This window comes from Hylobates moloch, unplaced genomic scaffold, assembly GCF_009828535.3.
Source record: "Hylobates moloch isolate HMO894 unplaced genomic scaffold, HMol_V3 SCAFFOLD_9, whole genome shotgun sequence".
Classification (NCBI taxonomy): Eukaryota; Metazoa; Chordata; class Mammalia; order Primates; family Hylobatidae; genus Hylobates; species Hylobates moloch.
This window is the reverse complement of record NW_026652284.1, coordinates 76,254,405-76,398,583: the sequence shown is the minus strand read 5'-3', so window position 1 is coordinate 76,398,583 and position 144,179 is coordinate 76,254,405. Positions and strand designations below refer to the sequence as shown.

General features: G+C 41.8%; 1 protein-coding gene, 1 long non-coding RNA gene and 1 pseudogene across 2 annotated transcripts; 2 read left to right on the top strand and 1 right to left on the bottom strand.

The window, feature by feature from the left end:
• Positions 1 to 46,328: 46,328 nt before the first annotated feature.
• GDF6 (growth differentiation factor 6) lies at positions 46,329 to 64,673 on the top strand. The gene is made up of 2 exons (XM_032758473.2): positions 46,329 to 46,848; positions 61,515 to 64,673. The coding sequence occupies exons 1-2, from the start codon at positions 46,443 to 46,445 to the stop codon at positions 62,474 to 62,476; spliced, it is 1,368 nt and encodes a 455-aa protein (XP_032614364.1). The 5' UTR covers positions 46,329 to 46,442; the 3' UTR covers positions 62,477 to 64,673.
• On the bottom strand, positions 57,808 to 61,718 carry LOC131384176 (uncharacterized). The gene is made up of 4 exons (XR_009214755.1): positions 61,492 to 61,718; positions 60,855 to 60,978; positions 59,426 to 59,455; positions 57,808 to 58,253 (listed from the first exon to the last, which is right to left on the bottom strand). It is a non-coding gene; the product is annotated as an uncharacterized LOC131384176 (long non-coding RNA).
• A 12,247-nt stretch (positions 64,674 to 76,920) lies between the features above and the next one.
• LOC116813840 (glyceraldehyde-3-phosphate dehydrogenase-like) lies at positions 76,921 to 135,606 on the top strand (annotated as a pseudogene).
• Positions 135,607 to 144,179: the final 8,573 nt, after the last annotated feature.

Genomic DNA, 144,179 nt, shown 5'->3' with positions numbered 1-144,179 from the left:
GAAATAAAAAAATAAGAGGCCATAAGCCTGAGCTTTGTGACCGTTGTAAAAGCAATGCTATTGGATGTTGAGAGGAAGGATGATTTCAAGAGACTGAAACAAAATTAAGAGAGACTGTTGAAGTTTGTTAGTGAAGTGAAGAAGAGCGTGGATACCAACCTGAAGGGGATAGAATGACGAAGGATTTTTTTCATTGCACAGAGTTATATGCATTGTTAGCTGAGGAGAAGGAGCTGCTGCAGATAAAGATGGCAGAGAAATGAACTATGGATGAAGGATTCAAGAATAGGAGAGTCCTTTCTTTTGACTGCTGTTCTGATGGAGAAGTAGTGTTATGGACTGAATTGTGGTTCCCCCAAATGTATATGTTGAAGCCAAACCCCCAGTATCTCAGAATGTGATGGGATTTGGAGACAGGGTCTTTAAAGAAGTAATTAAAGTAGAATGATGTCATCTGGGTAGGCTCTAATCCAATATGACTAGTGTCGTTGTAAGAAGAGAAGACGAAGACATAGACACACACATACAGAAGACAATGTGAAAACACAGGAGAAGACAGCCATCTACAACCCAAGGAGAGAGGGCTTAGGAGGAACCAACACTGTCGCCACCTTGATCTTGGATTTCCAGCCTCCAGCACTATAAGGACATTTCTGTGTTTAAAGCCCCAGTCTGTGGTACTTTGTTATGGCAGCCCTGGCAAACTAATACCAATAGTATTTGTAGTCATTGCCCACACAGGCTTTGGGGTAAGACAGTGTGGGTTTGAATCCTGACTGGGCTTCTTTCTGGCTGTGTGATCTTGGGTGACTAAATCTGGAAGCCACAGGTTCCTCCTCTGGAAAATGGGCCTGCCCTCCATTTAGTATTGTTGTGAAGATCATTATGAGTTCATGTATATGAGACCCTTAGCATAGTGTCTAGCAAGCGGTTAAGTGCTCAATATCTTTATTCTTTCAATAAAGATTTACTGAAAGACTCTGTGCCAAGCACTGGTCTAGGTGCTGTGGACATATCAGTGACCTAGACAGACAGAAGTCCCTGCCCTCAGGGAGCTTTCGTTCTGGTGGGGAAGACAGACAATAAACAATTAGGTAAAATCTATAAGTGTTGAGGAGAAAAAGTAAAGCAAGGAAGGGGTAAATGAAATGCTAGGAGGTAAATTTGAGGTAGAGTGACCAGGGAAAACCTCCCTGAGGAGGTAACTCTTGAGTAAAGACCTGAAGGAGGGGACAGCCAGCATTCTAGCAGAGGTAATAGCACATGCAAAGGCCCTGTGGGAGGAATGATCTTGGTCTACACAAAGCACAGCAAGAAGGCCAGTGAGTATGGAGAGGAGAGAACAAGGATAAAAGGAGCAGGAGATAAGGCCAGAGAGGTGAAGGGGATAGATCACATAGGGCCCTATAATGGATTGAATGATGGTTGCACTAAAATATATGTTTGTGTCCAAATCCCCGGAACCTGTGAATACTCTCTTACATGGCAAAAATATGACCAAGTTACCCATCTTCGGAGGCAGAGCTTGTTCTGGATTATCTTGGTAGCCCTAAAGGCAATCACATGTATACTTATAAGTCAGACATGAAGAAGAGCAGGTAATCAGAAGACAGAACACAGAGAGATGTGTCCACAAGCCAAGGAGTGCCAGCCAGTGCCAGGAGATGGAAAAGGCAAGGAACACATTCTCCCCAAAGCTTCTAGAGGGAGTGTGGGCCTGTGCGCACCTTGATTCCAGACTTCTCACATCTAGAACTTTGAGAGAGTAAAATTTCTGTTGTTTTAAACCTCTATGCTTGTGGTAATTTGGTACAGAAACCCTAGGAAAGTAATACCAGCCCTTGACTTATCTTCTCAGTAATATGGAGGACCATAGGAGGGTCTTGAGCAGTGGAACAGTATAATCATGATTGAATTTCCTTTTTTTTTTTTTTTTTAAAAAGTACTGGCCAGGCGTGGTGGCTCATGCCTGTAATCCCAGCACTTTGGGAGGCCAAGGTGGGCGGATCACGAGGTCAGGAGACCGAGACCATCCTGGCTAACATGGTGAAACCTCGTCTCTACTAAAAATACAAAAAAAAATTAGCTGGGCATGGTGGCTAGTTCCTGTAGTCTCAGCTACTCGGGAGGCTGAGGCAGGAGAATGGCGTGAACCCGGGAGGCGGAGCTTGCAGTGAGCCGAGATAGCGCCACTGCACTCCAGCCTGGACGACAGAGCAAGACTCTTAAAAAAAAAAAAAAAAAAGGACTTTGCAGACTATATTGGGGCACAAGGGCAGAGGCAGGGGCACCAGTTAGGGACAATTTTAAGAGGGCAAGGGAACAATGATGGTGGCTTGGACCAGCGTGGCAGCAGAGAAGGTGGTGAGAATGGGCTGAATTCTGGGTGTGTTTTGAGGTAAATCCAATAGGATCTCTGATAGTCACTTGTGCAACGTGACAGAAAGGAGGAATCAAGAATGACTCCAGGATTTTTGGTCTGAGCCACTAGAAGAGTAGAGTTGACATTGCTGAGACAGGGCCAATGGCAGCAGTGGCTATGTGGGTGCACACAGGCGAGGGCCAGCTAAGGGCTCAGGGACATGGTACATTCGAGGTGCCTCTAAGCCCTCCAGGTGGAGATGCTAGCTGCTGCAGATGGGTGGGTTGCAGAGTCCATGTGAGAAGTTCTAGCTGGAGATGTACATTGAGGAGTCAATGACACACAGGTTGTATTTAAAGCTGAGACAAGTTAGTCTTAAACAAGTGGGGACGAGTTTTAGTCTTGTTTTATGTTATTGGGTTTTAATTGACAGGACCAAAGACTACCACACTGCAATAGGGGCAGTGATTATTGAGTCAAAGGAACACAAACCTCTGCCTCTGGATTTCCATTCTCACAATGGTTGTCTCCTGATGTGTCCTTAGTTGACTGGGAGCACACGGACCACAACCACCAGGCTGATGATGTCATTTGGCAATGGCACTGACTTCAGACTTACTAAAATGCAAAATATTTAAAAATCAGTAATTTTATAAACTAGTTCAAGCTTCACTCTTCTTGCAAAATACCCACGACTCTCCAAATAGGCCTCCACGAAACACAGTTTGAAGATGAGCTCTGTCTGGTGCTTGGGTCTTGCACCCAGAAGGGCACATCCTCAACAGCACACTTCTAAGAAACGGAAGTCTTTCCCTGAGATCTCAGGAATGGAGTATATTTGCAAACTCTTCCGTTTTTTAAAAAAGATAAATTCACAACTGTTCAAGGTTAAGTTAAAAGAGCTGTGAGAGCAAGTTAATTAATTTTTCTGAAAAAGTGTGGCCCATTTGAAAGCAATAACAATGACATTAGCCTCACCACTGCTGTGCTTGATACAGCATTTTATATTCACAATTGGTTTCAATGACTGTCATGTTTATCATCGTAATCACTTCCATCCTACTTTCTCTTGAAAGGAAATCTGAAAATATCATTGACCTAGGGGAAAAATAAAATTTAAAATCAGGGAAAGTAAAACAGCTTAATTAGAAAAAAATTTTCTATATTTTCTACTTCGATTTACTTCATTCCTTAGAGGATTTTGTGTGGGTCAAATATCCATTTTTTAAAATGTAGCTAAGCTCTCTGGAGAGGCAACAAGCTGGAAGAAAGAATATAGGCATTGATGTAAGAACTGGCTTCACATCCCACACATGTCCCTAACTATCTGTGTGCCCATGGGCAAGTTGCACCAGATTTGTGACACTGAGTCTCCTTCCTTCTTAAGTGGGGGCAATAGCATCTACTTCGTAAAGTTATGAGGATAAAATAAAGCATTATCCTGAAGGCACATAGCAGAGCACCCATCACATAGACAGTAAAGGTCAGTTGCTTCTCTGCACACACCTCTAATTTGTAGCATAAATTAGGCAATAAGCTCCTGTCTTGTCCTAGGCACTCACATTAGATGCTAGCGGTTGAAGGATGAGTAAGACACAACCCTGGCTCTTGAGGCTCTCAGAGTCTTTTAGGGAATTCACTCATTCATTTACTAGGTATGCATTAAGTGTTTATGATGTTTTAAGAGAACACTCTACTTATTACTGTTATTACTCTCTTATTACTGTTCTAAAAGAGAATTGATGAAGTCCCTGTCCTCAAGGAGCTTTCCTTTCGCTGTAAGTAGCTATATGGACAAATACAAAGGAAAAATTAAGTAGGTAGGGCCAGTGCTCTGAAGAGGGTAGGGGTCTAGAGAGTGGTGGTGGGAGTTGGCGCCAGTTGGATAGGGTGTTTGGGGACAGCCTCTCTGAGGAGGTGGTTCTTAAGAGGGAAATGAGGGAGTGAGCCACGTGGCTCCAGGGGAACAGACTTCCCAGAGAGTGCAAAGCCCTAATGTGGCAACCTGCATGACTGAGAAATGGATGGAAATCCAATGTGGCTGGAGCAGAAAAAGCAAGGAGGGAAATGCAAATCGAAACCATATTGAGATCTCACCTCACACCTGCCCAATGGCTATTATCAAAAGATGAAAGATAACAAATGTTGGTGAGAATGTGGAGGAAAAGGAACCCTTTATACTGTTGGTGGAAATGTAAATTAGTACAGCCATTCTGGAAAACTGTATGAAGCTTCCTCAAAAAATTAAAAATAGAACTACCATAGGATCCAGCAATCTCACTTCTGGGTATTTATTCAAAAGATTTCAAATCAGTATATCAAAGAGGTATTTGCATTCCCATGTTCATTGCAGCACTATTCACAATAGCCAAGATACGAATCAATCTACGTGTCTACCAATGAATGAGTGGATAAAGAAAACATGATATATTTATAAAATGGAGGATTATTCAGCCTCAAAAAAGAAGGAAATCCTGTCATTTGTGACAACATAAATGGACCTGGAGGCCACGATGCTAAGTGAAATAAGACAGTCACAGAAAGATTAATACCACATGATCCACTTGTGTGTGGAATCTAAAACAATCAAACCCACAGAAGCAGAAAGTAGAATGGTGATTACAGAGGCTAGGGGGTGGTGAGAATGAGTAGTTCATGGTCAGAGCAAACAAAATCTCAAACAGGAGGAATAGATGTATGTATGTGTGTGTGTATATATATATATATTTATATATATATATTTATGTATATAACTATACACACACACATATATATACATATGGAGAGAAGGGAGGGAGTTCTAATGACGGTGTAGTGTATATAGTTATTAAGAGTATTGTACATTTCAAAATTGCTAAGACAGTAAATTTCAAATGTTCTCACCACAAAAAATGTTAAGTATTTGAAGTGATGGATATGTTACCTAGCTTTAATTATACCACATTGTGTGCATAAATCACATCATTTTGTGCCCCATACATTTAAACAATTATAAATCATGAATTTAAAGTTTAAAAAATGAAAAATCAAGGGGGCAGTAAAGAAGGTAAAGTTGGAGAAATAACCAGGGCTCAGTAGTGGTGACAGGTTTTTCTGGTGAAACAAATGTGGTGCTTTGGAAATGCAGAGGAGGGTTTTCTTACTCCTGCTTGAAAATGAGAAATAGCATGCTGGTTGGTGTAAGGGAAGGCTTCTCAGAAAGGTGGAAATGGTGCTGAGCTATTGAGCAGATGCTCAGACACTGCTCAATGCTGGGGTGCAGAGACAATCAGATAAGGTACATACAATCTATTGAGCTTATGAAACAAAATACTTGTCCTGATAAACTGGAATGCAGTGGAGCCCCATTGAAGCAGAGGTCAGCGGCTTGTGGTGTGCATAGGGCAGGGGGTTGCCTACTGAGTATTTGGCATTTGCTGAAATTAATTCAAAGATATGCTTTCTCTAACCTGTCCAAAGGAGATCTTGGCCAATGGGACACAATATACACAGGCCATCTCTCCCTCCTGTCACAAGAGTGTGGGTGAGGGTAGCTGTTGGTGGCTTGCTCTTCTGTATTTCAGTTGTGTTCCCTCATGATTTTGGTCTCCACTTGGTCTGGAGGCCCCTGTGCATCCCGAGGATTATCCAAAAATGTAGATATATACTCAGGGTGACTGCATGTCATTTTGCACTGGCTATCCTGTTGATATGGGAGTTGAGAGAGAAACTGTAAGATGGGCTTACCAGAAGCCATGAGAGGCAGCAGGCATGGAAAGCTTTCAGTGAATCAGGCAGATCCAGGCCTGATTTCCAGTTCCACCCTAAGGCAGCTGATGGTGGGTCAGTTACTAAACCTTCCTGGGCTTTCTATTGCTCATCTGTAAACTGGCTAATAATTGTATCAGTGTCACCATGTTGTTGTGAGGACAAAGTGAGTTAATGCTTAGAAAGAATAAGCGTCTTGCCCAACACATAACTCAATTTTCAATAAAGGCTTTTTTTAGTTAATAGTGCATCTCATTAAAAAGGTAGAAATGGTCTCAGTTCAGATTGAAAAGTTTGAACTACTTAAACTTGATATGGTGAACCCATAGGAGCTAGCAAAGTGCTTTGAGCAGTCAAGCAATGGGATCAGATGCCACAGTGAATAACATTGAAGATAAACTTGAGAGGGGAGAAAGTGGTGTTAAAAAAATGTAGGCAGCATAGTAGGTCCCTGTTTCAAGACATTTGGTGGCAAAGGGAAGGAAAGACTTTCAGATTGCTTGAGGGGAATTTTTAGGTTAAGTTTTCCAGAAGGTTGGGAATCTAGGCTGCTGCAGCTGATGTGATGTGCCCTAGCATGGATACCATTCACTCCCAGGGAGGTGGGTTTGGCTCTTTACTCTGGCCAAGGGGTTGTTAGAGAAGAAAGATGGTCCTGGCCTTCTTAAGCTGGTACCAGAGAGTGGAACAAGGACAGAGTCCTTACTTAGACATTACTGATAAGCCCAATTGTCAACCATAGAAATTGCTTTATTCATAGCCTAAAGCTCATCCCATGGTTAACTCATTCCCACCTCTAAGGCCAGAAACAACACTCACCGTGCTTCACCATACCCGGCACATAATACATACCCAATAATTATTTTTGGCTGTATAAATAAATATTTTTTTCTTTAATCAAAAATTAAACAAGGAATTAATATCTAGAATATACAAGGAACTCAAACATCTCAACAGCAAAAAACAATCCAATTTGATAAAGGGCAAATGATCTGAACAGACATTTCTCTAAAGAAGACATACAAACGTCCAACAAGTATATTTTAAAATGCTCAGCATCACTGATCATCAGGGAAATGCAAATCAAAACCACAAAGAAGTATCATCTCACCTTAGGATGGCTGTTATCAAAAAGACAAAAAGTAACACATGCTGGCAAGGAGGCCGAGAAAAGGGAACTCTTACACACTTTTGGTGGGAATGAAAACTAGTACAGCACTGTGAAAAATAGTATGGAGGTTCTTAAAAAAAAACTAGAGGTACAGTATGATCCAGTAATCCCAATGCTGGATATTTCTCCAAAAGAGAGGAAATCAGTGTATTGAAGAGACACTTGCATCCCCATGATTTTTGCAGCACTATTCACAATAGCCAAGATATGGAATCAACCCTAGGTGTCCATCAACAGATGAAAGGATAAAGAAAATATACATTTACATGATGGAATACAAAATGAAATCCTGTCATTTGCAGCAACATGGATGGAACTGGAAGACTTTATGTTATGTGAAATAAGCCAGGAACAGAAAGTTAAACACTGCGTATTCTCACTCATGTGGAAGCTAAAAAAAAGTTGGTCTCACAGAAGTAAAAAGTAGAGGCTGGAAAGGGTAGGGGAAGGATGAAGAAGGGGAGAGATTTGTTAAAGGGTATAATATATAATATTACAACTAGATAGGAGAAAAAAGTTCTAGTGTCCTGTATCACTGTAAGATGACTACAGTTATCAATAATCAGTTATATAGTTTCAAATAGTTAGAAGGAGGCTATCAAATGCTCCAATACAAAGAAATCATAAATGTCTGAGGTGACGAATATGCTAATTACTTTGATCTGATCACTATACATTATATGTATTGAAACATCACTATGTAGCCCATAAACACGTACAATTATTGTGTGTCAATTTTAAAATAAAATATTTTTTAAAATAAATTATAATCTATTATTCGATAAGCACAAACTGATCCTGATGGCTAGGTCTGATGATTAGATGATTTGACCAGTGCATAGCTGATTCAAGTTCACAGTCATAAACTAGAATTATTTGGCAAAAATACTACTAAAGATTTGGCAGGTCACATGCGTTTTTATTGGCCCATGTTTGCCAGAGAAGTGACACAGGTGGAACAATAATTGAAGTCAGCCTTTTTCACGTGGCCTTTGAAAGTCGTTACTTACTCTGGACAAAGAAATGGTGGAAAGGCTATGCAGCAGAAATCTTTGCAGTAGAAAACCTTGAGGCATGAAGACTTATCAGCAAATTTCACAGCTGGAAAAATGATGGTATAGGAAGATTAAGTGACTCAGTCAGTGTACCAAATTTAGGGACATGTGTTGGAGATTATTAGTGATAACTTTCCTGTGAAATTCATCAACAGACCACTAAGGAAAAGTTGTTCATTCTAACACAGAACTCACTAGAAGGGGGAGGTGGTAAGAGGAAGATGATTAAACAGTAAAACTCTACTAAGGGGAGGTGAAAATGTGTCCAAAGCATATAGACAAGGAGCAATATTAGAGTCGGCCAGAAAAGACCCAAGGAGCTACAACTGTTTAAATAAAATTGCCATTTTATATTCACAAAGGGCCAGATTTTATCCCAGTATAGCTCTGCAGGAATTCTTTGGAAAGGTTCCTAACTCTAGAATTACTTGGTGAGAGTGAATTGGGGCCCTATGAAAATGATACTTGGTGATTTTATGCAAACCACCTAATAGACATAGAATTACTTTTCTACTAGTCCCACATTGACACAGCCCTGAGCCACATGGAGATGAACATTCAGCAAATCCCATTATACATGAATTTGACTTTCCTTTCAGTTTAATAGCTTTTATGGAAAAAACCTCCAGTGAGTTGTGTATTTGTCTAATTATTTCAACATACATATTAATTTCTACAGAATACGTGTACTATGCAAAGTTGGCCAAGCCATATAAGTTTATAAAGTTTAGCAAATGCTGTAAGAATCATTTAAGGCATGAGAATTTAAAACCTAGCAATGTCTATGTACCTAGATAATCAGATTGCTTCTACTGCTGCCTGTTCCCTTGTTATGGGCAGCAAATACCAAGGAAGTTTATTCTGTTTCCTCATGCTTTGTCCATCTGTTATCTTTATTGTAATTACATCCTTTCTTCTGATAGTTTAAAATGTTCCTACCAACTTAATCTTTCCTTAAGTTGTCCTCAAATTTGGGGAGCTGTTATCTTCTTCCCTATGCTTTATTGTCCCAAACTCACCATCTATAGAAAAGCTGTCTCTCTCCTTCCCTCCCTTCCTTTCCTAACTCTCATTTATATGGTGATAAATAAATTGTAACTTTTGTCCTTGAGAAATTCACAGCCTAGTAGAAGGTGGAAGTATAGTGATTAGGAAAATAATGGAAGCATTAAAGAGAGGAATACAAGGGGACTCTAAAAAGTTTATGGAAAATGGAATTTAAAAATTTTAAACTATAAACTTTTTCTCAATATAAGTTCCATCAAGTTAAGATACTTTTGGAAGTGATGATACCAGCCATTTATCCCATCCTCCAAAATTGAGGGTATTGGGAATTTAATGAGGTATATGCAGTCTTTTTTACATTATTAACTGAAGAAAAATAGGTGCCCTTTAGAGACTTTTTAAGATTAGCAAGAAAAAAGAAGTGAGAAAGGGGCCAAATCAGGACTGTAAGGTGGATGCCTAGTGATTTCCCATTGAAACTCTTGATGAGAGTAACAAGAAGGAACATTGTCTTGGTGGAGAAGAACATTCTAATGAAGCATTTTTTTTCCTGCCAAAGCTTGGCTAACATTCTCAGAACACTCTCATAATAAGGAGATGTTATCGTTCTTTGGCCCTCCAGAAAGTCAACAATCAGAATGTCTTGATCATCTCAGAAATCTGTTGCCATGACCTTTGCTGTTGACTGGTTCACTGTTGCTTTGATTGGACCACTTCCACCTCTTGGTAGCCATTGCTTTGATTGTGCTTTGTCTTCAGGATCATACAAGTAAAGCCATGTTTCATCTCCTGTTACAATTATTTGAAAAAAAATTCTTTAGGATCTTGATCTCACTGGTTTAAAATTTCCATTGAAACCTCTGCTCTTGTCTGCAGTTGATCTGAGTGCAATGGTTTTGGCACCCATTGAGTGGAAAGTTTGCTCAACTTTAATTTTGTAGTCAGAATTGTGTAAACTTAAACCAAGTGAGATGTCTGTGAGGTTGCCTATTGTTTCTGCTGTTAATTGTTGGTCTTGTTCAATTAGGGCATTAACAAGGTTAATTTTTTCCTTAAAAATTGATGTGGATGGTTTGCCACTGCAGGCTTCACCTTCAACATCATCTCATGCCTTCTTACAATGAGAAATCAATTTATTAATTGCTTATTTATTTGGGGCATTTTCCCTACAAAGTTTTTGTAAAAGATCAGTAATTTCACTCTTCTTCCATCCAGGCTTCACCATAAATTTGATATTTGTTCTTGCTTCAGTGTTAGCAAATTTGTGTTGATCTGACAGGGGTTCTTTTCAAGCTGATGTCTAACTCTTGTTAGTGGTTCAAACTATATCCTGTCTAGCAATGTTATAGCAAGTTAGTATGAGTTTATTTTGGTGCAAATTTTTTTGAAATCTATGCATAATTTTTTCATAATAAGAATTTTCCATGAAATTTTTGAAGACCTTTCATATCTGCCAGCCTGGAAAGAAATCCCAGAAGGACTCCAAAAAAAACCTGGCATCTTAACAGAGTCATAAGATATGAATGAGAGCTGGAAGTGGGTAGGCAGAGAGGGGAGCAGGGGAAAGAAGCCTGGGCAAAGCAGACATGAGCAAAGGCAAAGAGGTGGGCAATAGGAAAATGGGTTCTGTGGCCAGGAGTGGAAGACTATAGGTCCTTGGGATGGCACAGTAGGAAGCAGGAAGCTGGGGAGATGGGGAAGGAGGGGTAGACAGGTCTGCATCATCAGACCCAGTCATGCTTGGAGATTCTCGTTCTAGAACTCTTCTGTGCCAAATCTTCACAGAGTTCTGTTCCCAAAAGAACGTCTCCTCCCTTGCAGTCATGGGTACGTAACAATACATTGTTGGAGGAATGAAAAATGAATCACTAAGAAATTGTTTTTATGGTGAGGCTCACACAGAGGTATTGAATAACATATGTAAAGTTCCTTAACACAGTTCACAGCAAGGACTTGGTTTCTGTGTAGATTAAACTCACCATCAACTTACTTGATGATTTATTCTGTTTTTATTATGTACATTATTGCCTACGATGTGCCAAACCTTTACCGGATACTAAGGATACAAAGATAAAGAAGATACCAGCATGCCTGGCTCAGAGTATTGTGTTTTCCTTTAAAGGTATGGCTCATGGAATTCATGTTTGATTACAAAAACACAAGCAAACACTGGTGATGTGCCCTAATCAAGGCTTGAGTTAAGCTGGATAGTGGTGAAGCCACTGATATGCAATCGGACAGGAGGCGGCATGGCGCTGTAGAAAGATCTGGGGCTGGGAAGTCAAGACTTGCTCTTTCAGATTGTGCTCTAACAATTAACAGCTGCATGTGGCCTTGAGCAAGCTACTGACCCTCTCTGAGTCTGCTTTCATTCTGTCAACTGAGAGTAATGACGTTTACCTCAGAGAGCTGTTTCAAGGATTACATGATATCATACATATGCTTGGCACATTGTAGGCACACACATTTCCTTTCAGCAAACATTCTTCCAAGATGCAGTTTGTGTTTGAGTCATATACTATTTCTTTATTTATTTATTTCCTTTGTTTAGAGGAGGTACCTCACTCTGCGGCCCAGGCTGTAGCACAGTGCTGTGATCATAGCTCACCTCAGAGTCAAACTTCTGGGTTCCAGAGATTCTCATGCATCAGCCTCCTAAGAAGCTACAGGTGCCTGCCACCATGTCTGGCTAATTAAAAAAAAAAAAAAAATTTGTAGAGATGAGGTCTCACTATATTGCCCAGGCTGGTCTCAAACTCCTGACCTCAAGTGATTCTCTCATCTCAGCTTTCTGAGTAGCTGTGATTACAGGCACATGCATATACTATTTCTTTTTTCTTTTCTTTTTTTCTTTTTTTGAGAGGGCTCATTCTGTCACCCAGGCTGGAGTGCAGTGGCACAATCATGGCTCACTGCAGCCTCAACCCCCAAGGCTTGAGTGATCTTCCCACCTCAGCCTCCCAGGTACCTGAGACTACAGATGCACACTGCCATGTCTGGCTAACTTTTTGCATTACATATACCTTCCTAATCATCAAAACACTAAAAATTCAAAGATGAATAAAACACAGTGTAAATTTAAGACACCTATCACCAAGTGTTAGCTCTTTTCCAATAATTACAGATATAAGCTTCTATTTCATATTTCTGTGTCTCATCACTATAAGGTTAGTTTTTCTTCTTTTCTCCCCTCCTCCATAGATAGTCTCACCACCTAATAGTTTAAACATTTGCCAAGCACTGGAAGAATAAAAAACTTATGCTATAAAACTGAATTTCTTTCTTTCTTTCTTTCTTTCTTTCTTTCTTTCTTTCTTTCTTTCCTTCTTTCTTTCTTCTCCTTCCTTTTTTTGAAAATAAATCTTTTAGGTGATTCAATTGAATTTTAATTCATCAAAAATCTTGTCCCACAGTCCAGAGCATCCTGTTAAGCGCATGGTCTAACTGGAATCTTCTGTAGTTCCTCCGCAAACAGATGGTGTTTAGAAATGTAGGACATATCAAAGTTTGAAAAGCAGAATTTGCAAAACACAATATGGCCCACCTGCACGTGTAGACCATGGTTTGTACTCACCCTGGCGAGAGTTTGTAGTGAAGGAGATGTCATGTGTCTTGCAATGACAGAGTTCAGGACAATTCTAGAGCTACCTGGCCAGTCTACTGTCAAAAATAAACTAAGGAGAGAGTATTCTGCCTCCTCTCCTCTTCTTGTCCATCCCTAGGACCCAACCTAATCTCACCTCTCATGCTAGCCCTCAGGTTCTCTCAGCATAATTCAGGGGGAAATAAAGTAGAAATCTGATTTGTGAATGGAAAAAAGGAGGAACTCCTGGTGAGCTCGGACAAATGGCTTTTTGGTTACTAGGAACTGAAATTCTGTCATTGTAGCTCCAGAAATGGGTACTCTTGTAATAAATAAGACTGAATATCATGAGAATCATAAAACACTGGCATGAGGAAACCTCAGGGAGCCAAAGATGGTTCAGAGCATCTCTGAAGCTGGGCTTTCTGAGTCTCTACTCTTGTCATCACATTTGGTGGCTTCCGCATCCACATAGAGAGATAATCCCCCTAACACTTGCCTCAGTCCCATGACCTGTCACTTTGAATGACCTGTCCTGCAGTATCTGTTAGTTCTCTACTCCAAGAGTCTAACCCTGAATCTTGACATTACCAATAACTGCACCACCTCCTAAATCGCGATTTCCAGCACCCCACATTCATTTGTTTAGTATTTCCACCCCCAAAATTCCATCTTTTAACACCCTTTTCACTGTCCTTTCCCACCATCTCTTCTGCCCCAACCACCTCATTTCCCTCTCTACCCAGCATGGATTCTGTAGTCCATCATGGTAGCCTATTACTACACCCCCAGTCTATTACTTATACCCTCAACTCCCAGAGCCCTCTTTTCCTCCACCATACTCACCTGGAAAACTCCCAATTCAATTCAACCAAGCTCTCTGATTACTCTGTGTCTGCCCTCAAGCAGCTAACTCAGCTAGGGGAAAACACACATCATGTTGATTTTTCCTTGTTTAAATTTATGATCATGCATCTCAAGTGGGTTCTTTGCACCACCTAGTGCTCTTACCACCTTTCTCTGCTCAATTCACTCTTCCTTCCACAGGACAAGTATGTTACACTTTGTTTTCTCTCCCTACACAACTATCCTACGCTGTCCCCTCCTCAGTCTCGCAGAGGACCTCTGTTCTCATATCACCAGGAAAGCAGAAGCTGTCCGAAAAGAACTATTTCATCATTCTGCCACCAGAACAACAACCTGCCTCTGTATCTACCCACTTGCCCTGCCTTTCCTCCTGTTATAAAAGACAAATCGGTTTTTTATTTTGGTCTCTCATCCAAAGTGAACTTCCCTGTCCTGTGGAGTAGATCCTACCACTTCTCATCTACTCAAGAACTTTATTGCTGCTGTTTTCCCTTTCTCACCTCCAGTATTCTCTTCTGCATGTCAAAATTCTGTAAAATCTTCCATCTTTTAAGATTTCTCCCTTGACCCAAACTCCTTCTCCAAATACAGCCTCATACATCATTTTCCTCCATAGCAAAATGTTTCAAATGAATTTGTATACTCCTTTTCCTACTTGCTCATTTCCCACTCTTTTCTGGGTCCTCCCTAATTGGGGTAACCCATTACTCTTCTGAAACCCCTCTTGACAAGGTTGCTCATCACCTCCATGCTGCCACAGATGTTAATTCTCAATTTCATCTTCTACCTTTCAGTCAGCCTGAAACACTGGACTCACTTGGTTCCCAGGACACTGCATTCTTCCATTACTTCTTTCATCTTAACCTCTAAGTGTGGCATTCTGCCAGCCTCATTTCTCTTCCTGCCTCAGTAATATATATATTTTAAAAATGACAGTATGTATATACTGATGAGTTCCCAAATTGTAGCTCCAACCCTAATCTCTCTTTTGAGCGCCACCTTAAAAATGCCAACTTCCTACTCTGCTTCTTCATTTGCATGTCTCCAAGCCATCTCCAAAGTCACATGCCCGCCACAAAGCTCTTTATTCCTGCCATCCACCTCTCCTGCCAACTGTTCCTGATTTCAGTAATAGCACCACTATTGACCTGGTGATGAAGCCAGAAACTAAGACTCATCCTCACTGTCTTCCTTTTCCTGCCATTCCTTAACCGATCCATCAGCAAATGCTGTCAGCTTCAAGCTTCCTGTGTCTCAGTGCTCAATCCATGAAATGAGAATATTAAGATTTACTTTATAGATTGGTCATGAGGTTTAAATGAGGTAGATGTGAGAGATATTTGCTGACAGCATAGTAGCCACTCAATGAACATTATTCTTCTGTGACTTTCCAGTGACCTTGAACAGTACTGATGCTCACTGCATCAGTTCCACACCTCCACGTGGCATTTGAGACTTTTCATGTTGTGGCCCCACCTTATCTCTTCACACTTAAGGCCCAGTGATTTACATTACTACCATGATTTATACTTTACAGAGTTTTTTGGCATATCTTACTTGTTTCTAATATTATCCACATTGAATTGGTATTATTATCCCTATTTTACAGGTTAGAAGATGGGAGGCTATGTGAATTGCCAAAAATCGTAAACCAGTCAATGATAGAGCCGGAAATGAAACAAAGAATTTCGAATATGAGATGTCTTACTTTTCCTATCATGCTATGCTGCCTCCCCTACACAAAACTTTCTCATCCTCAGGCCAGATTTCTCTTTTCACTCTATCTGAAACCCACTCCTTGCCCTGCTTTTCTTTGTTTTTCTTACCAAGAAGGCTCTCTCTCTCTTCTTCTTCTTTTTATTCATAATTCCTTTGCCGAGTACTCCAGTGTACAATTGTCTCGCAGATTAATGTTTATTGTTTCATTAATTTACTCATTCATTACCTCCCTCTCTCATTTTCTCACTCATGAAACATTTAATGATAATAAACTATGTACAATTCACCTTGAAGGGGTCCTTCACATCCCTTGTAAGTTGGGTTCCTAGGTATTTTATTCTCTTTGTAGCAATTGTGAATGGGAGTTCACTCATGATTTGGTTCTCTGTTTGTCTGTTATTGGTGTATAAGAATGCTTGTGATTTTTGCACATTGATTTTGTATCCTGAGACTTTGCTGAAGTTGCTTATCAGCTTAAGGAGATTTTGGGCTGAGATGATGGGATTTTCTAAATATACAATCATGTTATCTGCAAACAGAGACAATTTGACTTCCTCTCTTCCTATTCGAATAGCCTTTATTTCTTTCTCTTGCCTGATTGCCCTGGACAGAACTTCCAATACTATGTTGAATAGGAGTGGTGAGAGAGGGCATCCTTGTGTCAATTTTCAAAGGGAATGCTTCCAGTTTTTGTCCATTCAGTATGATATTGGCCGTGGGTTTGTCATAATAGCTCTTATTATTTTGAGATACTTTCTGTCAATATCTAGTTTATTGAGAGTTTTTAGCATGAAGTGCTGTTGAATTTTGTCGAAGGCCTTTTCTGCATCTATTGAGATAATCATGAGGCTTTAGTCACTGGTTCTGTTTATGTGATGGATTATATTTATTGATTTGCATATGTTGAACCAGCCTTGCATCCCAGTTATGCAGCCAACTTGATCGTGGTGGATAAGCTTTTTGATGTGCTACTGGATTCGGTTTGCCAGTATTTTATTGAGGATTTTTGCATCAATGTTCATCAGGGACATTGACCTGGAATTTTCTTTTTGTGTGTGTGTCTCTGCCAGGTTTTGGTATCAGGATGATGTTGGCCTCATAAAATGAGTTAGGGAGGAGTCCTTCTTTTTCTATTGTTTGGAATAGTTTCAGGAGGAATGGTACCAGCTCCTCTTTGTAACTCTGGTAGAATTCGGCTGTGAATCCATCTGGTCTTGGGCTTTTTTTGGTTGGTAGACTATTAATTACAGCCTCAACTTCAGAACTTGTTTTTGGTCTATTCAGAGAGAACTACAAACCACTGCTCAAGGAAATAAGAGAGGACACAAAGAAATTGAAAAACATTCCATGCTCACGGATAAGAAGAATCAGTATCATGTAAATGGCCTTACTGCCCAAAGGAATTTATAGATTCAATGTTATCACCATCAAGCTACCATTGGCTTCCTTCATAGAATTAGAAAAAACGACTTTAAATTTCATATGGAACCAAAATAGAGCCCATATAGCTAAGACAATCCTAGGCAAAAAACAAAGCTGGAGGCATCACACTATCTAACTTCAAACTATACTACAAGGCGACAGTAACCAAAACAACATGGTACTGATAGCAAAACAGATATATAGACCAATGGAACAGAACAGAGGCCTCAGAAATAACACCACACATCTGCAACCATATGATCTTTGACAAACCTGACAAAATAAGCAATGGGGAAAGGATTTCCTATTTAATAAATAGCATTGGCTAGCCATATGCAGAAAACTGAAACTGGACCCCTTCCTTCCACCTTATACAAAAATTAACTCAAGATGGATTAAAGACTTAAACATAAGACCTAAAACCATAAAAAACCTAGAAGAAAACCTAGGCAATACCATTCTGGATATAGGCATGGGCAAAGATTTCATGACTAAAATACCAAAAGCAATGGCAACAAAAGCCAAAATTGACAAATGGGATCTAATTAAACTAAAGAGCTTCTGCACAGCAAAAGAAGCTATCATCAGAGTGAACAGGCAACCTACAGAATGGGAGAAAAATTTTGAAATCTATCCGTCTGACAAAAGGCTAATATCCAGAATCTACAAAGAACTTAAACAAATTTACAGGAAAAACAACAACAACAACAACAAACCCCATCAAAAAGTGGGCAAAGGATATGAACAGATGCTTCTCAAAAAAAGACATTTATGTGGCCAAAAAACATGAAAAAAAAGCTCATCATCAGTGATCATTACAGAAATGCAAATCAAAACCACAATTAGATACCATCTCACGCCAGTTAGAATGGCAATCATTAAAAAATCAGGAAACAACAGATGCTGGAGAGGATGTGGAGAAATAGGAAAGCTTTTACACTGTTGGTGGGAGTATAAATTAGTTCAACCATTGTGGAAGACAGTGTGGTGATTCCTCAAGGATCTAGAACCAGAAATACCATTTGGCCCAGCAATCTTATTACTGGGTATATACCCAAAGGATTATAAATCATTCTACTATAAAGACACATGCACACGTATGTTTACTGCAGCACTGTTCATAATAACAAAGACTTGGAACCAACCCAAATGCCCATCAATGATAGAATGAATAAAGAAAATGTGGCACATATACACCATGGAATACTATGCAGCCAGAAAAAAGGATGAGTTCAGTTCCTTTGCAGGGACATGGATGAAGCTGGAAACCATCCTTCTCAGCAAACTAACACAAGAACAGAAAACCAAACATCTCCTGTTCTCACTCATAAGTGGGAGTTGAACAATGAGAACACATGGACACAGGGAGGGGAACATCACACACTAGGGCCTGTTGTGGGGTGGGGGACTAGGGGAGGGATAGCATTAGGAGAAATATCTAATGTAGATGATGGGTTGATGTGTGCAGCAAACCACCATGGCACGTGTATACCTATATAACAAACCTGTACGTTCTGCACATGTATCCCAGAACTTAAAGTGTATATATGTGTGTGTGTGTGTGTGTTTTTTTTGTGTGTGTGTGTGTGCAATTCACTATGCTAAGGATGGAATACAAAGATGAAGGTCATAATAGACCTTAAGATTGAGGAGCTCACAGTTTAGGACATGCATTCTTAGCAGGGTAATATGGCTTCCTCCAGTGGGTGAAAATTGGCTCCTGGGGAACAAAAAATCCATAATTTGTGACCCCCCCCAAAGCTGGAAATCTTATTCCTTAGTATTCCTTAGCATTTGCTTTCTGTCGTTGGGTTTTCTTGAGTATCCCATCAGCAGCATTGCCACTGAGTTCATGGAAAGTACACAAAATATATGCAAGATAGTGCTATGTAAGGTCAGTGCTACAAAACTATGGTGACTAGGGGGCTGTAATTGTAGATCTTTCCCTCAATTGATTTTGTGATCTTTAAGTTCTCTTGTGAGAGGTGGCCTGTGTATGCCTGATGGCTGCTATTGGCTGTCTTGCAAATGTTGTTTGTATTTGATCCTTAGTGCTTTGTCTTTGAGAATTAAAAAAGAATACTTTTGTATTATTGAAATGCATAAACTTGAATTATCATCTCAGTAAACATTTTAACCTTGCATTAAAAATAAAGTAATCCTTATACTTTTAAAATGTGGACCCAACATTATTATATGTTGTATATAGCATATGAATTTTGTACACTGGATAAACATATATACAGCAAATAAATAAAAAGTATATCTGTGGGGTTAAAATAGCACACTCTGGTTGTGCATATCCACAGGTTGATCATCACCACTGTCTTAGTCTGTTTTCTGCAGTTATAACAGAATATCACAGATTGGGTAATTTATAAACAATAAAAATGTATTTGGCTTATGGCTCTGGAAGCTGGGAAGTCCAAGGGCATGGTACTGGAATCTATGCAGCCATTTTGTGAGGGTTTTCCTGTGGAAGAAAGCAGAAAGGCAGATGAGCACACAAGGCAGAGGGAGGCAATTGGGCCAAACTCTCCTTTCTAGCAAGAACCTACTTCTGTGATAACTAACCCACTTCTGCAGTAATGACATTAATCCCTTCATGAGGACAGAGCCCTCATGGCCTAACCACCTCTTAAAAGCTCTACCACTTAATATGGTTACAATGACAATCTTCCAACCATGAACTTTTGGGGGACAACACTCAGACAACAGCAGCTGCCTAGTTGCAAGTCAATCATGTTTTGTGAGACTGAGTCATCATTACATAATCCATGGACAAAGTAGCAATATGATACTGATGACAGAAGAAGTTGTAAGTGGGGCTAGATGTTAGATCCAGGTGACATGGTTCTGTCAGTTCCTGATTGGAGATATTTGCTTTCATATTTCTTGCTGTTCCTCAACAAGCTAAGCACATTCCCACCTCAAGACCCTTGGTGGGACTCATGGTTCCCTCTGCCTAAACAGCTCTTTCTTCCAGAGTATGGCTCACTCACTCATTTGGTTCTAGACTCTTCAAATTTCATGTCCTCAGAATGCATGTCCTGCTGGCTTCTAGCACTTTCAACCTTTTACTCTGCTGTTGGTTTTTTTTAACTTATGATACCTACCACCACTTGACATTGAATTTTATGTCTTCTTGGTTAGTTACTTTGTTGATTTTCTATCCCCCTCATTAGACTGTAAACTTCATAGGATGGGGTCTTTTGTTTACAACTGTACGTCCAACACCTCCATACTAGGGACTCAGTGTTGAGTGAGTGTATAAATTATACATTAATAAATAATGGAGCCCTACTTCAATTCTTAGCTTTAATGGAACACAGCTTGAACATTTATTTTTCCTTTCTTTAGGCAACTTTTCTACCTAGTAGTGGAAGTGAAGTATCTCAAGAAAACAAGCATCTCTTACTCTCTCTAGCTCTTTTTCTCTTATGCATCCCCCCTCCTCTCTTTTTTCCCTCTCTTGCTCCATCTGTTACACTTTTCATATTATAAGTGATTGATATGGTCCAGGCCCTGAGTGGAGAAACCTCAGAGGACCTGCTCCGAAGACTCCTCTTTTCTCTCTTACCTACTTAGAGCAAGTCTATAGCAGAATTTCCATGGGCATATAGTCTTTGAAGATGCTTTTTTCACCTGGTTGCGAGGGAGAGACACCCACCACTTGGCCACATAGCACTGGGATGACCAACGGCCTCTGGCCCACCCTGCTTACCAGGTCCTATTGTCAGGTGTGAGTTACTGTGGGCTTGCCTGTCTCATCTGAGTGTGATGACAGTCTCCACCAGAACGGTCATGCAAAACATTTCTCCTGGAATATATTGCTGTAATCAATTTCAGACCTTTCCTTGGATGTCCTCGAAGCTTCCCAGGAATGTCTGAAAGTGAATTCTCATGAGATTCTGGCCTAGGACATCAGAACACTTTGAAATTAAACTCCTTGATGAGTTTAGACATTGCTATATACATATTTCTGGAGCAATCTAAAAGGACAATGTAATTTCTATTGTAGGTCTGGGGGTTGTGTTTATCTATCATGTGAAATGGCAGAAAAGGAAACACATACTGATTTTTGCAAATGTATACTTTTTATGGTCAATAAAGAAATGAAATAAATTAGAAACCCCATTTGCTATTGCCATATGGAACATAGTGCAAGAAAAATTTACCAGCCTGCAAACCTGCAGTTTCTGGTCTTAAATATTACCTATGAATTGTGTTTTTCTTTCTACACACGGAGATCCCTTGAACATTTAAATGGAGTGCTCGCTTGTCCCAATGCAGATACCTTTTTTGCTGTATTAGGTTGTTTAGGTCCCTCTAGCCGTGAAGATTCTTTCCTTGTCATCCATATATGTTTTGGAAAAGTGAATAGATCAGTAGGAGAGATATTAACCTGACATACCTTTTGTGTTGATGGCATGGCAGTATAGCATACTAGTTAAAGAGTGAGATTTGAGGTTGGGCAGACTTGGATAGGAATGTTGTATTCTCTGCTTCCCCAGTTCTGTCACTGGGGGCAAGTTATTGAAGGAGGTGGTATTGAAGAGTGATTAAGAACATGGGCTTCCACATCTGACAGCTTGAGTTTAATCTCAGCTCTGTTACTTATTCTGTGATCTTGAACAATTGACTTTACCTCTGTGTATCTCAGCTTCTTCTGTAAACTAATGCTTACTTTACTGGATGAGGATTAAATGAAACAATGCATATAAAGCTCTTAGCACAGTGTCTGGCACATAGTAAGGGTGAAATAAATATAGCTGTTATCATAATAATCATCAGTAATATTAGTAATTGTGGTATTAGTTAAGATGACAAAGCTAGTTAGTGATGAAATCTAAAAAAAAAAAAAAACAGCCCAAGAAAACAAAACAAAATATACCCTCTCCCTCTATTCTCAGCCAAATGATTATTTTACTATATCAAAATATGTCACTTCGGGAACACATGGGTCAAGGAGTTAGATACATGAGGGTGGAAATGATGATGATGTTAGTGATGACGGTGATCAGTTGAACCACAGCTTTCCTTAGAGCAGTGGGTCTCATGTTTGGTCACATATTGGCATCATCTGGATGGTTTTCAAAAATACCGATTCCTGGGTTCCACCCCCAAATATTTTGATTTAAATGGTTTAGAGTGCCATCTGGGAGATGGAACTTTTAACATATGCTCCTGGTAATTCTAATATATAGCCAAGGCTGAGAACTGCTGCTTTAGAGGTGCTTCCTGTGGCCTTCAGATCCTCAGCGACAATGGCCAAGCTAAGGTCAGGCTCCAGCGCCCCCAGGAAGGAAGTCAAGCAGAACAGTTTTATTCACTTGTTCCAGAATTATCTGCTTTCACAGGACTGAGAGGAGCAGCGTGAGCTTCATTCACCTCACAGGGCATTAGGAGAGGAAGCACAAGCAGCTGGCTACCTCCCTACCGGAAGCTGCCAACCCTGGACTCTCTATGGGCACCTCTCTCTACACCTCTGTCAAAAGCTAACTCAGAAGCAGAAAATGCTCCCACATGGAGGCCTGCACATGTTTAAGAACACATTATCTTGGAGATTGCCATGGGAAACCCGAAATGCCTGTGTGTGTGTGTGTGTGTGTGTGTGTGTGTGTGCAAGCATGCGTGTGTGTGTATGTGAAAATGGAATCATTACAATCGATTTCCAGATCCCATATTCAACCATATTCAATATAAAATTGCTGAATATTATGTAGGGCGGGGACCCTGATTTGAAAGCACCTTAAAGTTGCTCTAAACCACCAGGTGGTACCATATTGCACACCTAGCTAATGGCTTTCTGTTTAAGAGGGGTAGTCAAGTCCACATAAGGATTAGTAGTCATTATTTATTAATATATGGTACCCCTTATGCTCAGGGGTGAACAGTGGGAGGAGAGCCAGCCTGGTTTGAGAAAATCCCACAAGGTTGAGTGACATTTTAAAGTTATGATGTGTCGAGCTGGAGAAAAGAGGCTCAGAATAGTGTCCTTGAGGAGTGGGGAATTGAAGCTGTAGTAACACATCCAAGAGCCAGGGTTCTGGAGAAGGAACCAAGGTGTAGAGTCCAAACAGGGTGTCGTGATGCCAGGAAGGCAGAAGATGAGGGGTACAGGGGATGGAGAAACAGAAGGGGTCTTGGAAAGATGCTGGCAAAATGGACCAATGTGTCTCCATTTGTAGGGGAAGTGCAAGCCGGAGTTAACTGAACAATTATTATTATTATTGTTGTAGAGACAGGGGTCTTGCTGTGTTGCCCAGGCTGATCTTGAACTCCTGGCCTCAAGTGATCCTCTTGCCTTAGCCTCCCAAAGTGCTGGGATTAAAGGAAAGAGCCATCATGCCCAACGCTGAAGTGGATAATTGTATTTGTCTATAATTATCTATGTCTCTGTGGTAAATTATTTGCCTTTTGAAATTCCAGCTACTTCGGATATCTGTCTGGAGCTGGTGATTTTATCAATCCACTAATCTCTTTTAAGCCACTGTGGGGTCTTGTCCATGGATAATATGCGCTCTGGAGTCTTCTTTTTTGAGGCAAGGTCTTGCTCTTTCACCCAGGAGGGAGTGCAGTGGTGCGAGCATAGCTCACTGCAGGCTCGAGCTTCTGGGCTCAGTAGATCCTCCTGCCTCAGCCTCCCAAGAGTAGCTGGGACCACAGGTGCACACCTCCATACCTAGCTAGTTTTATGTTTTGTAGAAAAGGGGTCTTGCTATGTTGCCCAGGCTGGTCTCGAATTCCTGGCCTCGAGCTGTCTTCCTGACTCAGCCTCTCAAAGTGCTAAGATTACAGGCATGAGCCACTGCTCCTGGCTCCTCTGGAGTCTTTTCCCCACCTTGCTTTAGTTGCTGCTTCCCAAGCCAAACCCTGCCTTTCGTCTTCCAGGTGCACCTTCTTCTGAGGAGACACTTCTGCCCTTGCCCTGCCCCAGGCTCTCAGCATGGGGCTGCTGTGCTGTGTCCTTCCTCCGGACCCTTTGTTTCTTCCTGCAGTCTGTTAAATCCCAGCAGTCAGCGAACCTTCCTGCTAAGAAGGGTGAGTAAACTAATTTACACCAAGCTATGACAAATTTAGAAAATCTTACCATGTTACTTCCCATTAGAGTACTTGCATTTTTATAGGGAAGAATACTCTAGGGAAAAAACTTTTAATAAAATAGAAGTGCAGGTGTCTGTCATTAGACTGGTGACAGATGAATAAAGAAAGATACCTTTGACAAGGGCTGTTTGAGAATTTTTAAAGTTATCATGGCCACTTCCTATGCCTCTGAGTCAGGAACTGTTTAAATTCGGTTTTGTTTCTCCAGTCTGCAGGCCTGCACAGAGGTCCGGGAAGGGTGAGGTAGAGAGGCACAGAAGGCCAAAGCACACGACGGAGACTAAGAAACCTGGGGCTGAGCTCGCACTTGGGCGCCCAGCAGCATGTGGCCCAGGCGATCTACCTGACCTTGCATTTTCATTTGAAAAATTAACTCGGCCAACATTTATTGGACACACACTGAGTTCTAGGGCTGTGCTAGCTAAGCTTGGGCATGCATGATGAACAGTGTTTATTAGGAAAACGAATGCCTCATCACAATGCTCTTATAGAGGGACATACAAAGGGTGCACAGAAAAGGAGCGCCCCCACACCTTTCTTCTCTGACATTTCTGTCAGTTGCTTTGCAAGATAAATGTAGGATCACTTCTCAGTTTCCTGGAGCTGCCCCTGGGTTTGGAAGGAGAGTGGCCGTAGGGTGTCTTCTTTGGGACCTGTGGGGCCCAGCCTCAAGAGGGAAGAGAAGGAGGAGAGAAGAAACCAGGCAAATGGAAGCTAGGAGAATCGAGACCTCCCTGTTGTACAAGGGCTTCATGCCCTGGGCCCTCTTCCGTGCACAACAGCATGGCCACCCACAGGAGGATCTAGCTTTCTCCAAGGGGCATCAGGGAAGCCTGACTCAGATCCCAGCTCTGCCTCTTGAACTACAGGATGTGGCACCACGTACTTAACTTCTCTAGCTGTCATTTCCTCATTTGTAAAATGAGAACACAACAACACATCATGATTGTTTATAAGGATTTATGAGTTAATAGCTTTGTTTCTGCTTCTCAGACACATGAAGTTTGTTCCCACCCCAGGGCCTTTGCACCTGCTGTTTTCTCTGCCCAGAGTGATCTCCCTCTGGACTTCTGTGTGGCTATTTTTATTTCATCACTCAGGCTTCAGGGCAGATGTTCTGTCCTCAAAAAAAGTCTTTTCTGACCACTTCATCAAAAATGGCCATCCCTTGACACCTTGATCACCTAATTCCATTTTATTGTTTACGTAACACTTATCACTACTTGAAATTGTTTTTACTTGTTTACTTGGATGTTACTGTGTTCCCTGACTAGAGTATCAGTTCTGTAAGTACATATTCTTCGACACACACCATGCTTGGCACATTTGGTGAATCGATAATGTAGTAAAAGAACCTGTACATTCAGCACCTAAACCTCAATGATGTAGTTGCTATTATTATTATTTTACCAGGAAAGGGCATCAGTTTTACCATTCTCTTGTTTTATTTCTAACAATTCGGAATTCTCTAGACTTTTATCATAGACAACTTCAAACTATGTGCTATTCTATTCTGATAAAAACCCATTTTTGAGAAAAAATATCTATAGAGGCAAGAAGTCCCTCGTTTTCTAAATACCTCAAATGCTGCACCATCAGAAAAACTATAAGCACTTGCCCATTTCAAAGAGTAACTTAAGTTTTTTGCTTTGCTTTTAGCTTTCACTAAGGGATGCTGTGAAAAATCACTGTAAGAATCATTTGCTGTTTGATCGATATTAGGGAGATGGTTCATTATAGCCTCAGGAACCACTATGAGAAACCCCAGTGTGAGAAATTCCTTTCAAAGTTCAACCCTTAGTAAAACGTTTGCTTCCTTTAGGGAGCTAGTAAGTATTTTTGTCTTCAAGAAAGAGGTAAGAGACCATATTTCCCTTTTTACTTCAGCTGCCAGGAAGCCCAAGGTCAAATATTTAACTCAAATGTACCCACTTTGTAAGCTTTAAGGTAAGAGCCTGCATACTTACATTTTTTTCCTTACTCTTTATTTCATGCTCTAATTCATCTTCAGTATAATTCATCTCTGGGAAGATAAAAAAACATTTGGCTCAGGAAATGGGCAGGTGCCGATGGAGGCTGGACTGTGAGAACCACAGCCTAATCATACCGCAGTGACTATCTGGGAAGGGCACTGCTACCCTGGCCTCTGGACACAGGTCCCTGACACTGTAGGTGCAGAGTCCTCAGAGGTAGCGTCCACCTAGTCAAGACCAGGCATGTGCATAGACCCTCACAGCCAGGGAAGCAATGCAAAGTGAGTATCTGAGCTTCAAGTCATCTTTATGAGAGACAGCCCTGCCATTCACCCACTCAAACAGTACGTAATTCTTCAAACATGGGAAAATGGATCATACATTAGACAGCTTCCAAAATATATCTGCTCATTAGAGTTTATTTGTATTCTATGGATTTTTTATAGACCTCAAAGTTTTTGTGAAATGAAGTGAGACAGGAATAAATCAATAAATACATAAAACAGGTATGAATTGCTCCACGCTACCAGGAGAAAGACGCTTTCATTTCTTTACTTTTCTAAATGAAAACCTGCTCCAGTTCCCATTCTCCAACGTTGGTGAGAAGTTCAGTGTGAATTATTTCCTGTGGCCCCTTCTTCATTCCTTGGGCTATCAGAGCCTGGGAGTCACCATTTTTAGGAAAAAAATTGGGAGAGAGGATCCATTCTCGGATGAACGCTCCACTGTGGTTACTACGGACATGCGCGCTATCCAGATGCCTGCATCCATTCTGAGGTGGGCGATCCCCATGGTGACACCCACTCCCTCTGGGCCATCTCATGTGATGTGTTGGTTGCAAACTGAGCCACTCTTAGGTAAAGGAGGAAGTATTTTAGATACTATACCTTTTTCAACAGATTAAACCGGCGCATGCTGTGGTCTGAACACCAGAGGGCGCCATTAGCTTGGTTTCTGGACTGCTGCTGTGATCGGTACAAGAACCTGACAGATGTGACACCGTCAAATAAAATACAATCTTAATCTTTTTGATTCAGACAGAGTACTAGGCTCCTTGCTGTGAATTAGGGTCACTAATAGTAAAATATGGAAGAACTTCTTTGATTCCTTTTTTTCTTTTTTTAAAAAAATTTATTTATTTATTTATTTATTTGGGCGGGATCCTCACTCTGTCGCCCAAGCTGGAGTGCAGTGGCGCGATCTCGGCTCACTGCAACCTCCGGCTCCCGGGTTCAAGTGATTCTCCTGCCTCAGCCTCCCGAGCAGCTAGGATTACAGGTGTGCGCCACCATGCCCAGCTTTTTTTTTGTGTGTATTTTTAGTGGAGACGGAGCTTCACCATATTGGCCAGGCTGATCTCGAACTCCTGATCTCAAATAATCCGCCCGCCACAGCCTCCCAAAGTGCTGGGATTACAGGCGTGAGCCCCCGCGCCCGGCGCCCTTTTTTCCCAATCTTAAGATAAATAAGTAACCAAGAGGCTAATTTAAATGGTTTCCAAAGCACAAGTTATTCTAGACATTGAGGTAAATGATAGTGATTCTGGGCACCAGAAGCCCTGAACCTTGTGCTAAGAATGAGGCAGGCTTTTAAATAATTTCAATGAGAAGGCTCCCAGGCTCTGCCACTTTAATCATCTCGGAGCCAAGCAGCAGATGCTCATTCTCTGCAGCACCGCTGCAGCTCTGGGACCATCCCCGGTCCGGCATTGTTCCCAGAGCTTCTGTTTGAAAGTTGCCCACCACAGGGACCAACATGCAGCCATCGGGGTCCTTCCACTGGAAATGCATCGTCTTTTTAAGTCTGGCCAGAGCCAGGGCAGGTTATGGAGAAAGCACTAGTTAAGCAAATGAAAACCACAAATAAGATCTCACGGGATGTGATTAAAGCTTTTGGTCAGTGGCTTTTTTTTTTTTTTTTTGACGGAGTCTCGCTCTGTCGCCTAGGCTGGAGTGCAGTGGCACAATCTTGGCTTACTACAAGCTCTGCCTCCCAGGTTCACGCCATTCTCCTGCCTCAGTTTCCCCAGTAGCTGGGACTACAGGCGCCCACCACCAAGCCCGGCTGAATTTTTTTGTATTTTTAGTAGAGACAGGGTTTCACCGTGTTAGCCAGGATGGTCTCGATCTCCTGACCTTGTGATCCGCCCGCCTTGGCCTCCCAAAGTGCCTGGATTACAGACGTGAGCCACCGCGCCCTGCCAGGTCCGTGGCTTCTTTATTGTGTGTAAATAGATTGAGCTGATCATAAATGAGTCTCATGGGGCTGTAAAAACAGATCTCAACAGGGCATTCACTTGGAAACACTGATAGCAGTTATCGTTTTGAAAATAACACATTCTTTAAAATCCATGATTCAGACTCTATTCATTTATCCAACATTCAATTGATTACTTCTCAAACACTGGCTATTTGCCACTGTGTCCCAAATGTGCCCCACTGGGGGATGAATTTGATGTGGTCCTTTGCCCTGGGGCTGCTCTTGGTCTTGTGAGAGATAAATACATGTCAAACGGAATTGCTGTGCTATAGGATGAGGGCTGGAATGCCAACCATGCAAGTGGAACATAGGAAGAGAACCAAGTCAATATGAAACGTTAAAGGCACATTTCTCCTCCAATAATTCTGTACCTAGTCACTCATTCAACAGATACTTATTACTCAGCATCTAGGTGTAATGCGCTGTGAGGCCCTGAGTGCAGCAGTGCATGGAACAGACATTCTTCCTGCCCACATGGGGCTAACACTCCCTTCTTTCCTGTTGACCTGAAAGAAAGGCATTTCGGTTTTTCTCCTTTTCCAAGTTCACAGAACCAAATAGGCCATATGTCTCTGAAGGAAGATCAGAAATATTTTTTCTTCCTAAGGGCTACTGACCAATGGAGAAATGGAGTAAAGAGGAAATGAATCCACGAAAGTTAAGTAGTAAGTTTCAGAAATACAGCTTAAACAAATTTAAGCAGAAATTGAGATTTATTGGAATGACATTTGGTATAGTTTACAGAATGGAAAGATATCTGACCATCCCAGCTTCGGAGGGGAGGGGCGCAGATCTGGGGATGTTAAAGGCTGGAAGCAACTTTTATTTATTTATTTTTTTTGAGATGGAGTCTCGCTCTGTCGCCCAGGCTGGAGTGCAGTGGCGCAATCTGTGCTCACTGCAAGCTCCGTCTCCCGCGTTCACGCCATTCTCCTGCCTCAGCCTCCCCAGTAGCTGGGACTACAGGCGCTCGCCACCGAGCCCTGCTAATTTTTTTGTTGTTGTTGTATTTTTAGTAGAGACGGAGTTTCACAATGTTAGCCAGGGTGGTCTCGATCTCCTGACCTCGTGATCTGCCCGCCTCGGCCTCCCAAAGTGCTGGGATTACAGACTTGAGCCACCGCTCCTGGCCCCGGAAGCAACTTCTGTAATAGTCAAGACTCTCTGGGTCACAAGTGATAGAAAGTCAACTAAAACTAGCTTAGGCCAAAAAGGGCAGGGATGAATCTTAGATGAACAGAACTAGGGACTCCATGCCATCAAGACTCTCCTCTCACCTTAGCCTTTCTAAGAGGTGGCCCCCATTCTCTCTGACGGAGCACCAGCTTTCTCTGAGGGGCTTCAGCCAAGGTTGCTGGCAGCTCTTTGCTGACTTCTTGTCAACTGCGTCACTAGAGAGAAAAAGGACCATCTTCTCCAACTCCATTTAGAAAAATCTGGGCAAAGGGTTCTGATTGGCTCAGCACCTGTCTTTCTCCAAACCTAGACCAACCACAGGGGCTGGAGGGTAGGTAGAATACTATGACCAGGCCAGCCTGGGTCCTGGTCCTGGTCCTCACTCCCTCTACAGGGCTGGGGTGGGAGGTGCTGGGATTGGGGTAAGAGGGACTTTCCACAGAGATGAAGGTCTGGTCACCTAAAGAAGGGGTAAAAAGCACTGAGTCAACAAAATAACAGTGGACTGCAAGTGGAAGATAGATTGGGGAGGAAATTGTCAAAATTTACCAATGATTATTAAGTGCTGAATGCATACATTATGTCTCACGCATCTTAACATTTGCAGTTGAACCCAAAATTTACCTTATTAAGAATTTCTTCTCCAAAGGTCTAAGATTGGTTTTAGTTGGTCCTATAGAAAGAAGGAGAACAACAATAAAGACTTTGATGGGGAAATCCATTTATAAATATGTGCTTAGTCTAAAAGGCAGTGTGATAAGAGAGAATTTAATTTTAAAATTTTATTACGACTATGTTTGGTTCAGAAGGAGAACTTGCATATGGATCCTTGGGAGCTATCACTGGGGAACGTCTTCCTTTTCAGCGGAGAGTCCTTGGAGTGTATTCTCAGATATGTAAATGTAAGTAGACATGCTCATTGGCTTGGGTGGCAGGTACAATAGGACTGTATGAGGCCAAGGAAGGATGCTTTTTCTGGTACTCCTTAATATGCAAATCTGGCAGTTTGGTAGGCGGATGGGAACTAGGCATAGGAGTAAAGGAGTTTTCTAGGAAGTAAATAACTCAGGACTCACCACCCTTCCTTTCTGATGAGAACTTTTCTGATGGGCTGAGGTGGCCTCAATGAAAGTCCACGTGCAGAAAGGACCCCAAAGGCCCTTGAAGAGCGCTCACATGCAGGAAAGGGGGATTATCATTTACTCTAGTCCAGTGTATATTTGAGCCTGGAAGGCAGCCTTGACCCTGACATCCTGTAAGAAAGGGCAGAGTTGGGAACCCCTGAGCACAAACATAAAAGCTTCACACCAGAGACGCCAAGGGTGGAGCATCTTTGGGTGAGAGTAAAACACAGGAGGGAGGAGGAAAGACTGGCTCCTTTAGACTCAATAAGTCTCTGAGGCTCTTGAATCATTTAAGTGAGTAGCAAAGAGGTAAAAGTAGGGAACCAGCGAAATTGGCTGTTCTGTTAAAATGGACAAGTGGGAGTTTGAATGATTACTTGAATATTCAAAAGAGATGAGGTCTTATTTAGATATCAGACTGATGAAGCAGTTTATACCAGAAACATTGGAATGAGTAAAATTTTGAAAACTCACAATAAAAAAGATCTTCAAGGCCAGTTCAGTGGCTCATCCTGTAATCCCAGCATTTTTGGAGGCCGAGGCTGGAGGATGGCTTGAGCCCTGGGGTTTGAGACCAGCCTAGACAGCACAGGGAGATTCTGTCTCTACAAAAAATACAAAAATGAGCCAGCTGTGGTTGGCACACACCTGTGGTCCCAGCTGCTCGGGAGGCTGAGGGGAGAGGATCGACTGGGCCCAGGAAGTCAAGGCTGCAGTGAGCTATGATCATGCCACTACACTCCAGCCTGGGTGGCAAAGTGAGACACTTTCTCAAAAAAAAAAAAAAAGAAGATTTATACTTCACCTAAGATTTGGAGCATGAACTTTGGAAACAATTCTTTTTCTTTTTTTTTTAATTATACTTTAAGTTTTAGGGTACATGTGCACAATGTGCAGGTTTGTTACATATGTATACATGTGCCATGTTGGTGTGCTGAACCCAGTAGCTCATCATTTAACATTAGGTATATCTCCAAATGCTATCCCTCCCCACTCCCCCCACCTCACAACAGGCCCGGGTGTGTGATGTTCCCCTTCCTGTGTCCACGTGTTCTCATTGTTCAGTTCCCACCTATGAGTGAGAACATGCGGCGTTTGGTTTTTTGTCCTTGCAATAGTTTGCTGAGAATGGTGGTTTCCAGTTTCATCCATGTCCCTACAAAGGACATGAACTCATCATTTTTTATGGCTGCATAGTATTCCATGGTGTATATGTGCCACATTTTCTTAATCCAGTCTATCGTTGTTGGACATTTGGGTTGGTTCCAAGTCTTTGCTATTGTGAATAGAGCCAGAGTAAACATACGTGTGCATGTGTCTTTATAGCAGCATGATTTATAGTCCTTTGGGTATATACCCAGTAATGGGATGGCTGGGTCAAATGGTATTTCTAGTTCTAGATCCCTGAGGAATCACCACACTGTCTTCCACAATGGTTGAACTAGTTTACAGTCCCACCAACAGTGTAAAAGTGTTCCTATTTCTCCACATCCTCTCCAGCACCTGTTGAGAAACAATTATTTTTCAAGAATAAGATTGCCAATATGGAAACTAGGGTGTTGCCTCTAGGGACTTTCAATGCCATGCTATCCTAACACAACTATTGTGGAAAAACTGCTGTTACCTGTTGGATTATCTCCTTGTGGACCACAAGTAATAAAATAGACAGTAAAATTTGAACAAACTCTTCTAATCCTTACTCTAAAACGGCTACAGGACAAGTCAAGAATAGATGCAGAGAAAACAGAGAAAATGGAGCATCTATCCAGGCACTCTGCTTAAGTTAGTATATATGTATATTGGAGCACGTTGTCTTGTCCAGTTCTCATTTTTTGCCTTGATGGAATCAGGTCAGCCAAATGTTGAAATGTACCCTTAACTAATTTAGCTAAAGGCTAATAGACTCAGCCAAAGCTGTTGGTTTAGGGGTTTTTTCCTTAGCCATGATGAAGTTACCCATGTGACTTACATTTAACTTCATACAAGAGATGTGGCTGGGCTGGCAGTGTGCTAGCTAGCACATTGGGCTAGATAGCAAATATCATTAACAACAACAATAACAAATGCTACATTGAAGAGTCCTGGAAGTATGAGCACATATTTTCTTGCTCAGAAAATTCTTTCAACATGCTTGGTTTTTATAAACTCTAAATGTCACATATTTAATAAATCAGTTTCTCAGTTAAGCAAGTTTATTAAATATCCATAGTAGTGAGAAGAGGAAAAACACTGTTAGAAACAAACCTTTAGACAATCTGACTAGGTCTGTTTCTGCTTTTAAAGATTGGGCAGCGTATTTCATATCAGGGTAAGGGTGCCTTCCCCAAGAATTTAATCTGATTCAGAGAAAAAAATGAGCTTTTGATTTCAGTATATTTACAGGCTTCTATATATAATGACTGGAAACTGGCCATCATGGTTGAGTCTATTGTTGGTTGGCTCATTGCAATGGGCTTTGTATCTCTTGGGTACCAATAGAGGAAGAAACGGGAAGCTGATTTGATTTATGTAATAAAGAAACAAGATTTTGAGATGTCCTGGACAGTCTGTGAAGAAAGGAGGGGGTAGGGAAACTGGGCAGAGATGAGAGGGATGGGAATTGGAGATGGTTTGTGAGATGGTCACAGAGGTGACCCAAATGAGAATGGCTTAAAAACAAAGACATCTAGACCAGGCGTGGTGGCTCATGCCTGTAATTCCAGCACTTTGGGAGGCCGAGGCGGGCAGATCATCTGAGGTCAGGAGTTCAAGACCAGCCTGGCCAACATGGTAAAGCCCTGTCTCTACTAAAAATACAAAATTTAGCTGACCGTTGTGGCGGGCACCTGTAATCCCAGCTACTCGGGAGACTGAGGCAGGAGAATTGCTTGAACTCGGGAGGTGGAGGTTGCAGTGAGCTGCCATTGTACAATTCTGCCATTGTACTCCAGCCTGGCAACAGTGTGAGACTCCATCTCAAAAAAAAAAGACATCTAATGTTGCCATCTGCTCGGCTTCCACCTTCAGTAGCAGCCTGACACAGGTGGCATTCTTGTGTACTGTGGGGAGCCAGAGGCGAAAACAATGACAACTGCATTCAAGGCAAGATTGCAAGGAGAGATGGTCAAAGAAGGATAGAAGAAAGTGAAAATTCAGCATAAATTTGGAATAAGAGGAAACTGGGAGAAACATCATCCTCCAAGAATCCCCAGAAATACCAAGGACAGGAAGAATACTAGTTTTCCCACTTATGTGGGGTAGAAGCTCCAGACACTTTAAAGTGAAAGATTAAAGAAATATTGAGGTGGCAAGATTGACCGACACCCACACATGCTTGGCCCTTGAGTCATGCTACTCTCTCAGGCACTCTGCTAGCATTTTTCCCATAGGCTTTTAAATCAACTTATCAACTACCTGGTTCAAGAGCATGTTAGTGTACCCTGAGGCTAACTGGTCTGGATTGAGTTTTTCTAAACCAATAAGTTTCAAGAACAGTGATTTGATGGGGGCAGGAAAAGAGGACAAGAAATAACCAGGTTAAGTTTGCTGTCTGTGTATTTTAGTTTTATAAAAGAGAGTCTCAAACAAAAAAAAAATCACATTGAACAGTTGCCATGAAGATCTTCTTCAGTTCTTTGTGGGAGGGAATGGCAGCTTGAATTAATTGGCCTCAGTTATTGGTTTTCTTTCATCTCCAGCCATTTTATAAGAAAGATAACCACAGGACTGTAGTAATTATAGAGTCATCAGAGTGATTTGCCAAAGGTAAACCTAGCTGGTGGAGTAGTAGGGATTCTGTAAACATTTTGTCAGTTTGCACATTTTGCAGACAACTTTTAAGGAAACATCAGTTTGTTTAACGGGCTTCTTTGGGTGAGCTCTGTCCTCAGAGACACTAACTGTAGCTTTTAATCCCTCTTTCATTTAAGCTGATGCTGTTAATATTTTTCAGCCATCAATCATGTGGCCAATGCAACCTGTCCTGGTGGAAATTTGGAGGATATGGTCAGGGCTCTGATCTGGCCAGCCAGCCAGAGTAATCATTTCCTGGAAAATGGTAGCAATGAGCAGCCTCTGCCTGCAGCTACACTTTTCCCTCACTCCTTTCTCCTGACTCTTTTGCCTGCAATGTAACATGGCTAAAGCAGATGAGTATCCTGGAGAGGAGAAATAGAAAAGGCCATTGTTGGCGAAACCATTTATTCCAAAGGAATTAAGAAGGTTGTTCCTCACAAATTTTCTAGCTATATATCTAACCATGCTAAAAAGTGTTAGAGAACAATTCTAAAGAAATGTTTTTCAAAAAAAAAATTAACCACATCTCTAGTAAGAATTTTATGGACAACCCACAGCGCGCACACACACACACACACACACACACACACACACGTACACACACACGTACCACTCAAACAAATTTTCCAAGAGAATGTTTGTACTATATTCAAGGTATTCCATTCCATTCCGTTCTGTTTTATTCTATTCCATTCTTTCACTTCAAAAAAATTTGTGGTCATTTTTCATTATTCTGATATCATAACCCACTACTATGTCACAACCCACAGTTTGTGAAACACTGCAATCGAGAGCATTTGGCATTGCATCACCACATTGAAATTGTGCATTTGTTTTCAATCCAGCATGCCTGGACAGTGATTAGAAGCCATCAGTTGTAAGCTCTGCTCTCTGATCAGTACCCCCAATCTTTTTTAAAATCTGTTTAGTCATCCTGCAAAAACTCATTGTGAACTTCATGAAGTTCATGAACACCCACCCTTTTATTACCTGGTTGAATGGTAGTCAGGAGACATGGCTTTTCATCCCAGCTCTGTCACTAACTGTGAGACTCTGCACAGAACCTAACCCTGAACATCATTCCTCTCATCTGTAAAATAATAATATTACTAACAGTAACATGTTTCTATGTGCCAGTCAGTATTCAGAGTGTTTCACATGCATTAGTTCATTTTATCCTCACTGCAAACTTGTGAGTTAGATGGCATGTTGACCCCACATTATAGAAGGGGTTAAGAAGAGAAAACATTCTTTAAGATGCCAAGGCTGTATAGCTGCAATGGTAGTGGCAGGATTTGTGCTTGGGCAGCTTGAACCATTATTCTACACTGCCTATTTTGAGCCAATTATACTGGGTGATCTCTTAGGCCTTTCTAAGATCTGACTTTCTGTGATTCTTCTTGTCACGGTGGTTAGGAGTTTCTCAAAACGTAGTCTCACTAAATTTTCCTGCCTATGGTTCTTTTGGGAGATTTCTGTGCTATATGGCTCTAGAGAACTGTTACTTTACTAGGATAAACCCCAACCAATGCTTCTTACTCTAGGAAGAGATGTATGTGCAGAGTTGATTGGAGAACATGGAAGGCAGAAGAGCTGATAAAATCACTCAAGGGGTTTTTCTTCTTTATCTTTCAGATCCACATACGCCCATCCTGCAGGACACATCAGGAGCTAGGGCAGAGGGGGGGTGCCATAAAACGTGTCTGTTACCGTTAGGTGCAGATGGTGGAGAGGAGGCAGGCATGCCAGCCTTCCAGATGAGGCACATGTGTTTGCAGAACATAGGTGGCGAGAAAACACATGCAGATTTAGAAGGATCCACAACATCATGTGGCTCCATTGCCAGATCTTTGCTTAGAAGTAAGGGGAGATGAAGTTAGGGCTAGAATGTATTGGCCACAGTAGATGAATTGGCTCATGCCTCTAATCTCAGCTACTCCAGAGGTTGATGCAGGAAGATCACTTAAGGCAAGGAGTTTGAGACCAGCCTGGGCAACATAGCAAGACCGTGTCTCTAACAAACAAACAAACAAACAAAACCTAAAGAAGACCTTGAGTGCCAACAGAAGCCAAAATGCTTATGGAAGAGGCTTACAGTGTTAAAATTATAATTTCAGATGTTATTAATTTATATTACACTCCTAAAGTGATAGTCTTGGCAAGTTACATACTGCCTAATATTGCTAAGATATGAGCTAACTTCTAAGAGAGGGTCAAACTGAATCCATGGCAGCCATATGAACCTTCAAAAAATGCAGCAAGGGAATTGTAGTGTTGGCTACACTACACCCAACCATAAAAACACACCAATACAAGGAAGGAATCCGTATTTATTTGATGCCATATTTAAACAAATACCAAATAATAAAATCGTTACAGGACAGATAGGGTTTAAAAAATTTTTTTCCCCTTTCAGGCCCACTGTGGGAAAATAAATCTATCAAGGGCCACATTTAAATAAAAGGAAAAGTAGATTAGTTTCAACTGATAGGATTTTTTTTTAGAGGAAAATATAAAGTTCAATTCATTTGGTCCTTAAATTAGGGTCAATGTGAATGGAAAGTTTTAAAGTGTGCTTCAGTCCCAGATGTTAGCTAGTTAGAGGAGAAAGGATAGGAAGAGAGCTGGAATGAGGAAGAGAAAAAGAAAACGCTGGGAGAAAGAAGAGGAGGTGGGAATGAAAAGAGGGAGGAAGACAGAAAAACCAGGAGTGGAGAGGAAGAGAGCCAGTCTCTGAGGAGAGAAGAAAGAGAGCAAATGATGAGAGAGGCCCTGCTGAATTGGAAAGTCTCAGGGAGCCAGGGAAGTGAAAATAACAGGAGGCAAACTCCTAACTTGTCCCTTGTTATTTTCTTTAAATTGCTAATGGATGGATTCACCACTGTTTCTGCAACTCTGACTGTTCTTTAATATTAGAATGTTAGCATTCTCAATAATCAGAAATGCGCTAACCCCCACCTCAGTGACTTTTTTCTACAGTGAGAATGTGTAGAGGCCAAAACTAGAACATTCCCAAAAGTGGATTAAAAGAACCCATGGTTTTATCTGAAATCTGTCTAGATTAGGTTGTGTAAGTTCCTTTATAGGAGGGCATTACGTTGAACAAATAAAGTCTTGTTGAAACACCTAAAGCAGCCAGAATTATTCAGACAGAAAAGGAAAAATTGGTCATGAGTTAATAATAGTCTTCAAGTAAGCAAATTGCTCTATATGGATTATAATTCCTGTTGTCCTTGCTGTGCAGGAGATAGAGGACAAGAGAAAGCAAAGGTCAATTCATTTCAACACAGATACTTAAATAGATGATATAGATTGATAATTATGTCATGTGTGCTTCACCCAGTGGGATATACCTAACAGCATTTAAAGTATGTAAATACCTGTATTTGACACCTGTAATATCGAGTACCTGAATATCTCTACATCATGCTTACCCAGCCCAGAGGCGAATAGCTAAAAGTATGTAAAGCACGAAAATTATCTTCACAATCCTCAAATTTTTTGGAAAGGAAGGATATTCAAATGGATACTCTTTGGAGAACAGTACAGGAAAAAGTGCTGGTGTTCTAAAAAGAGTCCTGGATTCGTGATTGGGGGCTGGGGCTCTCAACTTGATGAACTACACAAGCTTCAGTAAGTCTCTTACCAGTTTCTACAGCCATAGTTCTTCATCTCTAAAAGAAAGGGCTGGACCATGTGATTTTTATAGTCCTGTCCTGCCTTCATGAGCTATGATTGTAACATGTACACTGTAAATGTGGCAAGATTCCAAGAAAGGAATGCAGCCACATAAACATATGGGACTGTCATTGTGCCTGGATCACCACCACCACCACCATTCAGGCATCATGATTTTTGACCTGAATACTTTTTTGGTATTCAAGAATATTTTATTGAAATACATGTATTTCTTGAAAGCTTAAGCCTGGGATCAATTTACTCTTGGAGAGGTAGATATTAGGCATTAATTGACAGTTAGCCAAGAGAAAGACACACTGGGAACATGATGATTCTAGAAAGAGAAGGCAAAGAGGAAAAATATAAATTTTAACTATTTCAGAATTTTTCCTTCCTTGGAGGCCTGTTAAACATTGGAATAGGCACACCAAGAACTTATAGAATCAACTTTTCATACGGTGCTTTAAAATCTCCTTCACAGGGAGGGATAGCGTTAGGAGAAATACCTAATGTAGATGACGGGTTGATGGGTGCAGCAAACCACCATGGCACATGTATACCTATGTAACAAACCTGCACGTTCTGCACATGTATCCCAGAACTTAAAGTATAATAATAAAAAAATAAAAAATTAAAAAAATCTCCCTCACATATTAGTCCTTTAATAAAATAGCAAATTCTAATCTTTACTGAAACAGTCTTATCTAAGGAAAAAAATAAAGTGAGAAATTCGGGATGGCTCACACGATACAGCTGGAGAGGTAGAGTCAAAAGGACTAATAAAACATTCCCCTTGACATTTCTGTAAATAAACAAAAAACCACACTCAGTTATGCTTATTAACAAAGTCTATGCAGTGAAATGAAAAAGCCAAAATTGTCAACAAAGCTGTCTAAAAAAGTTTTGTCTTTAAGCATATATTTTGCAAGTGGATTTTTTTGGAAAATTTTTATTAAATCTGTGTAATTTTTATTGTGGTCAAATAGCTACAACGTAAAGTTGACCATCTGAACCATTTTTAAAGTGTACAGTTCCGTGCCTTAGGTACATTCACCCTGTTGTGTAACCATCAGTTCTGTCCGTCTTCAGAACTTTTTCATCTTCCCAAATTGAAACTTTGTACTCATTAAATACGAATTCCCCATTTCCTCCTCCTGCAGCCCCTGGCAACCACTATCCTACTTTCCATCTGTGTACTTTGTATTTAAGATCAACTTATTATAACTTGCAGCTGTGATATTTCATAATCTTAGCACTTGAGAAGAAAAGTCATGGAAAGGTTTTTTTGAGAAAGGTAGGGTTTATCCTGACTTTTCAAACTCTTAAATCCCATACTTACTCATTTCAAAATAAAGTTTCAACCATTTCTAAGACTAAAGTATTTATTTAATTAATTCTAAATAAATAGGCAACAAATTTGTGGGGTTTTTTTATTCCTAGAAACAGACATATCAAAGTACTGTTTTAAAAAAAGCACATACAATTGTTACATTAATCATTTTTATTTGAGTAGAATATATTGAAACTACTCCACACAGGCATATGCCCTAAATATTAACATAAAATATACAAAAATTTAAAATTATCGAGAAAGCATTTGACACGTTTGATTGAAAGTTAATTGCTCTTTTCCATTTCTCTCATGAGTAAAACCTGGTAAGTTAATTAATAGACAAGAGAGCAATAAACAACGGATACTGTTATCATTTTGCTAATACTATTTGGAGCTCTGAAGTAAAAATAGATTATGATAAATTGATAGTAAATGTGACATTCTCAGTGTATGTAAATAAACCCTGAATTTGAGAACCTCTGTTTTCCCAGAGCCCTAGCAAATACACTTTTAACAGAGATCTCATGTAAAGTAGCCATATGCTTATAATTATCCAAACATTGTAGATCCCCTGTGTGAAATTTCACATCTTTATTGCCTCTATTTTAATGTTTACAAAGTTGGTAGTAATTTTTCAAACCAAATCTGATCCTAAACAGGAATGACAATTTCCTATATGATTGTTATTCTCTATGCTAGACTTGGCAATGATCAAATCATTCCTAGAATTTAATCATCTTTACTCTCATAAGCATCCTAGACGCTCATTTGAGAAGGCACTTCGTCCGTTCAATTTAAGTATCCCAATACCTATTAGCAAACTGCAATGTGTTTTTAATCTAGAATATTTGGACAAACATAAAACATGTCAAATCATTACAGAAGAAAAGTGTTGCCCCAAATTCACAGTGAAATAGAGGAAAAACTCACTGTGTTAAACAAACAGTCATTTTAGAGAAGTTACTTAACGAAAAAAAAAATTAAGGGAATATAAAAGCTAGTTAAACTAAAAATTTTAAAGTGTAACTCCAAAATGAAAGTATCAAGATTGAGAACTACTAAAATTAAAGAATTCTTCAATATTTTAAAAATCCAAATAATTGACTAATTAATAATCACCATATTTAGTTATATCTGTGGTAAGAATTTACATATGTTATTGTATAGTCTGCACAGAAAACTTAGAGGGACATATTTTCATCTCTATCTGAGGTGACAAAACTCACAGTAGAAGATTTTGAATTCACGTAGCTAGGAAGTGACGGAGCTGAGATCCGAACCCATGGCTCTAAGCCCCTCATTTAACATCCATAGTGTATAAGAAGATGTCTGCAGTTGACTTCATTCTGATGACGTTTCTGTCTTCCTTTCAGGTTATAAACAGGCCCAATTCCACTTACTTTTAGAGATCAAGCCAGATTAGCTACATTTGGCCTGGTATGGCTGTAGGCAATTAAATACACCTGGTTCACATGGAGAATGAAAATTATTTGCTCATTAGGAATGAGAATCATTAATTTGAAAATAAAATTGCATACTATGCATTTCCTTTACAGCTTTCCCTTTAAAATCAAAGCGTTTCTTGAAGTTCTTGGCAGGTAACTTGCCCCTGTTTCATGGTGTAGGCCAGAGGGGCTCAAATCTTGGTGTTCATCAGAATTCCTTCAGGGCTTGTCAAAACACAGATTGCTGGGCCTTAGCAACAGAGTTTCTGATTCTGAATCCGGGTGAGGCCTAAGAATTAGCATTTCTAACAAGTTTTCAGGTGATGCTGATACAGCTGCTCGAGGGGCCACACTTTGAGAACCACTGGTGTTGGCAAACTACAAGATGGTTGGACATCTATGTGCCCTGCAGTGGAACCAAAGAAGGGCAGTGACTGGGTTGCTTTGATTCCCCCAGTGAGTGTTGGTGCTTCTTTCAATATCCAGAACTAAAATGCCAATTCCTACCAACCTCAGTGCTGTCATTCGGTGGCACGCATGGGACCAACTGAATCTCTGATTTGCCTTTCACGGAGACCCCGTTCAGCTGATGGTTGGGGGAAGCTGAGACCCAGAGTATTCTGTCATCTGGCACAACTCATTTCATTTAACTTCTCTGTAAATTATTCTGCCAAGGAAACAAACAAATAAACAAAAGAAAGGGAATAATCAGTCTCAATATAAATTAGGGAAAACAGAGGGTATTAATAGGGCTGGTACCTCCCAGTCTAAGAGATAAAGGAGAAGCTGTATTTTATGTGTATCTGTCACAGTTTTTTTTTTTTTTTTTTGCCTCTTCTTCCACTTTCTTGAAGCAAACAGTCTTTACCTTTCCTCCTGCTGCTCAAGACTTCATGCATTTTTCACCCTGACCACCCTTTGAGGAACACTACCCAGTACTCTAAGCCAATAGCTTTCATTTTCTTTTCTTTTTTTGAGGGACCTTTTTGCAGATGAAATTTATGAGGCTGTCAAAAACAGATACAAGCAGGACTGCTCAGGCTGAAGCAAGTGTGGGTAACCTGAGGTGCACCTGATTGGTTTCTTCCTTATTCTTGCCAGAGGCTCTTGGAGTGCAAAGGAACAGAATTTAAAACCCAGCCCTTTCTGTCTTCTTATAATCAAAATCCACCAGTCTTAAGTCTCATTACTTTTAGACCAAATAGGTGTCAGCTAGCCAGTCTTTTAGGATTATTAGTTTATTTGGAATAGTCTAATAGCGGTAGTAAAATATGAATAGGGATCCTTCTAGATAATGTTTGTGTTTCAACAGCGGTCTTATAAAGAAAGTACCTTAAAGAAGTGACTTTATTTTTGCAAAATTTCAGGTGCTAAGACATCTTTCTAGAGTATATTTCCAGAGCCCCTTAAAGCATGGTTACTTCACAGCGAGGTAGAGTCCATACCAAAGTCCAACATCCTCAGTCATTGTTATAAAAGTTGTCTTTGGAGTGACACCTGAATGAAAAATAAAATAATAAAAGATATAAACTCTTCTACTTATTTAAGAGAATCTTCTCTCCCTAGATCATTGTAATATAATAATTTTAAAACAATACCAGCACGGATTTGAGATAACAGGACAATTCTATTTGCTTTTGGTCCTGTATCTCTGGGTAGACAGATCTCTCATTTATGGATATTTTGTTGCCAAATGATACACATACCTTAGACATGACTCTCTGATTTCTTAAAATTATGTTAATAGATGCCACTATGCCTTGCTCAACTTTGAAAGTGCCTGTGAGCATGCTCCTGTCCAGTATTGTTTTGGTTCTCCACAGGTAACTCCGTCGGCGTCCACAGGGGGGCAGGAGATACCATACTGCACAGTTGTACGTCTTTCCATCTGGTGTAGAAAAATCTAACCACTACAAGAATGCCACGGTGCCCACATCAGACCTTCTCAATTCATCTCAAGAAACTTTCACTTTTCTAACATTTTTCACAGATAAAGTTGTTTAAGAAATTACTAGAACATCTAAGATTAGACCGAAAATTTAAATTCTATAGAACTAGTTCAAAGACTCAAAATGTTCCCTGAAGATCTTAAAAGCAGATTTGGACTTGTGGTTTGCTCTTTGTACCTTTATTTTTCATACACACACACACACACACACACACACACACACACACACACTGAGAAAGAGAGAGAAAGGGAGCATGAGTGCAAAGGCTTTGGTATGGTCTCCACATTGGGGTGGATTCCTATCTGAAACTATCTGAAATTTACCCACTGGAGAGGAAGAGATTGGACACTATATACTACTGTGGGTCATTGTCATGATATTTGAAATATATTTTTTAATACAGGAGAAGCATTCGCTTAGGAGTCAGAATGTCTTGGCTCCTAATCCTAGTTGTATTTCTGACTAGTTTAAAACCTCGGGCTCTCTCCACTGAGTTTGTCTGCACCTCTGTTTCCTCACCTGTAAAATGATCGCTGCAGCCCTTCCAGGCAAAGACCAGCTAGAGCTTTTCTTGCAAAGACCTGAGGCTGATAGCAATGACGGAGGGTAATGTCAGCCCCAGGGGAATCCTGAAGGACAACAGACCACAGCCTTTGTGGTCCCTGTTTCAGTGTCATTTACTGTTCTGTGTGGCTCCGTCTAGCAGGCTGAGAGGTCCTAAACCACAGCAATAGGCTCAGTACTTTGTTTCCTGTTTACTGATAACTTGCAGCAGATAATAATTGCTGTGGGCAAAATGAAGAGAGAACACATAGAGTTGCCTCTGCAGGCAGGAAACATACAGTACTTATTGGATGGAGGGTCTGAAACTACAAAACTATGAATCATTGTTAACCAGGCACCACACTGATAGAAATTAAAATATTGATAACACAAACCACAAGTGTTGTTTCCTGGGGAAGGGATGGAAATAGAACACAAGGAGGGCACTTTCCTGGATGACACTTGAGAGGCAGACATACAGAGCAAGACACAGGGCAGGCCAAAAAAGACCACTTACATCCCACGGGCGACAGGTAGGCAGAGGGGAAATGTTCCTTCTGCAAATGAGAAATGGGGAGTTTTGAGTCTGTGGTTTTGCAGAGATGGCATTTGCAGGCCAGCAGACGGGCAGTGAAGGGGGGACATGGGGGAGAGACATTGAAGGCAGTGGATTTGGTTGTAAAATGTTAAGTGACAAGGGAGGAATCCAACATAATATCTATCCCTGGATTGCAATCATATGAAAAGGACATGTGCATAACAAATAAAGGAGTGGAAGGGAACCCAAAAGTTAAAAACATTTGGATTTGTTGTAGTGGCAAAACTCTGAGAAATAATTTTTTCTTTCAGTTTCATCTCCTTTTATTTTATTGTAAATATTAATAAGCCATTTTAAAGCACAGAGAGAGGAAGGAAGAAAATGTTATAGTAAAAGCACCTTCAAGTATAAGGTCTCAGAACTTGACAATCATGAAACCAAAACTAGGGAACATAAGTACAATTGGGATAGGGCCAGAAGGGGCATCCATGGAGACCAAGGGGAGAGCAGCCAAGCTCAATAGCCCAGTGGTTAAGAGCCCAGACTCTGGAGTAGTGTGACCCTGGGCCTCAGTTTCCCTATCTGTAAAATAGGAATAATACAGCACTAATTTCAATAGGATTGCTGTGCAGATTAAGTAAAATAATATTGGTGAAGGGCTTCAAACCATGACTGACACACAAGTTCTCTGTGGGTGCTTGCCATTAACTGGAGGAGGCCAGTGTCCAGGGTGGAGGGCATATCCCAGACCTTAAGGAAGTTAAAGGATGAGGGGAGCAGGGCAGCAGAACTCCCTCCCCCTGCAGGCTGTCATGTGAGTGGTCCCTGCAGGACAGAAGAGGTGATGAAAAAGCAAAAGGAAGAAGGGGGAAGAAAGTGAGAGGGAGGAGATTAGAGAGACTGGGAACACACACAGAAAGCAGCATGGTGGAGGAAGAAGCCACCAGAGATCAAGTGAAACCATAAAGAGAAGAAAAAAGCCAGAACTGAAATAGAGAAGTTGGGCCAGGAATGACTGTCTATGCTGTAGTGGGAAGACTCTGGGTCTTGGGGTGGGAGCCTGGGTTCTGTCCCCTGCTGCATAACCTCTTGGCAGAATGGCCTTGGAGAAGTCACTTATCTCCATTGAGTCTTTTTTTTTTTCCATCCGTGAAGGTGAAAATAGTCAACGCCAACCTCACAAAGCTGTTGGCACGATTAAAGGAGGGTACTTTATGGTTGGTGCCTGAGCATCCAATCAGTACTGAGGGAAACTCTTCTGCCCATAGCAGTCCAGGACAGAGCACTGTGGCAGACAGAAGCAGCGCTACGCCGCCTCGCCTTTCAGCGTGCAGGCCCAGGAATGAGCGAGGCAGTGGGCGGGGAAGACAGGCACGGGGAATCTGGGGACAGATAAAGGAGACTCGTGATGGGGCGAGGCTGGGCTGAAGAGAAACAGATTGGGGTAGAGCTGCAAAGGGAGGGGTCCACTGGAAGGCGAGGGGGGAGGCCGGGAAGAGAGAGGGTGGGAAGGCAGTGTGAGATGGGAGGGCAGTGTGAGAAGAAAAGCAGGCTGGGGAAAGAGGGATTGGAATGCAGAAGGAACTTGGGGAAGGAGGAAGTCCTGCAGGCGGGAGGGAAAGAAGAGAGGGAAAATGGGGATGCAGTGGAGGCGGGGGACAGGCCGCGAGAGGGAGAGGATCCCGGTAGCAGACGAAGAAGTGGAGCAGCTAAAGCCTGCGTCAGAAGAGGTTGGGGACTGCGAGAGGAGAGGCTGGGGCCTGCAGGGGAGCGCAGCAGCTTTTAGCATCGATCCAAACTCTAAAGACTCGTGGCCTTTGCCTGACCTCGACGGTCGGGAATAGACGCCTGTCTTTGTGGAGAGCGATACCCCACCGAGCAAACGGGGCTGTTCCGAGCTGGGCCCTGCGCCTGGCCTACGGCGAGGCTTTTCTGGCTCCGGGCTGGCCCCTGAGGGGCGCAAACGGCAGGCCTGGCAGTTGGGGCCGAAGAGGGAAGGTACCACCGCCCCAAGGCAGCGCGCAGCCTGCAGCAGAGGCGCCTGCTCCAAGCCGTCTCTGGGGGGCGCCGCCGCCGCTTCCCTCCTCCGGGGCCGCTCGCTCCCAGGAAAGTGGAGGCGGCTGGCGAGGACCGAGAGCCGGGGCCGCGCTGCTGAGGGACCACACCTCCGGGAGTTCGAGGGGGACCCTGGAGCGGCGGGCCAGCCTTTGCTCCCCGGCCACTGGCCGACCGCGCCCGCCTTCGCCCGGTCAGCGCTTGCGGCCCGCGCGGCGCGCACCGCCAGGCAACCCCGCGCGCGTCCCGCGGGGGCGCTGCGTCTTCCTGCCACACCAGCGCACCGCGGCCCCTCTCCCCCACACCTCCGGCCCGCACCACCCGGCTCTCCTCCCACCCTCCCCACCCCTCCTCTGCCCTCCCTCTCCATTCCTCCCCTCCCGGCGAGGGGCGGGAGGGGGCGTGGCGGGGCCGGGGTTTGTGTGGCTGGGACCCGGCTCCTCGCACTCCGAGTCCGCCCGAGGAGCCGGGCCCCGGCCGCTGTCCAGCCGCTCCGTGCCCCGCGCGTCCTGCGCCGCTGCCACCGCCTCTTGGGGAGACGCAGCCACTTGCCCGCCATGGATACTCCCAGGGTCCTGCTCTCGGCCGTCTTCCTCATCAGTTTTCTGTGGGATTTGCCCGGTTTCCAGCAGGCTTCTATCTCATCCTCCTCATCGTCCGCAGAGCTGGGCTCCACCAAGGGCATGCGGAGCCGCAAGGAAGGCAAGATGCAGCGGGCGCCGCGCGAGAGTGACGCGGCCCGGGAGGGCCAGCAACCACAGCCGCCGCCTCAGGACAAACCCCGGGCTCAGCAGCCCCGGGCGCAGGAGCCGCCAGGCAGGGGTCCGCGCGTGGTGCCCCACGAGTACATGCTGTCAATCTACAGGACTTACTCCATCGCTGAGAAGCTGGGCATCAATGCCAGCTTTTTCCAGTCTTCCAAGTCGGCTAATACGATCACCAGCTTTGTAGACAGGGGACTAGGTAAGTGGCAAAGAAGACGCTCGACTCCCCTCCCGCTGGAGCTCCGCAGCCAGGGCTCTCTTCCCGCCGGAGGCTGCATTTGTGAATTCCCTTCCCGCTCTGGACACTTCCCCTTTACTTTTCTTAAATTGTTTTTCTCAAGCCCGAGTAAGTTTCTGAATGCGGCTGCAGATTCTATTCCAGTCTCTAAACCTCCCTCTCTTTTCCCCCCTTTCTTTTTCTCTCCCTTCTTTCCTTCTTCCTCTTTTGCAGAAGGCAGCGTGGTTGCCCCTTGTCTGGTGGCTGGTGGGGGAAACGTGGAGGACGGGAGGCAGCAGGCAGATGAACCCGGCTGGAGAGGGGTCGGGATGGGGACTGATGGAATCGGTGTCTCGGGATACTGAGTTCGCAGTCTTAAGGCCTGAGCTGCTGGGGCAGATCTAGGGTATGAGGGAGCCTTGGAAAGCCCTGGGCAAAGCCGGCACTAGGGAGTTCCACAGTCTGTGGAACTAGTCCGCGAGCGGCGTCGGGCAGCCCCCTGGACCTGACGCCGCGCGGGTTTTCCATTGGTCCCTGCTCTGGGTGCGGGGATGGTCAGCCGGGCTGGAGCCCTGCTCCCTCCGGCTTTTTTGCTCCAGCGTGGTGCTCCCGGCTGCTCCGAGGCCTCAACACCAGTGGTTTCTGCAGATGCGGCGGCAGCAGTTGGGCGGGCCGGGACAGGGACGGCTAAGTTCGGAGGTTGTGGGTACTTAATACACAAAGGTATATGGGTATGTCCATCCACCTTTCTCAGCCAGGCGACGTTCCTCTCTCTGCGCTATTCCTGGGCGCTGGTGGGGGTCGGGGAAATCCCTGGTACCCTCTGTGGGAACGCCTGCATGTGTGGGTGTCTGCGGAAACCCTTGCGGCCCCTTCTTGCCACCGGCGTTGATCTGCAGCGTGGCCAGTGCCCTCAAGAAAACCTCGCACCACCTCTGGTCCCAGAAATTAGGGAAGGATCCACAGGCATCGGAAACTCAGCTCCTAAAGGAGAGAGACAGTAATGTGGAAGGAGGCAGGAAAGGAAGGGAGAAAAAGGAAAGGAAGCGAAAGAGAAGGAAGGAAGAAAATGAGGGGATAAAAGAGATTTAGGCAGATATCCACTCCCCCATCCTCCCTAGACTTAGCTCCATAACTTTGACCCGCTCCCAGTTAAGTGGGGATGCCCGGAAACCTTGCAGCGCTGGGGTTCGGGGTTCGGAAGCTGCTTCAGTCACTGCTACCCTGGGTGCTCGCACATCTCCTAAGCTTTTTAGAGCAGGCTAACGGCCCCCCGCCCCCAGCCCCGAGCTCTTCCCCGGCTCCAGTCCCCGCCTCTCACTCATAGTTGCGTTCCTTGCTCGAGGGTCCTGCCCGCGCCGGGTTCGCCGCTGCAGCCCGAGGTCAGCGAGGTTCCTGAGCTGCCGAAAGGTCCAGAGGGCAAATTAACGCCGGGTATTTTATGATGATTTTAGGACTACTAAAGTCACCTTTGCAAAGACACGTGGCTTCTTCGTAGTAGCGCAACTGAGTCCCTGGCCTCCGTGCTGCCCGTGCAGCTCGCCAACCCTCCCCACGACGCACGCCTTGCTACAGTTGTTTCTGTCCCTCCAAGTCCTCTGTTAATCTTGCACTTTCTCTACTACAATTGCGGAAGGAGGCTAAGGAAGCTCAGAGAAGACTGCTCAAGAGGCCCTTCCTCAAGAGAAGAAGTCCCAGAGGCCTAGGCTGGCCGGCGGTTGGGCGCGGATTTTCTTTGCCCGGGAATGAAGTGGCAAGAATCTCTGCCCCTCCCCCAAGTGGGCACCCTAACTGGTTCGCTGCGCCCTGTGAGTTTGGCACAGGACCAAAAGACCCTGCGGGCTGTTCGGAGGTATCTCCGGAAGCCTGTGGCATTCAGACAAGGGTTGGGGAAAAGTCTTGGGGGGCCCCAAATCCGGCATAGACGCGAAATCACTTTACCCTGGTTTGCCCTGTAGCCTCCCCACCCCCATCCCCGCCACTGCGCTGTGAGCCCCCGATCCTGGAGATAGAGGAGGGATTGCATGTGCACCCAGTCTGGGGAGGCCTCTGTTCTCGAGCTAAGGCCTCCAGACTAGCGGGACCGAGATCCACAAGTACCGCTACAACCCCGGAATGCGGTGGAGGGCAGGGGATGCGAGCGGTCCACAGTGGGAGGAGACGCTGCATGACCACCTGGACGGCAGCTTCAAAGGCGCGGTCTCCTCCGTGTCTCTGGGTTCTCAGAAAATGCGAAGAAAGGCAGTTCGTTGACTGGGAAGGCGGTGCGGCTTGTCGCACGCCGCACGGGGGTGAAGGAGTGCGGAGTCGCGGGCGGGAGGGGTGCGCAGAGGAGGGGGTGCGTTGCTGGCTGCAGCCCCAGCTTGATAAAGGGAAAACCTCACTTTCCCTCTCACTGATTTTGATTTGATGTGTCACCGGCGGTGACCTCAGGCTGGACCTTCCGGGGCTTGCTTAGCATCGGGCCCCTGATTGGAGTGTTTCAACTCAGCGATCTAATTGAGGGTTCATGTCATAACACATCAAACGGTGTCTCGTCTCCCGTGATGGAAGGGACCCGCCAGCCGCGCATCTCCGGCTCCTGGCAAGGACTTCCGCCCCTCTCACGTGGGGCTCTTAACCGCGCCAAACCCCCTAAGGTCCCCTCCCCCAACGCGTGGACTGCCTGGCGAGGAGGAAAGAGCAGCGGCCCGCCTAGAGCTGGGCCAGCAGCGCTAACTTGGCGCCTTGCCTAAGGGATGTTTAAATCGCCGTCGAGTGGGGCTGGCCTGGCTCGGTGGAGCCGGGGGTCCCCCAAGGGGAGGAGCGAAGAAAAGGAAAGGAGCCCCGAAGCCAGTCCAGGAGGCGTGGGCGACTTGCTCATTTACAGTATCTGTAAAAAGCCTTCCTTACCCCGGAAACCCCAAAGTTACACCTGAAGCCTGTGGTTGAGAGTGGGAGAGCAGGCATAAACTCTGCCCAAAGTGAATGAAGGACGCTTTAGGTTTATAAAGAAAGCAAGTTCTGTACTACCCCATCCCAGACCACTTCTCCCTATCCTCCAGGAGGAGAACTTATTGGAAAAAAAAAACAAAACTGAAACAGGTCCCTTCTTTCAGTATGCTCTCCAGACACCCAGGAGTAATAATAGTAACCACGATTTGTTGAAAATTTACTGTGTACCAAGTATTGCACTAAAATTTGTTACATGAATTATCTCGCTTAGTTATCACAACCACTTCCTAGAAAACGCTATCATCACCACGTTTTACAGGTGAAGTAAAGAAGACAGAGGAGTTAAGCAAGTTGCTCGAGGTCACACAGCTAGTGAGAGGTGGGGCTGATATAAGATTCGAGACCCTCCATGTTTAACTAGAGCACTGTATAGATAGTTTCAGTGGTGAGGTGGTTTCTAGTGGATGGTGACAAGAAGCAGAAGTCAAAAAATGGAAAGATTTTCCCCCAGTCTAATATTTGTCTGCAGTCACTTAAGACCTAGTTAGGAGTGTGAGGGTCTGAATTTTGGTGTGCTTTGCTTCCTCCTGTTTTTATTTTAGCAGAGGCACAAACCATATTATCCCTGATTTTTAAAAATGCTCTTATATTGTGCTTTAAAAATGATGTTGGATCCATAAAGGTGAGAAGGTGTGTGCCTGTGTGTTTCAGTGCCATCATGGGATGAGAATGGACAAGGTTGGATATGGTGAAATTACAATTTGCTCATGAAATAACTCATTAAAAGGCTACTAGTACTGGGGCCCTGGACCCCCAGCCCTGGGGCCTGGGAAAGCCAGACAATTAGTTCTATGAATTCAGCAGGCCTGAGAGATAGAGGGGAGGGAGGAAGGGGGGGGGGAAGAGAGAGAGAGAGAAAGAGACTGACTGATTCAGACTTTCAGTTTATGCAGTGAAAAGTGCCTCATAATTCTAACAAGGAGAAAAAACAACTCTCAAGAATGAGAGAACCGAAATGAGTCTAAGACTATTGCTGTGAGTTAGGTTTCCAGATGGCTTTGAAATAAGAATACCCTTTACTTTTTTCTTGTTGTAATAATATTCTCAAAAAGGAGGCAGTAAGGAACAGATAAAAAACAAAACGAGATGAGAACATCCTTGAAGAACTTGATGCCCTAGAAATAACTCTCAGGACAGTTTGCCACTGATTGTTTGTTGGCTTCTCCGTTCACCTTCTGGGTCGTGATTATCAAAGGGCATGATTATCAAAGGGCAGAGCAGGACCATTCCGGGAATAGCCCGGCTGCGGGGAGGGCATTCAGAGAGTTACATAGTTCCCTCGCGATTGCAGTTCATCGGGTACCTCATGTTATGCAAAACAGCGGGTTTCTGGGTGGACCTGGGCCGCAGAGTGGTGTAATCAACTCAGCAGTGCTTTTGCCGGTACCCTGTTGTCGTTGGCAAACCGAAAATGAAATATAAGCAGGGAAGTATTTTAATGGGGACGGAGGGAATTCACAACTGTTAATTATTTGGTGACCTTGTATTCGATTTGTTTGAGTCCCTTATAAAAACACTAATGCAGACCAGACGGCCAAATGAGGAAGCTAGGCAGAAGGTTCCAATCTGGGCTTTATTTGCCCGGAAAGAGGGAACAGCCTTGGAAAAGGCTTGCTAAGGGTTCAAGTGTGTGCGTGTGAGGGTGCGCCTGCATGAGCGCGGGCACGGGGTTTGCGCCACTGTCCAGGTTCAGGGTCCTCCTCCAGCAAGGTGAACCGGAAGGTCCTGCAAAAAGCCCGGGGATAAGGGAAAGAAGCCTTAAATTAGAAGTTTGTTTTGCTCTTCTTGTTCGAATAACTAAGGCATGTTTAAGGCCACAGACCAAACTCTTAGCCACTGACTTGCTGTTAAACATCAGTTACTGTAGTTCCAATCCTTAAGGCCTTAAGGTCTGCCTTACAGGGAAAAGCAAGAAGATTCTAAAAAGAAAGAAAGACCACCTAGTATGCTCTACAGCGAGAGCGCAGGTTGCGCAGGGATTCTTGGCGAGTTTCCTTGGCAAAGGAGGCTAATCTGAGACGGACATAGCGTTTTCCTCAACGCGGAGGCTCTCGGGCCTCTGGGAGTTTGCGCGGTGGAGTTGCCGATGGGGGAGGGGATCTAAAAACGTGCTCAAACATCCTTGTGGTTTCTGCGCATTAAAAGAAAAAAGTCACTCAGACCACAGATCACGACAGGCCTGGCGAATCCCCCTTCTCCACCCTCCCTACCCCCCAATTGAATCAGGACTTGAAAGCTTCTCTTTCCGACCGGAGAGGATGCGTGTCACCTGGACCCGCGGGGAACGCAGGGCACTGCATCGGAGGCCCTAACACCACATGTTTTTCTTAGCTGGAGTCCTTGAGGTTCTTACACACCTCCTCGAAAGTGGTGACGTCTTTCTGGGGCGGTGGCGGAGAAGGAAGAAGGGAATGAGATGGAGAGGTGGGGAGGAAGATGGTATGATAGAAATAGGGCAGAACGAGAACTTTTGTTTCCTGCTAGGACTACTGCGTGCACCAAAGGCCCCAGAGCAAATCAACAGTAATCCCTGGGGGCTTTTAAGTAAAAGGAAAGGCATTAGTTCGATAACCCCTCGGGTATTGAATAACCCGGGTCAAACGACGCTCTTTGGACCAGGGGACTGAATCGAGCCGAGCCCTCGAGGTGTGGAATGCCGGAATGTGGATTCACCGCGCCATTCCGTTGCTTGACATCCCTCCATCCCCCACCCCAAGGCCTGGCTGTTTATTTTTAAGCTCAAAGTCGGTTAAATAGTATCTCCTGTTTACAGTAATTAAATAAGTCCTCCTTGGACTAATGGGTTCCAGGGTTGCAGTTCTCTGCCTTCTAAGACAGTCCATTAGAATTGCTGGGGACTGAGGGTTGGGTCCACTTGGGGTGAGTGGCTGCAAGAGCTTGGAAGGGGCGGGCGGCGGGCGGCGCTGGACAAGGTTCCTAGGGAAGAGCGCGCGGCGGCGCTAGTGGCCCAGGCGCCTGGGGGCGGGGCACGGTTTAGGGACCGTAGAGTGGGCGTGAAAGAGGCCAGGGGCGGGCCTCTAGCCCAGGCTGGTTTAGCTTGGGGAGAAGGGCAGAGGACGGTTACAGGGGCTGCGCGGGGGATTGGCTTTAGTGGGGTGCAGAGGGCATCCCTTAATAACGTAGGAGCCCAGGGGAATCGGTGCGCCTGCTTTGCAAACCTGGCTTCCAGACAAATTGGTCCAGCCTCCCACTCCGCTTCCCACCCAGCCCACTGCCGCTCCGAAGCTCAGTGTGGAGGGAAATTGACTAGGAATAGACTAGGGCCCGCGAATGTCATTTTGCTAAATTGTTTCGAAAGTCAGACCTAAATGAACTACGCAGACAGAGATTGCGGCTCTCCCTTCCTCCCAGACTGCACCCGGCCCAGCACCTTAAAGAGCACAGCACAGCGGTTTCTCCTGGGCAGGACCCCTGGGTGCTGAGTCCAATATCCTCCCCGCGACTACAAGCCAGTTTGAACCCTCGCCCCCACCTGCAAGCTCAGAACTGGTCAGGGAGCGGAAGTCACATAACATGAACACCCTTCCTTCTACTTTTGATCTCAAAACTGAAGCCATGCAGCCCGATCATATTCCAGCTCCGATGGCAGCTTGAGGATTCCTCCCTTTCCGCTCCCCTAGCCTTCTTGGAGGACCTGGTTGCTCCCCTGGGCTCCGGGGTGACTTACCGGTCGACAGTGCAGGGAAGGCCGCCCCTAGCCAACCTCCCAGGTCTGAGCACCAGGGGAAGGGCAGGCCGCGTGCGCGCGGCAGTGAGATGGGGAGGGAGGGCGCAGCGCGGGAACAGTACCAGAGCTTCGGTTTGGGTTTCATCTGCAGCGATGTCAAATTAAGATTTGAGCCGCTGTGGTCGGGAGCCCAGAATGGGACCCCGTTGAAAAGAGAAGCACAGTGAAGTGTCCTTGATCTCAGCTTTGCCTCTCTGGCCCCTCAAGAGAGCAGGCGGCCATCAGGGTCATTAACTAAGTTCAGGAAAACTGCTTTGTAAATGAATCTGTTTCATCCTCTAGAGACAAAAGGAGTTTCCCTAAAGCGCAGTGGAGCTCCTGATGCGGTGAGCAGCACTCACGGGAGAGGGCTCCTCCCCAGCCAGCACTGCTTGTCAGAAACAGGCACCCTGGGGTTAGAGCTAAGGCCACTAAAGGCGGTGCTGAGGCCCCGAGGTGAGGGGTGCAAAGCTGTTTTCAGTTGGGTGGGATCGGAGGATCCCCTTTCTTTTCTTTCTCTCCACTCTCATTCATTTGCCTCACCTTGAGCCGCAGCTTGCTGTGCCCATACTGGGATTTCTCCCAGGGATCCAGGCAGGCCACTAGACCCACTTAACTTGTGGAGTCTAAAGGCCCAGGTTCCTCAGGAAGAGAAGGGCCTGGGTCTGGAGGCCTGAGGGAAAGAGTGGAAAAGCCTCTCCAAGACTCCGTGGAAGACTTGCCTTGGACCCCTCTGGTCTTTGGAAGGAGAAATACAGGGCAAGCTATTGGGGAGGGCACTGGGGAAGCCAAGAGACATGAGAAAAGCTGGACTGGTGAATGTGTGATGAGAAGGAACACACACTGAAGACAGAACCGCCGACGAAAACTTCAAAAGTGACAAGCACCATAAGCCTGGCCTCATGCTGCAGCCCTCCCCATCAATATGTGTCTGGCCCTTTGCACAGTGAAGATCAGTAACATCTGCCTCCTTATCCCCACCCCAGACTGGCCCTGTGGTCAGTTCATGCCCCCACCAAAGGACACCAAAGTGGAGAAAGAAATGAATTCTCAGGCCTCTCAGGGCTGCACTGCCAGCCAGGGAGTCATTTGGGTTAGCACAAGGGCTGTCACTGGCCTTGACCCCTGAAGAAGAGGAAACCTGCAAGAAGGGCTGGATCCTTGATGTAGCTGGGGTGGAGGTCGTCTGTTCACCTGGCACTGTGGGAGGGACAGCAGTGGTGACAGGGCCTCACAGGACTGAGAAGAATCGGGATGATGAGGTGAGGCTGCAGCCTCCATGAGCCTTGACTTTCACTTGACTTCCGATAAGCAGGAACTGGAAGCGTCTTTATCTTTCCCATGCTTCCTAGCACCTTTCCTCCACTCACTTCTGGAATCTTGTGGAGAGAACTGGACCACAAGGACTGAAGTCCAGAGAACTGGATTTCAAAGGAAGTCAAGAGGAGGACAGGTGCACCTTCCCCTAGAAGATGTAAGTAGTCACAGAAATATTGGCTGCATTCATTGGACATTTCTACGTACCATGCACATCCCTGAGTACTTTGACTCTGACCTTTACAATGATCCTGCAAGGTACAGGTGGTTCTCTCATTTTAGAGCTGAGGCATATGAGGCTGGGAGAGATTATGTGACCCAGTCTAACCAAGGTCACCCAGCCACTAAGTCACAGATCAGGACTCAAATTTATGTCTCTTAGACTTTAAATTCCTATGCTCATTCCACACCATCAGTAGTGACTGACATTTGCGTTCAGAAGTCTTTCTCTCACACCTTATCTCATTTGCACCCCTCTGTGGCCCTGTTAAGTTTCCTCCTAAATTCTCTTCCACAAGTCCATTTCTTCTGCTGAAGGAATGACTGCTGTAGTTCTGCTGAAGTGAGTGACTCTTACCGTCCAGGGATTGATGCCCTCCCTCCAGGCATGGGCAGCATGGAAGAGTTTCTCAGGATTTCTACAAGGCACAGAGATCAGGGCTGAGATGTCTAGGGTAGTGGCACAGATACTGGAGCCAGACTGCCCACTCTACTACTTAGTATCTTGAGCCAGTTCCTCAAGTTGTCTCTTTTAGTTTAGAATGATGGCTGTCTCAGAAGTGGTTTTGAGGATTAAATGAGTTACTACAAGTTAAGAATTTAGATCATGCCCAGCACAGATCTAGTGCCACACCAGCGTTTGCTCTTACGATTATTATGCTGGGGGGTCAGGCATGAATACTGGGGTTAAGAAAAAGCGCCCCGGAAAGGGTGAGTTGTATGGACTGCTTCCCGAACTTACATCTCAGTAAGAATGCTAGCAATGTGTCAGCAGCTTGCAAAGCTCAGATCTCAACAGAGGCCCGACTCAGGATGAGTATCTCCTCAGGGAGACGCCCAGGAGATCCTGTATTCCAGAAAGAGGGTACATAGTTGGCACACGGATTCCCCTTAAAGCCCTTCACACTCCAGGAGGAGGGGTTGGTGGCTCATTTTAAATCACCCAGTGCACCTGGCTCTATTTCCAACCTGATGGACTTTGTCCCCTCAGTGCAGTGCTGAAGGTGAGAGACCTAGTTGAGAAAATGACTCCAAGCCCAGTCATGAATTTTGAGCTTGGAGGTCTTCTTTGTAGAAAAGAAAAGGAGAGAAGAGGAAAGGGAAGGGAAGGGAGGGGAGGGGAGGGGAGGGAAGGGAAGGGAAGGAAGGGAAGGGAAGAAAAGAAATCCTGGGGGAACCCAGCCCACCTTGATTACATTAATGATGAAGGTATGTCCTATTTCCTGGCTCCCTGCCCAAACAGGACCCTGGTAGAGCGGCACGGCTGCAGGACTGGGGTCAGGGCACTTGGAATTAGGACCTTCAACACCTGTCCCTTGCTAGTTTCAAGACAATGGGCAAGATACCTCTTAGAGCTTCAGTTTCTTCATCTATAAGTGAGTATCACAGTAGGCCTGACCTTAGACGTTCGCTGTGAAGATTCAGTGAGAGAGGCCATCAAAGCTCTGAGCACGTGCCTAGCACAAAGTTGGTGCCCTACAAGCGCTCAATGCTGCTCCTGGCTCTAAAATGAGGGGATAAGGGAAAGGCGCCTAGAGTTTATCTTGCAAAGATGGGTGATTCTCCCTGCCTGGGGGTTGGGGATGGGAAAGCCCACTATCTTCTCGACTTTCTGGACAGTGGCCTAGTCGCGGGGCCTGTGCCACCGGAGAACATGGCTGGGAGGCGTGGCGGGACGCCTGGTGAGTAGCTATCCAGGGTCACTGCGTACTCAGAGATGTGAGCCAGGTGCGCGCGGAGGAATCACGTGGAGCCCAAAGTCGGCCGTACCAAGAATCCTGCAAGTCCGGGGAGTTGGAGCCGTGGGTGCACAGCCAGGCGAGTGACAAAATCCAACTAGGACTTCCAAAGGGACCTCAAGCTGAGTATATATCTCAGAGATGTCTTGGGAAAATGCAATGCCGGGCCCTTCCCACCTCCAACCAAAGAAGTTTCTGGTTTTTGGAAACCCTCTACGGGCTAGCCCAAGGAAGTAGCCCCCAGCAGAAGGCTCTGGGGCTGGAGTGGGCAGGCGCACAGAGTCCTGCAGCTACGTGTCCCTCCCTCATGCCGCCCTCCTGGGGCTCAGGTTCCCCGGGTGTCTGGCCTTTGGCGTTGCGGGCATCTTTTCCTTTCCGCTCTGGAGTTTGCCACTCCAACTTTCTCCAGCCACGTACGGTGACCGTGGACAGATGCCCTTTTCCTTTCTAGGCCAGTTTTCTCATTTAAAATGGGTGCAATGGTAATTACCTTGCAAATAGGTACCATTCCTTCTCTTGGTTTCTTTTTTTTTAATTAAAATTTTATTTTTTTACCTTATATTCACCCTAACTGAAAATTTGTACCCTTTGACCAACATCTCCCTTCTTTTAAATTTTTCCTAAATTCTACACCAGAAATATATATTTGAGGTGCTTTCAGCCTTTTACCAACTCGTTGACCATTATGAAGGAGTATCTTTTAACATGCCACGGTTTGTTCCTTCTTATTTTTCTCTCTTCCCCCTCCTTTCTCTACGCAGCTGCCAGGGAACGAAGATAAGCCCAAATCCAGCAATTGTAACTGGAAATGTTTATATGTCTAATATTCAGCAAACACTGTTAACAGATGTGTGAATAAGCTGTAACAAACCAGGTTGATGCAAAGTAAAAGGGAAATAAAAAACTCCCACCATGTATTTCTGGTCAATTTCAATTTAAGGGCCCAAAGCATAGGATTCACTTCCAGGATGTGGGAAAGTGCCACAGATTTTGAAGTGACAAGTGCATGTTTTTTTAGTCAAAGGGGTGGGAGAGAGGATCATTTGATGACATCAGTCTTCATTTATACAAGACTTAATGGGAGAGGAGACTTGTGGAAGGGAGCATGAAGGGCTGGCTTTTTGCCCATAGATGGCTCATGGCAGCTGAGCCAGGCTCTGTGATGCCAGGTCAGCAGGCAGCAGGCAGCAGGCAAAGTGTCTTCAGGGTAACAGTGCATGGTGTTGTATTCACTCCCCAGGTTGGATGCCTCCTCTGAGCTATTTCTGTGATGCAGGTTTAGACAGGTAGGTAATGTGGTCTGCAGGGGAGCTGCATAGAGGAGCCACCTTCTTGGACCTTCTGTTTAGGAGTTAGAGGTTCTGGAGACCCAGAACCAAGAGAATTTGTGGCTGAAAGGATAAAAAAATGGGGGTAGCTTTGGGGGCCACGAATGGGCTGGGAAAGGTAGAATTGACCTGGTCCTGGTGAGTACCGCCTTAGATGCTGCCCTGAGCCCTGTGCTTTGCAGCACCTTGTTTGGTGCTCCTCCCTACTCAGTGGTGAATTCAAAGAACCTAGAGGACAACCCCCAGTTAGATCAGTGGTTCTTAGAGTAATTCCTTGGACCAGCAGAATCAGCATCATCTGGGAGCTTACTAGAAATACAAATTCTAGACCCTACCACAAGCCTCTAGAGCCAGAGAGAATTTGCATTTCTAGCAAGTGCCTATGTGATGCTGATGATGCAGATTTAAAGACCACTGCAGATTTAGTGGCTTTGAGAGTCACTATTCCAGACCAAGCTCCAGATACCTGGGCCATAGAATTCTTGCCCAAATATCCCTGAGCTCACTTGCAGGGTCTGGACAGCTTCTTCATCCATTCAGTTCCCCCGAAGGTAGATCACACCACTGATGTGTGCACCTGTGAAACTGTGCACAGCTTTAGGCTGTGAGCTGGGATGGCCACATGCTCACAGGTGAGGCCCCTTGAAGTAGGTGATGGCGCTAGTGTGGAAAGAGAAGAGAGAAGAAGCTGAAGTCCCATTTGCATTCTTGCAATGAAACCTGGAAAGGGTAGGGGTGGGCTGGTCTTGCTGGAAAGATCATCAGAAATCCTAAGGCTGCAGAATCAGTAAGAGATCTTTCTCTACAGATGCTTGCCTCAGTTTTAACTCAGCTGTGCAAATTAATCATTTATTAGCCCACACACTTTTTTTAAAAGAGTAAAAACAAAAGCAGGCTGATTTCCCCCATATTGCGTGAGAGAGAAATAAATCATAATTCTTTACACCTGCCTAATGCACTCCAGCCAGTGGCAAACCATCTCAAGAGTTGTGTAAGCAAAGATGGAAATGATTTCCTAAGGGAGCCTAGATTTTATCCCTAGCAAGCCCTGCAAATAATTTGGACTCTTTTCCCTTTATACACTGGCCACTTCTGGTTACTTTTAGACTCTAGTACCTGGACTGCAGTGGAGAGGCAGTGGGGCTTAGGGGCTAAATGCTCCAACTCTGAATTAAATAGACATAAGTATGGCTCTTAGCCTCACCACTTTCTGGCTGGCTGACTTTTGGCAATACCTTAATTTCTCCAATCCTTGGTTTTCTCATCTGCAAAATGGGAATAATACAAGTAATTACCTTTCAGAACTGTTCTGTGCAGGTGGATATAGATTAGAAATATGTTATTCCTAACAACATTTAGCTAGTGCAGCAAGTGCCTTAGATTTGCTGCTCTCATCTCATCCCTAGTTTGGGGAGAGAGGCAGGAAGCCAAGCCTAAGGCAGTATGTCCAGAGATCTGGGTGGAGACTGAGCATTGTCAGACACAGGTTTCTTTGAAGGAGAAGAAAGTGTGCTGAATTCTCCCTGATTTTAACGTGACCCTGGTCTGTTTGAAGGTCTTGGCTTCCATAAATCAACTGCCTGCAGCAGCTTTTCCCTTTTCACCTCTCTAACCCTTCCCACACCCCATCTCAGGTTGGGGCATGTGTGTAAGAGTGAACCAGCCAGTGCTACGGTCAGCCCCGAGTACAAACTGGGTGTGGCTGAGGCTCCAGAGCCAGTGCCCCCGGGCTACATCTGGACTGGTAGAGAGGGTTGGATGCTGGGCCCAGTGACACTTTTACTATTGAAATCGACCCAAACTTTACTAGCTTCTGGGGAAGGCTGAGGGCTTTGGGGATTTTTGTATTTGCTGGGTTGTAAATATTTTATGGGAAGGCAGCCCAGGAAAAGCTGGTTAGCTTTCCGCCTTGCACATTGAAGTGGAGTTGGCTTCATGCACAAATGTGTCAAAAAAGAAGTCCAGTTTTGCCTTGGTTCTGAAGAATTTGCCTTGGATTTTAAAAGCCTGTTACACTCCCCTACCTCACCTGTCCTAAATTTCTTTTTCTCATTGATGACCAAACCTTTTATCTTCAGGAATAGTTGCAAAGCGAGAGAATTTTAGATTGGGAGTGGGAGGAGAGATGGGAAAGTCTCTCTCTCTCTCTCTCTCTCTCTCTCTCTGTGTGTGTGTGTGTGTATCTAATTGTCCCTGGCTTAGGTTTTCTGCCTTCCAGGTATATATTTTTCTCATTGACTGCAAGATGTTCTCAATGGACAGATGTAAGGTGTGTGTGTTTGTTCATTTGTCACCCCCTGCCCCCAATACTTCTGAAACTTCATTGCTCTTTTGTTTGTTGTTTAATGATTGGTGAATAAATAAATAAATCTCTCACCAGCTCTTCCTTCTGCCTGCACTGTGTTGGACCCACCAAAACCGCCTGATGGGCAGCAATGTTACCCCAGACTAGTGAGTCTAAACTAGAACTGCACCTTTAAATCATCTTGGAGTTAAAAAAAAAAAAGCAAACAATAAACAAAAACCCCATGCCCAGTCCTGTCCTTAGACAGTGATTCAATAGGCTGAATCAAGCCCTGGCCCTGGCCCTGGCAGTTTTTCAGTTCTCCAGGACATTTTAGTGGGCCAGATTAAGACTCGCTGTCGTAGAAGTTTCCCACTTACCTGACCGGCGTGTGCTCCAGGTCAGGAACCGCCCTAGGCACTGAGGGGAGCAAGGTGGACAATGACATGGGCCTAGCTCCTGTGGGTTGGTGGAGGCAGACAGAGTGTTGCTGGGAAGGGCAGACTAATAAGGAGATAAAAATAAACAAGGTAATTGTAGATAATCCTAAGTACTTGGAAGATAATCAAGCCAGTCCTGTGATAGGGACCTGGAGAGCCTACTTTAGATCAGGGTGGTCAGGGATGGCTACTTGGAGGAGGTGACATTTGAGACATGAACGAGAACGAGCCAGCCCAGCCTGGAGGAGATGTGGGGGAAGCGCGGCCCAGGCTCGAGACCACAAACGGCACATTAGTGGTTACGAAGCCTTTTGGGGGGAAAACGCGGTAGGCCGCCGCCGCCTCGCCAGCAGCCACCGACTTCCGCCCTGAGAGTCCGGAGCTGACGCGGAGGAGGGGGCCTGCCCTGGCGCGCCCCCTTCCCTGCGCCATGCACCAGCCAGATGGGGAGCCGGGGTGGTCAGGCCCCGGGCCGGGCAAGCTGGACTCCCCGGCCGACCTGCCCCCACTCCCCGCCCTTTTCCTCCCGGGGCGGCCGAAGAGCACCGGGCTGATCTCCCCCTTAAGTGAAACTGACTGTAATTATTTTTTATCTCGCAGACGATCTCTCGCACACTCCTCTCCGGAGACAGAAGTATTTGTTTGATGTGTCCATGCTCTCAGACAAAGAAGAGCTGGTGGGCGCGGAGCTGCGGCTCTTTCGCCAGGCGCCCTCAGCGCCCTGGGGGCCACCAGCCGGGCCGCTCCACGTGCAGCTCTTCCCTTGCCTTTCGCCCCAGCTGCTGGACGCGCGGACCCTGGACCCGCAGGGGGCGCCGCCGGCCGGCTGGGAAGTCTTCGACGTGTGGCAGGGCCTGCGCCACCAGCCCTGGAAGCAGCTGTGCTTGGAGCTGCGGGCCGCATGGGGGGAGCCGGAAGCCGGGGAGGCCGAGGCGCGCGCGCGGGGACCCCAGCAACCGCCGCCCCCGGACCTGTGGAGTCTGGGCTTCGGCCGGAGGGTGCGGCCTCCCCAGGAGCGGGCCCTGCTCGTGGTATTCACCAGATCCCAGCGCAAGAACCTGTTTGCAGAGATGCGCGAGCAGCTGGGCTCGGCCGAGGCTGCGGGCCCGGGCGCGGGCGCCGAGGGGTCGTGGCCGCCGCCGTCGGGCGCCCCGGACGCCGGGCCTTGGCTGCCCTCGCCCGGCCGCCGGCGGCGGCGCACGGCCTTCGCCAGTCGCCATGGCAAGCGGCACGGCAAGAAGTCCAGGCTACGCTGCAGCAAGAAGCCCCTGCACGTGAACTTCAAGGAGCTGGGCTGGGACGACTGGATTATCGCGCCCCTAGAGTACGAGGCCTATCACTGCGAGGGTGTATGCGACTTCCCGCTGCGCTCGCACCTGGAGCCCACCAACCACGCCATCATCCAGACGCTGATGAACTCCATGGATCCCGGCTCCACCCCGCCTAGCTGCTGCGTGCCCACCAAATTGACTCCCATCAGCATCCTATACATCGACGCGGGCAATAATGTGGTCTACAAGCAGTACGAGGACATGGTGGTGGAGTCGTGCGGCTGCAGGTAGCGGTGCCTTTCCCGCCGCCTTGGCCCGGAACCGAGGCGGGCCAAGGTCCGCCTTGCAGGGGAGGCCTGGCTGCAGAGAGGCGGAGGAGGAAGCTGGCGCTGAGGGAGGCTGAGGGTGAGGGAACAGCCTGGACGTGAGAGCCGGTGGGAGAGGAGGGAGCGCAGCCTTCCCAGTACCTTCTACCTGCCAGCCCAGAGGGAGATACGGATTTTCACACCTTGCCTGGCCACCCTGGAAAAACAAGCCAAGGAGGATTTCTTTTGTTCTGTTTTTTTTTTTTTCTCTCTCTCTCTCTCTATTACTGTGGCTTTGGATTTCCTTATGTGTCTTACAGGCTTTGATAGAAGGGGGAGGGGAGGAAAGATGCATACCCGTTTCTCAACTGCTCCATGGATTGAAAAAATAACAGTTTAAAAAGGGAAACAATATGGGAGGAAGAATCGCCGTTGACCGCATCTTGATTTGGCTGGTTTTTACATGTGTAAAGAAGGCGGGGTCTCTGGCCATGTCATAGCCCATGTCTTGTGCCCTCTCACACAGAAAGTGTTAGATAGGGAAATTGGCAAAAGGAATAGTTAAGTCAGGAATGGTCCTGCTTGTAGGAGAGCTTTGAGAGAGGTGGGCCCGCGGTCACCCATTTGTGTACTCTGTGAGTTTACCAGCTCTGTCCTGGCCTCTTTCGGTACCAGGAACTGGCAACCTTCATCTCACTCCTGAGGGCCCAGGTCTCTGCCTTCATTGTTGCTTTTTCTGGTGGGGGCAAGGGGAACTGGTATGGATGGAATGACAAGAATTAGTCCAAATGGAACCCCCTGAAGGATAGTGAGAAACCACAAGGCCTGCCTCTGACTGGGGTTGACGCGGAGGTGCATTAGCCCAGGCTGGAGGTTGCCCACCCAAACGCCCTTTCTGATTCTAATTGATTTCTTTCAACAGAATTTGCCAAAATTCAGTCATGCCCTTCTGAGGGGAAGGTGATTTCCCAGTTCAAAAAAATGGGCAGGAGTGGGGAACAAAACAACATAAGAGCTACAAAGGAGGGAATAGAAACCAAGAAGTAGAAGGAGTCCCATCAGGAGGGAAGATGGTGGGCCTCAGGGAGGATGAGGATCAAGGGACAGGCCAGGAGCCAGGAGTGGGGAAGGGAGGGATGAAAGGGGACACAAGTCCCTGTCTCTGAAGTTTCTTTAAAATCTAAGTTCCCTCCCCTCTCTTTGACATTCCTGAAAGATTACCAGCCAGCAATAGCCCAGGGCTCCCCCAAAAGAATTGTTTCAGATTGTAATTATCAGTTAGGCAATGTTTTTAAAACTTAGTAATGAGAAACTGTGAAAAGAGCCAAGTGTTACATTGAGCTTGGGGTGGGAGATGGGGAACAGGCAGTGAGGAAGGAGACAGGGGTGGAATTCATCTTCTGGGAGGAAGCTGGAGAGAGCACAGTGAAATTGAAATATCCATTCCCAGATAGTCAAAAACATGAACTTTCCCCCAGCCTGCACCAGTATTGTTTTCAAACATTGCCCATGAGTAGGCCCTTTGAAGAGTTAGCTTCCTCCTCATCTTTGACTATAAAATTGTTTAATCAATGGAATTTGTACCAGCCCTTAAAAAAAGTTTTAGTTTTTCCTAAGTGATTTTGCTCTCTTCCAGTCTAAACCTGTTGCTTGTTTGGTTCAGAGAACTACAAACTGTCAAAGAAAGGGTGGGGATGATAAGAAATGCTAATATAAAAATGCTAAGTGAAAAAAAGACTTGGCCAGGAGAAATAATTTAAAATGCACATTTGCTTTGGATGCACTGTTGTTCTGTTAAGGCTGTATATATTTGTTTATTTAAGGTGACTGAAAGTGCAAAGAGGAAATGGACAGCATGCAATTCATCCTAATGTACAAAACGTTATATGCACTCAAATGTTATAATTTCTAATATTTTTAAAGTTTATATTCGAGTTGTACAAAGTTAAGCATTAATCAGATATTTCATTTTTTCATAGTTATCATTTTCTTAAATATTATTACAAAATTTTAAGTCTGTCTAATGGAGAGTTTTTTTTAAACTGTCTACCTCATATAATACAAGTATTTACAACACTAAAGTTACCAGAGGTCAATGAATAATCAAAACATTTTTTACAGTACACCTTTCCTGGATGATATGCAATCGAATGCTATATTATTAAACGCATTTTTCTCCTTAATAACTCAGCCTGGTTTATATGGATGGATTTAGACAAATCCTTTTCTCACAGAATTATTGTCAGAGGTAGTTTGTTCCAGTATGGGACTGAATGTCTGAAAACAAACTGATGATTTTAAAAATCTGTCATTTAGTGCATTACACTTTTTCTTCATAACTCTTCAATAACTCCTTTTTCATGACATTTTTATTCACTAGAATAAGGCCAAATCCTTGTCACCTATTAGACCAGTGTTTATAAGCCTGTCCCTCATCCCAGCACTTCAAGAATCCAAATAGAAATTGGATGATTTCTTAGTTTCTTTAGTGTTGAAAAAACCAAAGCAGTAATGTTGAGGTAAGAAAGTGGTTACTTAAGTCAACCAAGATTGTCAGTGTAATTACTCTTTACCTTTGTGGCATACTGGAGGCAGAAGATACAAATGTTTTTCTGTGCTTGCTGTGAATTGGGGAACTCGTGTGAGTGTGAGCACTCACTCTATCAGGCATGATGTTATTCTACACATGTAGAATCTCATTTAAAACCCTCAGAGGTAGATATTATTATAATCCCCATTTTACAGATGAGGAAACCAAGGTGCAGAGAATTTAAGTAACCTGCCTGTGGGCATCCAGCCAGGGAATTGTAGTTAGGATTTAAAATTAGTTCATTTAGACTCTAGAGCCTGAGGAGTTAACCACTGTACAGTTCTGTCCCCAGATCATCTACCTGCTCTCTGATTGGTCCCTAAATATTGACGTGGGGAATGTGCAGTTAGCTACAATCCTTAGGGTTGGTCAGCTGGCAGAGGAGGAGATGGTACAGGGGCCAGCAGCATTGCCTGACGTTTTGGAGTGTGTGAATTGTAACTGCTGGCATACGGGCAGCTGAAAAATGGGTACGGGTTGCAAAACTCCTTGAATCTTTAGTTTTGGGCTTGGCCCAGTAAACCTGTAGTTTAAGCCATTACTGAGCTTTGGTTCTCTACTCTTTGCTGGGACTGCACTGGGTGTGATTTTTATGAGTTTTGGTTGTCAACACAATAGTCAATTTACAAATAGGTCATGTTTCAAAAAACTGGTTGCAAGTGGACCCTTAGAACGAAGAAACATTTTCCCGTGGACACAGTGATTGTTTGAGTTTCCAGGTCATTTTGCAGAAACTTTATTTACCCAAATGGAACTTTTTAACAAAGCAATTTTGACTTCTGAGTTTTGAGAGGACATAATCACCTGGGAAAGTGGAAAAGAGACTGTCTTTTCTGGGTGGAAGCTGCTTTTGAAATAGTTGAGAATTCTTTGCATTTTTGCACCACTCTTTTTATACCTGGCACCCAATTTGCCCATGAATGCCCTGAGGACTACCAGCCTTGTACTTTAATATGTTCCCAATCCAGAGATTTCCCTTTTCTGAACAAATATTTTCATGTCCAAAGTTGTTTTTCTTTCTTTCCTCTATTAGTTTATTCCTTAACTCAGGTGTTAGGAAAAGCACAATCTGATTGAATTACATGAAGATGTAAATATCTCCTAGCCTTTAACCTTAGAGACATTTGTATTTTAAGAAGAAAATCCTGGTTAACTCAGACTTTTTGGGAATGATGTGAAAAACTCCAGAACATAGAGGAGAAGATTCAACACTCAAGCTACACACAATTTTGAGAGTTAAACGTGAATGAGGCACTAGTGATAAAAGAATGAATAGAGACACTTGTCAATGTGAGTTTTTGGTGTCCCTTAGGAGAAATTCTGCGCAATAAAGAGGATATTTATGGCCAGTTTGTTTTATCGTTAATATCTAACATATTAAAGCAAAGAATTTAATAACTTAGTTTTTAAAATTTTCTCTAAAGCTCTTAAGTTTAATGTATCCAGGCCCCATTATGATATGTTTTTGTCCTTGTTTTGTTCATTGCTATATTCCTAGCACCCAGAATAGTGCCTAACACATAGCAGACACCCAGTAAATATTCTGAATGAATGCATTACAAATCCTAGTCTACTTGTAAATCTAGAAATTTTAACAGTCAATTTCAAGGGAGTCTTTGATCGATGTCTTCAACTCACATTGAATGGACCAACCTCCCTTAATTAACCAATTCTAGTTTCAACCTAGTTAATAAACTTCCTTTAACTATTGTACATTGCTTTTATGAGCTTAATATATCCCATTTTCTTTTTAAGGCCCTTCAAATTTCTTTAACAGGAAAAACCTTCCAATATACTTAAACCATTCCAAGTAAAGCTAATACACTAAACTTCTAAAGATGGTGATTCATAAGTTCTATTAAGCATCCCAATGTAGTTTATACCTTTTGACTCAACATCAGGAACCTACAATTAATTACTCAACTACCCATTTAAATTGGTGTTAGAGGCTAACCTGTTAGGTATCTTAATAAAGTACATTTTTAAAGCTTGCAAACATTTTATTTATTTTTATTTATTTATTTATTACTTTTGGAGATGGAGTCTTACTCTGTTGCCCAGGCTGGAGTGCAGTGGTGCGATCTCAGCTCACTGAAACCTCTGCCTCCCGGGTTCAAGCGGTTCTCCCTCCTCAGCCTCCTCAGTAGCTGGGATTACAGGTGCCCACCACCATGCCTATCTAATTTGTGTACTTTTAGTAGGGCTAATTTTTGTATTTTTAGTAGAGAGGAGATTTTGCCATGTTGGCCAGGCTGGTCTTGAACTCCTGACCTTAGGTGATCCGCCCACCTCAGCCTCCCAAAGTGCTGGACTTACAGGCATGCCCAGCCACAAATATTTAAATACCAAATATATACAGATTGTCCCAATTATTACAAAAACTATTTTTGAACTTAATACGAAAATGTTAATAATTTAAATTTGATTTACCTAATCTCTGTACTTCACTCTAAAATATCTTTGGGTTAAAAACACTAACCCATTACAGAAAAATCATACTGTCACAAGCAAGATGGGGTGACCATTTCAGCAGACTGGTGCAAATCTTCCAGAGGCGTTGGTCAATTAATCAGATGGACCTTCCCTGGACACTAACCAACGTGTTAAATCCCCTTTAAGAGTCACAGAAAAAAAGGAACCCCAAATTCCTATCTTTTACGAGTTGGCCTCTCCTGGGTTCAAGATAGGCCATTTAATTTTTCCTCCCGATTTGGGTAAATTGAACTCCACACTCCCCATTAAGATTGTAGGTAACTTGCTTCACTAATTAATTATATTTCATTATTATTTATCTCTCTTAGGACATTTCTTTGCTTTCATCTTTGGCTTTAAAAGTACTTTATTGACACTGTATTGAATTATTCTGCTCTTACATATTTGTTCATAACCTCTTTTGACTTTATCATCAAACTCTGATCATCTGAATTTTGTGTGTTTCTTTTTATATATTCTTCTGTCTGGAAGAGCTACAACTCTTACAGATGTTAAAATGACATCTAACGGAAACCACACATCCCTTATTCTTTGTCTAGTTCTCTGGTCACAACACTAACATTGTGTTAATGAAAAACTGGTCCCTATGCTTGAAGAGTTCACAGGAATATTATTACTACTATTATTTTATTAGGTAATTTTTGCAAAACTCTATTATTACTCTGCTTTACAGATGAAAAAATTGGGAGTTAGAGAGGTTCAGTAACTTGCTTGGGAGGAGCTAGAACTTATCTGGTAGAATCTAGAGTGCATTCTCATCTGCCCTCATTCAGCTATTATTTAGTGAGTTACCATGGTCTGGCAGGCACTGTTTGAGGCTTTGGGCAACTTTACATGTAGAACTAGAGAGAAAGGAAATTCAAAATTGAAGCTGAACTTCTAAGACTTTCCAGACTCATACAGGCAAGCTGTTCCTTTGACTTAAGTTCTGCTTTTATGACTTACTCCTCTGCTTTCTAACTTACAAATTCTGTCAAAGCTTAATCCGCCCTTGTCCCCTATAACTACTGAGGAAGCAGGGAGAATAGGATTAGGGATTGAGGGATGAGGAGAAGGGTAATATTTATAGCCATGGGATCTCTATACCGTTTTGATGTTCAAAACAGGTATAATGCTGACCCTTCTAAGAAGTTCAGAATTATTAGGAATATAACATGTTTGTTAAGGCAGAACTTAATAAATACTTATTATACTTATTATATATTGGTATCGTCTGTGAATAGGTATACCAGATGTGTCTGAGAATGATCATATGAGTGAAAATTAGAACTTCTTGATTCAACTTTCTTTTTGAAAATTCACATTTCCAAGTGATTATTTTTTAACTTCTGAAAAATAGTGGGTGATCTTAATCATGATAATTATTTAGTAACAGGAATGTGAAACTAGTTCATATATCATTTGCCCTGAAAACAGGTAAAAACCAACAAGATGTGTCGAGGGAATTTTAAAACAAGCATAACAGGAGTATTTACTCTTAAACTAGGTCAATGACTAAAGGGAATATATCCATGATGCTGAGATTCAGCCATCCACAGCTTCATGTTTGGTCACCCTCTTGTTGGAAAAGGGCACATCTCATGTGTCTCTGTATCTCTTTTCTATTCAGAAGACTTCGTGATTTACTTGGGAAAACCAAGTGACTTATGTCATCCAGTTGTGCCCTAAACTTCAAAAAAAAAAAAAAAAAAAGTGATTTGATTCCTACTTTGTTAACGTTCTTTTGAAAGTTTCAGGAAAATGATGGGCTTTAATTTGTTGGAAGAAAGGAATACTTGGGCTTCAAAATATCATCACCCCTTTCCTTTAAAACCAATCTAGTAATCTACATGGGGAATATTTACCTGTCTATGTCAAGATAGTCTTAAAAGTCTCAGAGGTTCGGTCTCAATTTTGAAACTTCGCATATCTCCAGTTTTATCCCTAAAATATCTGACAAGCTGAGAAAACTACAGAAATAATTAGCCTCTGAGTTATATGATTATTTTTACCCTTACTAGTGGCTAATGTTTATCGGACACCAACAGCATTCAAATCATGGTAGAAGATTTAGAGTTGTTCAAAGCCCTTGGTTAGAAGGCTCAGTTCATGCTTTATTCACATAAGAAAGCACTTTTCATTTTTCTGACTTTAAAATTGCTGTCTAGAACAAACAACAACATTATTCTTAGTATGTTTGGTTTAGGCTTAAACAAAACTGTATGTATTCATTCCATGTTTTATCTTTTACTACAGCCGGACTCCTGAAGTTTGTTGGGAATGAGTTGTTAGTGACCATTAACTCCTCCCATTGCACTGAACAAATGATTTTTCCTAAAACGATTTCCTAGATAATAGTTTTATTAAAAAGGAATTTTCTGTTTTCTAAAAGTTTACTTGTGTTAATTGGAAAGTGGCTTCTTAGCTAGCACATAGAGAGCTGCTGTTCTCTAGTTGACAGTGAGAGCACCTTGGGCTAAACAATGGGCCAGGGTAGTGATTAGAGACCCCTTTGAGGCATTCTCTGAACAGCCACTGTATCTTGGAATTCCTCCAGATTATCCCATATGTCTGAATTTGGGCTGTCTATTGGTGGGTCTGCAGCTGTAGACAGGTCTGTCTTCTGCGTATCTTTTTCCCTACACCTAAAATAGTCTGCATTATTTGTTATTTAACACACTGATCTTTTTCTACAGATGGAGAAGATGGTAAATTTGTATGAATGTTTTCAGTTGAGTTTCTTTCATGGACCACACTTTGAGTGCCCTATAACTTCATATGTTATTTTGCTTCAGAAAGGTAGACCATAGGTAAAAATATTTCTTCCAAAAAGCACACTCAACAAGGCATTCAGAAGTCAGTTCAGGTTCTGGATATGGCAGGGGTGGGTGGAGAGAAGAGGAGGGGCTTTCAGTGTCACAGCACCAAATTAAATGGCTTCTTTTTTGATTCTGTGTGACTTGGGCATGGAATGTAGCTACAGATATAATGTAGAACTAAATACACACAATACATAAACCTCTCTCAGTGTTTTTTCAAGCTTGATAAATGACCTAGTACAGTTTGTCCTGGCCCTCTGTATCTGGGTGTTCCACACCTGTGGATTCAACTAACCCTGGATGAAAAATATTTGAGGAAAAAAAAGTATCTGTACTCAGCATGTACAACTTTTTTCTTGTCATTATTCCCTAAACAATACAGTGTAACAACTATTTACATAGCATTTACATTGTAATCTAGAGATGATTTAAAGTATATGGGAGGATGTGCGTAGGTTGTATGCAAATACAATGCCATTTAATATCAAGGGCTTGAGCATGGAGGATTTCAGCATCTGAGGGAGGTCCTGGAACCAATCCCCCATGCATATTGAGGAAAAAATCCATATAGAAAGTGCTCTGGTGAGAGGATTGCTTGAGTCTGGGAGGCAGAGTTTGCAGTGAGCCAAGATTGCACCACTCCACTCCAGGGTGACAGAGTCAGACCCTTCCTCAAATGAAACAAAACAAAACGAAAAAAACAAAAACAAAAAAAGAAAAGAAAAGAAAAAAAGTGCTCTGTAATTATTATTACCATCATTATTATTTTTTAATAGATTTTTTTTGAAAGCTACATTTATTTTTGACTGGTGATAGGAACGGTAGTTGAAATGAGCCTGTAGTAAAGGACATAATTTATTAAATAGTTGTGAATATTTTTTGTGCATCTACCATTTGGCAGGTATTGTGCTTAGCACTAAGGAGATAGACGTAAATAGAAACATCTCTGTAGAAGACTTGCTAAAATCATTGCCCAATGTGGTAAATAGATTAGATAGTCAAATAATATGCTAAAGAAGAAGAAGCAGATCTCCTCTGTACAAAAGTGAAATTTCCCTGAGTCCTTAGTGAGCCATTCACCCTTACTGTTAATTTTTCACATTGGTGAGATAGGCTGCCAAGCTTGGTGTGCAACATGTGATCACAAAATTAGTTTTTTCTCTACCTGAAATGAACTATGTATGCCTTTGGAGAATCAGAATATTGGCACATATCTTATTAACCCTGATAAGCAAACTCACCTGGACTCTATATTTCAGTAAACTATATTAAAAATTATGGAGGGGGCATTATGTCAACCCTGCTTGGTAGAACAGATAATCAAATGAACCAATGCAGAGAATTTGTTTTGGGGCCAAAAAAAAAAAAAAAAAAAAAAAGAAGGAAAAAGTAGACATGTCAATTAATATTAGGTTCATCTGCCTAAAACCCCAAACAACAGTGGCTTAAACAAGAATATAGACAGTCCCTGACTTACGATGTTTTCAAGTTAGGATTTTTTCGACTTTATGGGCTACTAAATACATGTTGAGGCACTAGTATTGGGGTATTAAATACACTTTCAATTTATGCTATTTTTTAACTTAGGATGGATTATTTATCAGGACATAACCCCCATCACAAATTGAGGAGCAGCTGTAGTTTGTTTCTCTCTGGTAAGAAACAGAAACAAAAACAAAACCTAGAGTTTGGCATTTCAGTTTTGCTACGGTGATTTCTCATCAGATAATTTAAAAAGTCATTTAAAAGTATGGTTTTTATTCTCAAGTTTGCCACATAGTTCAAAATAGCTGCTAGAGCTCTGGTCATCACATCTATGTTCCAGTGAGCAAGATACAGAAGAGGGAAAGGCAAAAAGGGGTCACCCCCATCTCAGCAGAGTTAGCCACCTTTAAGAAGTCTTTCTGGACTCTCACCTGACATTTTCACTTACATCTCATTGACTAAAACTTAGTCATGTGCCTCCCCCAACCTGACTACAAAGGATGATGGGAAATGTAGTCTTTTCCCTGAGCACATTGTTGCCACCAATAAAACTGAAGTTCTGTAACCATGGGAGAAGGGATAATAGATATTGGGAAGATAGTAATAGTCTGTAAGACAGTAGGCATTAGTATGGATTACCAGACTCCACAGTTGTTAAGAAGAGTGGTATGGGACATGTCAGTGGGAATAGAGAAAGAAAGACGAGCCAGGAATGTAGGGTGAAGCTTTTTTTTTTTTTTTTAAACAAACAAGAAAAAAATTCCTACTTTTCTCAATTACGAAGATGATTTATTCTTAATTTTATTAAATGTCATTGTACAATATGCTTTTAAAATATTGCTTTCTTGAGTTATCTGGAAAATTATGACCCATGGTGGGGGGAAACTAATGTCATGGGAGATGAGGGTAGACTGTTCATTTCCACCCGCTGAAGAGCAGTAGCAGCGCTCTTCAGCTCCTAACCACTGAATAGCAGTGGAAGGGGTTAATGAGTTAGTGCTTACACAGGGCTAGAAGAAGAAAACCAGTAGGGTGGGATATTATTTTTATTGTGTTGACACAGATGCATTTTCTTAAAGATTTATAAGAAACTTTTAATTTTTCAAAATACTCTGCTTCTTGCTTTACAAATTCCATTTTACTTATGTATGTGTCATCTACACTGCAGCCTAACTGGGGGAGAACAACAACAAAATATATTTCTCTTTACTTTGAGGTTTTACATTCATGGGGAACATTTTTACTGAGTCAATAAATTGCGGCTTACCAGTAAGCATTCCCCTAAAGGAATTGATCTTCAGAAAATTTTCTGAAATTTGGGCAAGTTACTAGCCATCCAGGAAGAAGATTCAAACAAGCAGATTTAACTTATCAACTTCCAAGACAAGCAGTGGTTTTGCATAAAAATATCACCACCATCCATAATAATAAAAAATGCCAACCATGTATTCACTTCTTACAATACTGGGTGCATTTCCTGCATCCAGCACATCCTCCCCCATTTCTTCCTTTCTACTTGTATTATCCCTAATTTACAGGTAAGAAAACTGAGGCTCAGAGAGGTTAAATAAAATACCCATGGCCATAGCCAGAACAAGGCAAAGGTGGGACCCACAGCAGTCAGTTTGATCCCAAAGCCCACAGTGGTCTCAACCAGTGCGTAATGCTGTCTCACAAACATCCTCAGAATCTGCTCCATCTCTTATCACCAACAAAGCCTTGGATTTGCTGGTAGAGAAAAAAAAATGCTTGAACTCTAGCTGGGCTCCTCTAGTATCTGTTTTGACAGCCGAAATTAATTGTTCATTTTCTGAGCACTTTTTGGCAACTCCTTCTAATGACCCGAACTGCCGTCTCCTTCCTTTTCAGCTTGGCAAGGCTCCCCGGTGTGGAGCTGACGGGGCGCGGGGCGGGTGCGAGAACTGCACTGATACAGTGGTCTGGCAGGGCTGCAGGCTTTAGGAGAAAGGAAATGATTGTTTTCACTCTCTGGAGTTGCTGAGAATGACGGTGGGTATTTTCTGACTCTGGCTAAAATGAAAGTCTCATAAAGCTGATTAAACCAAATGTGATAATTGAGTTGAAGATGAGCCTATCTCATCTTTGTTATTGTCTTCCAAAGCAAGACAATCTGTCTTTCTCACACTGCACCTCTGCATGCTCAGAGCAAAGGGGGAACCTCTCTTCCTTCTGCACTCTCCCTCGGTGTTGACCAGAAGAGGGAGCAGCTTCTGTTGGAATGTGAGTGATGTATAGGCACATGTTCCGAATGGGCACCTAGCTCCAAAGATGCTTGGACTCTTAGGATTAAGAACACTTGTTGGCCGGGCGCGGTGGCTCACGCTTGTAATCCCAGCACTTTGGGAGGCCGAGGCGGGCGGATCATGAGGTCAGGAGATCGAGACCACGGTGAAACTCCGTCTCTACTAAAAATACAAAAAAAAAAAAATTAGCCGGGCGTGGTGGCGGGCGCCTGTAGTCCCAGCTACTCGGAGAGGCTGAGGCAGGAGAATGGCGTGAACCCGGGAGGCGGAGCTTGCAGTGAGCCGAGATTGCGCCACTGCACTCCAGCTGGGGGCAACAGAGCGACACCCCCTATCAAAAAAAAAAAAAAAAAAAAAGAACACTTGTTAAATTTAAAAATCCTGTTGGAGTAGAAAATACCAATATTTTCTGGCAGCTCTGAGCCCTTAGGCACCATTTTGGGCAACTTTATTTTGAAACCTGCAGAAGCTATCCTCAAACATGCATTAATTACTTGAAAGCCCATCAACATCCTTGATATTGTTATTCTCAAAATACACATGTGCTAATCCAGAGGCTGGTGCTTGAAACATGGAGAAGGCATGAGTTGTATCTGCAAGGTTAAAATATTAAAAAAGGTGTAGATGAACACCAACATTTCCCCCTTCTTCATTTACTCTGTCTCTTTCTTATAGATAAAGCAGAATGGAAATAAATGGGGCAGGTTGATATTTGGCTTTGGATAGGAATATTTCCTCTCCAGATTCTTTACCATCATGGTGGAATTCCTGGTGGAAGGTGAGCTTCAAGGTGGGTTTTAATTGGAAAGAGAAGGGAAAATCTGAACTATGAAGAGGAGGTAATTCCTACAGGTGAGGACTGGATGGAAATCTTTCAGAGAGAGAGAGAGAAAGAAAAGGACAGAAGTTGCCAGTATTTGCTTGACAGCAGATCAAACAAAGACTTTGGGCCTGACAGACTTGTGGCAAACTCCAGGAGAAAGAGTATGAATTTGATGCTAAAAGCAGTGGAAATTACTAAAGAGTACTGAGGCTGGAATGAAGGGTAGGATGATGATGCTGGCCACATCACACCATGGTGGTAGCATTTAAAGTGTTGGATCCCGGTGGGTAAAAATTCAAGTAATAAGGCCGCCGTTAGGAAAGCCAGATGTACTTATTGGTCAAAGAAGGTCCCAGTTTATACTTACTGCCCAGGCAAAACTATTAATAGCTCCTTTGTTCACTGCCCAAGTATCCTGTTTGGTTGTTAAATTACACAGTCACCCTGGCCTTAGTTTACATACGGCTGAGGGTCAAGGAATAAATCACATACTTAGCAATGCACATGCAGGGGGAGAGAGAGATCTTGAAGACATGGTTGTAAACGAACAAACAAAAAAGCAGGATGATAGGAATAGTGAAAAGTGACCTACCTGGTTATGTCCAGTCAACAAGGACAGTGAGCAGTCAATGAGGGGGATCATGAGGGAAAGATGTAATGTTCCATATGATGGCAAGATCCCCAGGGACAGTAGATATTTATTACATAGACAATGTGGAAGAACAAATCAGTGCTTGTTAGATGAATGAAATTGTGCACAGGTAGAGGAAGCAGGACTGATGTGAAGAAAGGACATGGAGCACACCCGGAAGTGGGTGCTTCGGAGCAGATTTGATTTTCCAGGATAATGATATCTAGAAAGAAGTGTGAAGGCTCTGTGGATGTTAGTGGGTCACATCAAAGGAACAGAAGCGACACTGGAGAGGCAATAATTTGGGGAATGGAAGAGATGTAGAGCAGATGAAGCTTTGGGTGTGGAGAGAAGGGTGGTGAAGATCTCACTTGCTGTGTGTGCCAGGCACTGTGCAAGGCTTGGAGACAGAGATGCAGGGAGGCAGCTCTCAGGGTCTGGCACTTTATGACAATCACAAGCAGTTATTCTCAGTGTTGTTTGAGGAGCACAGTCACTAAGGGGCAAATTCTGCCTCAAGGTGGGGTGAGGGAGCCTGCTTAAGAGGGGCCAAATTAGTGTCAGTGTTGGAGATGGCTGGTAAGAACCTTGAGGAAAGCATAGGGATTTCCTAGCTGTACAAGTGGGGAAAGGTGGAAGGATTGTGTGAGCACATGCAGGGAGGTGCGGCTGCAGTACAGAACATCTCTAGGATTGTGAGGGCAGGTGAGGATGCAGGCAAGGATGCAGGATGGGCAGCCTTGTATTTCAAGCTGGAGCATAAGAATTTTATCTCATGGTTTGCCAGGAACAGTTCTTAAAGTAGGAGAGTGTTTCACAAACTCGCTGTGAGCATTGGCTTGAAGGACGTGGAAGGATGGAGAGTCTGGATGGAGCAAGGGAAACAGGGGAGGAGAGAAGCTGCAAGAGAATTCCCAATCTGTTAGAAGCAGAGGAATAGAGAGGAAGAGATGGAGTGAGGGGATACTTGCAGGGTATATTTGGAAGGTCTTGAGGACAATTTGGATGTGGAAGGTGAGAGAGAGAGAGGACTCAAATATTTTGACTATGAGGAAATCTTTGGGAAGGTGGTGAAAGGAGACAGTCCCAGAAACAGAACTGCAGGGATGTAAGAAATGAGTTTGGTGAAAGAAAGCAGAGACAAGTTCAGAGAGCTTAAGCCTGGAGGGGAGGGTTGAGATGGAGTGATAGTTTGATGGTGGGGAGGGGACAGGGAACAGGAAGGAGAAAGGTGGAGGTGGGCATGCTGCCAAGGCTAAATGAAAGTGGTTTTGTCTTGTTTCCTAAGATGGATGGGGAAGCCTGGGTATATTTGGTTTTGATGGGGTTATAGAAACAGAAGGAAAATGCTGATGAAAAATGAAGGAGAGTCTGTGATCACTGAAGAAAGCAAACAGTTTCAGCAGATGTTACAGTTCTGGTCCGAGGATTCCTACCAGCAGGTACTCCAAGTCTTGAAGATAATGATGGGAAGTTAAAATCCAGGTAGAAATTGGGGGATGGCCGAAAGAGGGAAATACTGAAGAGGCAGAGAACAGCCAGGGACAAAAATGGGACTAATGTGTGTCTGAGGTAGATACCAAAATATCAATAGAGATATCAGTAGAGAAGGGAAGAGAAGAAAAAGAATATCTGGCCCACATGGGTGCTGAATGACACAGAGAAGATGAGAAAAGCAGAAAGCAAGTTTAGGATTGTAGTGGTTGTTTGTTGTTTTTGCCACTCAACATTCATACACACTTCTTGAATCAAGAATGCCCTGATTTTGTTTTGGAGAAACCACCTTTATTCAGTGTTTAGCCTGCATGCTTGCAGTTTAGCTGATGATACTGAGTCCCAGCATTGGGGTAACTTCGTCCAATTTTAATAGTGTATTTCGCCCCCGGGCACAATGATTTGTACATGAGTATGCACCAAGCTCAAGTCAGAGCTAGGAAGGCTCAACTCTGGGATTTTTTAAATGAAGCTATTGATGGAGAAGACTCTTTCATCAAGGACTTGAGTGTAGAAGACTATAAACTGGAGATGCTCCAGACATTTTACAACCTCGAGGGGAGAGTCTATCAGGGAATGCAGACAACATGGTGGAATGCACAATTAATAGATGGAGAGAGAATCTGGGTCTTCATGAAATCATCTGAGCCCTATGCCTAAAGCCAGTCCTAGCCCTGTGATTTTCAGTTGTATGAGCACTAGATTAGTTTTCTTTTGATTAAGCCATTTGGATTGGGTTTTCTTAGTTGCCATAGGAAGAGTTACAACTGATGAAACGATATAGGGGGAAAGTTATGGGAGCACAAAAAAGTGAGTGAAGAAGGGAGGTATTTGAGGATAAGAACAGAAAGGAGGCAGAAGAAAAGAGTCCATTGAGATAAGGTTGATAGGAAATAAAAGGAAAGGATTAACTGACCGGGGCTAGCCAGGCTTTTAACATCCATGAAGAGGTACCCTTGGACTGTAGTAGATTTCATTGATGAACACTAACATAGGAATTAAAGCCACCCTGGGGGTTCAGTATTTTTTCTCATGTACACAAAGAGAAAAACACGCAGTGATGATAGTCACACTCTGTAACACTCATTCATTCATTCATTCATTCATTGTTTCATTTATTTGCTCAGTAAAAGTTTATTAGCATCTGCCAAACAACATGTTAAGAATTAGAGGTAGAAAAGACACCATATTCTCCCTAGAGGTGCTTTATTGAGAGAGAGCAGCAGTCAGATGTAATTAGAGTGCTGGGTGGTCGGTAGACTGGGGATAAGTCTGTGAGTTTGAGCTCAGAGGGAGCCTCAGGGAGGTGACTGCATAGCTAGCATAAGTTAGTAAGAGTTGTGCAGCTAATGGATACCTGAAACAACCCCTGGTTTGGGTATTGGCAGTCTAGATGAGCTTTGTTCTCTCTCAGAGTCTTGGTCCCACACTGGAAAAGAGGAACCAGATGAATGTGTTTCTGTTTTCCTGTTTCGTTTCTCTTAATATGAATGGACACTTGCTTGTTAAATGTGGTACCCTCTGGTTATTGTAGGATGCTGTTCATTTAGGCAGTCAGACATGGATTTTGAAAGTCCTCTTGCCTTTTACAAACTGGTTGCATTAAGTACAATAAGTACACTTTTCTTTATTAATATGCTGACTGTCTTGTATACCTAGGCTGAACAGGTCTGCCTTGTTTGCCTCTCAGAGCAATGTGTATAAGCAGCTGCAAAACATATTTGATGCAATGAAAAAGCAATTTTTGTCTTTAAAATAAACACCAACTTTTCTCTTCTGTAAGCCTGTCCAGATGATCAAAAGCCAGATAAGGCCTTAAAACAAATTCCCTTTTCCCATTTGCAATGTAAAAAACTCCTTTATTCCCAACACACCCTCCCCTTTCATTAATGGAAGCGCAGCTCTTATCTTGATGTATGTGTAGCTGGTGCTTCTTCAGTTCTGACAACAAGAAAAGTGAGCAACAGAAAATAATGGAGCCCTGAAAAATTGCTGTCTTATACCCCTGAAATTTCTCCTTCTTTCAGGCCAAATCCACCCGCGTACCATGTTTGAGAAATGATGAGCACAAGAGGTATCTGTTAAGTCGACAGCCTGCAAAGCTTTTTCTTTTAAATAGCCAATGATTATTGAATCGTTGGCCAGTCTTGAACACTCTTAGGCACAGTAACAGTTAATAGAATGGAGAAGCCATCATCTTTTGGCCTTCAAAAGCTTCTGAACTAAGATGGGTATAAGGAATTAGAAGGAAAATAATTGAAGAGCCAGAGCTGCAGCAATCTCAGAATCTCTGGACTCAAATATAGTGGCTGCAGCTTCCTGGGCCATGTCCCATTCTTAAAGTGTGCGATAAGCAAAAAACATGTACTATTCTCTTGTTCTTCACATACTGTGAGGGATAAACATAAAAGTAAATTCTCCATCTGAGGGAAATCCTGCATATCCAAGCTGCGTAGGGTGGCAATCAAGTGTATACTAAGTTCTGGTTGCTGCTCAATGATGAGCACAGCATCAAGCCCGCCAGCACTTACAATAGAACAGTGATCTGTAGCCAGACCAGATCTTCAGGTGTTTCAATAAGGCTACAGGTAGTTGATTGATTTCTTTTGCCATCTAGGATGATTCTATATCAAGGACTATGAAATATGTTTGCTGACATCATTTTGACCAGATCTTCAGGCCAGATGACTTTGCCTTTAGTCAGTCTGGAGCAGGCTATGGCCACAGAAGGAAGGAAGCAGACCTGACAGACTCCATCGTGATATCGTATCTAAGGTATCTAGAGTCATTACAGGCTTCCAGGCTTCCTATGGACTCAATGGCTAGATGGGGGCATGGGCTCCGGCATGGGCACCCTTCTCATTTGCAAGGTCTGTATCCAGGACCCTGATCACCTCATAACATCTAGCACGAGCGCTTCACCCAAAGTTTAGGCACCATGGCCAAATACCATACCATATTCTCTGTCCACTGGTTGGTGGACACCATAAATAATGAGGTGCTCTACTTTGCTTCTGAGACTTCAAGCTGACCCTCTGACATTGACAATGACCTGAGCCACCCCATCTTGATCTGCCTGTCTCCACTTTCCAGGCAAGTTCAATACAAACTTCCACAAACTGGTGGTCTGCCTGGCCCCCATTCCTTATGTTACTTCTTTATGTCAGGTTTCGCCTCACTCACTAGCTTGGAAAACTACTAGTACTCGGCTCTGACTGCAGCAAAGCTCGCCCAGCAAACTCTCAATGCCAAAACAAGATGGCAGCATGTGATTCATGTCATGCTACTGTTATCATCATCATCATTTTTTGAGGACAGAAGTCTATGAAGGAAGTGTATAAGGACATGCTCAACTAAGAAGCAAGAGCAGCAGCTGCTACAAAGAATGGATCCCCAACAATATCAAGACAGTTATCTACAACATTCCAACCAATGGGCTCAAGGTGGACATTAGCAGAAAACCACCATCCAAGAGCTCTTCAAGGGAATCTCCTAGTCTAAGCAGTTCAATGCTATGTCCTGTCTGAATGCTTTCTACATTAGAACACAGGGAAAAGAATGAGTGAAATGCAGTTCCTGAAGAATGAGAGCAACAACAACACCTTTGTTAAAAAAAAAAAGTCAATGGCATCAGAATTCCACAAGGAAGAAGAGAAGGAATTTCAGCCAAGAGTCCAAGAAGGTCTGAGGACCTAATCCTCTGCCCCCATACATTAGTCTTCTCAGTTTACCCAGCCTTCAACATGACCCCATTCCCCCCGCCCTAAAATTACCATTTTTTTTAAGTCTCTGTCTTTGTTTATTTGTTTTTCTGGGGAAGGGAAAGGGGGACTTGTCTCTTTCTTCTGGGGAACTGGATTTCTGGGTCTTTTTCTATCCGAGAGCATACTACCACGTCTTCACAACTCAAATGCCTACTGACATGAGCCCAGATCATGGCCAAGAGAAAATGAGGACCAGAGTGATTGACTCCTAGTAGAAGCAACTGGGTCAATTCTAATTTGTCTTTCATTTACCATCTCAAGATGTTTCTCTGGTTTTTGTATGACTACTTCACTTTCTCCTCCACCTTAGGTTCAGGCGAGATGTTGATGGTATTGCTCAGTTCTCCTCTCAGGTCTGCTCTGAGCCTTCATTTTCCTTTGGAGGAGACTGTCCCACTCTGTTAAGGTGGCCCGCATACTTCGCCTTCTTTTTGGGGGCAGACAGGAAGTGGGGAGAGAGAACTGCCTTGATCTCTAAGCATCTAAGGAGGACCCCCCTCCTCTTCTTTCCTTGCTCATTACATCCCCAAAATATGGAAAGAAATGTATTACCAGCTAAAAACAGAATACAGTTTTTTTCCCCAGAAGATGGAGGAATCAAAAGATGCCCCACCATCACTCATTTGCAATTTCTCTTCTTTGTTTTTTTCCTAAGCTGGGACATTTTTTCTGCCTTAGTTTTCCTGTTCTGCCACTCAGATTTCAGTTTTGTGTGAGATTTACTGCTCTTTGGAAAGATGAGGTTCTATGAGCCAAAAACAAACAGAAAATGAAAAAAAAAACCTTATGCTAAAGCGTGACTCAATTCTTGCTTTCATTCAATCAACTTTCATAAAGCATCTAGTACATGCCAAGCATTGATTTGGGGAGGGCACACACCCTGTCCTGCCTGCAGCATCTGGTCTTGCTGCCATTTAGGTGGGAGTTGAGCCAGGTAGCAGCTAATGAATGGTGGGCCACCCTCTGGAGGGCAGGGATTAAGTCTGGATGGAGGTGCTAAAGTGGCCAACCACGACTGCAAGGATAGAAAGTGTGTTGGAATTGCTTTCTGTGATCTTGTAACTCTTCAAATCCCTCTAGGAATATTGAAATTCCCAGTTTAAGGAAAACTGCCTTCCCACAGTGGGATATAGCCACAAAAATGCATTTATATAGAATTTTTGCTGTTTATTCTAAAGAAGTAGATCAAAACCAGGCAAAAACTCCCTTCCCTCTTCCCCTCCCTTTTCAGGGACACTTGGCAGGAGGCATTTTTGATTGTCTTAGTTGGGGGGACGGTGAAGGTGGCATCTAGTACGTAGAGGCCAGGGGTGCTGCTAAACATCTTTCAATCCACAGACAGCCTCCCATAACCAAGAATTATCAGGCCCAAAGCGTCAACTGTGCTGAGGTTGGAAACCCCGTTCTAAAGGAAGAGACCTCTGACCCTTCCCTAATTGTGCAATGATAGTAATAATGCACATTTGACAAGCACTTACTGTGTGTCAGATGCTGTTCTTAGGGTTTTACTTGCAGGACTTCACTGATTTCTCATTATCAATGACAAAGGAAGTCTTATCATCATCCCCATTTTCCAGATGTGGAAAATGAGTGCTGGAGAGATTAAGTGTTTTGCTGCAAGTCTCCAAGCTAGAAAGCAACTGGGTCAGAATCTGAATCTCAGCAGCCTGTGGCCAAGTTCATATACACTTAACCTTGTTTATAGGTTGCCTTTCTCCTGGACAACAAAGCTTGCTAAAGTTCATTGTTCTCAGTTGGAAGTATGTTTTGTTTTTTTTTCGCTTGGGTGAATATAGCAACCTAGAAGAGCGAGTATAGGAGAAGGGACAATCTCAACAATTTGTCTTTGTAATGAGAATAATCAAAGTCCTCTTGTCTCTATTGCTGCACTGGAGTGGGTGGATCCTGGTGAACATGAAGGAAGAGATGCACCTGACCAGACAGGACCCACGTTAATGACAGGGCACACTGTGTCAGGCAAGGCGCTCCTCTGAAGCCACACACACCCTGCTTGCTGATCTCCCTGCAGTGGAAGGTTAAGTCTGCAGCATCAGCCAGCCCCAGAACCCTTTGAAATACCATGTCGGAAACTTCTTGGCAAAGCCTAACAATAGAAACCATAAGCAGATTCTAAATTACCATTATCATTAATCGGGGTTGACATGTAACTGGCCCCTCCTAAGTACTGCTCAATCATTGCCCCCCTTTATTCATTTCTCCAAGATTCCCACAGGCCTCCTTAGAGTAAAGGGTACCTGAGCCGTGCCCCGGTGTGTGGTCCTCGGCAGAACAATGGAAGCAAAGTAATCCCTGACAGAGCCGGGCTGGGACCTTCGACATAAAGCAGATATGGGGGCAATGTGAGAAAGGGCCATGGGGGGAAGATCAGACAGGGAAGAAGACCGGGAGAGCAGCCAGGTATTAAGGGGCCGGGTAGGGGCAAGGAGAGCCAATAATAGAGGTTGGGTGAAATGGAATGAGCACAGTTTGTGTTCAGAGTTGGCATTTGTCACTTTAATGGATTCCAAAGAAGGAGGCAGGCATGCTTTCCAACTAGCCTGGGAAACCAGTTACATATGGGAGAAGGGTTTTTAAAAAGCCCTTCATTCAAGAAACTTATCTGGAAGCTATTGTTTTAGAGCATTTTTAAAATAACTGTTAATTATGATTCAGATTTTTTTCACTTTTGCACCGCACATGGGTTTTAGGAACTGCAAAAAGCCCAGACCATATCTTTAATCTGTCCATTCACACATTCAGCTATTTGGCAAATATTTATTGAGATCCCACTAAGTGCCAAGCACTGTTCATAACACTGGGGATGCAGCCATGGACAAAATATGTATGGCCTGGCCCTCACAGAGACTGCATTTTAGAGGGGCGACAGAAAACAAAACAGTAAGCATAATAAACAAGTAAATGACTTCTTCTCATCAAAGGACACAATCAACACAATGGAAAGGCAACCTATGGAATCAGAGAAAATATTTGCAAATTATATATCTGATAGGGGTTAATATCCAGACTACATAGAGAACTCCTACAACTCAGCAATATCAACAATAAAAACTTGATTTGAAAATAGGCAAAGGACGTGAATAGACATTTCCCCAAAGAAGATATACAACTGGCCAATAAATATATGAAAAGATGCTCAACAGCACTAATCGTTAGGGAAATGCAAATAAAAGCCACAATGAGCTATCACCTCACATCCATTAAGATGTCTACTATATTAAAAAACCAAAACTCCAGAAAATAACAAGTGTTGGTGAGGATGTGGAGAAATTGGAACCCTTCTGCAATATTGACGGGAATGTAAAATGGTGCAGCCACAATGGAAAACAGCATGGCAGTTTCTCAAAAAACAAAAATAAAATTACCATATGACCCAGCAATTCTACTTCTGAGTATATACCCGAGAGACCTGAAAGCAGGATCTTGAAGAGAGATTTGTACACCCATGTTCATGGCAGCATTATTCACGACACCCAAAAGGTGGAAGCAACTCAAGTGTCCATCGAAGAATGAGTAGATAAGCAAAATGTGATATATACATACAATGAAATTTTCTTCAGCCTTAAAGATAAAGGGAATTCTGATACATGCTACAACATGATGACCCTTGACATTTATGCTGAGTGAAGGAAGACAGCCACAAAAAGACAATTCGACTTTTATGAGGTATCTAGAGTAGTCAGATTCTTAGACACAGAATGTAAAATGGTGGTTGTCCCTGCCTGTAGTTATCAGCTACTCCAGAGGCTAAGGCAGGAGAAGCACTTCCACCCAGGAGGCGGAGGTTGCAGTGAGCAGAGATCACACCACTGCACTCCAAACTGGGGGACAGAGCGAGACTCCGTCTCAAAAAAAAAAAAAAAAAAAAAAAAAATGGTGTGTGTCAAAGGATGAGGCAGAGGGAAAGGGGAGTGGTTGTTTCATGAGTAAAATATCAGGTTTGAAAGATAAAAGGGGTTCTGGAGATTGGTTGTACAACAATGTGAATAAACTTATCAGTAGTGAACTATACACTTAGAAATTGTTATGATGATAAATTTTATCATGTTTTATGTAATTTATTCCAATTGAAACTTTAAAAATAAGTAAATAAGAATAGTTTGTTAGAAGGTGATGAGTGCCCTGGAGACAAAGTGTAGCTGAGGGGCAGGGAGTGGCTGTGCAGGGTAAGCCACATTGAGAGAGTGACATTTGAATGAAGACTTGATATTGATGAAGGATTGAGCCATGTAGATGTGGAGTAAGAGCTTTCTAGGAAGAGGGCAAAACTAGGGCAAAGGTCTTAAAGTGACCTGGCGTGTTTGAGGGACAGGAGGCCAGGGAGGATCCAGCCAGGTGAGCCAGGGTTAGAGAAGCAGCAGATCGTGTTAGGCCTTGGATGCCACTGTAAGGATCTGGCTTTTATACTGAGTGAGGGCCAAACCACTGGAGGACTTTGAGTAGAAAAGAGCAATATTTTAACTGACTTATGTTTCCTTGGGATCGCTCCACTTGCTGTGCTGAGAAAGGACTGTAGGGGGCAAGAAAGGAAGTTGGAAGACCAGTGGAGGCCGCTGCTTCAATCCAAATGAAAGAAATTATGATCACCTGGACCCAGGTAAGAAGCGTAGAAGTCTTGAGAATTGGACAGATTCTGGATAAAATTAGAAGAGAAAGTCAATTGAATTTCTTGGTGAATTGGAAGTAAAGTGTGAAAGAAAAAAGCAAGAATGACCCTAAGACTTTTGTCATGAGCAGTGGAAAGAATGGAGTTACTGTTAACTGAAATGTGCAGAGCAGCAAGTCCAGAGGTTTTGGGGAGAAGAGCAGGTGTTTGATTTAGGCATATTAAGTCAGAGATGATAATCACGTATTCAAGAGGGACTTCAGTGGATATATGGGTCTAGAATTCATGGGGGAGGTTGGGGAATTATTAGTGTACATAAGTCACTTGGGGAATTATTAGTACCCAGATGATATAGATTAAAAGCCATGGATCTGAAGACGGTCACCTTCAAAGTGAGTAGAGAGAGAAGGGAGGGGGCCCTAAAATGCACCTAGGATGACCTAATATTAACAGGCACAGAGAAAAGGAGGCATCAGAACAGGAGACTGAGACACACAGCGGCAGGTACCATTCAGAGTCCATAGTGGCTACAGAGAAACGATAAGATGGAGCCGGAGAGGCTACCTTCTCAAGATAAGGAAAAACTGAGTCCTAGAAGGAAGAAGGGATTTACTCAAGTCACATAGCTAGTCAGTGGCAAACTGAAAGTAAGTGCTCCTCATAGGAACGTGCCTATTCAGCAAGCAGAAACAGAATACCTAATTTTAATGGAGGTGGGGACCAAACCCTCAGTAAAGTACGAAAATTCTTTCTTTGAAGTTCATCTAGACTAGCATGTAATTAGACAGTATGTTACAAATGCTGTAAAACTGACAATACAATAAGCAAAGCCAAGGAAAAGAAAAGTTAACTGTACATCCTGGTGACTTCATGAGCTTGAACAGTTAATAGGCTAGCAGTGCTAGCACAATTATAAACTTAACTTTCAAATCTGCTTCTTCATAGAAATTCTCTGTTCAGCCCTATTCAAAGCTTGTCATTTTCTCAAAATTCCTTTTTAATGACCAGACCTATCATAATGCCTAGAAGTGTTTTGAATTCTCATGTTGAAGAAATTATCAAAGCCCACCAGACATAATAAACAGTGTTTTGCAACTCAGTGTTATTTGTAAAATGAAGCCCTAAGAGATGCACATTGTGTATTTTGAGCCACAAGTTTTTCTTTCATGGTCATTTCAGTGGCATTCTTAATGCATGGCATGTTTTACCTTGACCTAGTCTATCTTCAAAAATATTTACACATTGATATTTTGAATATTTTCAATAACGTCCCAATTGTATTTTTTCCATGTACCTTTATTTTATTTCCCTTTTTTTTCCTGAAGCTGCTCCGTATCTCACCTCTCATAGTTTCAGGCTTTCAGAAAAACTTGGAAGAGGGAAGAAATAAAAAAGTAAAATCACCCATAAAATCATTATCCAGAAACAATAGCCATTACTAACATTTTAGCAAGTTTATTTGTAGTGGATTTTTCCCTCTATGCTTAACTCCTTTTTAATTATCAGTAATTTTACAGGCCTAGTATCTTAGGTTACTAGTACTTCCCAAACAGCGGGACTATTCTGGGCTCTCCGCTTCTGGAGAAATAAGTGACTGAGCAGAGAGCAGAGAAGACAAAACCCATTCCTTGGCTTTGGAGTTTGAAAGCCAATGTGTTTAAGCATATGAAGATTATAGATCAGCATTGTGAGGACAGGATTTCAGAAGTATAGGACCTTGCTCTTACTCCCTCAATCCTCAATACACACACACACACACACACACACACACACACACAAACCCTGGGCTGGGAAGAAGAAAAAGGTGACCCAGGGGAAATTTGGAAGATTCCAGAGGAAGACATTAGGCTCTATTCTTCAGGTTAATCACCAGGAAAATGGCAACAACTGAAGACAGAATATCAGATTTGAGAGCAAAGGAGTCTGTTCTCATCTTTCAAGTGGGACCTGGGGAAGTGGTAAAATCATACAGAAAAAATGGCTCTGGGTTTGTTCAGACAAGGAAGACTAAACCAGTCTCACAGAGGGTCCTATACTGTAGTTTAGAAGCAACAAGATGATCCAAGATGGAAAGTCGATCTTGGCTGGAAATGAGGGCTATGGCAGATTGGAGGGTAGACTTTTCCACAGGAGTCCAAGTGCCCTGCTGATACGGAGGAGCAGCTAGGAGAAAGGAAAAACTCTGGATTCTGTAGTAAAGTTTCTAGCACTCCAAGGAACATAGCTCAAAAGGGAAATTAACTTGTTATAGAATTTTTTTTTACCCTTGGGTTTGTGAACTGAAATATCCTGATTTTTTTGCTACCTTCAAGATTTCTTAATGAAAATCATTTTTAATACTGGCTTAATATGTCATTGATTGGATGCCATAATTTTCCTAACAAATCCCTTATTTTTAAACATTTTTATTATGTCTATTTTTTGCCATTATAATTAATGCTATGTATTTTAAAGCATGAGCATCTAGGACGAGTGTTTGAAAAAATTCCTGAAGTGGAGCTATTGGTTAAAAGGCTAGAACAATTTTCTTTCCAATGATACATTATGACCAAATTGCTTTCCAAAAGTTTTGTAGAAATGTAATCATGAGTCATCTATAGGAATTCATTGTTAGACTTAAACGTTATATCAGCATCAAATGACTACCATTTTATAGTTGAAGAAGAGATTTCACTGGTCTATAAATCATATATATTTCTTTTTTCTATGGTTAAAAGGGCAACATATATTCATTTTAGAAAATTTAAAATGTACAGGAAAGTGTGAAAATCACCAATAATCCCACTGCTTGAAGATAGCTACTGTTCACATGCTAATGTGCTTTTCCCAGTCTTTCTTTCTCTGAGTGTGCATATCTACTCACACACACAATCACATGCACCTATATTTTGCTTCTTACAAAATTGGAATCATATCATATATATCATTATGCACATTTTTGATTTAACAATGATATGAAAGTTTTCCAATATCATAAAATATTCTCCTAAAACATTCATTTGCACAATTATTAATGTTTGAAACCTGCCTTAGACACAAAACTCTCACTCAATAATAGCTTGCTGTTGCTGTGATGTAATGGGGATATTAAAACCATTAAGTGGAGGCTGAGACGGAAGAATTGCTTGAGGACAGGAGTTTGAGACAAGCCTGGGCAACATAGCAAGACCCCATGCCTACAAAAAGAAACCAACAGTGGGAGGATGGGCTGGAGCCTTAAAACATGACTTTAAATGACTCTATATAATGTATTATAATGTTTTGTTATATACCGCAATTTTTTAAATCATCTCCCCAGTTATTGGAGATTTAGATTATTTCCTATTTTTCACCATTGTAATAATTCCAAGAGGATCATCCCTGTATACATCTTTGTGCACACATCTAGCTCCAATTATTTTCTTCAGATAAATCGTTAAATGTCAAGATGTTTGAATAAAAAATTATGCATGTGTTAAGGCTTCTTGTTGTTACCAAATTGCCTTCTAGGAAGTTTATACCATTTTTAACACTCGTTAGTAGTACTTGTATGAGAATATCTATTTACTTGCACCTATGCCAGAACTGGGCATTATAATATTTCAATATCTCTGCCATTTCATTTGCAAAAAACAACATCTTGTGGTTTAAAAAATTTTGGTTAATAGTGATATTGACCAGTTCCCCAAGTATGCTAATTATTATATCTCACCGTTTGTAAATATTCTTTTTAATGTTTTCTTCAGGTGAATTCCATGACATTGAGAGCAAGTATACTGAGTAGTATTTAATAAACACTTGTTGATTACTTTGAGATGCATATGAATGCCAATTCTTTGAGTTTGACTACTTCTCTTCTGAGGTTCTCTGGGGGGGATCCATTAAAACAATAATAGCGTTCTTCAGTTTTCTTTTTGTAGTGTTTCAAAAAAGCTTAGTAAAAATTTGTACACATATACAATAAGATTGGGCAGCTTACTAAAATATCTTTTTTTTTTAATTGGCTCGGAATTTTACATCATTGTTACATTGTACTGGTTGAAATCTCAGATTAGTGGCTTGAAATGATAGATTGGTGAAAAAAAGTGTTGCAAAATACTGCTTTGCTTGGTAGTTGCCAGGAAATAATACAAATCCCTGTTATTGAAAAGGGTGAGAACCATTAGATTACAATGTATCTGAGTGCTGAGTTTAGGTATTTCCTTTTTTTCCCCTTTCATCATAATTATTCTCGTTTATAGATTTTTTGATTGGCTAATTTAAGCATTATATTTTGTTGTAGTGGTTTATATACTTTTATTCTTCCATAAAAATAATTTGTGTTCATTAAAAAACAATTAAGCAGCACAGAGAGCCCAGAGAAGAAATGTTGGGGGTGCAGATGGGGGTATTAAGGGAGACCAGGCAAATCAACGCCAAGCAGATTTCCCAAACAATTTCGATTAAATATGAACACCACTTATGTTTCATGAGTAGTTGCTTACCTCTACTTCTCTTGGACTGGTTTTGGTAATATACACATAAAGATGCACATACACAAACATCTATCTCACATAGATATTGGCACATGATTCTGGCCTTCAAAATGTATGATGAGGCTGAGTGTGGTGGCTCATACCTGTAATCCCAGTACTTTGGGAGGCAAAGGCAGGAGGATCGCTTGAACCCAGGAGTTTGAGACCAGCCTGGGCAACATAGGAAGACCCTACCTATAGAAAAAGTAAACAAATTAGCTGGATGTAGTGGCACGCACCTGTGGTCCCAGCTACTTGGGAGGCTGAGGTGAGTGGATCATTGAGCCTGGGAGGTTGAGGCTGCAGTGAGCCGTGATTGCACCACTGCACTCCAGCCTGGGTGACGGGGAAATACTCTCTCTCAAAAAAAAAAAAAAAAAGTATGACAATTTGCAGTGTACAGTAAGCCCTCACTTAATGTCACCAATAGGTTCTTGGAAACCTTGATTTTAAGTGAAATGACTTACTGCATGATGTAGGAGCTTAAAGTTGTAATTTCCAAGAACCTATTGACAACCTCGAGGACTTACTGTAGTTTAGTGTAAAGGGTATTGACTTCGAAGTTGGAAAATAAGGGGTTTGAGTTTGATTCCATTATTTGGCAGTCATGAGGCTTTGGGTAAACTAATGAGTATCACTCTCCTTCGCATATCTTTATTTTAGGGGTTTATTGTGAGCGTGAATGGGAAAGAATTGGAAAATGTCGTGTCTGACATCTTTGGTCCATGTATTGTATCTCCACTGGACTTTAGTATTCAATCACACCAAATCCAATGAATTAGTTGAGACCTGGAGCCCAAAGCATCATTTCTGGTTTGGCATCTCAGAACCTCTTTCTCCCTATCTAGCAACCATAACAAAGTGCTTGTGAGTTGCAAGACTACTAATATAGGGTGACTCTAGTTATCAATCTTTTATTTTTTTAAGAACTGGACCAGATTCCCATTTTTATCTTATCAGGTTATCTATGCTCAGTGGTGAGTTGGCTGTCCACTGGCTTTCTTCAATTGACCCTACCTATAGGCAATTGCTAAATACCCAATTCTTGGGAGTAATTGTTCTTCCCCTCACTTTTATATAGGGGTGGCCTCTTTAAAAAGCTGTCCCATTAAGTGGGACAGCTAACTAGGCTGCCTTATATTCAGCAAAGCAATTATGACCAAACCTGCCTGGGATTTGCCTTGCAGTGTGTGGGCACTTTCAGCTGTGAGGCTGCACCATGTAATGTGTTCTGTCGGACTCAACTTGACACAACTTGCATGGTGCATTTACTTTCTTCATTCAAAGAGATTCTCTCTTTTAAGGCACTGGCTACTGAAAAATATGCAAGTGACCTGAGGGAAGAGACCCAGGGCCTCATCTTTATTCAGACATATCTCAGGTTAACCCCGAGACAGTTAACCCATCATGTTTATTGGTGGTATTTTAGCAGCAAGATGTTGATTTTACAAGTATGTTATTATCGGGTTTTATTATTAAGCTACTTATAAAATACCTGATTCATGTGGATATTTAACAGCAAGATTGAATTGTTTTTTAGTATTTCTTTTTAATTATTTAGAAATATTTAGAAAATCTTATGATTTTACCTCCCAATCTTTCTATAGATGAATCAGAAAGACTCTCTGCAGCCAATTTCCTTAGTACCCTTGAGAAAAATCAGTTTAGCTATGCTTAACTTTACTCCCTGAGGCTTGGGATGTGTTCCCTAAATAAATTTCTTCTCTCCTTGGTTGTTGAAATATTTCATGTGTGTAAACACACACACACACGTGCACACACAGATACACACAAACAATTATTCAGGGGTTTTGGAGCAGAACAGACATGGCCAGGTGCAGTGGCTTACACCTGTAATCCCAACACTTTGAGGGGCCAAGGCAGGAGGACTGCCTGGGCCCAGGAGTTCGAGACCAGCCTGTGTAGCACAGGGAGACCCTGTCCTTCCAAAAATAATTAAAAAATACAAAATTAGCTGGGCATGGTGGTGTGCGCCTGCAGTCCTAGCTACTTGAGAAACTGAGGCAAGAGGATTGCTTGAGCCTAAGAGGTTGAGGCTGCAGTGAACTGCGATAACACCACTGCACTCCAGCCTGGGTGACAGAGTAAGACCATTTAAAAAGAAAAAAAGAGCAGATATGATTAGAAAGACTCTTCAGCCAACAGTTAGAAGTAGCATTTATTGGATGCTTACTATGAGCTGGGCACAGTGCAAGCACCCCGTTTGTGTTATCTTATAGTCACTAAAAAAACTCACATGAGGGCAGTGCTCTTATCACCCCCTTTTACATGAGAACACTAAGTCGCAAAGAGTTTAAATTGCTTGTTCAAGCCCACATAGCTGTTCTGAGAGGGAGCCAGAATCACATCCAGGCCTGGTCGACTCCAACGTCAGATGCACGTGAGAATGGCGGAGGTTGTGAAGCTGTGGGTTCGAGGCTTCATGGAGCCCTGACTTGGAAGGGTTGCAGAATTGCCTTGGGACCCTCGGTTTCTAACCTAGTGTGGGTTCTGTGAGGACAAGAAGCGGGCACTCTAGGCCCTGGAAATGCTCAGTGGGTCCATGCCCCTGACATGGACCATCTGTTCTCATTTCCTCGTGTGAACTTGTTATGGTTAATTTTATGTGTCTGCTTGGCTGGGCCACGATGCCCAGATAGTTGGTCAAATTGTCATGCTGGGTGTTTCTGTGAGGGTGTTTTTCTAGATGAGATTAGGATGTAAATTGGTAGCCATCAAGCTAAGCAAATGGTAAAGTAGTGGGCCTCATCCAATCAGTTGAAGGCCTTAATAGCACAAAGGCTGACCTCCTCTTACCCCGCCCCCGACCAGCAAGAAAGAACTCTGCCAGCAGGCAGCCTTCAAATTCTGAGCTGCAACACCAGCTCTTCCCTGGGTCTCCAATCTGCCCACCTGCCCCATTAAATGTGGGACCCACACGGCCACTACAATCTCATGAGCCAATTCCTTAAATCTCTCTCTCTCTCTCTGCATACAACTTCTTGATTCTGTCTCTCTGGAGATCGCTGATTCCTACAGAACCTGTTCAAACTGTTAGTGATCGTCTCACTTTTCCTCTAGGATCCCCCATAGCTTGCTATGTCCCGCCTCACAACCACCACTGAGCATCTTAAAGGTGTTTGTTTTTATCTTTTTTCCAATTTTAAAAATTACAGTTATTCCCGTTCTTTTTTTTCTCACCAAATTGTTTTCTAAGAGTGAACTTGACAGTGCTGGAAGTTCCTGGCCCCCTTGGGGGAGTCTCACCCCACTCTCTCCCTCACTCCAGGCAGCCAGACCTTCTTCTTCCTTCAAGTCTCCTCCCATGCTTAGCATTTGAGGTTTGCGGTGCTTGTAACAATTTCCCCCCAAAAAGGTTCCTGTCTGTTTCCTTCTCCACACTCAGGCCTTGGCTTACACATCTGCTTCTGATAGGCCTTCTAACACCCACTTCAGAGTAGCTCTCCAGTCTCATTCTAGCACATCCCTTTGTTTTATTTTCTTCAATGCATGTATCACTTCTGATGCATCTTCTTTCTTTACTTCCATAGTGTTTGCTTTCCCCGCCAGAATGTCAACTCTGTAGAGTTCTGTCTGTCCTTCTCTTGCCTGTCCTTTTCACAATTATACTCCTATGCCTTGAACATTGCCTAGCACAGAGCTGGAGCTCAAGAAACAGAAGTTGAGTGAATGAATGAATAAATGAATGAATGGACAAATATATTTTATCAGCTGGGTAGGCAAGTGTGTGCAGGTGCATGATATCCTACTGGTGAGAAGAGAGTAAATTGCTCATTTTTGAAGGTGCATTAACTCTTTCAGGCCCCTAGGGTATCATTTAGTTCACTGGAATAGTAATTTACTAAACTGTACCTTAGGGGCCTGAAAATGTTAATGCACCTCCAAAAGTTTCTAATTTACACCAGGGAGCAGTTTATTTACCCAGCAGGGTTTGACCTAATAGGTCTTAACTCCATTTAAGAGAGTCATAAGGACTTTATCACTTTTCCACCTTCACATTTCCTACTTCTAGCATTTATCTGCTTGTGGAATACTGTTGCCAGTAGCTACTGTGTTTATGCACACCCATCATATTCATACCAATACCAAGACCTGAAACATTGCTTTCTTATGGCACTGGCACACATCTTTCATGTATATTTTAATTTGTATAATTAAAAAAACTGTATATTGCAATCCATTCACATAATGTTATTTTAGTGGCTTCTTGGTATATATTTTAAATAATTCCTTAAATAGCTCACATTTTGTTTTAATCCAATAATTAAATCACGGTGTTAGAAGATGTAAAAAATTCTATGCATTTGGGTTACCAACCCTTATTTACAATATGCAGGCCATTATTTTATTTCTTTTTGTTGTTTCAAATAGCAAAGCTGCTTCCACTCCTAATCGTGAACACTTTTGTCCTGAGGTTTTCCAGATTTAGTCTAATCTTTCCTCTTTTGCTAATTACTGTCAATTGTGTACTATTGCAGCATGTCAAAAAAATCTCTTCCCCTCCTGAGTTTATTGTTTTGAAGAATAATTCTTACAGATTCAGCTGTGGGGATATCCTTAATTCTTGTCACACTGATGTTACAGGACTTGGTAAAATGTTTCTCTTGACTTTGGGGTAAAATCAGGTATGATTGTTACCAGCAATAAGTAGCAGGGTTTTTCATAAAACTGATCGTGGATGGGGTTTTCCAAATATGGCATAAACCCATTAATGAAGCATTCCCTCATTTAGTCTTTGTGATAATTCATCCTGGACTGGGTTTGAATATGCCCTTGCTGTAGAATGAGGGTTTGCTAAGTAAATAATAGTGTAAATCAGATTAGAGAGAACAATTGCTTTTGAGAATGTTAGCACTGTATGGTAAAATCTTGATAGGGTTACTTAATTTTTTGGTACCATGAAGTTTTTTGTTGTTTTTGTTTTTGGTTAAACACCTTAGAAACATGTTCTCCTTTTCTGTTTCAGCTAATAAGGTAATTAAATTTGATTTCTGAATATTTTAATTCCTCAGGGATATCATTCTGGACAACAAGGACTGCTTAACATAGGTCAGTAGACGTGAATTAATTAGAGTATCAAGTCTCTGGAAGTTTTAAATGATATTTGTTGATGCAGAGTTATGGTCTTGTGAGTTGATTCATCCTTCTAAAGGTAGATTGCAGCAAAAACATCAGCAGGATCCAGGGTAATGGAGGTTTTGATTATGGTTCTTTATGTTTACAGAGATCCTCCAATTTCAAATAGATTATTTATTAAAGTCAGCAGTTTGTGTATTTGAAATAAGAAGATATCTTTTATTTCAAAAATTTTATCATTCAGACTTTTTGTTAATTCGGAATTTCTTCTGCCTTCTAACCTTCTAGGCCTTCAGGATTAAAGGGCAATCCTGAATTATTACTCTACTAGAAAAACGTTTTTAGTAAGTAGATTTCAAAAGTGGGCTTTTTCTGCATCACTTCTTTTGTGGGTTGTAAAAAAATTACAAAAACTAGACTTTATACTGGAAACACAGTGGTGTTAAGAGAGGGTTTGGGTGAGCGCTGTTGCTATGGAGACCTTTGTTGGTATTCTCCTGCATAGACTGTCCCACCTCTGTGTTATCTACAGGTGGTAGCAATATTGGAAAGATCAAGGGTCTTACTTTACTGACTTGACCCTGGCATTCTGAAGAGCTACCCCTTAAATTCCTAGCTCCTTAATGGCCTTGTAGCAATAGCTGCTGCCCAGATTGCTTTCTAATTCTTGTTCATATTCTCAAGTTTGAAGCCTCTACCTAACTTCACATTTTTTTTTCTTGAGTCATACAATATATGACTGAACTTTCATCTGACAGCTGGGGATGAAAAACTATATCCTGAAAATGGTCTTGTCTTGCAAATGGAGAAGTCTGAGCCGGTTCATCACTGACTCTCAATCTGTGTTGCTTTTAACAGGATAATTGAGGTCTTGCCATTTTTAAAAAAAACATTTATTTTGGTTCCCCATGGATGAAAGACATCCAGAAGGTATAGAAGTTACACAAGAGTCATGTCAGAAGATGGGAAGTGATTGTTAGGGGGAAATATCAAGCTGTGGATTCTTTAGGTAAATGTGATTGTTTTAGTCAAAATGACTTGTTTGGGGCTATCCTCATGTGTCTTAAAGTATTTGAATGGCACTTGATTTTGTATAACTCCTGTAGATCTCCTTAATGGATTCTTCAGTTAGATAAAGTTTTACATACTAGTGAAAGTTAATGCTGATTTAAGCATAATCAGATTGAAAATTCTTCCCTGTGGTCTACATGAAGGCAGATAAACTTCACATGGAGAATCCTAAATGTTATGGGACACACACAACATCCTGAGTTTTAGAAGTAGTGAGGCACTGTGCTGCTGCTTAATTATTGGATACTATATGCTTTCAAGGAATTTGTTATATATTTATTGGTAATTTTCACAAGATTTTATTACACTGAAGAAATATGTAAATACATGTGAGAAAGCTGTAGTTAGCCTCAAGAAACAAATAGTAATCGTTATTTCAATCTCGTATTTCAATTAACCTTAATCTTTTGTTTGTATAGCCTTCAAAAGCTGTAAAAATCAGTCATTATAGTTTAATTACTAACCACTATCCCAGGTGGTTAACTCCACTTCCTTCTAAACAAGTTCCTTCTTTCATTTAGTTTTTAAATGCCACGACTGGCATTCTCTAACAATGGTTTTATGCCTTATAGCCAGGTGTTGTAAGATACGCTGCAGAATATTTTAAGTCTTGTTGGTTCCTCCTGGTACCAGAGATCTGCTGCTTCTTCTTTTCTTTCTTTTTGAACTGGCCTGTTTGCTGTTCCACTTCAGCATAGAATCACACTTGAGTTTTACATAATGACAGAAGTTGAATGTTTCCTGCTCTAGTGTTTATTTAGTAAAACATTTTACATTCCTGGATAGATACCAGTCTGTCATTAATGGATTCTTGGCTTTTGGCCAATAGCTAATAGTTTTATTGGTCCTCATAACATAGCTATGTGATTTTTGTAACCACAAGGGGCTCTTTTCCGTGTTTGTATTTCTTTCTTTCTCTTTATTTCTTTCTTTCTTTTTCTTTCTTTCTCCTTCCTTCCTTCCTTCCTTCTTTCCTTGCTTCCTTCCTTCCTTTCTTCTTTCTTTTCTTTCTTTCTTTCTCTTTCCTTCCTTTTCTTCCTTCCTTCTTTTTTTCTTTCTTCTTCATATTCTTTTTTTTTTCTTTTTAGAAAAATAACCTAACAACCCAGATGTGCACCAAATTTAAGGACAGAGTATTTTCTTTAAACTGTTATCTTTTCCACTTCATTCATTCTCTTTGCTCTTAGGAAATTCTCACATATCCTGGAGTATTTTGAACAAGGCTTGGGACTCAGTTGCACCATTCCCAGCTCTCTTGTTGCCCTAAGGAGGCTGAGCAAAGCTCATATTCTCTGCCCGGTGCTATTTGCCTATCTCAATAGGGAAAGGCCAAGAAAGGTTATTTACTGTAGGTGAATTTGTAAAGCTTTATTTGATTTAAGTATTGAGTAAAGGGGCCAGCTTTGGAAATCTTGGAGTCAGGTACCCTAAAAGAGGAAGAAAAGGTCTTTACAATTGGGTGTGAGCCAAGTCTGTGCAATTTATGTAGTTTTTTCTTAGACATGTAGGTGTTAATCTTGAATTCAAAACCTGCCATTTCGATCATTAAAAGGTCAGGAAACGACAGGTGCTGGAGAGGATGTGGAGAAATAGGAACACTTTTACACTGTTGGTGGGACTGTAAACTAGTTCAACCATTGTGGAAGACAGTGTGGCGATTCCTCAGGGATCTAGAACTAGAAATACCATTTGACCCAGCCATCCCATTACTGGGTATATACCCAAAGGATTATAAATCATGCTGCTATAAAGACACATGCACACGTATGTTTATTGTGGCACTATTCACAATAGCAAAGACTTGGAACCAACCCAAATGTCCATCAATGATAGACTGGATTAAGAAAATGTGGCACACATTCACCATGGAATACTATGCAGCCATAAAAAGGATAAGTTCATGTCCTTTGTAGGGACATGGATGAAACTGGAAACCATCATTTTCAGCAAACTATCACAAGGACAGAAAACCAAACACCGCGTGTTCTCACTCATAGGTGGGAATTGAACAATGAGAACACTTGGACACAGGAAGGGGAACATCACACACCGGGGCCTGTCATGGGGTGGGGGGAGGGAAAGCATTAGGAGATATACCTAATGTAAATGATGAGTTAATGGGTGCAGCACACCAACATGGCACATATATACGTATGTAACAAACCTGCACATTGTGCACATGTACCCTAGAACTTAAAGTATAATAAAAAAAAAGTGGAAAAAAAAACCCAGATCATGGGACCCCTGAAACAACAACAACAACAACAACAACAACAACAACAACAACAAATAAAACTGCCATTTTTGTCCTGACCTCACACAAGGCTATGCTGTGCTGTCATTAAACTTCCCTGCCTGTTTCCTCTCTGTGTCATTGCCTGTTTAGATCTTTCTTTCCCCATCCCCCCATGTGTTTTAAAACAGAGGCTTAAAAGAAGTTAAAGTGCTTTGTGTCTCTAAATTCCCTACAAATTCAATCTTTTCCCTAGTGCATAAGTTACTATGCAATCTCACGATCACAAAACCATCTAAAAATAAACTATGAAATTGGGCTGAGTTCCAGGATGGCAGATTCTGGTTTTTGCTTTGCCTTAAAATCTACTAAACAATAACAAAAACATCAACAACAAAATATGAAGATTGTGCCTGCCAACTGTGGAAAATTCAGAAAATATGAAGAGGATAAAGAATAGGATAATTATTCCCAATTCCCAGTCTCCATTTCCACCCCGTCCCATCACAATGATACATATTTTAGCGTATTACCTTAATGTAGTTTTTTTCTCTATTTTTTCACATAGTGGAGAGCACTCTTTGCATAAGATTTTTGCATTCTTATTTTTTATTTGTTATATAATGCTTATTTCCACATGCCATTTAAATTCTCCATTAACATAATTAAAAAAAATACATAACATGCCATGATAGGAGTTGTACTATAATTTTTATTTTATTTTATTTTATTTTATTTATTTTATTTTATTTTATTTTATTTATTTATTATACTTTAGGTTTTAGGGTACATGTGCACAATGTGCAGGTTTGTTACATATGTATCCATGTGCCATGTTGATTTCCTGCACCCATTAGCTCGTCATTTAGCATTAGGTATATCACCTAATGCTGTCCCCGCCCCCCCCACCCCCCACCCCACAACAGTACCCAGAATGTGATGTTCCCCTTCCTGTGTCCATGAGTTCTCATTGTTCAATTCCCACCTATGAGTGAGAACATGCGGTGTTTGGTTTTTTGTCCTTGCGATAGTTTACTGAGAATGATGTTTTCCAGTTTCATCCATGTCCCTACAAAGGACACGAACTCATCATTTTTTATGGCTGCATAGTATTCCATGGTGTATATGTGCCACATTTTCTTAATCCAGTCTATCGTTGTTGGACATTTGGGTTGGTTCCAACTCTTTGCTATTGTGAATAGTGCTGCAATAAACATACGTGTGCATGTGTCTTTATAGCAGCATGATTTATACTCCTTTGGGTATATACCCAGTAATGGGATGGCTGGGTCAAATGGTATTTCTAGTTCTAGATCCCTGAGGAATTGCCACACTGACTTCCACAATGGTTGAACTAGTTTACAGTCCCACCAACAGTGTAAAAGTGTTCCTATTTCTCCACATCCTCTCCAGCACCTGTTGTTTCCTGATTTTTTAAATGATGGCCATTCTAACTGGTGTGAGATGGTATCTCACTGTGGTTTTGATTTGCATTTCTCTGATGGCCAGTGATGATGAGCATTTCTTCATGTGTTTTCTGGCTGCATAAATGTCTTCTTTTGAGAAGTGTCTGTTCATGTCCTTTGCCCACTTTTTGATGGGGTTGTTTGTTTTTTTCTTGTAAATTTGTTTGAGTTCATTGTAGATTCTGGATATTAGCCCTTTGTCAGATGAGTAGGTTGCAAAAATTTTCTCCCATTCTGTAGGTTGCCTGTTCACTCTGATGGTAGTTTATTTTGCTGTGCAGAAGCTCTTTAGTTTAATGAGATCCCATTTGTCAATTTTGGCTTTTGTTGCCATTGCTTTTGGTGTTTTAGACATGAAGTCCTTGCCCACGCCTATGGCCTGAATGGTATTGCCTAGGTTTTCTTGTAGGATTTTAATGGTTTTAGGTCTAACATTTAAGTCTTTAATCCATCTTGAATTAATTTTTGTATAAGGTGTAAGGAAGGGATCCAGTTTCAGCTTTCTACATATGGCTAGCCAGTTTTCCCAGCACCATTTATTAAATAGGGAATCCTTTCCCCATTTCTCGTTTTTGTCAGGTTTGTCAAAGATCAAATAGTTGTAGCTATGCGGCATCATTTCTGAGGGCTCTGTTCTGTTCCATTGATCTATGTCTCTGTTGTGGTACCAGTACCATGCTGTTTTGGTTACTGTAGCCTTGTAGTATAGTTTGAAGTCAGGTAGTGTGATGCCTCCAGCTTTGTTCTTTTGGCTTAGGATTGACTTGGCAATGCAGGCTCTTTTTTGGTTCCATATGAACTTTAAAGTAGTTTTTTCCAATTCTGTGAAGAAAGTCATTGGTAGCTTGATGGGGATGGCATTGAATCTATAAATTACTTTGGGCAGTATGGCCATTTTCACGATATTGATTCTTCCAACCCATGAGCATGGAATGTTCTTCCATTTGTTTGTATCCTCTTTGATTTCATTGAGCAGTGGTTTGTAGTTCTCCTTGAAGAGATCCTTCACATCCCTTGTAAGTTGGATTCCTAGGTATTTTATTCTCTTTGAAGCAATTGTGAATGGGAGTTCACTCATGATTTGGCTCTCTGTTTGTCTGTGATTGGTGTACAAGAATGCTTGTGATTTTTGTACATTGATTTTGTATCCTGAGACTTTGCTGAAGTTGCTAATCAGCTTAAGGAGATTTTGGGCTGAGACAATGGAATTTTCTAGATATACAATCATGTCATCTGCAAACAGGGACAGTTTGACTTCCTCTTTTCCTAATTGAATACCCTTTATTTCCTTCTCCTGCCTGATTGCTCTGGCCAGAACTTCCAGCACTATGTTGAATAGGAGCGGTGAGAGAGGGCATCCCTGTCTTGTGCCAGTTTTCAGAGGGAATGCTTCCAGTTTTTGCCCATTCAGTATGATATTGGCTGTGGGTTTGTCGTATATAGCTCTTATTATTTTGAGATCCGTCCCATCAATACCTAATTTATTGAGAGTTTTTAGCATGAAGGGTTGTTGAATTTTGTCAAAAGCCTTTTCTGCATCTATTGAGATAATCATGTGGTTTTTGTCTTTGGTTCTGTTTATATGCTGGATTACATTTATTGATTTGCATATGTTGAACCAGCCTTGCATCCCAGGGATGAAGCCCACCTGATCATGGTGTATAAGCTTTTTGATGTGCTGCTGGATTCGGTTTGCCAGTATTTTATTGAGGATTTTTGCATAAATGTTCATCAAGGATATTGGTCTAAAATTCTCTTTTTTGGTTGTGTCTCTGCCTGGCTTTGGTATCAGGATGATGCTGGCTTCATAAAATGTGTTAGGGAGGATTCCCTCTTTTTCTATTGATTGGAATAGTTTCAGAAGGAATGGTACCAGTTCCTCCTTGTACCTCTGGTAGAATTCAGCTGTGAATCCATCAGGTCCTGGACTCTTTTTGGTTGGTAAGCTATTGATTATTGCCACAATTTCAGAAGCTGTTATTGGTCTATTCAGAGATTCGACTTCTTCCTGATTTAGTCTTCGGAGGGTGTATTTGTCGAGGAATTTATCCATTTCTTCTAGATTTTCTAGTTTATTTGCATAGAGGTGTTTGTAGTATTCTCTGATGGTAGATTGTATTTGTGTGGGATCGGTGGTGATATCCCCTTTTTCATTTTTTATTGCATCTATTTGATTCTTCTCTCTTTTCTTCTTTATTAGTCTTGCTAGCGGTCTATCAATTTTGTTGATCTTCTCAAAAAACCAGCTCCTGGATTCATTAATTTTTTGAAGGGTTTTTTGTGTCTCTATTTCCTTCAGTTCTGCTCTGATTTTAGTTATTTCTAGCCTTCTGCTATCTTTTGAATGTGTTTGCTCTTGCTTTTCTAGTTCTTTTAATTGTGATGTTAGGGTGTCAATTTTGGATCTTTCCTGCTTTCTCTTGTGGGCATTTAGTCCTATAAATTTCCCTCTACACACTGCTTTGAATGTGTCCCAGAGATTCTGGTAGGTTGTGTCTTTGTTCTCGTTGGTTTCAAAGAACATCTTTATTTCTGCCTTCATTTCATTATGTACCCAGTAGTCATTCAGGAGCAGGTTGTTCCGTTTCCATGTAGTTGAGCGGTTTTGAGTGAGTTTCTAAGGAGTCAGGACCCATCAGTGTGCTGTATTCAGGAAACCCATCTCACGTGCAGAGACACACATAGACTCAAAATAAAGGGATGGAGGAAGATCTATCAAGCAAATGGAAAACAAAAAAAGGCAGGGGTTGCAATCCTAGTCTCTGACAAAATAGACTTTAAACCAACAAAGATCAAAAGAGACAAAGAAGGCCATTACATAATGGTAAAGGGATCAATTCAACAAGAAGAGCTAACTATCCTAAATATATATGCACCCAACACAGGAGCACCCAGATTCATAAAGCAAGTCCTGAGTGACCTACAAAGGGACTTAAACTCCCACACAATAATAATGGGAGATTTTAACACCCCACTGTCAACATTAGACAGATCATCTAGACAGAAAGTTAACAAGGATATCCAGGAATTGAACTCAGCTCTAAACACAGTGGACCTAATAGACATCTACAGAACTCTCCACCCCAAATCAACAGAATATACATTTTTTTCAGCACCACACCACACCTATTCCAAAATTGACCACATAGTTGGAAGTAAAGCTCTCCTCAGCAAATGTAAAAGAACAGAAATTATAACAAACTGTCTCTCAGACCACAGTGCAATCAAACTAGAACTCAGGAGTTGTACTATAATTTACTCAACAATCTCCCAATATTGAGTATCTTGTTTTTCTTTTCTTTTCCTTTGCAGTTATGAAAAATACGGTCATTAACATATTTGTGCATAAATCTGTGTCTCATTGTCAAAATTCTTGGAGATTTTGCCTAATTTTAAACACAAGCCCACAGGACATTAGGGAAGTCTAGTTCTATTGATGGACACTCACTTCCAGTGGCTAATTCCAGAGAAAATACGTTGCCCAGGGAGTAGTAAATAAAAATGCTCCATTTTTGTGTAAGAGATTTGCCTTCAAAAAGAGGTAAGATTCTGAAAGTTTGGCGGGTGAGGGGAGGGTCCTAATTATTTTTCAGAAGGAGGTTTACTCTTGGAGCTCAGCTGGAGAAGTTATGGTATGACATATGTACAGATGCATTCTGGTGGCACAGTTTGCTGGAGATTGAGCTCTTTGGTGACGTAGGTCAAGTTTCCTTAACACTGTGATGTTTTAAAACAGGATGATGCCAGTTCAACTAAATGTCCCAAAACAACAGTGTGCAAGGCCATTCTTTGACAAACAAAACAGAATAAATGTTTCCTACTTTTGAAAACAGTGCCTACAAATAAATCAGATTCTACATAAAACAAGCCAGCCACAAAATAAAATGTATTAGAAAAACCAAGAGAGAGGGCTCTACCTGAGGGCACCAATGATCACCCATCAATCCATCAGTCGGCTGTAACTGCCTACAATAAAACTAATGTATTTTACCGTTACGGTAAAAATTACGTCTGGATTTACTGAACTCATGAAAACAATAATAGCTAAAATAAAAGTCAATGTTCTTTTATGTAATAAGCCAGTACTTTTATTTGCTTGGCTGATGCCTTTAAAGAGTAGCATGTTTCTACTACTGAATCCAACCTCACGCCTCCTGTTACTATCACAGCCAGGTGTATTTGGAAGCTGAGAGGAGAAAAAGAAATAAACTATTGCTCCTGCTGTTTCTGATTATGAAATTAAGCCTGTCAGTGATCAGAGTTTAAGAGGAATGCTTTCTTCACACCAGTTGTCAGAGAGCTCCTTTCGTGTAAATTCTGTTCTGGTCACCAAGTCTGGTTATGAATTTTATTAACCAACTTGGTTGGTGGTTGAATAAAACTTAGTAGCTAGCAAGGGAAGAACTCCTTCTCTTTTGTGTTAGTTTTGTGTGAAAATCTGGAGTAACCAAATGAATTTAGCAGCCCAGTGAGCCAGTTTGATCTTCAGAGCAGTCTCTGGGTCTCTTGAAGGTCCCACATTGGCACCCTAAGTCTAACTGGAAGAAGAGAGAGTGATAAGTTTAACCAGCGCCAAAACTTCAGTTTGGCTTTTGACCAGGAAATAGCTAGTTGAGAGGCATAGTTCCAAAATCAGAGGATGTAGTTTAATTTCCTGCAGCACCAGCGAAAACTCTGATTTACCTGAACAACTATCTGAAGCAACTCCTAGGCCCAACCACAAAGTTAGTAGAAGAGAAAAGCCTGGCCTCTTAGAAGATAAGATCTACATCTTCATCTTCATGTCTCCCTTGGCACTTAGCACTATGTTATTTATTTTATTATATTTCATTTTATTTTTGAGACAGGGTTTGTCTCCTGTCTATCACCCAGGCTGGAGTGCAGTGGTGAGATCACAGCTCACTGTAGCCTCGACCTCCCAGGCTCAAGCGATCCTCCCACCTCAGCCTCCTGAGTAGCTGAAACCAAAGGTGTGCACTGCTATGCCTGGCTATTTTTTTTTTTTTTCGTAGACACAGAATTTGGCCATGTTGCCCAGGCTGGTCTCAGATTTCTGGGCTCAAATGATCTTCCCGCCTTGGCCTCCCAGAGTCCTGGGATTACAGGCGTGAGCTCCTGTGCCCGGCCAGCACTATGTTTTGAATATGGTAGTTCCTTATTGTACATTTGTGGAAAAAATGATCAAACAAATGAGTTAGGAGTAGATATTAAAAGCTAAAATGTATTAATAGAGCCAAGTCTCATGCCAAGTCTAGGAGTATATATTTTTGCCCTGTGTTATGTGAGGCCCCAGGATGCTGAGCTAAATGAATCAATCCTTAGGGCTCCCTGTGTACTGTGATTTGGGATCTGCCAAGCAGCAGTCACAGTGGATGACTTGTTTTGAAATAGGTTCTGAAGAGGGGACTGAGCAGGAGGTGGCCACCTGGTCTGCAATGAATTCTCACCAAGCCGGCCTACTATAAACAGGAGTGTTTTAAAATAGCAGGATGATAACGTGAGGGATTCCACAAATGATCATTTCTCTCTGGTTAAATGGGTTATGAAGTAATGCTCTTGTCTATGCACTTTCCTTTCATTTTGAACTCTCCATCTCGGCCTGAGCAAGAATTTTGCAAGCTTTGAAATATGTCAACATAAAATAAGCTTTGAGACAGCTTGAAAAATGTAAGATTCATAATGGACTCCACTAAAAATATGGTTTGTTAAGAAAACAAACCAGGCTCGATCTTCCTCACTTGGAAAAACAATCAGATGGAACTTGAGCTATCACCACCCTTTTATAGATTCCTGCACCACGAGAAGTCAAGCATTTCCCAATTAAAGCAGGCATATTTGTGATGTTCTTTTCAACCACTTCCCTAATGACCTCCATGACCTCTTCAAGTTCTACTTGACATTCTTCAAGGCTCTTACAGAGGCTGCCTATTCCATGAAGCCTTCCAGACTACTCCACCATGACAACCTGTCCATCTAATTTCACACTCAGCTGTGCATTGGCATGTATTATCCACTGATTGATTCATCAGTGTTTTCTTCCAGCTTCCCAATAGACAAGGCCCTTGGTGGTAGGAATGAAGTCTTTTGCTTAATGTCTTAGCACAACAAAAGTTTATTTCTTATTCATGCAGGCCCTGATGCTGTTTGCAGGGGCAGGTTGGAGTATGTTGGAGAGCTTTTTTCACGACTTAGGTTTCCTTCGTCTTGTGACAGCATTTTCTCAGCAGCGACCTTCTAAGATCACTGCAGCAAGGGAGAGTGTGGAGGTAGCTTCCAGCTTATAAATGTCTCAGCCTCAAAGTGACGTACATTACTTCTCATTTCAGCTGCAAGATGGCTGAGAAGTATAGCTGACACGTGGGCTCAGAAAGAACAGGAAATTGTATGTGGGTGACCCTAATTAGTGTCTACTACGTGGCTAAACCAACTCAAACTACTCTCTCTGGCTCTGGTCTTACTCATTCCAATCCATCCTCCATACTTATAAAAAAAGCAAAACAGATTATTATACTTTCTGAACCATCCATTACTTATATGGTAAAGTCCTAACTCTTTAAAAAGCATAGAGTTCCTCCAGAATCTGCTCTCTGTCCTTCACATTTCCCTTAGCTGCCCATAAATGCTCTGCTTTTTCAAGCCTGAATGGCTTTGTACATGTGATTCCTTCGTTGAGCCTGAAATATTCTTCATCTCTGCACATCAGGTAAATTCCTGCTCAACAGTCCTTTTAGAAGTTTATTCCTATTAAAGGGCCTCCCCCACCAGAATTAAGGACGTCTTCTTTGAGGTCCCATGGAACCATCTTTCATGGCTGGGACACTTACTAGCCACGTGACCTTAGCAACTAACTTCTAGGAGCTTCCACTTCTACATCATAATAATGTTAATATCCTGTCCCTAGCTGAGAGTTATTTTGAATAAGAATACATGTAAAAGCATGCTGGAAACTCATATAATATACCAATGTGAAATATCTTTATTAAAATTCAGGATCTTTTCTCTTCTTTGCTATGATGCAAACAGAAAAAACTAAGTCCACTTGAAAGTCCACTTTGCAAGAGAAGGTAAAAATTTGAAAGGTTTGACTGTTTCTTATTTATTCACTCAAAAACATTTATTGAGCACCTGATATGTCCCAGGCATTGTGCTCAGTTTTAGGGCTTCCACAACCAATAACATGGACAAGAGCCCTGCCCTCCAGCAAGTTTTGACAAATGGGCAGTGAAGGCAATTTCAAAAGGAGTCACTTATGGCAGATCTACTGAGGTAAGGGTGCCACTCAACATAAAAGAGCACATATTTAGGGGCTTAAGTTCCTAAAAGTTTGTTACTCTTCACTCAACTCTACTGTTGTGCCTTCTTCCCTGTATTAGATGGTCATAGATTTGTAGTTCCAAGCAGCAATAGGAGGGAGTAGAACAGGGTTTACCTTTGTTCTGGGGAAAAATCTCTTTGTGACTCAAGTGGTCATAATAACGTACAATGTACTTCAGAAAAGGGCCACCTTTCTGAAATGGGCTGTCATTGTGTCCACATTTTTCAATATATGGAATCATCTGAGATGCTGGATAGACAAAATAACATTAGCAGCAGCTTTCTCCTCCAGAGAAAAACCATGAAATTATGCATGCAACAAGAATTAAATTAGCTACCCTGCCATATTCCCCCCTGCTTTAGGTAACAGCACTCCAATTTCTTTTGGGGAATCCCATCCCCCCTCTACTGTTACGTGATTCTGGTAGGAGTCCACTCTCCAACTCAGGAATAGACGTGAGATCCAAGCTAACCAATCAGGGGACCAAATGCTCTCAGTTTGTGTAATTGGTAAAAAGTGGTAACGTGGCCATGTGGTGAACAAAATTCTCTTGGCCCCTGTGATTGGTGGAGGGATGAAAATAGGTTGTAAGTCTACTTAATTAGAGTGGATTCCAACGCTTTAGTGTGGTAATTTTTTCTTCTGAGATTGCAGAGAGAAACACACATTCCTGGACTGCCTTTAACCATGGGCAGAGCGTGCTTGAAAACAGAAACATTCAGAGGAACCATGTCCTGATTGTATTGTTTGTGTTACCTCATTCACTGGAGCCTGAAATCAGACTAGCCCTGAAAGTTATTAGTTATCTAAGGAAATAAATGCTCACCTTTATCCTTTTTATTTTTATTGTTTTTAATAAGCCAGTTTGAGTTTTTTTTAAATCACTAGATACTGAGGAAGTTTGAACATTCCTAAACATTCATTCCTTCATTTGTTCCACAAATGTTTAAAGCCCAGCAATAAGACTCAGATAAATGCGTGTGTAAACAGAAATATAGTTATATAAAATGGGTGACTATGACTTGCAGTTTTATTTAGTCTGTTTTTGTTTGGATCTTTAGAAGGTCCTTTCTGTACAGTGGTTTAACCTGGGAAGGCCTCCAATCTGTGGACATTTTGTGGGTCACAAAGCTTAGATTAGTTATATAGGTATGCAGGGAGATACTGTGTTAGCAGTGGTTTCAAATGTTTGTGCACCTGTTTGACTCTTGAGGTCTTGATTTTTAATAGACCATATCATATGAAAGTTTCATATTATCATTTGGAGGAAATTCAGATATTCTGCAATGAAGTGATATCCAAAGATATTCTGTTTCTGGGAATTTTAGTTTCTATATCCTGTGTTTGTTTGCAAGATATGTGCATGAAACCCTCTTCAGGGAAGGCCAACCATACTGCACAAAAATGACTCACCATCACTAATTTTTAAAGAAATCCAAAATGACAGGCAAGGAGATCTACTCACATGACCATTATTCAAAGCTCGATAGGTATTTGAGTTCATGTCTGGTTCACTGATACTGCAGCGGAACTGATTTGCTTTTGGTGCGTTCTCAGCTGGCTGGACTGAACCATGAATTAATACTGGATACCTGTTGCTTAAATCAATTGCCAATATCTGATCCAAAAATAACTTAGTTCCTCCTGCAGTGTTCACTGGTGCTTCCTATTACATTCTATAGGACTTTTTTTTTCCGAGTTATATTTGTCACATGGCATTACATTTTGCCACATTAGCTGCTATTTCATAAAGTGAGGAAGCAGGGTACAGGACAATGTAGAAGACGAATAAAAAAGAATATACATTAGCATTAGTGTGCTTGGATATTTTAAAGCAAATTCTAAATTATTTTTTGACTTAATTCATAATATCAGCATCATACCTAACACAATTAACAATATTCCCTAATTATTATGTGATACACAGTCTGTTTCAAAATTTCTGTTTGTCTCAAAATGTCTTTTTACAGTTGATTTATTCAAACAAGGATATAAACAAAGTCCATACATTGCATTTAGTTATTGTGTCTCTTTCTTTATCCTCTGTATCAGTCCACCCTCTCAGTCCACCCTCTTGTATCCCCTACCTTGTGCTGTTTATTTGTTGAAGGAAGGGACAGTTTGTTCTGTAGAATATCTCACATTCTAGGTTTGGCTGATTGCTTCCTTTTGGTGCCCTTTAACTTATTATTTTATTCCTTTTATTTTTCTATAAGCTGATCATTAGGTCTAGGATTAATGAGATTCATATTTATTTTATTTAGACAAAAATATTTGCAAGGTAATATGCTTCCTCGTCTTTTACATCAGGAGACACATAACCTGTCGTTGTTCCTCTATTAGTGGTGCTACAATTGAGCAATGGATGTGGCTGCTGTCTGCCTCATTTATTTATTATAAAAAATTCACCCTCACCTATTTAGTTGTTTTAGTATTCATTGACCATTGTTACCTGCATCCATTCTTTTATTAGGGGTTGCAGAATGCTTTATTTCTCCTTGATGGTTAGATGGAAATTTTCCATAAAGAATGTTCCTCTTGTCATTGATATTGAAGCTATAGACTGGAAAAAGGGAAATAGGCAAACACTTCAAGGCCTGATTGACTTTATATCTGGGGACCCAAAGAATCATCACAGCCTCCACTCAACCTACCCCAGATCTGGTTTACAGTGGATCCACTGAGACCACGGCCACATCTGGACATACTTAGTAGTTGGCACAGCCTGTACATTCATTCTTTGGCTTCTGGGTTAAGAGCTCTTGTAGTGAAGAAAACCAGGTGGAAGCCTCTGAAACTGCCCACATGTTCTGGCCAAGATAGTAAATAAAAAAACAACATTGCCTCCCAGAGGAAGGAGAAGCTTACCACCACTTTTAAAGGTACAAAGTATGCAGGGTGGTGGTCTCTATTAAGTTTGAATTTAATTTATCAGTCTGACCCTTATGAAAATTGGTTGATCCTGGAAGATGACAGTAAATCATCACAAACTCAAACAAGTAATAGTTCTTTGCAAGGCTGCTCTTCCCGATGCGGCATCTTTGCTAAGACAGATTGACATGGCCTCGAGTATATGGTATGCAGCCACTGATCTAGGAAATGTGTTACCCTGCACCAATATCAGAAAGGAGGATCAGAAACAGTTGGTATTCACTTGCAGTAGACAATAAGAGTCAGGTAGAGTCTTGACCCAGGACTATGTTAACTCTCCAATCGTCTATCATTGTATAGTTAAAAGACACCGGGGCCATCTGGACAATCGGAACATAACATTGAACATCCACTCTATGGGCGACAACATCCTAACAGACCAAATGACTAAGAAGTGGCAGGTATATTAGAGCCTGATAAGATATGTGGGCTCCAGAGGGCAAGAGATAAACTCTGGATGGTTCAGACGTCTGCCCTATTAGTAAAACGTTTAGAAGTCTAATGGTCTAGAACGCGTCAAGACATCCTCTCCAAAATAGAGGATGCTTTATGCTGCATAAAGAGAGGATGCCTTTCTGCATCTAGCACTGGGAGGAAGAATATTTCACACCTGGGTATTTTACTCCCAAGATGCAAAGGACATTAGGGACTAGGGTTGAAAGGACTTGGCAATGGGTCAGACCTACTATTTGTACAAATAAGGGAGACAAAGATGATGCTGAGGTTTTAGGTCTGAGATATTGAGATGATGGTGATGCTAGGAACTCAACTTTTGCACAAAAGATGGTGAGTTAAGTTTTAGACAAATTTTGTTTGAGATGCATACATAGTTTTAGATGCATGTAAATAGTCTAGCAGACAGTTAGACATGTAGGGCTAGAACTTGTAAGATATGTCAGGACTAGAAATAACATGACTTCACTAGTCATTCAATAATTATTTACTGGAAATTCCTGACGTTCTTAGAGCTGAAGCTAAGTCTCAGCTCTGTGTCACAAGAAAATTACTGGATGCCCTCTTAAGATGCTAAATTTGTATTCAGGAAAAACTTGCAGTTTATTTGACATGAGTTTCATCAGGATAGGCATGATACTGAAGCCCTGAGTTTCATTTGTTCCCTCATTTGTTAATTTATTCATTCATTTACTTGAGATTTCTCAGGAACATAGAGGGCTTACCTTGGACAGAATGAATCAGAAACTCCAAGAGTAGGGCCTGGATACATATATCTTTTCAAAGCTCTACGGATAATTTTGACATTCAGCCAGAATTGAAAACTACCAGTGGAGTGAAAAAACACATGAAAACAGCTCGTTTGTGAAAGAAGAAGAGCTAGAGAAAGACACAGAGCAGGAGGGTATCAGCAAAACAGAAGGTGACTCAAAAGAGGATCATATCATGGAAGCCAGGGGAATAATATTGTGCATGTGTGTGTGTCCATTTAGAAGGTGCATGGAGGATAATGTGAACTTATAACCAACGTGAGTAGGGAGGTGTTGTGGAGGAAGGGAAGAGCAACACTGATATGATTGCTACTGGAGGAATGGTGGCAAGGAGATTCTGTGTAAAGAAGGCTCCATGTGCATGTGTATTGTTCTTACAGGATTGCAATGGCTCTTGAATCATATTAAATCATAATTTTGGCTTCGGGCATGGAGTCTCACTGGAAAGGTGTGATCATTTGGTGTACCATTGTCTGGGATAGAGGTGTCTTCATACCCAAAACCAGAACCCAGAAGCAATACCCTAGGTAAGTACAGGAAAGCATTCAGCCTCCCCTGATATTCCTGAACTCAAGGCAGCAAGATGGTGCTTTCACATGGACGATGCACATGAAACCAAGCTTGGTGAAAAGCTATGATAGGCTTAGTGCCCTGTGCTGTGCCCCCTGGTAGTGTATATCGCTTATGAGTTCTGTGTGTTTGTCATCAAGTCTTTTCTGATAGTTCTAGTCTCTCTCAGCTGTAGAAGGAAATGAAGGAAGAGCATTTTGTTCTCTGGAGTCAGAAAACAAAGCACAGAGAAGCCAGCATGGAGGTGGCAGGCTTGGTGCAGCCACCTCCCCTTTCTAGGAGAGTCTTGTTCCAGGCTTTACCCTGTGGGTTCTAGAGAGTGTGTTAAGCAGGAAGACCTAAATCAGGGTATCCAATGAGGGAACTTACACATTTAAGTATGATTTCTATGTGTATTTCTGGTTGTTTTCTCTTACGAAATCTTCTTCCATGGAGAGGTCAAAAGTAGGCCATTACCTTTTCGTCTCCAACTTTTTGTTGCAAAACATTTTACAAAACTTGAAAGAATAGGATAATGATTGATCATGTTATTGCTACCTAGACTCAATAATTGTTAACATTTGGCCAATAATTGCATTATCTCTCAATCAATATTTTTTTTTTCCTGAAGTATTTGAAAGTAAGTTGCAGGTATCATGATATCTCATCTTGAAAATACTTCATAATTCATCCCTCAAAAATATGGACAATCTCTTGCATAGTCACAATATTACTATTATATCTAAGAAAATTAACATTAATTTCCTGTTTCATCTAATTTCATATAAATCCCTACTGCCCCTTAAATGTCTTCTTACCTGGATTTTTTAAAAAACAGGGTCCTGGCCGGGCGTGGTGGCTCACCCCTGTAATCTGAGCATTTTGGGAGACCGAGGCAGGTGGATCACTTGAGGTCAGGAGTTTCAGACCATCCTGGCCAACATAGGGAAACCCCGTCTCTATTTTAAAAAATTCAAAAATTAGCCATGTGTGGTGGCACATGCCTGTAATCCCAGCTACTCAGGAGGCTGAGGCAGAATTGCTTGAATTTAGGAGGTGGAGCTTGTGGTGAACCAAGATGGCACCACTGCATTTCAGGCACTCCAGCCTGGGTGATAGAGTGAGACTCTGTCTCAAAAACAAAAAACAAAACAAAACAAACAAACAAAAAAACCAAAAAAAAAAAAAAAAACAAAACCAAAAAGAAACAGGGTCCAATTAAGGCATAGGCATTACTTTCAGTTATTATGTCTCTTCATTCTCTTTACTCTAACACAAACTTTCATGATATGGGTCTAGCTTTTTGAGGCAAGGACCACATCTTAACACTTTTTAATCTCCAGTCTTGAAACTGACCAGGGATAGTGGTAGATTACTGCTTTCGTAACAGCCCTTGGGTAGACTCCTCTCCTTGAATCTAGGCTGGCCCTCCAACTTGCTTTGTCTAATGGAGTGTGGTAGACATGATGTTCAGGAACTTAAGACCAAGCCTTAAGAAGGCTTGGCAGCTTCCAGTTTTACTCTTTCAGAGAAGCCAGCCCCTATAAGAATTCCGACAACTAGATCCCTGTGCTGTGAGAAGCCTAACTTAGCCAACTGTAGAGTTCAGCTGGAGGAGAAATGAAGTTTCCAGTCGATGGACAGCACCATCTGGCCAGCCATGTGAGTGAGGCTATCTTACGGGTGGGTCTTCCAGCCCTAGCTGAGCTGCCTCGGCTGATGCTGTGTGGAGCAGAGATGAGCCATCCCCACTAACACCTGCTCAAATGGCAGAATTGTCAGCAAGTAAGTGCGTGTTGTTTTAAGTCACTAAGTTTTGGAGTGATTGGTACTCAATAATCAAGGAAGATCCTCAAGAGTTGTTTGAACTGGACTGGAAAAAAGCCTGAACAGAGGTTATTTAAGAAAAGCAGTCAGAAGCTGTAGGAAAAAGGCCTTCTGACTGAATCAGCAGATTCTTTATGATCCTATCCCAGATCACAGGAATCCAAACTTGGCCAAACCCTAAAGTCAATGCCTGTCTTCTTCCTTGCCTCCCCCCAACCCCAGCCAAAGGGGACCCTGTCCCACCCCACTCTTCGCTATCTCTTTGCTCTCTTCACACCCAGACTCCAGTAGACTTTTGTAATCTTATTTCTTATAGCTGCCTTCCATGCATGCTGTGTCCTGGCCTGTCCTGAACTTCCCAGGTTCTCCTCAGCATGAAATGCCATCCACCCATGTCTTCTCTGTGTCTATAGGCATGTCAAATGCCACCTCCTCTATGAAGCCATTCCTAATGCCACACCAGAATTAATCTAAGCTCCTAAAGCAGTTGTCTATGTCCCTCCTATCTGTCACATTTTTCCTTGTTCCGTGGTGATTTTTATACATGTGTCTCTTTCCTCATAGCTCACAAAGTCCTGGAAAGTAGGAGCCATGTCATTCCATTCTGCTGTTCCTCCCACTGCATGGCTTACAATGAGTGGCATGGGACATGCACCCAAGATTAGAAGGTGGCATGGCACAGTAGCTAAGCATGGGCTTAGAGTCAGGCTGTGGGTTTTGGTCTTCATCCTGTCACCTATCAACTGTATGATTCTGAGCAAGTTACCCAACCTCTCTGTTTCTGGATTTATCATCTGTGAAATGGGGATCATAACAGTATATATCGCATAAAGATGCTGTCAGGATTAATGAGATGCACAGAATGCTTGGAATAATGCTTGTCACATAGGAAAGACTGCATAAATGTTAGCTATTTTAATCTAAGCAGTCCGCTGAATTGAATCAATCATCTCTTTTTCATACTATAGTAGTGCACTTCTTTTTCTGTGCAATCCTCCCGCCTACTTTAGACTACATAATCTTTACAGAAAGTATTATTGCATTGGAATTAGAGGGACAAATAAAGGTAGGGGGTATTATGATATGAATAATATGATACACAAACCTCGGGAAGAAGTTATACCTTAAATGCCAAGAACTTTCTTTAATAATTTCTCAAAATAGATGGAATTTAGCCTGGAGAAGTATATGAGAGTGAGTGGGGAGGAGGAGAAGAGTGGGACTAAGAAAGAAGAAAGTCCCCAGGTTTTTCTTTTTTCTTTTTTTTTTTTTTTGAGACGGAGTTTCGCTCTTGTTGCCCAGGCTGGAGTGCAATGGCGCAATCTTGGCTCACTGCAACCTCTGCCTCCTGGGCTCAAGCGATTCTCCTGCCTCAGTCTCCCAAGTAGCAGGGATTACAGGCATGCACCACCATGCTCGGCTAATTTTTGTATTTTTAGTAGAGACAGGATTTCTCCATGTTGGTCAGACTGGTCTCGAACTCCTAACCTCAGGTGATCTGTCCGCCTTGGCCTCCCAAAATGCTGGGATTACAGGCATGAGCCACCAGGCCCGGTCCTTGGTTGGGTGGATTCAGCTGGACACCACCCTCATGCCAGATGCAGTTGTTTACTTCCAGCTTTATTTAGGAACCACATTAGAGAAGACACACCCTTTGGGCCCTCTTGAAAGATCCTGTAAAAATGAAGGCACTTCCTTGTAAGTAAATATCCCTGAATGCAACAATATTTGGATAATTATAGTCTCCCAGGAACATAATCCTTAAATGGCTGAGATAATTATAGCATCCCAGGCCTGTGGCATTTCTCTTTTAAGAGCCTAATCCTATGGGCAGAGGGAAGTGGGGACCCCAGGATGCTTCTTATGCTGAGTCCCCCTTGCCCACACCCTAGGACAGATCATTCTCCTAGAAAGCAAGACTGGTGAGTCTTCAGACCAAGACTTCCTTTTTCACACTGGATGTGTTCCCTAGGGTGCAACAACAACAAAATCTAGCACGAAACAGTGTGCATGAATGAGTACAGCTATTTCTGACAAGTAGAAGATGACTCTGCATATAAACAAATGAGATAAGAAATGATTCTTTGGAACGACACCTCTGATAGTGATTAGAACCCTGATAGTGCTTTCTGGCACAGGCTTGGGCAAGGAGAAAGCAAGTCAAAGTTCATGGTCGTTGGTGTGACCTTTATTGTTATCTTCTCATCTAGTGTGGGAAGTGAGTTCGGTGGGGTGTGATATTTTAGCCATGGCTATGTTTGATCTCTCAAAAAGACAAATAGAGTCAAAGAACGAAAAGTGTTTCCTTGGCTATGGGCTGCACCTCTACCACTGGCCAAGGAGCCTCTTTTAAATTTGTGAGCTGGTGTTCACAAGACAGAGATGAGAGAGTGATGATGGTTTGGTGTAGCCTACCAGCTTTACTGGGAAAACAAGCCAAAGTGAGCCTTCAACTGATAGGCAGGCAAAAGCGTCCTGCCTGTCCATGAGTGACAGTCTCACTATCTTTTATTCCTGGATGCCTTATCCCTCATCACTTTCATTGCTTGCATTCTATTAGTTTTCTCTTGATTGAAAGTGACTCTCTGAGTGACTTAAAGGCACTGTGAGGGCTGCGTATATATATATATATATAATTTTTTTTTTTTTGAGATGGAATCTCACTCTGTCACCCAGACTGGAGTGCAGTGGCGTGATCTCGGCTCACTGCAACCTCTGCCTCCTGGGTTCAAGCAATTCTCCTGCCTCAGCCTCCTGAGTAGCTAGGATTATGGGTGCATGCCGACATGCCTGGCTAATTTTTGTATTTTTAGTAGAGATGGGGTTTCCCCACATTGACCAGGCTGGTCTCAAACTCCTGACCTCAGGTGATTCTCCCAGCTCAGCCTCCCAATATTTTTTCTTATTAACTAGACTATGAACGCCCAAGGATAGGTACCATGATTGATAAGATAGAGGAGAATACTCTAAAGCCTGTTAACACTGTCTCCAGGACTTACCGTGTGGTTTATGGGAACATGCTGCATTTTCCTTTTATAACCTGCCACTGTTAGATTCCCACAATCAGAAGAGGTTGTTATGACTCACTTTGCTTATAGAACCCTTTTCTTTTGAAGCTTGGCAAGTGTACTTTCCGTAGTTCAGCTGACTTCTATGGGCCCTGGGATGATTTCTTTTGTTTTTTGTTTTTTTTTTTTTTGAGATGGAATCTCACTCTGTTGCCTAGGCTGGAGTACAGTGGCGCATTCTTGGCTCACTGCAACCTCTGCCTCCTGGGTTCAAACGATTCTCCTGCCTCAGCCACTCAAGTAGCTGGGATTACAGGCACACACCACCACACCCCGCTAATTTTTGTATTTTTAGTAGAGATGAGGTTTCACCATGTTGGCTAGGCTGTTCTCTAACCCCTGACCTCAAGTGATCCGCCCGCCTCAGCCTCCCAAAGTGCTAGGATTACAGGCGTGAGCCACCGTGCCCGGCTGATGACTTTTATAGATAAGAATAATAAAACCCTTTGTTGATCTCTGTTTCCTAAGCTGGTGAAGAGGGGGCTGCACGAAGTTATCTCTAAGATCCCTTTGGGTTTTACACAATTGTGTTTATTTTTTTTTGTATCCATATTCTTTGCAATATTTGTTCATTCATTCATTCACTTGCTACTATTTGTTTTATTCTACTTTACAGACATGTATTAGACACCAGGAAAAAATTAAGATATATGGCTTTTCCTTTCAGAACTCATTCTGTACATATGGATGCTCAATAAGTGGTGCTCTGGTCTCGTAAAGCACAGCCATGTAACTAGACTATGTTATCATGAGCTGTTTTGCAGCCATAGATACTTAACTTCAACTTTCTTATGCTGCAGGTATTTTCCCCAGTGACATCTTTTTGACACTGTTCTGTTAAGGTGATTCAGAAAAATTTCTTGCTGGGGCCTTGCCTTTTCTGATTCATTTTATTTCAGCTATTTTCTCTTTGAAGAATGTAGGTATCAAACTGGGTATATTTCTTGGGACTCATGTTGCCTGGGTGCCTGTTAGGGTATCTTTGGGGGCTGTACAAAGAGGCAAATGTTGTAGCAACAAAAAGCAAAACTGAGAAGTGCTGGCAAGACCCAGGACAACCCTCTACTCAAGCTTCTCAGCAAACACAAGAAATCAAGCATGAAGACTATTTCACAAAAGGGACATGCTGACTTGTGAACAGACCCCCAAATCAAGTTCTCCCTTAGGTTCCCTGCAAATTCGAGAGAGTCAGAAAGTATAAAGGATATAGTCCTAAGATTTCTCTATTTTTCCTTGGGGCGAGAACATTTGCCATGAGATCTAACTTCTAGAAGATGAAGGTTTCTTTATTTGATACATTGTATTCTGGTCAACACTGTGTTCAAAATGCTTTAAAACCCCAGGAGAAGATGAAATATCCCTACCACAGGATATGAAGTCCACCTAAATCTGACTTATATTTGCACCTCCAGCCATAGCTCCCACCTTTGTCTTCTCTCCCTGTAGGTGGCAGCTTCATTAAACTCCCCTGGGTTCCTTCCCACATCAAGTTGCTTCATGTCTTTTTGGCTCTACTTACCTTGCTCTCTCCCAGGAATTGCTTTTCCTCCCCTCAATCTCTGTACCTGAGTCCTATGTAGACTTGAAGACTCTGTTCGTGTGTCACCTCCTCCAGGAAGCCTCCTCTGAACTTTCTTCTCCCTGCCTTCCTTGCACTTCCTCTCTGCTCCCACAATACCCTGTTCGTAGTTCTATCATTTAATTTCCTGTGACACATTTATCTGTTTCTGTGTCTGGAACTCTCATCAGACCTCAAGCACCTTGAGGGTGGTGGCGCTTTATCTCTGTATCCTGAGAGTCTGGCAAGACGCCTAGCAGAGTCATAAGCACTCGTGGACTGAATTAGTGAAAGTTATTTCAATTTTCTGAGCTTCAGCTTGCTCATCTACAAAATGGGGGCAATAATACCTCTCTTTCAGGGTATTATTGTGGGGAAAACAGAACGTATGCAAAGCACCTAGGGCAGTACCTGCAAATGAAAGGAACCCTGTGAAGGATAGCCCTTGTTATCATCAATGAAAGTGCAGTGGCTGCAGTGCAGAGAAGGCCATATTCTGACTGTGGGCCAGGAGTCCTGGCAGAAGAATGAAAGACAGGATTTTGTGTGCTTCTCAAGCCATATCAGCGGAATGACCCAGAGCCTGGGTCCCAGCTCATTCACACAAGTGACTGTCACTGAGAGGTGGTTGTGGGTGATTGTGGCTCATAGATTCTTGAGGAAACTACCTTCCACTCCTTTGATAGACACATCAGGTGACCCATGAAAACCACGCAATAAAACAGAATTAGGTTGAGCGTATTTACTTTCCACCTCCTGCAGGAACTGTGGTTCTCATGAAGGTGTAGCAAATGGCTAATTCTGCTTCAAATGCTCAGCCTGCCCAAGGCCCCATTTGCAAGCTGCTGATATCGTTTGCATGCAAAAAAGCTGTGCTATTGTGGATTTGTACAGTTAAACCCCAGTTAATCAGAACTCCAATAACCATGACTTGGAGTTCACTTCCCAAATCAAGAGGTAAGTCTTATGGTGCACGAACTAAGATCAGGACTTAATGAAACAAACAAGGAAAATGACTGACAAAATCTCAATGAACAAGCAAATAAAGCCCAGAAAGGACCACTCACAAATAACTTCCAGAACTTGATTATATGTAGTTCAGATTTGGGTTCAAACTTCTTTGGTATGCACAGAATAGAAGACTTGAATTTTGAAGATAGGGGGACTTGGGTTTAAGTCCCAGTGCTTCCATGTATTATTAGTTTTTGAGTTATTGGGCAAGTCACTTTAACTGCCTAAGCCTTGGTGTCCTCATCTGTAAACTGTGAATGGCAATGGTAACTACAGATGGTCCCCAACTTATGATGGTTCAATGTAATGATTTCTTGACTTTATGATGGTGTGAAAGTAATAAGCATTCATTAGAAACTGTACTTCGAGTACCCATATAACCATTCTGTTTTTCACTTTCAGTACAGTATCCAATAACTTACATGAGATATTTGACATTTTATTATAAAACAGGCTTTTTGTTAGATGGTGTTGCCCAACTGTAGGCCAATGTAGGTGTTCCGAGCATGTTTATGGCAGGCTAGGCTAAGGTATAGTGTTCAGTAGGTTACATGTATTAAATGCACTTTTGACTTATGATGTTTCAACTTACGATGGGATTATCAGGATGTTTCCCCATGGTAAACTGAGGAGCATATATACTTATTCAAACTCATAGAAGCAGAGAATAGAATGGTGGTTACCAGAGGCTGTGGGGAGGGGAAAAAGGAAGCTGTTCAATTGGTACACAGTTTCAGTTAAGCAAGGTGAGAAGTTCTAGAGAACTGCTATACAGTATAGCACCCATAGTTAACAATAGTGTAATGTGCACTAAAAAATTGTGAAGAGGGTAGACTAAGTGTTCTTACCACACACACACACAAAAGGGCTTGCAGTGCTGCAGTCACTTTTTGTTTTTGGTTTTTTGAGACAGGGTCTCACTCTGTTGCCCAGGCTGGAGTTTAGTGGCATGATCTCAGCTCACTGCAGCCTCCACCTCCCTGGGCTCAAGTGATCCTCCCACCTCAGCCTCCCAAGTAGCTGGCGCTATGGGCACCTGCCACCATGCCCAGCCAATTTTTGTATTTTTTTTGTAGAGATGTGGTCTTACCATGTTTCCCAGGCTGATCTTGAACTCCTGGGCTCAGGAGATTCACCCACCTCCACTTTCCAATGTGCTGGGATTACAAGCCTGAGCCACTGTACCCAGCCTTGTAATCATTTTTGTCATGATGAGGCAACTCTACCTGAGAATTGAGGTACTACCTGATGGGGAGCAGAACCAGCAAAATCATGGCAAAACAGAGCTGGGACTATGATTACTAATCTACTTTTTAAAACTGACCTACTCTGCACATTTTCTAAGATAAAAATTTCCCCTTACTGTTTAAGCAGATTTGGGTTAGCTTTTCTGTCACAACAAAAAGCGTTTGCAGTCATATTACCAATCCCCTTGAAGTCTACATTTGGAAAGGCAACATTCAAATTAAATTAAATTTATTTTGTGTGTGGCAAAAGTGAGGGCAAGTACAATGACATTCCAAAACGGACGTGGAGAGGCTGAGCCATGGCCCACGGTTGTGGAGTGAGTCACACAAATGAACTTGATCTCTTGATGACTTTCTGTATGCATGCATGCTCACACTTTCTCATACCCAAACGTTTCTGATGTATGCTAATGTATAACCTTCATTCTTTCAATACAACCCCCTACTTCATGGATGTTCTAAAAATTAATGTAAAATATTTAGATATCCTTCCCACAGCAACCAAGAAAATTACTTCCAAGGGAAGGGGAGAAATGACATCTTTATTTGCTACAAGCCTACTAGGACCATATAGAAGGCAGAATAATACCCCCAGTTTCCCACCCACCATCATATCCGCATCCTAATCTCCAGAACCTGTGAATGTTACGTTACATTACAAAGCGGAATTGAGCATTGAGCTTGCCAATCACCTGCCTTGTTATTTCTTTTTTGAGACCCATTTTGTTCTGTTTCCCAGGCTGGAATGCAGTAGCATGATCTCGGCCCACTGCAGCCTCCACTTCCCTGGTTCAAACAGTTATCCTGCCTCAGCCTCCCGAGTAGCTGGGATTACAGGCATCCGCCACCACGCCCAGCTTTTTTGCATTTTTAGTAGAGATGGGGTTTTGCCATGTTGGCCAGGCTGGTCTCAAACTCCTGACCTCAAGTGATCCACCCATCTGGGCCTCCCAAAGTGCTGGGATTACAGGTGTGAGCCACCATGCCCTCCACGCCTGGCCACAAGAGTCTTTATAAATGGAAGACAGAAGCAGAAGCATGAGAACCAGAGAGATGGCCGTGGGAGAAGGACTCAGCCCAAGGTTGCTGGCTTTCAAGATGGAGGATAGAGCCACAAAGCACAGAATGTGGACAGCCTCTAGAAGCTGGAAAAGGCAAGGAAACAGATTTTTCCCTTGAGTGTCCAGAAAGAATGCAGCCCTGCCAACACCTTGGGTTTAGCCCAGAGAGACCCATTTTTCACTTCTGACTTCCAGGATTTAAGATAATAAATTTGTATTATTTTAAGCCACTAAGTTTGTTGTAATTTGTTACAGCAGCAAACAACTAATGCAGGCCACAACAATACGTTTTTAAATTTTAGTTTTCTATTTACTAGTAGAAAATTTAGTCAACAGAAGGAAGGCAGGGAAGGGTAATAGGAAGTTTAAGGTTGTTTGAACTCCAGGCAAGTCATTTGAGACATCCTCTACATTGCTCTTGAACATAACTCAGCAAGAAGAACTGAAAGGTTTTTCTTTTTCTTTTTTTTGGTTTTTAATATATATAATCATAGAGACAACTTGGGTAAGATTGAATGTTCTCCCTCCATTATGCATAAGCAAAATGTCTGATCCTCTAGAAGAACCTGTTACTACATTATAATAATACCTAAGTAAAAGTGAAGAGGTGACACAAATGAAAATCTTAGAGGGAAAACAAATCACTATAGCCATGAGGGAAGTATTATCTAAAAGATGGTGTGAGGCTGGGCGCAGTGGCTCATGCCTGTAATCCCAGCACTTTGGGATCACTCGAGGTGGGGAGACCAGCCTGGCCAACATGGTGAAACCCCATCTCTACTAAAAATACAAAAATTAACCCGGTGTGGTGGCACGCACCTCTGGTCCCACCTACTCGGGAGACTGAGGTGGGAGAATCGCTTGAATCCAGGAAGCAGAAGTTGCCAAGATCAGAAGTGAGCCAAGGTGAAACCTCATCTCTACTAAAAATACAAAAATTATCCGGGTGTGGTGGTATGCATTTGTGGTCCCAGCTACTTGGGAGGCTGAGGTGGGAGAATTGCTTGAACCCAGGAAGCAGGAGTTGCCAAGCGGAAGTGAGCCAAGATCGTGCCCATGCACTCCAGCCTGGGTAACAGGCGTGACTCAGTCTCAAAAAAAAAAAAAAAAAAAAAGAAGATGGTGTGATTTTTTGAAGCCTGGTTGAATTAGGCCAATTTAGCCTCTTTAACCACATTTCCAAAACGTGGAAAACATCACAGTAGGTTTCTACAATGCCAAAATAATTGTGAAATAGATAATCATAAGCTTCATGAAATTATGTCATCTAAATAGAAGTTATTATTATCTCCTTTTGTTGAGGGATTATGTAGAAAGAATTGGCTTCCCAACAGTACCTCATGGTTTTAGAAAGAGATTGAGACTTTTTGCATCAGGTTCCAACGGATTAGTGGCTAATGGTTGACTTATAAAATACTCACAAACCCAGGGCTTGTTCATAATGTGTACGGATCTCAAAACTTTAATCATACAATCTTCTGCCTAGCTCCACCTCAGCCCTTCCATTCTGTTTTAAAAATAAAGCTACCAGTTTATAAACAACTTTCAGACCAAAGGCGTGACCCCCTGGGTGGTAAGTGACAAAAGAGGAGTACTAATGGACATTTTAAGTGTTCCACATCTGCAGACTTAGCCTGCCTCAAACTGGCTTGGGGTTATCAGTGTAATCTTTTAAAAATTACTTTCTAAACAAACTTAACAACTAAAATGATTGGTATAAGGGAAGGAAAGTTAAAGCCAAAAATATTTCAAATGTAGCTTTGAAAAGAATAATGGCACATACATCACCGATCAATTTCTGAGCTCTGGACATTTTCCTGTTTTCTTTGTAAAGCAGAAGAGTTTTCCTCTGCTCTTGTGCCTTTGACCTCCTGCCACACATCATAAATAAAAAAAATTTGTGACTGTCATAAGCATTAGTCAGAATTACTTCTGCATATGACACTGTGTTAGGTGTGATGGTAAACAAGTTAAACAGTCTCTCCCATGAAGCAGCTTTTATTTTAAATCAGTCTTAGCTGGTCTTCTAGTTAAATTGATGTATTGATTTCATGTGTTTTTTTTCTTCTCCCTTTACCTCTTGGGGCCCAAAAAAGAAGAAAGAAATATTAAAGGATAAAGATAAGAGATTTGAACCAATTTTTAGAAGATGGAAAACAGAACCAGGAGTTGTACCTGACATAGTAGAACAGAGGAAGTTTTAACCTAAATTACTTATTAAGAGGGATGCTAATGAGGGACCAAGAATGATATTGATGACAGAAAAATTCATTCTCTCCTGCAAACTTCCTTCTATAGTACTTAAGAATTTAGAGTCACCAACAAACCCTAAAGGTGAGCATGAAGTGTGGGACTGAATACCGGGAACTTATTGAACTGAAATTTTGTAAAAGGAACTATTGGATCCCAGGATGTCCTCCCTGATGCTGTGTGAGCAGGGGATTCTATTCTATGAATAATCCTGAAAATGTATTCTTTGGAATCATTCAAGGATGTCAGATGGAGGGGGGGCAGGGAAAGTGTTGAGCTGAAGCAGAAGAGTAAGTCAAAACCACCCTAATGAAATGTAGGATCCGTAGGATGTATCCCTCTTTTAATCTCTGAAAACATAAAAATCCAAGCATGCAAACCTTAGGAAGGAAACTGGAAAACTTCTCTCTGGAGAAACTCCAGAGAAAATACTTTCACCTACTGGTAACTGGGAGTTCCTCAAATCTAGCTGGCATGCTGCTGACCCATTTCACTAGAGTGGAGACTACCAATACACAAGTCTTGCTTACTCACAGAATTTCTAAACAGTTTAATTAGAAGTCTTTTGTTATAGAAAATTTCAAACATATAAAAGTAGAGAGAAGAGTATAATAAACCCTCACACAGCCATTGCTCAGCGTCAATGCTTAGCAATTCATGGCCAATCTCAAATCATCTCTACTTTTACCCAATTTATCCCACCTGTATTATTTTGAAGAAAGTACCAGGCATTGTATCATTTCACCCTTAGGCATGTTAGGTTTTATTTCATGTTTTCCTAAAAAAAGTCTGGCTCTTAGCCTGTACTCACACAGCATCCCATCCCCCTGCACCATCCCCATTGCTTTTTCTGTACTGCTTTCCTGGAATGCAGACTGCAGGCCAGAGACTGGGGAAGGAAAAGCAGCAGAGACCCAGCCCGACCCATCTTGCCTTTCTGCCCTGGAACCTGAATGCAGCTGCTTCCCTCTTGCTTGCACGCCAGAGCTGGAGGCCAAGTTGGAGGCCTAGGCTGAGGGCGTGGCAGATTTCCTGAGTGCTCTCTGCAACAGACCAGCCCCATCAGAGGGGAATAGGGATCTGGTGAATGACCACAGCCACTAGGAAGTGGACCGAAAGAATTTTTCACTTCTCCGAAGATATTCTGGTAACTCCAGGGTCTATATATTAGACAAATGAGATAGGGGTGGAAGGGTGGTTGGCCAGAATAGAATCCCAACTTTGTCACTGACCACTAGCAGTCGTGTGACCCAGACAGGTCGTTTCAATCTCTAACCCTCAGTTTCCATTTTATAGTGGGTGCAAAATAAGCGGCTCCTATGGTTGTCGTGATGACTAAATGTAATTCTGCCGTGAACTTTCCAAATGTCAGGAATTGGCATGACATCTACACAAATGTGTGCCATACCTTCATGCCAGTTCTACTATTATTTCTGTGAGACTTCCCCCTAATTGCTTTGCTTTTTAAACAGGGGCATCTCTCAAAGCAATCCTGCTTGAAAAACAGGATTTATTTTACAGGTTATTGCTTCCTAATCTACTTAAAATGAATAGACAATTACTAAAGTAAGAAAAAAACAGACTGGCTCTTTAGAAAAATAACCACGCTACTATTATCAGAACCAAAATAAATAACAATGATTTGTTAATATCATCAAATACACAGTGTTCAAATTTTCCCAAATTGTCTTATAAATATCATAATTTTGTTTTATAATTTGTTTGAAACAGGCTTCAACTTAGATTTGCCCCTTGAAATTAGTTGGAATGTCTTTTAAGCTCTTTTCATCTCTAGGGGCTCTCTCCCATCTTTTTCTCTTTTTTTGTTTGCAATTTGTTAATGAAACCAGCGTTTCCCTGCAGGACAGCATGGTAAGATTTATTGGTTACATCTGTGTGGAATAGTTTACCATCTTCATTCTCTGCATTTCCTGTAAATTAGATCTAAAGGCCAGATCAGATTGAGGTTGAAATTTTGAGGGAAGAAATATTTTCAGGTGGTGCTGTGTTCTTTTATTTGGTGACATATAATATCTGGCTGTCTCTTTTTGTCTGATGTTTGCAGTTGTTGATGCTCACCCATTATTAGGTGATGCAAAATATTGATATTCTAATTCTATTCGTCTTCCACTTATTAGTTGGATGTTTCTATAAAAAGGAAATTCCTCTCATTTGACATTTGCTTACATATAGGAAAGGTACAATTAGTACTTGATTCTCCCTCTTTGCAATTTTCTAAATAATGAATTGTCTCACTAATATCCTCCAGTGATGACCAACTAGGTTTTGTTTTGCTTCACAGTTTTCATGAACCCATAGATTTGAAAATATTTACTTTGTTCTGTCCAAGGCATTAGTATTATTATATTTATTGAAGCTTAAATTGTGCTTTTGGTCAGTGGGTTCGGCTACTGAACGCTTCTGACATGACATTAGTAATCATTGATAGCTTCTTTACTATTTGGAATTGCCACATGATTCAGGCTTGCTTAGACATTTCCTTATTCAAAACATAGTCATTGGAGAAAAGTGTCTAACATGAAAAAATAAATCAAAAGAGAAACCCAAAGAAAACAACGATAATGTATATTATATAAACCTTGGAAATTATATAAACCTTGAAAAATCCCTTAGGGAGATAACTCGGATGGGAGATAAAGTAAAGACAATTTCTGGAGGAAAAAAGGGTAAAAACAAAAACAAATGAAAAAATTACACATAGGTCCACCATTCAACTGATCATAAGATCAGAAGAAAAGATAGAAAAAAATCAAAGGAAGAAAGTACTTAAAATGACATAACCCTCAAAAATCTCAAAATTGAAACTACAAATCTTAAAACTGAGAAGGCTCACTGAGAACCAAGTACAATGAAAAAAATAGACACACATCATGAAATTTCAAGAATTTCCAGAATACCAGTAATAAACAGAAGAGCCCCTAAAACTGATTATATATGAAGAAACAAAAATGAGAAAAGCTTTGGATTTCTCAACATTAAATACTAAAAGACAATGGAGGGACTTCTGCCTCCATATAAGATGTCATAACAGGGATTGAATTTATGCTCCTACACAAAACAACTGAAAACCAATGCTTTCAAGACATCACATACTAGGAAACAAAAAATCAATGATCCCCGAGAGATGGGGAACAATTAAGTATGCCTCAGCTTACTGTGTTCAGAGAGTTTTCTGGCCATGGAACTGAATTTAGGGAGATTAAACTAAGGGTTAAGGAGATTAAGCTGATAGTCAGGAGAGATCAAAACAACTGGAGCTCACAGGGCAGAGTACTAGAGAGAAGACAGAGATAACTCTAGAGAACTGCAGAAGGGCTCCCTCAAGTATTCAGTAAATTACTGACCAGTATCCTGCAGAAGCTGGGGAAAGAACCATATAAAAGAATTAGCGGTAACAGTACCTTGAGCTCACATATATTTCGGAATAGTTTCTATTGCTACCATCCAGACTGGCAAATGTCACTAGGAAGAGTATCAGAAGGATCTCTCCTTATGAGTGGAAAATAATTATCCCTAAATCAAATGCTGTTCTGATCTTGCTTATCAAATATTAATAGCAACACCCCAAGAAATCAAACTATTTTTAGGTGATTTCTAGAATATAGTTTAAGAATATTTATAGATATATAAAAATATCCAGCATCCAAAAAGGTAAAATTGATCATGTCTAGCATTTAAGCAAAAATGACTAGACATACAAAAAAGAAGGAAAATGCAACACATACTGAGGAGAAAAAAACACAATCAATTAAAATTGATGCAGAACTGACACAATTGTTAGAATTATCAAGCAAAGACATTAAAACAATGGCTACAACTGTGTTCCACACAGTCTAAAGATCAAAACCATGATGTTTGGGATCAAAATCCCACTTGGTAGGATTACCAACATATTAGACATTGCAGAAGAAAAAAATATATATATATATTTTAATTATACTTTAAGTTCTAGGGTGCATGTGCACAACGTGCAGGTTTGTTACATATGTATACATGTGCCATGTTGTTGTGCTGCACCCATTAACTCGTCATTTATATTAGGTATATCTCCTAATGCTTTCCCTCCCACATCCCCCTACCCCACGACAGGCCCCGGTGTGAGATGTTCCCCTTCCTGTGTGCAAGTGTTCTCATTGTTCAATTCCCACCTCTGAGTGAGAACATGTGGTGTTTGGTTTTTTGTCCTTGCAATAGTTTGCTGAGAATGATGGTTTCCAGCTTCATCCACGTCCCTAGAAAGGACATGAACTCATTATTTTTTATGGCTGCATAGTATTCCATGGTGAATATGTGCCACATTTTCTTAATCCAGTCTATCTTTGTTGGACATTTGGGTTGGTTCCAAGTCTTTGCTATTGTGAGTAGTGCCGCAATAAACATACGTGTGCATGTGTCTTTATAGCAGCATGATTTATGATCTTTGGGTATATACCCAGTAATGGGATGGCTGGGTCAAATGGTATTTCTGGTTCTAGATCTTTGAGGAATTGCCACACTGTCTTCCACAATGGTTGAACTAGTTTACAGTCCCACCAATAGTGTAAAAGTGTTCCTATTTCTCCACATCCTCTCCAGCACCTGTTGTTTCCTAACTTTTAATGATCACCATTCTAGCTGGTGTGAGATGCTATCTGGTTGTGGTTTTGATTTGTATTTCTCTGATGGCCAGTGATGATGAGCAATTTTTCATGTGTCTCTTGGCTGCATAAATGTCTTCTTTTGAGAAGTGTCTGTTCATGTCCTTCGCCCACTTTTTGTTAGGGTTGTTTGTTTTTTTCTTGTAAATTTGTTTGAGTTCTTTGTAGATTCTGGATATTAGCCATTTGTCAGATGAGTAGATTGCGAAAATTTTCTCCCATTCTGTAGGTTGCCTGTTCACTCTGATGGTAGTTTCTTTGGCTGTGCAGAAGCTCTTTAGTTTAATTAGATCCCATTTGTCAATTTTGGCTTTTGTTGCCATTGCTTTTGGTGTTTTAGACATGAAGTCCTTGCCCGTGCCTATGGCCTGAATGGTATTGCCTAGGTTTTCTTCTAGGGTTTTTATGGTTTTAAGTCTAACATTTAAGTCTTTAATCCATCTTGAATTAATTTTTGTATAAGATGTAGGGAAGGGATCCAGTTTCAGCTTTCTACATATGGCTAGCCAGTTTTCCCAGCACCATTTATTAAATAGGGAATCTTTCCTCATTTCTTGTATTCGTCAGGTTTGTCAAAGATTAGATGGTTGTAGATGTGTGGTATTATTTCTGAGGGCTCTGTTCTGTTGCATTGGTCTATATCTCTATTTTGGTACCAGTACCATGCTGTTTTGGTTACTGTAGCCTTGTAGTATAGTTTGAAGTCAGGTAGCATGATGCCTCCAGAAATTCTTTTGGCTTAGGATGGTCTTGGCAATGTGGGCTCCTTTTTGGTTCCATATGAAATTTAGTTTTTTCCAATTCTGTGAAGAAAGTAGTTGGTAGCTTGATGGGGATGGCATTGAATCTATAAATTGCCCTGGTACTATGGCCATTTTCATGATGTTGATTCTTCCTATCCATGAGCATGGAATGTTCTTCCGTTTGTTTGTGTCCTCTTTGATTTCATTGAGCAGTGGTTTGTAGTTCTCCTTGAAGAGGTCCTTCACATCCCTTGTCAGTTGGATTCCTAGGTATTTTATTCTCTTTGAAGCAATTTTGAATGGGAGTTCACTCATGATTTGGCTCTCTGTTTGTCTGTGATTGGTGTATAAGAATGCTTGTGATTTTTGCACACTGATTTTGTATCCTAAGACTTTGCTGAATTTGCTTATCAGCTTAAGGAGATTTTGGGCTGAGACGATCGGGTTTTCTAAATTACAATCATGTCATCAGCAAACAGGGACAATTTGACTTCCTCTTTTCCTAATTGAATACACTTTATTTCTTTCTCCTGCCTGATTGCCCTGGCCAGAACTTCCAACACTATGTTGAATAGGAGTGGTGAGAGAGGGCATCCCTGTCTTGTGCCCATTTTCAAAGGGAAAGCTTCCAGTTATTGCCCATTCAGTATGATATTGGCTGTGGGTTTGTCATAGATAGCTCTTATTATTTTGAGATACGTCCCATCAATACCTAATTTACTGAGAGTTTTTAGCATGAAGGGCCGTTGAATTTTGTCAAAGGCCTTTTCTGCATCTATTGAGATAACCATGCGGTTTTTGTCTTTGGTTCTGTTTATATGCTGGATTACGTTTATTGATTTGCGTATGTTGAACCAGCCTTGCATCCCGGGGATGAAGCCCACTTGATCATGGTGGATAAGCTTTTTGATGTGCTGCTGGATTCGGTTTGCCAGTATTTTATTGAGGATTTTTGCATTGAAGTTCATCAGGGATATTGGTCTAAAATTTTCTTTTTTTGTGTGTGTGTCTCTGCCAGGCTTTGGTATCAGGATGATACTGGCCTCATAAAATGAGTTAGGGAGGATATCCTCTTTTTATATTGATTGGAATAATTTCAGAAGGAATGGTACCAGCTCCTCCTGTACCTCTAGTAGAATTCGACTGTGAATCCGTCTGGTCCTGGACTTCTTTTGGTTGGTAGGCTATTAATTATTGCCTCGATTTTAGAGCCTGTTATTGGTCTATTAAGGGATTCAACTTCTTCCTGGTTTAGTCTTGGGAGGGTGTGTGTGTCCAGGAATTTATCGATTTCTTCTAGATTTTCTAGTTTATTTGCATAGAGGTGTTTATAGTATTCCCTGATGGTAGTTTGTACTTCTGTGGGATCAGTGGTGATATCCCCTTTATCATTTTTTATTGCATCTATTTGATTCTTCTCTCTTTTCTTCTTTATTAGTCTTGCTAGCGGTCTATCAATTTTGTTGATCTTTTCAAAAAACCGGCTCCTGGATTCATTGATTTTTTGAAGGGTTTTTTGTGTCTCTATCTCCTTCAGTTCTGCTCTGATCTTAGTTATTTCTTGTCTTCTGCTAGCTTTTGAATGTGTTTGCTCCTGCTTCTCTAGTTCTTTTAAATGTGATGTTAGGGTGTCAATTTTAGATCTTTCCTGCTGTCTCTTGTGGGCATTTAGTGCTATAAATTTCCCTCTACACACTGCTTTAAATGCGTCCCAGAGATTCTGGCATGTTGTGTCTTTGTTCTCATTGGTTTCAAAGAACATCTTTATTTCTGCCTTCATTTCTCGTTATGTACCCAGTCATCATTCAGGAACAGGTTGTTCAGTTTCCATGTAGTTGAGTGGTTTTGAGTGAGTTTCTTAATCCTGAGTTCTAGTTTGATTGCACTGTGGTCTGAGAGACAGTTTGTTATAATTTCTGTTCTTTTACATTTGCTGAGGAGTGCTTTACTTCCAACTATGTGGTCAATTTTGGAATAAGTGTGAGAAGAATGTATATTCTGTTGATTTGGGGTGGAGAGTTCTGTACATGTCTATTAGGTCCACTTTGTGCAGAGCTGAGTTCAATTCCTGGATATCCTTGTTAACTTTCTGTCTTGTTGATCTGTCTAATGTTGAGAGTGGGGTGTTAAAGTATCCCATTATTATTATGTGGGAGTCTAAGTCTCTTTGTAGGTCTCTAAGGACTTGCTTTATCAATCTGAGTGCTCCTGTGTTGGGTGCATATATATTTAGGATAGTTAGCTCTTCTTGTTGAATTGATCCCTTTACCATTATGTAATGGCCTTCTTTGTCTCTTTTGATCTTTGTTGGTTTAAAGTCTGTTTTATCAGAGACTAGGATTGCAACCCCTGCCTTTTTTTTGTTTTCCATTTGCTTGGTAGATCTTCCTCCATCCCTTTATTTTGAGCCTATATGTGTCTCTGCATGTGAGATGGGTCTCCTGAATACAGCACACTGATGGGTCTTGACTCTTTATCCAATCGGCCAGTCTGTGTCTTTTAATTGGAGCAGTTAGCCCATTTACACTTAAGGTTAATATTGTTATGTGTGAATTTGATCCTATCATTATGATGTTAGTTGGTTATTTTGCTCATTAATTGATGCAGTTTCTTCCTAGCATCGATGGTCTTTGTAATTTGGCATGTTTTTGCAGTGGCTGATACCAGTTTTTCCTTTCCATGTTTACTGCTTCCTTCAGGAGCTCTTGTAGGTCAGGCCTGGTGGTGACAAAATCTCTCAGCATTTGCTTGTCTGTAAAGGATTTTATTTCTCCTTCACTTATGAAGCTTAGTTTGGCTGGATATGAAATTCTGGGTTGAAAATTCTTTTCTTTAAGAATGTTGAATATTGGCCCCCACTCTCTTCTGGCTTGTAGGGTTTCTGCCGAGAGCTCAGCTGTTAGTCTGATGGGCTTCCCTTTGTGGGTAACCCAACCTTTCTCTCTGGCTGCCCTTAACGTTTTTTCCTTCATTTCAACTTTGGCAAATCTGACAATTATGTGTCTTGGAGTTGCTCTTCTCGAGGAGTATCTTTGTGGCATTCTCTGTATTTCCTGAATTTGAATGTTGGCCTGCCTTGTGAGGTTGGGGAAATTCTGGATAATATCATGAAGAGTGTTTTCCAACTTCGTTCCATTCTCCCTGTCACTTTCAGGTACACCAATCAGACGTAGATTTGTTCTTTTCACATAGTCCCATATTTCTTGGAGGCTTTGTTCATTTCTTTTTACTTTTATTTCTAAACTTCTCTTCCTGCTTCATTTCATTCATTTGATCTTCAATCACTGATATCCTTTCTTCCAGTTGATCGAATCTGCTACTGAAGCTTGTGCATTCATCATGTAGTTCTTGTCCATGGTTGTCACCACCATCAGGTCCTTTAAGGACTTCCCTACACTGGTTATTGTACTTAGCCATTCGTCTAATCTTTTTTCAAGGCTTTATCTTCTTTGTGATGGGTTTGAACTTCCTCCTTTAGCTCAGAAAAGTTTGATCATCTGAAGCCTTCTTCTCTCAACTCGTCAAAGTTATTCTCCTTCCAGCTTTGTTCCATTGCTGGTGAGGAGCTGCGTTCCCTTGGAGGGGGAGAGGTGCTCGGATTTTTGGAATTTTCAGCTTTTCTGCTCTGTTTTTTCCCCATCTTTGTGGTTTTATCTACCTTTGATCTTTGACGATGGTGACATACAGATGGGGTTTTGATGTGGATGTCCTTTCTGTTTGTTAGTTTTCCTTCTAACAGTCAGGACCCCCAGCTACAGGTCTGTTGGAGTTTGCTGGTGGTCCACTCCAGACTCTGTTTGCCTGAGTATCAGCAGTGGAGGCTGCAGAACAGCGAATATTGCTGAACAGCAATTGTTGCTGCCTGATCGTTCCTCTGGAAGCTTTGTCTCAGAGGGGTACTTGGCCATGTGAGGTGTCAGTCTGCCCCTACTGGGGGCTGCCTCCCAGTTAGGCTACTCAGGGTTCAGGTACCCACTTGAGGCGGCAGTCTGTCCATTCTCAGATCTCAAACTCTGTGCTGGGAGAACCACTACTCTCTTCAAAGCTGTCAGACAGGGACATTTAAGTCTGCAGAGGTTTCTGCTGCCTTTTGTTTGGCTCTGCCCTGCCCCCAGAGGTGGAGTCTACAGAGGCAGGTAGGCCTCCTTGAGCTGCGGTGGGCTCCACCCAGTTCTAGCTTACCCGCTGCTTTGTTTACCTATTGAAGCCTCAGCAATGATGGGTGCCCCTCCCCCAGCCTCACTGCAGCCTTGCAGTTTGATCTCAGTCTGCTGTGCTAGCAATCAGCGAGGCTCCGTGGGCATGGGACCCTCCAAGCCAGGCACAGGATATAATCTCCTGGTGTGCGGTTTGCTAAGACCATTGTAAAAGCACAGTATTAGGGTGGGAGTGAGCCAGTTTTCCAGGTGCCGTCTGTCACAGCTTCCTTTGGCTAGGAAAGGGAATTCCCTAACCCTTTGAGCTTCCCAGGTAAGGCAATGCCTCGCCTTCCTTCGGTTCACACTCAGTGGGCTGCACCCACTGTCCTGCACCCACTGTCTGACAAGTCCCAGTGAGATAAACCCGGTACCTCAGTTGGAAATGCAGAAATCACCCATCCTCTGTGTCGCTCACGCTGGGAGCTGTAGATTGGAGCTGTTCCTATTTGGTCATCTTGGAACCACCCTCCAGAAGAAAATATTAATGAATTTGATAATGTAGCAATAGAAATGATAAAAAATGAAACAGAAATAAGACTCAAAAGAAATGAACAGAACATCAGTGAGTGGTGGGACAATTTCAAGGGGCCTAATATTATGGATAATTGGGGCACCAAAAGAGGATGGAGGGAAAGACATTTGAAGAACCATGGCCCTAAATTTTCCAAATTTGATGAAAACTATAATCCCACAGATCCAAGAAGCTCAACAAACCCAAATCCAAGCAAAGAAAAAGAAAAAAGAAAAAGCCTACACCCAGGTATGTCATAATCAAATTGTTCAAAACCAGCAAAAAGTAAATATGTTAAAAGGAGCCAGAGGAAAAAAGATACCTTTCAGACAGAGGAAGAAAGATTAGGATTAGATTTCTGATTAGAAACAGTGACAATGTAAGCAAGAAGATAGTCAAGCAACATTTTTAATAGTATTTAAAGAGAGAATTTCAACCTAGACCCCAATAACCAGAGAAAATATCTTTCAAAACAGAAACTGAAGTTGAATTAAATAAATTTTCAGAAATACGAATTTGAAAGCTTATATCACTCACAGACTATAAGAAATGTTAAAGGAAGCCTTTCAGGCAGAAGGAAAATGATACCAGATAGAAATATGGACCTGTGCAAAGGAATGATGAGCATCAGAAATGGCAACTAGTCTCTGCTCCTCCTGTTTGACATACAGCTGCAACTTCTCATGCAGCACCAGCTTTTAACTCTGGCAAAGTAAATATTGTCACCACCAATGACTCCTTCATTGACCTCAACTACATAGTCTACATGTTCCAGTATAATTCCACCCATGGCAAGTTCCATGGCACTGTCAAGGCTGTGAACAGGAAGTGTGTCATCAATGGCAATACTATCACCATCTTCCAGGAGCAAGATCCCACCAAAATCAAATGGGTTGATGCTGGCATTGATTATGCTGTGGAATCCTCCAGTGTCTTCAGTATCTTGGAGATGGCTGGGGCTCACTTAGAGTGGGTAGCCAAAAGGATCATCTCTTACCTCTCTGCTAATGCCCCCATGTTTTTGGTGGGCATTAACCATTAGAAGTGAAAAAAGAACCTCGTGATCCCTAGCAATGCCTCCTGAACCAACAACTGCTTAGGCTCCTGGCCAAGGTCATCCATGACAACTTTGTCATTGTAGAGGAGGACTTATGACCACAGTCGATGCCATCATTGCTACCCAGAAGACTGTGGATGTCCCCTCTGGGAAACTGTGGTGTGAGGGCCACAGGGCTCTCCAGAACATCATTCCTGCATCTACTGGTGCTGCCAAGGGTGTGGGCAAGGCCATGCCTGAGCTGAATGGGAAGCTCACTGGCATGGTCTTCCATATCCTCACTGCCAATGTATCAGTCGTGGACTTGATCTGCCATATGGAGAAACCTACCAGATATGATGATATCAATAAGGTGGTAAAGTAGGCATTAGAGAGCTCCCCTGAAGGGCATCCTGGGCTACACTGAGTACTAGGTTGTCTCCTCTGTCTCTAACAGTGACACCTGCTCTTCCTCCCTTCAATGCTGGTGAAATGCCCTCAATTATCACTTACGTTGTCAAGCTCATTTCCTGGTATGACAATGAATTTGGCTACATCAAAAGGGTGTTAGACCTTGTAGTCCACATGGCCTTCAAGGAGTAAGAACTCCCTGGACCACCAGCCCCAGTGAGAGCATGTGTGGAGGAAAGGGGCCTTCAGTGGCAGGGAAGTCCCTGCCACAGTCATTCACCTCCACACTGACAATCTCCCCTTGACACAGTTTTCATGCCAGAAACCCTGAAGAATGAGAGGGGCCTAGGGAGCCCCACCTTGCCATGTACTGTACCATCATAAAGTCCCCTGTACTCAGCCAAAAATAAAATAAAATAAAATAAAATAAAATAAAATAAAAAAGTAACCACATTGGTTAGTACATGACTTCAAAAAGTTACTTACATCTCTTTATAAGATAATTTACTACTTAAACAAAAATAATAACAATGTAGCATAGGGTACATAATATATGTAGAAGTAAAATAAACTACAACATTAGCACAAAGGCTAGAAAGAGAGAAATAGAAGTAAACTATCGTAAGGTTCTTAGACCATACAAGAAGTGGCATAATATTACTAGAAGGGAGATTGTTATAACTTAAAGATTATACTGTAAACCACAAAGTAACCACTAAAATAATAAAGAATTGCAGCTAATTAGTTTACAAAGGAGATATAATGGAATAATAAAAAATACTCAATACGAAAGGTCACAAAAAAGAGGAGGAAACAGTAAACAAAGAACAGTTAGGACAAATAGAAAACAAATATCATGGTGGTGATGTCAATAAACATACTAAATGGAAATGTTCTAAACACCCTAATTATAATGCAGATATAATCAGATTGTATAAAAAAGCAAGACCCCAATTATATGTTGCCCACAAGAAACCCCATGTAAATATAAAGACACAAATAGATTAAAACTAAAAGGATGGAAGCACATATACTATCCTAGTATGAATTAATAGAAATCTGCACTGGCTATGTTAGTATCAGACAAAGTGAACTTCAGAGCAAAAAATATGACCAGGGATAAAGAAGGTCATTTCTTAATGATAAAGGAGTCAGTAAATCAAGAAGACACAGCAATCCTAAGTGTTTCTGCACCTAATAATATAGCTTCAAAATATTTGAAGCAAAAACCAATAGAACTGCAAGGAGAAATAGATTTTAGTCACAGATTTTAATGCCCTTTTCTCAATTTATGGAACAAAAAGACAGAAAGTCAGGAAGGATATAGAAAACTTGAACAAGGCTATCAACCAATTTGACCTAGTTGACACTTATAGACTGCTCCTCCCAACAACAGCAGAATACACATTCTTTTCAAGTACACAGGGAACAAGTTTATCAAGGACCAAGTACACATCAAACAAATCAACACACAGTTTAGCAAGATGGACCATGTTCTAGGTGATAAAATATGTTTCAATAAATTTGAAAGAATTCAAGTCATACAAAGTACATGTTTAGAAATGGAACTAAATTAGAAACCAACGACATAAGGAAATTTGGAAAATTCTCAAATATATGGGAATTAAATGATATGCTAAAAAACTTGGCTTTCACTTATCTTTACTGAGGAAGCTAAAAGTATGTGTTCCAGCACAATTAGAGAGTAAAATAAAGAAGGGAAAAACTTGAGCTTCAGAATATAGGAAATTCTAGACAAGATCTTGTAAAATCGAAGTTCAGAATAACAGCCATCCTTAAGTCCAGAGAGCAACCGGTTTAGAATTGGGAAATTGGAGGGAGAATTTAATGAGGAAGGTATCCAGGAACAACATAAAACTGATACATCCTCTGGTATGTTTAAACATAGGCATATGATGGAGAGGTTTGAAACATCTAAGGATATTGTTTATAGATATGGTATCTTTTATCTCACAAAAGATATAGATGATTATGACAAAAGGGAGGTAATTAAGTAACACCAGTAAAAACAAAAAAGTACAAGAAGCATAATTATATTGTAGCATTTGCTACGCAGAGAAAAATATTTTATGTTGTTATGATGATGGAAACAACAGTTACTGATTTTACTAAAAAATCTGATAACTGTATTGGGAAGGTGAAGGAAAGGAAAAGGTATATTGGGGTTAGAGAATTTTATATCTATCATAACAGCAGTAAATAATGCATCTATTTGATAAATCAAGAGGTAAATTCTTATTTAAAATAATGGCAGAAATACAAGAAATGGTTTTTAAAAGTTAAAAAATGTTGCTCTTGGAAATTACATTAGGAAAAAGTGACAGGGAAGACATTCTTCAATATAAACTCTGCTTAGTTTTCATTAAGATAAAACTCTATATAAGCATTTTTTGGTGAAATATTTTTAAACAAGAAATGAAACCAACTAAACAGAAATCAGTCATGTCGCCTATTACTCTCTACTTCAAGTAAGAGCAGAATAAGAAAAAATAGTCAATTGCTTGGGGATGGTTCACTGTCATCTGAGTTGTAGTAGGTAAAGCAGAATATGTCCTAGGTGTAAAATTTTGACACACTTCTATAGTATTTAACAAAGTTTACTAACTCATAATGTTGGGTTGTAAGGGTAATGACATGTAAAAATAATATTTAAAAGGGACATTCTAATAGACAACTCATGGATAGGGTGGGGAGCATCAGAAAACTCAGTAATCAAAGTAAATAATATTTTAATGCAATATTTTAAAATTAAAATCTGCAAAATAAATGCAAAACATTCATAATGAATACAATATCAAAATTTTAAATAAAAATAGGATCAGTATTGCTGAATTTTTTTCTTTTTGTCTTAGGCTCCAGTATGGCCCAGTATGGCATGGGTTTAACTTATAAATATTAAGGGTTCTGGGTACTGGGAGAATAATAATCATCCTCTTTCACATCTCATAACTCTGCATGAAGATGAACTATTGTCACGAGGGAAAGTTTTTTGAAAACTTTAACATGCTGTATAAATATGAGTTGTTTCAAATAATCTCCATAGTGGTTTATTACCTTCTAAATCATTCATTCTGATCAAAGGTGTACGGTTTCTGTGTCTTCTAGCAAACTCATCAATCCTGTATTTTCTTTAATGACCTTAGCAAAATGAATAATTCTTCTAGATACCACTTTCTTTGCAGGTGACTAGTGTTTAGTGTTATTAACCATCTGTTCCATTTACTTTACTTGTCACAAGTAAAGGGCGATTTGTCCAAATTCCAGTGTTGATTTTTTTCTGTGCTCACAGCATGGACTGTAACAATGGGGTGAGACTCAATGCATTTTCTGTCTTGGAGAAAGCACACCTGTGAGAGAGTGAGCCATAGACCTCCAACATTTTGAAAGCAATTGGGGAATTTGGAAGCCAATGGGTAACTAGTAGAAGAAATAGAGTCATACTTCTGAGTAGGCACCTTCCTCAAAGACCTGTTTCTCTCAAGGTCCATCTTTCTAACTGCTGACTTTGCACAGACTCCACAACAACCTGCATACCATAATCTGAAAGGAAAGGTCAATCTAAAGGTCACAGGTTTTAAGGGTGCTACTTCAAAGACATTTATCTCCTTTACAACACCATTAGGCTTGGGTAATGGTCCATTGTCTTTCATCATCCCAACCTCTTCACCTGCTTGTTTACTCTGAGTCTAACCTCAGAATTTAAGCCCTAGCATAAATGGATGCTTTCCTGCTACTTGACATGGGCCCAATGGAAGCTTGTTCATAGTCTAACTTCCAATTGTCAGTTGTTTAAAGGAAATACAGTTACTCAGAGGCATATGGTTTAGTCTTTTGGATAAACGATGAAAAGGAAAAGAACTTTTTAAATAAATGATTAACAATGAAGAAAATAGCTTTATGCATTGCTTATTGTAGTTTTATTGGTATTTCTAAAAAAATCAGGAACATAAATATCCAACGATAAAAATTGCTATATTTGCACAGTACTGATCTAAATGTTTTATATCTGATATCTTACTGAATCCTCATTGTAACTCTACGAAGCAGGTATTATTGTTAGTCCCATTTTGCAGATGAAAAAAACTATTTTACGAAGAGTTCGTGTTATTTTTCAAGGTCCTGGTAAGTGGCAGAGATGGCATTTGAACCCAGGCAGTGTGGCTGTGAAGCAGGGTCTTTAGCCTCTATGCTAGGCTGCCTTGCACACAGAGGAATAATATAGCAACTTGGTGCCTCATTTTTCAGCCTTTACAATGGTAGAAAGTCTATGTAGCAACATAAAAAATATAAATTAAATATAAATTTCATGATCTTGTTATTTAAACTATATAAAATATATAACAGTATAGATAAAGACTGAGAGGTAATAGGAAGAACTGACTTAGGTCAAGGACCCCAAGTGGTCAAAAGAAAAAAAAAATTACAAAACCGAAATATGACAGGAAAGGCCCTTGGTAGAATGTAAGTATTGCTAAGAAGTGCTCCTGACTAAATTCCAAACTCAGCTTTGTCCCTAGATTATGACATTCTGGAAACTTCTGGAAAGGTTCTTAGGGAAGTCTTTTACTGAAGCATGTTATCCAACTCTCTTTGACTGCTTGAATCACAGACTCATTTACCCTCGTATGGCTGATACTCAACATCTATTTCCAGTCTTTCCTTCTACATAGTCCTCCCTGTAACACAAACAACAATAATGAAAACAGTTCTGGTAGTGTGCTATTGGGATTGTGTTGATCATTTTCTCTTATTAGAAATTTTTTCTGTTGTAAACATAAATAAGGTAAAATTGGACGTGAGCCTGCAAATTAAAAAAAAGAAAAGATGCTCCCGTAATGATGAATGAGGTGATATTTGAAAGAACACGTAATATTGGGAAAAAAAGGAAATGATGAATCCCAGATAGAGTCAGTGATCAATTTACATCAATCCATTCATCTATTCAGCAAATATTTATTGAGCACCCACCATGTCCTAGGCACTGTGCATGTGCTGGATATTCAGAGGTGACCACAATGGATAAGATCCTAACAGTCTCGGAATTTACTGTATAATCAGTGGACTTTAAGCAGGTAAATATAAATATGTAATTACTAACTGAGAAGTGATATGAAGGAAAAAGCAGAGTGTCAAGACTAAGAATAATCTGGGACCTGCTTTAGACTGAGCACTCAAAACTGGTCTTCTTGATGAAGTGAGGCTTAAGATAAGACTGAAAGATGAAAGGAGATTGGCCATACCATAAGTCACTGTAGGCACTCTTCAGGGGAGGGAACAATAGGATGCATAAGGACTCCGAGGTGGTAAATGAAAGGTCTAAAAGACTGAAGTGTAGTGAATGAAGAGGGGAATGAGGTAGGCAAGGGGTGAGATACAGGTCTTGTGAGAGTAGAGGCTTTAATTATAAGTGTACACGAAACTATTGAATATCATTCTGGATGTTTAGAGAATGAACTTGAGGGTTACAAGAATGAAAATAAAAAGGCTATTGCAGATGTCCAAGTAAGACCTGGTTGACCCTTGACTAGAGTGTTGTCAATGAAGATGAAGAACAGAGGAAGAATTGAAGAAATATTGTGTTGAGAGAATTCTCAGAATTTAGATGAGGGGTTGCACTTGGGAGGAAAATGAAAGTAACAAAAGCGTGTATTAGGCAGGGTAGTAGCTGCTGTAAAAAGCATCCCTTTCCAAATCTCAATGACTTAACCCACTATTTTCTTGCTTATATCACGGTCCAATATGGGCCTACAGGAGAGTGAGGGAGATCTGCTCCACAACTTATGGCACCTCCATTTTCAACAGGTGGCCTCTAAAGAATATAAAGAGAGAGCATAGAGGATCATAAAGGACATTTTAGGAGCCAGGCCAGATGTGGAGTTCGTTACTTTCACCTACACTCCCACTGGCCAGAGCTCAATAACATAACCATGTTACTTTAGGGGGTGCTGGGAAATGTAATCTGGCTGTATGTTCAGGTAGAAAAAAGTGAAATAGGTTTGTGAACACACAGCATAATCTGTGCTCCAAATGACTGCCTGGTTTTGGCTTGAATAACTGGCTGGATGGTGTCAGCTCTATCTACATACTCAGCTGGGGAAGACTGGAGGAGGAATACGTTTGTGGGAAGAGATTGCTATGGTCTAAACACTTGTATTCTGCCCAAATTCATATGTTGAAATCTTAACCCTTTTGGCCATTTGTATGTCTTCTTTTGCGAAATGTCTATTCTTATCTTTTGCCCACTTTTAAATGAAATTATTTGTTTTTTGTTCTTTTACTGTTGAATTATTAGAATTTCTTGTATATTCTGGCTATTAGTCTCCTGTGGGATGAATACTTTGCAAATAGTCAAATATTTACTCCCATTCAATAGGTGGTCTCTTCACGCTTGATTAGTTCTTTTGCATTGCAGAAGAATTTTAGTTTAATTAAGTCCCATTTGTCTGTTTTTGTTTCTGTTGCGTGTGCTTTTGAGGTCTTTGTTATAAATTCTTTGCCTACATCAATGTCCAGGAGAGTTTTCCCTATATTTTCTTCAAGTATTTTTAGAGTTTCAGGTCTTATGCTTAAGTTTTTAATACATCTTGAGTTGATTTTTTATGTATAGTGAGACATAGGGGCATAGGGGTTCCGTTTCATTCTTTTGCATGTGGTTATCCAACTTTCCCAGCACCATTTATTGAAGAGGGCATCCTTTTCCCCATGTAGGTTTTTGTCAGTTTTGTCAAAGATCAGTTGGCTGTAAGCATATGGCTTTATTTCTGAGTTCTCCCTTCTGTTAAATTGGTGTATGTATTGATTTTTATACCAATACCATGCTGTTTTGGTTACGATAGCCTTGTGATATCTGCTGGTACCTTGATCTTAGATTTCCCAGCCCCCAAAACTGTAAGAAATACATTTCTGTTGTCTATAAGCTACTCAGTCTATGGTCTTTTGTTATGGAGGCCCAGATGGACTAAGACAAAGATCAAGCAATCGGTTTTAGACTTGCTAAGCTTGAGTTGCATAGTAGCCATTCAGGTAGACATGTCAGGTAGGCAGTTTGATACTCAAGTACTGAGTTCAGTTTTTGGTCAGATACATAAGCCACTAGGAAATATGTAGGTAATTTGATCAAGGTCATGCATATTAACCTTGTATTTGCTTAGCTATTAATTATTTACTGAGCACCTATTGTGTTCCAGGCATTGTTCTAGGCACAGGGTAAATAGGGTTATACACAATAGTTAATACATTTAGAGCTTTGATTCTACTGGAGACAGACAAACAATAAAGCAAGACAAATAAGTAAAATATGTAGTATGCTGAATGTTGATAAAATCTAGAGAAAAACAGACAAGGGGAATAAGGAGTGAAGTGGATTGGCTACTGCAATTTTAAACAGGGCGGTCAGGGAAGACTTCACTAGGAAGGTGACTTCTGACCAAAGACCTAAAAGGAGATGAAGATCAAGACATATGGTTAACCAGAGAGTGGAGATTTAGGCCAGAAAATACTAAATATAAATGCCTCAAGGCTGGATGTGACTGGCTTTGGCTGGACTGGACTAGGAGAGGAGGGGTGAGAATGAAGTGGCTGGGGTCACAGAGGTAGTGCGTAGGGGTTGAGCCAGACTGTGTAGGTCTTATAAACCCTTATAGGACCTTATCTTTTACTTTGGCCATGTGATTTATGTTTATTTAAAGTTTTCTTCCAAAAGTTGAATAATCACTCACTTTTTGAATTTTCCTTTAGTCCTCTGTCCTGCTTTAGAATACAATATAAAACATGGTAGAATCACCTCATTTTATAGTAACACACTGGTTAGAGTTCCTGTTTCTGTGAGGCTAGGCACTATATTCACAGATACATTAAACAAGAGAAACTAAATATGTATTTTTTCAATGGCTTATTATTTAGTAGTCATTAGGCTAGGCACTGCAGATACAAAGATAAAAGAGATATGATTCCACTTACGGAACTTCCTGAAACAGATCATTTTTAATATATCATGTTAAGTACAGATAGATACATGCAGAGGGTATTGCAGAAAGCTGTTTAGCAAATGGAATATGTGCCAGGAGAGGTCAATGCTTGAGGCAAGACTTAACAAATGAGTAGGCTTTGGACAAGCAAAGATGGTGGAAGTACAAGTGAGTGAAACAGAAGTAAGTGTTCAGAAAGACAGTTTGGGCAGAGTAGACAGTGCTAAATCAATGAATATCATATCTAATGGAAGGTAAGAGAATTAAGGTCAGAGAATATTTTGGAAAAAAGTTTGCATGACAAAATCCTTATTACACACATTTCTATTAAAAATAATTATGAGAACTTCCAATCTAAAAAAAAAAGCACATACGCTCCAAGAACTCAAAAAAATTATCTAGACTCTCATTTTACAGATGAGGGAAGTGAGAAGAGAAGAGGCTAAATGACTTGTTTAACGCCAAACAGCAAATAAGTGGCTGCTGTGGGACTCAAAGCCGTGGGTGATGGTTAAGCTGATGCTGTCCCAAGTGCTTCCTCAAAAATAAACATACTTTTTGTTCTGGTTCCTTTATCACTTGGAATATGCAACTTTTTGAGCCCAAGTGTACTTCCAACTATTTTTGGAGACTTCAGGATGGTTCCTAAACTCTCTGTGAATTTGTTTTCAAACATCTGTTAGAATTGGTCTTACTCATTGGTTTCTGCTTGGAGGATTGCTCTCAGCCTAGTACAACTGTTCTTCTACTGAGACTTTCTGCAAAAAATATAGAATT

Coding starts and splice junctions, on each gene's coding strand:
- GDF6 (XM_032758473.2), top strand. CDS start 46,443: ATGGATACTCCCAGGGTCCTGCTCTCGGCCGTCTTCCTCATCAGTTTT. Junction 46,849..61,514: donor CTTTGTAGACAGGGGACTAG/GTAAGTGGCAAA, acceptor TTTATCTCGCAG/ACGATCTCTCGCACACTCCT.